This window comes from Peromyscus maniculatus, chromosome 6, assembly GCF_049852395.1.
Source record: "Peromyscus maniculatus bairdii isolate BWxNUB_F1_BW_parent chromosome 6, HU_Pman_BW_mat_3.1, whole genome shotgun sequence".
NCBI lineage: Eukaryota > Metazoa > Chordata > Mammalia > Rodentia > Cricetidae > Peromyscus > Peromyscus maniculatus.
In genome coordinates this window covers 51,533,915-51,678,093 of record NC_134857.1, presented here as the reverse complement: position 1 = coordinate 51,678,093, position 144,179 = coordinate 51,533,915, and the positions used below count along the sequence as shown (strand labels likewise).

Sequence of the window (144,179 nt, the reverse complement as noted above, 5' to 3'; positions counted from 1 at the left end):
GACAAGCCCTTATCCAAACTAACCAAAAGACAGAGAGAGAGAATCCAAATCAACAAAATCAGAAATGAAAAGGGGGACATAACAACAGACATTGAGAAAATCCAGAGAATTATCAAGTCATATTTCAAAAACCTCTACTCCACAAAACTGGAAAACCTAAAAGAAATGGACAATTTTCTGGATAGGTACCACATACCTAAGCTAAATCAAGACCAGATAAACTATTTAAATAGTCCAATAACCCCTAAGGAAATAGAAACAGTCATTAAGAGTCTCCCCCCAAAAAAAAAAAAAAAAAAAAAAAAGCCCAGGACCAGATGGCTTCAGCGCAGAATTCTACCAGATCTTCAAAGAAGAGTTAATACCAACACTCTCTAAATTGTTCCACATAATAGAAACAGAAGGAACATTACCAAACTCCTTCTATGAAGCTACAATTACCCTGATTTCTAAACCAAACAAGGATACAACAAAGAAAGAGAACTACAGACCGATCTCCCTCAGGAATATTGATGCAAAAATACTCAATAAAATACTGGCAAACAGACTCCAAGGACACATCAAAACAATTATCCACCATGATCAAGTAGGCTTCATCCCAGGGATGCAAGGGTGGTTCAACATACGAAAGTCTATCAATGTAATACACCATATAAACAAACTCAAAGAAAAAAACCACATGATCATCTCACTAGATGCAGAAAAGGCATTTGACAAAATCCAACACCCCTTCATGATAAAGGTTTTGGAGCAATCAGGAATACAGGGAATATACCTAAACATAATAAAGGCCATTTACAGCAAGCCAACAGCCAACATCAAATTAAATGGAGAGAAACTCAAAGCAATTCCACTAAAATCAGGAATGAGGCAAGGCTGTCCACTCTCCCCATACTTATTCAATATAGTACTTGAAGTTCTAGCCAGAGCAATAAGACAACATAAGGAGATTAAGGAGATACAAATTGGAAAGGAAGAAGTCAAGCTTTCCCTATTTGCAGATGACATGATAGTATACTTGAGTGACCCCAAAGATTCCACCCAGGAACTGATAAAGCTTATAAACACCTTCAGCAACATAGCAGGATACAAGATCAACTCAAAAAAATCAGTAGCCCTTCTATATATAATGGACAATGAAGCTGAGAAGGAAATCAGAGATACATCACCCTTTACAATAGCCACAAATGACATAAAATACCTTGGGGTAACACTAATCAAACAAGTGAAGGACCTATATGACAAGAATTTTAAGTCCCTGAAAAAAGAAATTGAGGAAGATGTCAGAAAATGGAAAGATCTCCCATGCTCATGGATAGGCAGGACCAACATAGTAAAAATGGCAATTTTACCAAAAGCAATCTACAGATTCAATGCAATCCCCATCAAAATACCAATGGAATTCTTCACAGATCTGGAAAGAATAACACTCAACTTCATATGGAAAAACAAAAAACCCAGGATAGCCAAAAGAATCCTGTACAATAAAACAACCTCTGGAGGCATCACGATCCCTGACGTCAAGCTCTACTATAGAGCTACAGAAACAAAAATAACTTGGTATCAGCATAAACACTGACATGTGGACCAATGGAATGGAACTGAAGACCCTGACATTAACCCGAACACCTATGAACATACAATTTTTGACAAAGAAGCCAAAAGTGTACAATGGAAAAAAGAAAGCATCTTCAACAAATGGTGCTGGCATAACTGGATATCAATGTGTAAAAGGCTGCAAATAGATCCATATCTGTCACCGTGCACAAAACTTAAGTCCAAGTGGATCAAGAACCTCAACATAAATCAAGCTACTCTGAACCTGCTAGAAGAGAAAGTAGGAAGTAGTCTTGAATGCATTGGCATAGGAGATCACTTCCTAAATATAACACCAGTAGCACAGACACTGAGAGAAACAATCAATCAATGGGACCTCTTGAAACTGAGAAACTTTTGTAGAACAAAGGATACAGTGAACAAGGCAAAGTGATAACCTACAGAATGGGAAAAGGTCTTCACAAACCCCACATCTGACAAAGGATTGATATCCAGAATATATAAGGAACTCAAGAAATTAGACATCAAAATGCCCAACAGTCCAATTAAGAAATGGGCTATAGAACTAAACAGAGAATTCTCAACAGAGGAAACACAAATGGCTGAAAGACATTTAAGGAATTGCTCAACATCCTTTAATCATCAGGGAAATGCAAATCAAAACAACTCTGAGATATCACCTTACACCCGTCAGAATGGCTAAGATCAAAAACACTGAAGACAGATTATGATGGAGAGGATGTGGAGCAAGGGGAACACTCCTACACTGTTGGTGGGAATGCAAACTTGTACAGCCAGCCACTTTGGGAATCAATATAGCGCTTTCTTAGAAAATTGGGAATCAATCTCCCCCAAGACCAGGCTATACCACTCTTGGGCATATACCCAAGGAATGCTCAATCATACCACAAGGGCATGCTCAGCTATGTTAATAGCAGCATTATTTGTAATAGCCAGAACCTGGAAACAACCTAGATGCCTTTCAACTGAAGAATGGATAAATAAAATGTGGTACATATACACAATGGAGTACTACTCAGCAGAGAAAAACAATGACATCATGAGGTTTGCAGGCAATGGATGGATCTAGAAAAAATCATCCTGAGTGAGGTAACCCAGACTCAGAAAGACAAGCATGGTATGTATTCACTCATAAGAGGATACTAGATGTAGAACAAGGACTACTGGTCTGCTACTCACATCACCAGGGAGGCTACCTGGAAAACAGGACCCCAAGAAAGACACAAGGATTGCCCAATGACAGAGAAATGGCTGAGATCTACATGAACAACCTGGACATGAGTGGGAGTAATGAAGGGCAAGCATCGAGGAAAAGAGAGCCTGTGGGAACGGGAGATCCTAGCTGGATCAAGAACAGAGAGAAAGAACAAGGAATAGGAGACCCTGGTAAATGAAGACCACATGAGAAAAGGAAGAAACAAAGTGCTAGAGAGGCCCACAGAAATCCACAAAGATACCCCCATAAAAGACTGCTTGCAATGGTTGAGAGACAGCCGGGACTGACCTACTCTGGTGATGGGATGGCCAAACACCCTAAGAGTCGTGCCAGAAACCCCATCCAAGAACTGAGGAATCTGGATGCTGACATCCATGGCTAGGCCCCAGGTGGAGCTCCGGGAGTCTAATTAGCAAGAAAGAGGAGGGTTTATTTGAGCGAGAATTGTTGAAACCAAGGTTGCATAAAGCACAGGGACAAATAGCCAAACAAATGGAAACACATGAACTATGAACCAAAGGCTGAGGGGCCCCCAACTGGATCAGGCCCTCTAAATAGGTGAGACAATTGATTGGCTTGATCTGTTTGGGGGACATCTAGGCAGTGGTACCGGGTCTGTGCTCATTGCATGAGTTGGCTGTTTGAAACCTGGGGCTTATGCAGGGACGCTTGGCTCAGTCTGGGAGGAGGGGACTGGACCTGCCTGGACTGAGTCTACCAGGTCGATCTCAGTCCTCGGGGAAGGCTTTGCCCTGCAAGAGGTGGGAATGGGGGCTTCGCTGGGGGAAAGGGGAGGGGGACAGGAGCAGGAAGAACAAGGGAATCCGTGGCTGATATGTTGAACTGAATGGTATTGTAAAATAAAATAAAAGTAAAAAAAAAAAAGTCTTTCAAATAAAAGAATCATAAAATATAGTCCTTCCTTAAAAATTGAAAAGCAATATTTTTAAAGGTAAAATAATTTTACAGCTTCTTTGAATATCCCACTGCTTAAGAAAAGTTACATTTTAGCTGCAGATCTGCTGTGCACTTTTTAAGTCACACCCAGGATTAATATTGTTCTGATGACTAAGGAAGAAAAGATTAAACACAAGCATCTATGAGAAGCTCACCACAGTCACATACCAACAGGGGGGAAGCAGTGTAAGAAAGAATAGCATCCTATCACCTCTATAGTTCTGTTTCCTTCCATACTGCTCTCTGAACCATTGGTCAAAGCAAAGGATCTGCCACTGGAAGTTTAATAAGACAAACTGGAAAACCAGAAACAGAATACACCAAAACATCAGTGCTTTTATTTTTGAATCCCAAGGCCACCAATGTTATACAGCTTGTTTGTAATTTTTCTTCTGTCCCTTTTTTCTTTTTCTCTTGTTATACAGTTTTGCTTCCTTCTGTATCCCAACCTAGCACCTAGGAAGTACTCAGCACATTTCATACTCACAGAAAATATAAAATGAAAACTCATTGTTCACATTTGCATACACATGACTGTGCAAACAGATAAAGGTTATCATATACTACATTCAGAAACCAATAATGATGAAACCTTCATCTAAAGCTTAGAAGCTTAGAGTTAACAATTCAAATAGAAGGTAACTCTAAGATCTTTAGTAATCATGTTTCACATCACATTTATGAAAGATATTTCCTTCTATAGGCCAGAAATGTAAATAAAGGGAACTCTTCATAGATATTTCCTTGCTCCAAGGAAATGTCAATACTTAGCTAATACCGTTAACAATAGAAGACCATCTTCATATAATTGACATCTCAACAACCTCTGCCTTGACTATCCCACAAGTTTTACCTTCATGCAGCTTTCTAGAAAGCTGAGCAGACTAGATGCAATCATAGAATGCAGAATCCTTAACCCAAATAAATAACACGAGATACACAAAAGAAGAAAATACAGTTTTAAAAAACAGGGTTTAGAATAGAAATTCAAATGAACCCACTTGAAACAAATTTTTCTGTTTTAGATTCTTGATGCACATTATTATTACTATTTGTTATTATTACTTATTATTTATTTTTATTTTATTGAACTTAGAAAAAGTTTTAAGTGGAAAATAGAAGATACATGCAACATATGTTCATGAGTCAAGAAAGTAGTTTTGTTTAAAAATAGCATACCATTTCATATAAAGCCAGTAATTCATCAAAATAAAATTTCATAGAGTATTTCACAGTAAAGCATTTACCTGGTATCTGTCTGAGGTTCTTGGAAGGATGTGTCTAAAACTTTAGTGTTTACATTAAAGGTTCATATTTAGGACTCTTCGAGACTTTACCCTGTGCCTCTTTTCATTTATATATTCCTGAATTTTATTATAATAAATTCTAATTTTAGATATATCACATTTTTAGTCCTCCAAATTTAGTAAATTCTCATGAGGCAGTAAACTCACTGAACGGCCAGTTAGATGCAAGTAGGCTGGGGATGCATGAGTCTTAGTTGGGGTTAGAAACAGGAGAATCAGGTCTGAAAGATCCTAAATGTGGCAGTGTCAGAACTGCAGCACAAGGTAACAGCTAGCTGTGAAAAACAAAGATATTATCAGTTCCCATTCATGAGAATTTAAATTAAGCTTTTAAATTATATATATATATATAGTGTGTGTATGTGTATGAGAGTTTATATATATAGTGTATATATATGTATACATATGGAGAGATGAGAGAGACACTCAGAAAGCACTCTTAATCCATTACTTTGTCCTGTCACGTTGTGTAACTCATGCGGCATTGTCTTTTTCCCTTCTTTTTTCCTTCTGAAATTCGAATAGATAACTCAAATGATCTGAATTATAGTTATTTTGTGATAAATTATGCTGATAACTATGATTGAGAGTACTGACCATTTATAATAAAAAAAAAATTGTCAGACTGACCTAAGACCACATGGGCACAAAAAGGAAAGAATATCTTTCTTTAACTCATAACTCTTCATTTTTCTCATTCTTTTACTGAAAAAGAGCAATCTCCTATTTGCTTAGATAATTCTCTTCAATGTTCCGATGATTATTTAATTTACTCAGTAAATTCAGATCTCATTATAAAGTCAACTGAAACCAAATATCAAATAAGTAAGCAAATGTCAGAATTTCCAGATATGGTTTAGAACATTTCCATGTTATTCATTTGTATTAGCTAAAAGTGCAACAATCAATATAATTTTCAAAGTCCTAATTGACAGTTGGTAAAATAAAATGCAGTGTTTTTCTCCATTGATTAATGCTAATCTAAGAGAAACTTCGTTATATAACCTAATATAAACTATAATTTTGTTCAGTTATCTTTATAAGCAAGCATACATTTGATTTAATATAATCAAGCCATAATGTCTAACATTCATCTCATATAAATCTTCACAAGTAATTTCCTGCACTACTAATATAAATCACTAATATTTTTCTCGGCAAAGCATCTTTAACTTGTACTCTTTCAAACTACTTTGCATTGCATATATGTAGATAAGTTCATACTAGTTTTCTTTCCCAAACATACCCTTTCATCATCTGAGTATGTCTGGAGGAACAAGACAAAATGCTGATCATGGCATAAACTAAATCTCCTCTTTAGTACCCTAAACACTGAATTTTTAAATATAACACATCAATAATTCTACATTCCTAATGACTTATGAGTGTCATACTGGCGTCCCCCAGGACTTCTGGTTTCTGAGGGAAACAGCCTTTGAAGGACAGCTAAGGGCTTTATGAAGATTCTGCTCCAACCACTGAACCATTGCACCAACAATCCTCTCACCACCAGAATATTCTTAATTGATGGCTCAGATTTACTAGCTCCTTTCTGTTCTTTCTCGATGACCATAAGCTTGTCTTGAAATTTTATGAACACACACTATAATGGAAATCACAGAGTGGTGATATGGATGTGGGAGGCACAATCTGTGTGACATGGGAGGATTTACAGACAAAAGGGCCAATCTCTGAAATAGTTAATGGCAAGAAAATTTATGAACTTATTAATTATTGCAAAACCATGGAGACAGACACCAAGCTCAAATATAACATTCTTTTTCTTGAAAGGTCACCTTGATTACTAACCAAGAGTAAGGAATAGGAGATAGATTGACAGAAAGACAGGTAGGTAGGTAGGTGGGTGGGGAGGTGGATGGATGGATGGGTGGATGGGTGGATGGATGGATGGATGGATGGATGGATGGATGGATGGATGGACTATGGATGGACAGACAGACAGATAGATAGATAGGCAGATAGATATATTACATATATAGTGAAATTGAAATTGAAAACTAATTGACATTTCTCTTTTTCATGTGCTGAAATAATATTGAACTATGCCATGAAATAATGCTCTTTATCCACCATCTCCCTATCAGAATGACTCTGGAAGTTTTATGAACAAACTGATAAGTAATTTTTGGAAATTTTCAGCTAATGTAAAATTAACTACCAAACTCCTAATTTGTGTTAGTTTTGCTAAAGTGCACATAGTGGTAGCATAAGAAGTTTTGTCTTTACTGTTAAGTAAGTTATTCTATATTTATAATATTTTGATTTGGGAAAATCTTGAGAAGACAATCTACTATTTTATGTATGTACATATATATGCATTTAGTTGCGATTTTAAAAACAGGATATAACTACAACACTGTGGCTCGTCTGGAACTCTCAGTCTTTCTGCCTTAGACTTGCCAGTGATGTCATACTGCTTCTGCCACAAAACAAAGCTAAACTATCATTTAGAAACAAGATGGTTATAGCAGATACTGAAAGTGGGAAATAAAGTAACTTCTAAGTCTTTGGAAGTCCTATCCAAATACATTGCCAGTACAAAGTCAGAGAGAAGTTCTTAAACTACTCTTATTTCTGATACCAATATCTAGTTAATGGTTTCTGTGATTACCTTCCTATTCAAAGATTTACTAGGGTTCCAAGAATTTATACTCAGAATTATAAGACACAATCCAGAAATGTACATTCTCCCAACAGCACCATGGACAGTGCTGAGCGTGCCCTGCAGAGATGTGGACTACTATCAATCAGAGAGGTTCTCTCAAGCATGAGTTCAGAGGTCTCGTTGTGGTTCCACGGCAGGCACGGCTTTCTCTAAATGTGTCTAGATCTTTATCTTCCTGTTCACCCTGACATTGTGTTGACCATGTAGACTAGCCCCATGTTGGAAGAAAAGAACTGACGCCTGAAAGTGGCCCTGTGCCCTGCACACTGCCTTGTGGCCCATGTATAGCCACACTCAACACACACCCATCTCTCATGGATATAACAAAACAAAATCCTGTGGGAATGAGTATCTCTCATTAAGGCAATACACAAAACCATGGCACATTTTCCCTGATATATGCACAAGGTTGATATTTCAACCTATATTAATTCCTTTTCAAATAAGCCATTTCCAGAGACAGATGCTGAAGAAGCGTTGCTATAGAGCCCATCTACAGCTGTGACAACAGGCTCCATAGAACTCATGCATATCTATGCATGCTGATAGACACTTCATCAAACTTACTAATGCACAATGAAGTAAGGGGAAATCCAAAAAAAAAAAAAAAAAAGACAGAAAGAAATCAAGAACTAGTTACCATGATGCGCCATATCCTTTGGCAGAATAACCCAAGAGGAAGTATCATTATCATATTATATTCTTCATTCATTTTTTATGAACTAAGTTTTTCACATACTTTAGAGGTTAGAAATGCATTACATTTTTGTCTGATGCTTGATTTAACAGAATGAAATGCCCAAGAGGAATTTATTAAAACCAGAAGAGGAAAAATTATGATTACTGTTAACCTCTGCCTGTAACTTACAAAGGCTTTCATAAAATGAGTATCAAAGTCCACTCCAATTGCAAAGTGAAATATGAACTCTTCTGTCACTTAACACTCAATGCTACTTAGCATTTAAGCACTGACATTAAAAGACATCTCTTTCAGCTAAAACTGTGATATCCATTTACACTATTCATGCTCCAATTTCCAATTTTCAGTCTCCAAATGCATTAGCATTTCCTACTTTCTAAAATATAAGAATTTGTGTTTTCGTAAATACTGCATAAATATGGTTTTGTTTTTTGTTTGTTTGTTTGTTTTGTTTGTTTTATCATTTTTAAGGGGTCAGGGTCTCACTATATAATTCACTAAAGCTTCAAACTTGCAAGCAATTCTCCTGTGTCAGCCTCCTGAGTGCTGGCTTACATACGTGTGCTACCACAGCCAGCCGTGTTTTTTTTTTTTTTTTTAATAACTAAAGGTATATAACCTATGCCATGTGCTGTGGTGTGCTAGGTTCTTAAATATCACCACTACCGGCAGAAAACATTAGCCTGACAAAAACTGCTAGATGGCTCAGAGAAGGACAGGTAAGGGTCAGAATTTACTGATCATTTGATAGTTGGCTTAAGCGGGATCTTTCAAAATAGAGGAAGTGACTAGGCTCTTGAAAGGATAATAATATCACAGTCTAGAACTGCTGAAAAAGGAGGGGTCAGTCTCTCTTCAGTTGGTGTCACTAAAAAACAGGGAAAATGAGAAGTGCCAGTACCTCCTTCTGCAGCTGCACACACCTTTGAGTAGACCAGATGACTATAGTGGAGGCCCAGCTAACTGAAGACCCTCTAATTTGGCACCAAGGCCCAGGGTATTGCCTGCTTCTGGCCCTTTGTCTGCAGACACACTGCCTCGACATGCTGTCCCCATCGTATACCCTCACATAACACAAGTTGCATGTCATTTGGAATGATTGGACAGCAACTTGATATGACCTGAGTTGATTAGGTAATATACGCATATATGCCAGTGAACATACACATTAAACCAGGTCCGCACTATAGCACAAATTGTTAGAAGGTCTTATTAATAAAAACAAACTCAAAGCCAGGTATTGGGGTGAATGCTGGAAGATCAGAGAAGCAGAACAAGCCACAGCTTCCTCACCTCGCCAATTCCTCAGCTGATCCTATTTCCTCAGACTGGAAGCCTCTATGTCCTCATCCAAATGGAGCTCAGCTGAACTGCTGATAAAAGCCTAAAAGCTTAACCAGCTCTAGTTCCTGGTCTTCACACCTTATATACCTGTCTGCTTCCAGACATCACTTCCTGGGATTAAAGGCGTGTCACCATGCCTGGCTGGCTTTGAACTCACAGAGATCCAAAAGGATCTCTGCCTCCAGAATGCTAGGATTAAAGGTGTGTGCTACCACTGCCTAACCTCTGTTTAATATTATGGCTTTTCTGTTCTCTGACCCCAGATAAGTTTATTAGGGTGCACAATATTTTGGTGAACACAATATCACCACATTTCCCCCTTTTGTCTAAAATTTATAAAAGCTTATAACTAATACAAGAAAAACTATATCCAATATGTATATACAATATATACAGTCAAGAATTACATTAACGATGTCTAGTCCATTAACATTTGACAAATTCAGACCAAAAAAAAAAACCTCCATTATATATGTTAACAGTGTCCATTCCAGTAACATTGATAAACTCAGACAAAAAATTTCGTTACTTATCCTGTTTAAAATAAGTAGTTCCTTTTAAAAAGTAGATTCAATAATTGACCTTTTATCTTATCATATTCATATTCTCTCTTTTTATAATAGATTTAATAATCTACATTTTGTCATTTTATATCTTCCCCTTTTTCTTTTTAGAGTAGATTCAATGATCTACCCATTTTTCCTATTATTTCTTTATCTTTTTTCTCAGAGTAAATTCAATGATCTACCTCATATCTATATTCTCTTTTTTTCTTTATTTTTTCAAACAAAAACTCTGAATCTAATCTCCTTGTTCATCTTTTTTCCTAACCATTAACAATTAACAACTTGTAACCAACCATCATAAACAATGACAAATATCCATAAGCCGTTGAATGACCAAAAAACACCCACTCCACCTCTTGGGAATATGGGCGTTGTGTTCTTAAAATTACTTCCTGCTTTCTGGGGGAGAAGACATCATTAGGGAATCCTGAAAAGAATTTTTTGGGGTTAATTATCAAGTCCTGTATTTTTTGTTCAGTCACTGCATAATGAGAAAGTGCAGGGCTTGTTTCAAGTCCTTGTTCAAGTAGTCTGTCAGGCTGGATCATCTCAGTTAGTCATCTCGAAATTGTCCTGAGCAGTTTGTAGTCTAAAGTCGATCTTTCCATGGTGTTAATGACTTTACCATAGTCCATGTGGAATCATCTTTGTGGGCTCCTGTCATCTTTTTGAAGATTTCAAAGTCGCTGTTAAGCGTGGTCATGCTTCCCTGCAGATTTTTTTTTTTGTGTGCCTCCTCTGTGGTTTGGAGCAATCACAGTCTGATAAATGTCTGTCTCTTGGAACCATGAATGTTCTTCCCTAGAAGAGAATATCTTCACAGCAATTTCTCCCCACCATTTGTCTTGCCAAACTTTTCCTAACTGACCTTTGCTGATGGTTTCTTGTAACACAATGGTCCTGGCAATTCTTCTCTGAACAAGCAGTAGTAAACCCTTCATCCCAGGTAGCAGCATCACCGCAGTTATCAACACAAAGAGAAGCAGCCAGCAACTCAGAGCAGCAGCTGCTGCCTCCATGGTCCCACTGCCATCGTTGGTGGCTCAGCCCAGGCCAAAGCTTCTCCTTAGCAAGCCTCCTAGGCCGGCCTCAAACTCGGGATCCTCCTGGCTCTGCCTCCTTCAGTAAATCCAACCACTGTGCCACCACAACCGGCAACGTGTAGCTCTAGTCTGAGCTGGGGCCTGCAAGACCACAGGCAAGTAGCTTTTTCGAGAATTTATACCAATTGGGCACCAGATGTAGCATGAATCTTAACAGGTTTTATAAAATCAAACCTGAGGCCAGTTATTGGAGTGAATGATGGAAGATCAGAAAAGCAGAACAAGCCACAGCTTCCTCACCTCGCCAGTTCCTCAGCTGATCCTATTTCCTCAGACTAGAAGCCTCTGTGTCCTCACCCAAATGGGTCTCAGCTGAACTGCTGCTCAAAAGCCTAAAAGCTTAATCAGCTCCAGTTCCTGGTCTTCACACCTTATATACCTGTCTGCTTCCAGACATCACTTCCTGGGATTAAAGGTGTGTGTCACCATGCCTGGCTGCTTCCAGTGTGGCTTTGAACTCACAGAGATCCATATGGATCTCTGCCTCTGGAATGCTAGGATTAAAGGCATGTGCTACCACTGCCTAACCTCTGTTTAATATTATGGCTGTTCTGTTCTCTGACCCCAGATAAGTTTTTTAGGGTGCACAATATTTGGCAGAACACATTATCACTACACCACACCTCATTGTTAGTCTCAGGAGTCTGATTCCCAGGAAACTCACAGTGACTCCCACTGAGCCAGCTAGAGGGAGCAAAAATCCCACAAAAAAACAAGGAAGTAAGAATTTTGAATGCAGGAATTTGGGGAATTTAGAATTTACTTGCATGGACTTCCTACTGATGTGTCTTTCTGGAAGTTTGTTTTAACCACAAGTTTCCTGGAACAGTAAAGCTATGCCGATGAAGAAACTGGAATAGAAAAGCATGCTAAGTAGACAATAAGTTTGCTTAGTGATCAGGATTTTCTACTTCCAGTGCCTTAGCAGTTCTTGGAGAAAGTAGTAACAACAACAAAATAATAGTGTACAAAGTATGTGTTTTCAGAGCAAGGTTCCCAACATAGAATTAGAACACAAAAATCATAGTTAATAATGACTGATTTATTGTAAAGTGTGAAAACTGAAACCAACCTAACAAACTTGTAGCTTCTAGTATTCGCAATAGATACATCAAAATATGGTGTCTAATAAAGTAATTAAGTAAATCTGACATCATTTGCTTTGTGCTTTTAAAAATAGAATCCGACTATTTCACTGAGTATAGCTTGTATGATTAGCATTGTATTGATTGAGTAAAAGACATTTGAAATATTCTGCTGTGCACAAGCCATCTGATAAAGAAAGGCAAATCAGATAAAAGGCACAGGCAATGCTTCATAAAGCAAGTAAATATTAAGGTGATCTTTGAAAGGGAAGTGGGGAACTCTAAAGTATAAATTAAATCAATCACACACGATGTATGTAGATGTAACCAACCATCTTATTAAATAAGAAACACAGAACCAATGCAAAGAAGAAAGCCAAGAAGTCAGAGCTAAGAGCTAAAACCTTACCCTTCCTCCTGCGATGGTCCTACCTCTCTGAAAGAGAGCTACTTCTTGTGTTAAAGTCTTTATATAGAGTTTCTGTTCCGCCTTCTCATTGGTTGTAAACCCAACCACATGACTGCCTCATCACTGCCTGTCTGTATAGACCTCCAGATTTTCTATGGTTGCTATTGAGATTAAAGGCATGTGTATCCAATGCTGGCTGTATCCCTGAACACACAGAGACTTACCTAGCTCTGCCTACCAAGTGCTGGGATTACAAGCATACGCCACCACCGCCCAGCCCTCCTATGGCTTGCTAATAGCTCTGACCCCCAGGCAACTTTATTTATTAACATACAAATAACATTTTAATACAAATAAAATATCACCATAGATGTATGATGATGTAAGTCTTCCTGCCTAAAGACGAGAGCAGCAGCCAGTACAGAAGGAAAGAACACTTTTCTACATGAGGAAGCACTCAAAAGGTTGCCATTTTATAAAACACATTAGGGAATCTTCACAGACAGGGCGGTATGATAAGCAAGGGCCTGTGGAGTCTAATAAAGTCACCTTTTTTTTTTTTTTTTTGTAATGGAAAGACAAAAGTTCTTCCTTCTGCTAATGACTGTTTACAAAGATGACATAACCTCTCTTTAGTTCTTAAGACGGATGAATATAACTGGAGAGGAGGATTCGGGGAAATTGGCAATTTTAAAATGTATTTGCAAAACAAATGAAGATCTGCACATGGAATGGCAGAGAATCTTATGAAAGCAGGGACAAACCACTGACAAAGAGAAAGGAGAGGTGCCGAATCAGTTCACATTGCTAACAATACAGTGCCCTTTTAGGGGGCAGATAAACATTAGAACCGTCTCTCAGAGGTTTCCAGTCTGGAAGGCTGAGGTCAGAGTACCAGCATGTCAGATTCTAGTAAAGGCCAATTCCTAGTTCAGAGATGGTCCTTTACATTGTCTCCTCATATTGGCTGGACAGAGAGAGGGAAGTGAGCCACGCATGTGTGTTTTAACAATGGTAGTGATTGCGTTCAGATGTGTTTGGGCCTGATTTTTTCTCTCAAAAAGTTCCCTAACACCATCATCTTGGGACTTAGGATTTCAATAAACAAATTTTGAGGACAAACAAGTATTAATTCTACAGCAAAGCAGAAAGAAAGGGAGGAGACAGAGACAGGCCAGAGCTGGGGATAGACAGAAGCCAGAGCCCAAAATTTCAGAAGAACGGTAGCAGTGCCACAGCTGTAAAAAACTGTGACTCTGGAAAAAGCATCTAAGGAGTACTACAGGAAGTTTGTGTGATGTGTAATAATTTTTTTTACCATATTAACCACTAACATACACAGTAGATACATCATGATGCCAAGAGAAGCCTAAAGAAAGAAAAAAATTTTCATATAATTAGGTAACAAAAATCCCAGTTAACTGTTGTTATTGAACTGCTAAAGGCAATGAAGTCTATATTAAAGCAAAACACACCATAGTCTGAGACTTGGGCAAAGAAGAGCTTACGAAAAGATGTTTCTAGGTGATCATGTTGGGAAGAAAGGAGAGTGAAGTAATTTAATACTGTGTGCCGAACACCTTTACTCCATTCCCCATATTACAAATGAGGAAACTGGCCTCCTTAGTCACTTAACTACATTATGCGCCTACTACATTCAACTTGATTAATTTTCCATAGAGACTAAGCCTTGCGATATGACAGGACAAAGGGAGGCCATCCCTCATCCTTCGGGTGTTAATTCACTGCATTTCACTTAGGAGAACTCAGCCGACTGCCTAAGTACATCAGTCTTATCTTTCGGGCACATCTTTCACAAGAAGCCCTGCAGAGCAGATGATTTGGAAAAATAAATTTTAGTTGGGGGGGAGGAAAAAATTGCCAATTTCAGACTCCAAACGTCTTCCTGGCGCCCTGTGCCCCCCATGTCAGTCACTGTAGCCTAAGCTGGTAGAGTCAGCTGAGAGGCAATGTTCATCCCGATCACTGGCAGCATACCAAAGGGGAAAGGAGGGAGGAAATAAAGGCAGAAGTCACACCAAAGCGTAGCTTAAAGAAAGAGTGTGCTGACGAGCAGTTCCCGGAAGGAAAACTCACTAGTGATCACAAATCAAAGGGCATTAGGTTAAGATACAAAGAGCACTTGATTTTCCTAATTCGAAGCAGCTGCAGATAAAAGCTGAATAAACTACATGCACTAGTGGAAATTATAAATGTACTCATTAGGAGAAGAAGCGTAAAGGTCAGGTTTTATTAAATTTAGTCCCAACCCAATGCCATCTCTGTAAATAATGTAAGTAAAATATACAAAATAAAAGTACTCCATTTGTTTTTTTTTATATATAAAAAATGCATGCCAGAATGAACTCTAATTTCTTAAATATCACCCATATAACATTGGTTCATGGTGTTTTATAGTACCCAGATTTGAAAAAAAAAAAACCTGCATGATTATAAGAACTAAAAGTGAGGAAAAGATAAGACAGCTAAATAAAATGGATTTCAAAAGTGACATTGTCACTTGAAGATGTGGTAGGGATCATTCCATGCAGGGTCTTGAAAACTGTTTTAAAGATTAGTGGTTTTGTTATAAGAGCAACAGAAAGATGTTGTAGAGTTCTAATAAAAAGATAGTAACATTAGACTTGAATCTGAAACTAAATTCTGGCTGCTATAAAAATAATGAATTAGAAAGAGGTAAAAAGTTAAAAGTCACAGGTGGTTGTGAGCAACTGGATGTATGTGCTGGATCCTCAGCAAGAGCAGGATGCACTTTTAACTGATGAGTCATCTTTCCAGCCCCATGAGGAACAATTTTGGAGAAAAGTGACATTCTCCCCAGCTAGAGATAGGCTTGTGGATGCACAGAGACAATAAGAGCTGAGAAGAGCAGTTAGAAGCTGGAGTCAACTTTACGTGTTGGTTTTGCAGAGGTGTGGTGTCAGGGAATTAGAGGCATGGAATTAAGACATTCAGCATGAGCCACTGCATGGACGCTGTGTAGAGAAACTAAAATCACACAAATAAGTGAGAGTACCCGGGAAGGAAAGCAAATAAAATGAAAAGAGGACTGGTGATAACCCTATTTCCACTCCAGAACTGGAAAAAGAATGCAGCAAAGATAATTGTGAACCAGGACCCAAAACAGAAAAATGTGAATCAGTAAAACAACCGCACAGCATGTGGCCTATCTTTCATTATTCTATTTTTTACCTATACAAAATGGACAGGATTAAGTGGAGAAATGGACACACACTCTTTACCTATACAAAATGGACAGGATTAAGTAGAGAAATGGACACACACTCAGAAAAACATTTATCATGGAGAGAAACTAAGGGTCTGCAAAGACAAGTTCACATTTAAGGCAATCCGTAATTCTTCAGGTTTCTCTGAAGTCTGTATGAAAACAGAACACAAAAAATGTTTGACTTCCAAAGTACCTTCATTAATGTCATTGTAGAAAAGTTAGATTAGTTCCCTATTGCTGAAAATGAATTTCAGTTTGGTAGGGAACTTATTGCGTAGGGATGATCTTAAAATTCAGATCCTGCAGTCTCTCTACCTCCTGAATGTTGTGGCTACAGTACTACCTCTATTTTACAGAATGCCAGCCATACCAAGAGTCAGATCCAAACCCAAAGCAATGTATCAGTTGACATACATGCCCAGCCCCTGATACACATTTATTTTTAATCAAATGTACTAAAAGAATACTTGGGGGGGAAATACAGTTTTTCTTTCTGATTTGGTATCTTACCTATCAAACCTAAATATGATTTGTTTTTTTGTTTGTCTGTTTTGTGTTGTGTTTTTAAGGAAAATTAAAACTACATAATTAAAAACTGAGATTATGGGTCAGTGGTGCAATGCTTACCCACCATGTAGAAGACACTGGGTTTGATACCAGCACAGCCACAAAACTGATGAAAGAAGGGGGAGACGGGAGTGGAAGAAGGAGGGAAGGAAGGAAAGGGGTGAATGGAAGGAAGGAAAAAGAATGGAAAGGAAGAAGGAAATTTTGATATTTAAACATTTCAATTATTTTCAAAATAGTTTTATTTTAATGTTTAAAAAAAAAAAACCTCTGAGGATTAGAGGTTAACGTACTAGATTTCACATAGTGAGATAAGTGAAAATCAAGATGATAGAAGGGAAATGAGGACCTGCCACTGGCTTGGGTGACACTGAGTCAGAGAGGGCAAGATGATCTCTTCATATAATTAGAGAAGAGTCGTCTTTCGGTGACGATCTGGGGGTAGCTTAAAATACAACGAGTCTTTCTTGTAGTTTCTTAGCTGTAAATCAGGAATAAAATCATCTACAAGACAGGACCAGGAGAGTCAAAATAAACAATACTGTTAATTGCATAGTGAGTGGCGGGATCTTAGAGAGCACTCAGTAGATAGTCATTCCTTGGAAAGTCAAAAGCTATTGTTTATTTTTTCCTTTAAAAGGTGATTTACTTGGTAAATACAATATTAATTAGATCTTTTAAAATTTAACTGGGATTCACTAGAAAACCCCATATGGAGAATAAGAGCAATGCCATTGACATGAGGCTCACATGGCCAGGGTTCAAATCCCAGATCTGCCATTTACCAGTATGGAACCTAGCAAAGTGAGACAACCAGTTTCTGCTTCAGGTTTCCCATATGAAATGCCAGTAGAAACATGTAACATGAATCTTAAAGGGTCTTATTAATTAAAAAAAAAAAAAAACTCAGAGCCAGGTATTGGGGTGAACGCTGGAAGATCAGAGAAGCAGAACAAGCCACAGCTAACCTCATCTCGCCAATTCCTCAGCTGATCTTGTTTCCTCCATCTGGAAGCCTCTGTGTCCTCATCCGAATGGATCTCAGCTGAACTGCTGCTCAAAAGCTGAAAAGCTTAACAGATCCTAGTTCCTGGTCTACATGCCTTGTATACCTTTCTGCTTCCTGGGATTAAAGGTGTGTGTCACCATGCCTGGCTGTTTCCAGTGTGGCTTTGAACTCACAGAGATCTGGATGGATCTCTGCCTCCAGAATGTTAGGATTAAAGGTGTGTGTACTACCATTTTCTGTCCTCTATGTCTATCTAGTGGCTGTTCCATTTTCTGAACCCAGATAAGTTTATTAGGGTACACAATATATTGGTGGACGCAATATATCACCACAGAAACATCTGTCTATCTCAGGCCTTCTTCAACAATTTCCATTACAAATCCTTTTATTGACCAATAAATCTTTAAGTGATCTCAGATATACAGGACAGGAGATATATATATGCAACATTTACTGAAAATAAATCACAACATTATTTCATATATATATATATATGCATATATATGCAACATTTACTGAAAATAAATCACAACATTATTTCAAAGCCACAAATGTATGTACATATATACACAATTATGCCATTTATAAAGAGAAGGAAAATTTGAAAACCAATGAGATGGATGTGATGCTTCATTCACCGTGCACAAAACTTAAGTCCAAGTGGATCAAAGACCTCAACATAAATCCAGCTACTCTGAACCTGCTAGAAGAAAAAGTAGGAAATAGTCTTGAACGCCTTGGCATAGGAGATCACTTCCTAAATATAACACCAGTAGCGCAGACACTGAGACAAACAATCAATCAATGGGACCTCTTGAAACTGAGAAGCTTTTGTAGAGCAAAGGATACGGTCAACAAGGCAAAGCGACAGCCTACAGAATGGGAAAAGATCTTCACCAACCCCACATCTGACAGAGGACTGATATCCAGAATATATAAGGAACTCAAGAAATTAGACATCAAAAGGACCAACAGTCCAATTGAGAAATGGGCTTTAGAACTAAACAGAGAATTCTCAACAGAGGAATCCCAAATGGCTGAAAGACATTTAAGGAATTGCTCAACTTCCCTAATCATCAGGGAAATGCAAATCAAGACAACTCTGAGATACCACCTTACGCCTGTCAGAGTGGCTAAGATCAAAAACACTGAAGACACTTTATGCTGGAGAGGATGTGGAACTAGGGGAACTCTCCTCCACTGCTGGTGGGAATGCAAGCTTGTACAACCACTTTGGAAATCAATATGGCGCTTTCTTAGAAAATTGGGAATCAATCTCCCCCAAGATCCAGCTATACCACTCCTGGGCATATACCCAAGAAATGCTCAATCATACCACAAGAGCACTTGCTCAGCTATGTTCATATCAGCATTGTTTGTAATAGCCAAAACCTGGAAACAACCTAGATGCCCTTCAACTGAAGAATGGATAAATAAATTGTGGCACATATACACAATGGAATACTACTCAGCAGAGAAAAACAACGACATCACACGGTTTGCAGGCAAATGGATGGATCTAGAAAAAATCATCCTGAGTGAGGTAACCCAGACTCAGAAAGACAAATATGGTATGTACTCACTCATAGGAAGATGCTAGATGTGGAACAAGGATGACTAGACTGCTACTCACATCACCAGTGAGGCTACCTGGAAAACGGGACCCCAAAAAAAGACACGGAGAAATGGACAAGATCTACATGAATAGCCTGGTCATGAGTGGGAACAATGAAGGGCGACAGTCGAGGGAAAGAGTGGGAGATCCTAGCTGGATCAAGAAAAGAGAGGGAGAACAAGGAATAGGAGACCATAGTAAATGAAGACCTCATTCTAACATAGAGAACTAACTCTTGCCTTAATATTTAATACTACAAGATGGTGATCATAAGGAGAGGCTGATAAAGACATCAAACTGGACATCTCAAGAAAGTCTAATGTTTAAATATTTAGAAGGGACTGCTAGAGCCTGGACAGAGATTGGAATTCCAGAAGATTTGGGAAATGGAGGTATATTAGTCAGGGTTTTGGATGCTGTGACAAAACGCCAAAGATAATCAGCTTATATAATAAGGAAAGATTCAGTTTGGCCCATTGTTTCAGATGTTTTAACGAATGGTTGCAAGGCTCTGTTGTTTTAGGATTTACACTGCAGACATTGTGTCAGGGAGAATCTGAGAGAACAAAGCTGCTCACCTCACTGTGAGCAGGAAACAGGGAAAAGGGAGAGGTAGAGGGGACAAGGACAGAATATACTCTTGAAATCATATTCCTAGTGACCCACTCCCTCTACCTAGATCCCACTACTAAAAGTCCATTCAGTCACAAAGTCAGCGATGGAGTAAGGCACTGATGAAGCTATGGACATGGTAGCCCTGTCATGTTCCAAAGGTCCCAGTTCCTGAATGCTGTGCCATGAGGACAAAACCACAGACAGCAACAAGGTGGGAAGGCTTGGCAAGTGCTGAATGCACAAGACTAATAGCAATGGCCTCATCTGTATCCAGAGCCAGGTTGGAACTTACTGATGCCCCCCAATTTTCAGAAGGCTATTGTTCAACCAGCAACACAATAAAATAACAGTTAATATATCAGCTGTCATTCTGTAATACCTCATCTAAGTCAGTAGAGTTGAGTGAATGAATATTTAACAATATGATATCGCCTACCAACTTTGATGTGTTGGAACTTTGAACAAACTTTAATTTCAATTTAATGTAGAAAAAAATTTCAAAATAATCACCATAATATCTGAACTTTATGAAATAAATTCAAGCAAATAAGATTTCAATTGTGAGTATGGTGTGTGCTATTGCATTGATCTAGCTGGGTTATTATAACCCTGTTCTAATCAAATTGGACACTGATAGTTTCACAATCCTCTTGGAAGTAACACTTAAGGACATACTGAATTTGATGAAAATGGTGTAATGTCACGCAATTTCTCATAAAAAAAATTCTCCTTCTTTTTATCTAAGTTTGTGACCTGCAAAGTCAGGAAATAAGAAATGCTTACTCTAGCAGTTCTAATGTGTTATAAAGTGAATTTAGTATGAAAATCACTCCACTGAAGACCAAACTATAGTATAGAAACTATTGTATAAAGAGCTGTAAGAAACCCAGGGGACATTACAAACAGATAACATTTCTTCAGAATCCATCTTTCAAGATGACAGCATGCATGAAATAAGGCTTTGGACCCCATGTCAGATTTTATCCTATTACAGATAGAGATGACTCCATCACAGCATCCTAAGTTATTAGGAATACCAAAATTTTAGCCCTTTCATGGTGCTATGCTTCCCTGTCAGATTTTAATTATAATTAATTAAATTAAATATTTAATTGGTTTACAGGAAGATTGGTTTACAGAGAGTAAATATGTCAGGTTATGAGTGTAGTCATATCTCTGATTAATAAATTGGGCAATTAATATGTGTGTGAATGTTATGATGGAATCAAAGAGAGTAGAAATATCTTTAAAGGACTAAAAACAACAAAGTGGGGAATAGTTAGTCCTGTTTAGGACTCTCAAAATGACCAGTGCAAGAATCTTTATGAAACTCTTCCATACTCAAATCCTTAGTTGTTATAGAGAAGTTATCAGTGTAAGTATAACACTTCAAACTTGGGGATAACACTGAAGAAACCTGCTATGACTCATGTGGTCAGCTGGTAAAGAGACGGGTTAAATTACTGCTAAACATCCCTTGCTGGGGGGCAACTATGCAATTCTGTAATGGAAGCTCAATTTCTGCTTCCATGAGCTTCCACCACAACATCAAAATAAGGTCAAAAGACAAGATTCCAGAAAGGCAAAGAATTTTAAGTCACAAAAGTGATACATGCTAACATTTAGGGACTCCTGAACCAAAAAGATGCTGGTGAGAAATTCTATTGTTCTCTGGAATCATCTATAGCTCAGTACACCTTGTAATTTCCATGGGACAGTTATGCTTCAAGTCTAACTATACAGGGTGCTCCACAGTTAAATAAATAAGCCGGGGTATTTATCTAAGTCAACATGTGAAATCACAATTTTTGTGTGCATGCACCACTGTGGTTTTATGTGTCATGCATGTGCACGTAGGCATGCAAGTGTATGTGCACGTGTGTGGAAGCCACAATTGACATCAGGCATCTTCCTCAATTACTTATCTGACACCAAATTGTCGCTGACCCTGGGACACACCAGTTGAATAGGCCGGCTTACCAGTCAGCTCATTGGTCCTCCTGTGACTTCTCCACCCGTCACTTTGGTGGTATTTTATTTGTACTGAAATATGATTTTAATTGTATGTTAATAAATAAAGTTGCCCGGGGGTTAGAGCTATTAGAGCCATAGCAAAAGCTGGGTGTTGGTGGTGCATGCCTTTAATCCCAGCACTTGGTAGGCAGAGCTAGGTAGATCTCTGTGTGTTCAAGGATACAGCCAGCATTGGAGACACATGCCTCTAATCTCAATACCAACCATAGAAGACCTGGAGGTCTATACAGACAGGCAGTGATAAGGTGGTCATGTGATTGGGTTTACAACCAATGAGAAGGCAGAACAGAAAGTCTATATAAAGACAAACAGACAGGAAGTAGGTCTCTTTCGGAGAGGTCTCTTGGCTGAAGAGACTAGCTGCAGCAGGCGGGTAAGGCTCTTAGCTCTGATCTCTTGGCTTTCTTCTTTGCATTGGTTCTGTGTTTCTTATTTAATAAGATGGTTGGTTACATCTACACTTCACAGCCTAAACTTGAGTCACAGACCCACATAGCCACACTTAGTTTTTTATGCGTGAATTCTGGGGATCTGATCCAGTTGTCATGCTCACACTATAAACATTTTACAGAGTTGGCTTTCTCCCCAGGCAGAGAATAATATTTTTAAGTGGAATTAGTGATGAACAATAGTCAGAAAACTTTAAACAGAAAAGTTCTCCCACTTCTTTGTATAACTGTTTTAAAGGGGCTGCAAGTTTATTAGTCCAAACACTGACATAATGCAAGCTTTCAAAAGGCTTTGCCACTATTATGTCCTGGCCTATTAGTATTACAATAGCATTAATAGCTTAATAATAATAATATCTCAAGTAATATGAAAGGCTAGAATAGCACCTTCTAGAAATATTCATTGACAATATCTAACTCTATTTTTGCCCTTGACATTCTCACATCTCCATTTTTCAAATAAATTTGTTTTTCACTAATTCCTCTACCCACCACCTCAATATATATATATATATATATATATATATATATATATATATATATATATATATATATTATTTTCCCCTTAATTGGAATAAAAAAATCACTTACTCAGTCCCCAAATTCTAAAAAAACAGTCTTTTTTTCCTTTAGAGAGTTTTAAAAAGGCAAAATCTGGCAGCTGGTACTCAGCCAAGGAGAAAATAGAAAATGTTCAACTTGTTCCTGCTCTACTCTGTAGATGGTATCACTTATAGTTCCAATTGCTTCATATGCATCTTGAAGGCTAAAATATAAAGCTCTAAGTTTTCTGATTTACCTTGCACTCCAGGAGATTTCAATGCAACTTATTGTTGAAGGATTTTTCTATAGGATAAGACTTTGCTAACATCTAAGCTTTATCTTCTTGCCATATTCATTAATTCAGCTAGTTTAATGTAAAAGTAAAATTGGCTTGTATCTGGGTCAGGTTGGTATATTTTGAGAGTTCTTTTTTCCTCTGTAAACCCAGAAATGATAAATAATAAAAAAATTGAAATATTTTTAAATATGTCACCACGCTAGAAAGGAAGAAGAGCATCTCTGTAGCTCACATACAAGATGCCCACCTTAAAGGAAAAGGTGAAAGAAAGGTATAATGATAGATCTAAGAAGACAGGAAGATGGGAGAAAAGAATAGGGAGAAGGACTGAGATATTCGAAGGGGAAGAGAGAAAGTCGAAAAAGGAAGCCCTGAGACCACATAACACAGACAGTCTCCAGGTTTGAGGTTCTCAAAGAAAAATAAAACAATCCATAATAAGAACGTTCATGGTGAACACCTGTCCCATGAAGTTGGTACTAAAAACCAACAAACACATTTTCCAATTAAAAAAAAAGAAAGAAATTTGAGGTGATGGAGAGATGGCTCAGCAGTTAAAACGGTGCACTGCTCTCGAAGAAGACCAACATTCAGATGCTAGCACCCATAATGGGTGGTTACAATTGCCTATAACTGCAGCTATAGATCCAAGGAGCAAAGGACAGAAAGCTTTTTACAGTGAGTTGACATAGACATAGACAAAGTAATTCTCTGCTCATCAAAGGATCAAACAGTTATTTTCTATAAATGTAAAGAAAAATAATATCACTTGAGAAGAGCTGTGCAATAGCACACCTTTTGAAAAGAAATTGAGAATCCAAAAAGAAGTTTTGTGGTATAAGAAACACAGATAGGATCTCTCTTTAACTCTTAAGTGAATCAGATAAACTCTATTGTTATCATTGTGAACAAAGGCAGGTGGTCTAGTTGACCATTCATTGCCCTGGTTGCTATGAAATTCAACATGATTTTATTCCAGAACAGCAGAGGCCAAATAATTAGTATTTTTAAAACATTTCTAATTTGATAATAATCAGATTTCTGAGAGTGATGGATCTTTATTTTGTACTTCCAGTCTCTAGCATGATGTCATGTAGTGGAAAATGTGAGACATGGGTTCAATGGACAGTATTCCAAGTGTATAGTTATATGTGAATGACATGCAATGAAAACCCAATCAGCTATGCTGTTGTAGGTGGCAATGGCTGAGATACACACACACACACACAGTCAATCAACTGCACAGGAAATACTTCCTGAGAATAAAAGCATTCTACCTACAATGGGTTTAGTTTGTATAATTTGTTTTTAACTTGCAAATACTTTTATTTCATTCTTGTTCATTCTTTGCGTCTTGGTACAATCTTTTGGATGAAGTGACCCAAGAGAAATATGTATACTGAAGACATAAATGCCATGCTTCTATTTTTAAGAGAGTTGGTATACCTTACTTTAAATGGTTTCTGTCTTGACATCTACCATGAGGAAGGTAGAGATATCTTGCACCATATAAAGCCAGAAAACAAAATCAGCTGCAGAAATTTCAGAATGTACTTAGGAAGCTAGTAAGACATGGTACATAGATTATCCTGTTCCCCAAAGATAATAATTTGACGTAGGTAATATCCAACGGTGCTGCCACATGTCACTTTATGAATTTTTCATTTAGTTCAATGGGCTGTTCTTTATATTTTATTTTGCCGATTGTTAGTTCCAAGTTTTCCTATTCTCATATACAACATGTGCTAGCTAGTTTAAGTCAACTTGTCACAAGTTAGAGTCATTTTGGAAAAGGGAATCTCATTTGAGAAAATGCCTCCACTAGTTGGCCTGTGAGCAAGCCTGTGGTGTATTTTCTTGATTGATAATTGATGTGCGAGGTGCACCGCCCTGCTCACTGTGGGTGGTGCCACCCCTGGGATGGTGATCTTGGATGCTACAAGAAAGCAAGTTGAGCAAGCCATGAGACTCAAAGTGGTAAACAACACCCTCCATGGCTTTTGCATCAGTCCCTGCTTCTAGATCTCTCCCTGAATTCCTTCCATGATATACTGTGATGTGGAAGTGTTAGCTGAATAAACAATGTCCTTCCCGCATTGCTTTTGAGCATGGTGTGATAAATTACAGCAATACAAATCCCACTAAGAGGTCAAAAGACATTTCTGTGATAGATCTGATCATGTTGTGTTTTTGAGAGAATTGTGGGATCATTTGAACTTTGGACTTGAAAATCTTTGAGCACTCATAGGTGGTACTTAGAAGATAATGCTGAGCAAGTGCAGATAATGGAGGCCTGGCTTTTGAAGTTTCAGAGGGAAGCAATGACTACCAAGGTTACTTATGTGATAGTCTGTGTTAAGACTCTTTGGTGTCTGAGCAACTGAGGCTGAAAAATCAGTTGTAATTTACAAAACCAGCACCTACCACTGAAGTCAAACCTTTGCTTTTCTGAGACAATAGATGTTGGTCAACTGGAACTGGGGAATCAGCTGTGATTGAGAAGAGACCAACATCAGTGAGGCAGAATCTGCTGGGAACTGTTACCTCTGGGCCAGCACTCATAGTCTATGGTCCGGAGGATATAGTCCTTGGATATGGTCCATCTGTACCTTGTATTGGCAACAGAACTTGGTAGTGTAACAGTCACCTAGGTATTACTACTCCTGAAGCCATGAAGGGGTGATGGAGAGCAGCTGAGGCTTGGACCTTTATGGCAGGGCGGATTCTCTGAACAGAGCCAAGGAGGATCTATTACTGAAGGTGCAATTCAGATGAAGTGAAAACCCTAGAATTTGGGGGATACAAGAACCTTGAGACCACCAAGAACAGCAGCAGCTAGGAAGTAGAGTTGGTCTGAGTCTAGAAGAAAAGCTGTGTGCTGTAGATGGCAGAATCAGGGAAATGGAGCTGTCCCCAGACCCTCAGAGCTCAGAAAATCATAAGTAAATTCCACATATCCAACACTGAACGCTTTAGACTATTCACTTTGGTTTTGCTTTCACTTGATTGTGACTGTGCTCTGATTTGTTCCTCTTGGGATGCAAATATGTGACTTATTCTGATTTTACAAAAACTGAAAGTTAGGAGGCCTTGGGTATTTTAGAGAAGCTTTGCAATGTTATCAGACTTTAGAGTTTTAGGGAGACCTGTAATTTTACACATGCTTTGGAGGTTTTGAAGAGAGGCCTTGAACATTTAAAGAGGCTTTGGATGTGTTCAAGAGACTGTTTGTGTCTTTGGAGAAAAAACAAAGCATGCATTCAGGTGAGCTGTGCACGGGGGTGTTCAAGAATAATCATTCATCCTTTGCTGTCTCCATCACTCTCTCATTTGTGTACTATGTTTTTCCTTTTGCTCTAGGTGATTTGGCTTATGAACTGTATGCAAGATCCTAGTAAACTGAAGAGAGCTTTTTCAAATGAATCCAGTCCTCAACAATGACAGAAAAATTGTTGGGCCTCTACCTTACAAAGAAAACTTATGTGGTATGCTCCTTTTACAAATTCATACTATAAAAAGGAAAACATGGATTGAATAAACGATAACACAATTTCCTTTTAAGAGCATTTCAGAGGTGTTTAGGGGAACACACCTTCTCTTTGTTCTTTATCCAGTTTGGCCGATGAGTCAGCTTCAAATATGGAGATGCAAAAAAAAAAATGTTTTATTTTGTTTGGGGAAAAGCTTGAGCATTTCAGTTAAAAATTGATGCTCTCACCTTGAAATGTCTGCCATCTCCACTTGCAGCAGCAGGGGACCATTGCTCCAAGGAAAAAGCCTGGCCAATGGAGCACAGCAGAGTGAACACCTCATCTCAAGTTTTATGAGGTCTTGATGGCTTGGATCACTTGTAGGTGTTTTTAATATCTGCTGTCAGTTTGGGAATGTTTCTTACTTGGCAACTGGATAAGGACAATAAACTTGTCAAGCAGGCAGCTAACAACTCAATCTATTATTAAAAACATAAAACCCTAAGAAGTGGGAAGCTGGTTATGTATATGGCTTCTTTGCATTGACACTTTCCAGGTATATCATCTTCTGAATGCATTGCCTGCAGCAGATCCTCTTATTAAGTGAATTATCAGGGAAAATTGCATGAGTCTATTTCAGAATGCTTCCTAGAAAAACAAGAAGCAACCATAAAATGTAGGCTGATATTTGGTATTATGTGCTTAGAAACTGTTAGTCACAGACACATTCTGTTAATTAAAGTAAAGACTAGCAGAAGCCAGTTATAAGTAACATAACCCTTGTCTTTCCAGAGGCAGGGACAAAGCACAATGATAAATCTAGATTTTGTTTCAGGAAAGTACAGGTTCCTTAAACATCACTTTCATTTCCAGATTTGATTTTATTCTGTTGCTCCTTTTATAAACACTAAAATGTATCCATTAAAAATAATTGATACCTAGAGTAACAAAACAGTGTCAGATAATGTTGTAGAAATTATAAATAATAAGAGCTCCCCATTGTGTCTCAGGCATAAAGCTGAAGTTTAAAGACTCCAAGTCAGCAGAGCTCAGTGCCCTGTGCATATTAAATAAGACAGGGGGCTCAAAAATAGCTCACAAGAAACTCATCATCTTTAGATTTTGCAAGAACTTTGACCTGATAAATTTTTCAAAATCACTTTTACTATTAAAAACTACATCAGTGTGAGTAACTAGCTTCTTCGTTTTGACCCATAATCTATTAATTGTCACATAGTCATAATATGTTATTGAGGATACACAATTCAGTAGTTTATAAACACGAAGGGTCTTAATTTGTCCCGTAATTGCTCTATAAGTTACAATGGGTAGCCTATGGATTTACATATGTTTTGTCTGTAATGTTAACAATAAAGTCGAATTTCAATCTAGGTGAAGTACACACTGACTTACTATCCACAGGAACTACTTCCTATTGTAGGCAGAATTTCATATGTTCTAGTAAGGTGTAACCCTGTATATCACCTGGGTCTTGAGGGTAGCTGAGATCTTTGATTGATGTCTGTTGCTATCATGATTAAGTCACAATGGACTACAAAGGTAAAGGGATTTTGGCTGATTCAAATAAGACTTCATAAACTGCTTTGAGTTGTTTTAAAAGACTTTGTCCTGGATTGGCCTGATCTTATTGTCTATATTCTTTCCTTATTTCCTCATGACCTTGAAGAGGCATACAGTGATGTAATGAAATGTCTGGGGAACTCTTCAGCCATTGCTGGCCTAACTTCTCCAAGGACTGAGCTTGGCTTCAATATCTGATAGTTTCCATTTTGTGTAAACTCCAAGAAGAGGACCCAACTAAGTAGTTCCCCAACTCCTAGCTACAAGAACTCTGACAATAATATATTATGTTGTTTCAAGCTCCATTTGCAATTCAGCAATTAAACTAATATGTCCTCTGATGCCTCAACATCCTCAACATCTTATATAATACCTCTTTCCATCCTTTTATATCCTGTAGATGTTCTATAACATACTAATCAGTTTCAGTTACTAAAATACACCCCCATCAATTCATAATTACAACTTTATGGAACACTTAATGCCTTTCATGTCCAGATCTAGTTGCTTATTTGCTTAGATTGCTGTAGAGTCTTACCTTCCTTAGTCAAGAACTGAGTTCCCGTGCTGGGTGTTATAAACTAGAGTCAGGGATCCAGAGTCAGCATCAATTGTGGGTGCGTGGTAGGTGATTTAGTGTGATTTGTTCAGTTTACATCAGTGGCGTGGACACCTTTCTCACAACAAAGTGCTGCCTCACACCTGGCCCTATCTGACTGAGCATTCTTTGCTGAGGAAGAAGAACCTCCCATGCTTCCTTGCTAGTGTACTATGTTCCAGTCTCCTTTAGATTCAGAAGACGTTCCTTCTCACTGTAGGAATCATGAGATCTCCCATTCCTCCTCCAATCTCTGTGCTCCCTCACTGAAGTTACTTGGGTACTCAGAGGTTCTCTTCAACTTATGAGAGGTGAGAAGACCTGGGTAAGAATGAGATTTACCTCAGAGCCTGGACAATTAGACTAAAAGTCTCTTCTAAGCCCTATTGGAAAGTCCCTACCATTTTTCTGCATTCTGAAATATATGAAGCAACCAGCCTCTATGCTTCTATATTTCTTACCATTTTCTACTTGTTGCCTTTGTTCATTTCTTTTTCTACTTTTATTTTCCACAACTTTTTTACATCTTGTAGTTTCATATGAGAATTTTATGATATAATTTTCTCTTCATTTAGCATGAATTATACTTAAACACTTTAGTCATTGCCATGGAGATTATAATATACACTTACAATAGATTTATTTTCAAATAACACTATATTGCTTCACAGGAAGAAGGTGTTCAGTATAATAAAATTTTTCTAACCCCCCCACCTGTACCTCAAATCATTGTTGTCACTTCAATGAAAACATACATAAACATATGCATGTGACCATAAATAGTGAAATACATTATGGCAATCATTATTTTAAAGAAATGATTTTCCATTTAGAATGAGAAAAATAAAATTTAAGACTTTATTTTGGCCAGTAAGTTTTATTCACCTCCAGTGTCCTACCTTCCTATTTGTAGATTTAAGGTTTTTCTTTAATTCTTTGAGAATTTCATAAAGCGCAATTTGATCACATTCACCGCTTCCTCCCAGATCTACAACCCCAACTTCCCTATCCACCCAACTTTTTCTTTCATTTATTTAAAACCCACAAAGCCCAATGTGTGCAGCCCACATACTCTCCGGTGTCCAATCATCCACGAGCTTGTGGTTTACCTCCCGGAGGGCGCACCTTTACAGGACACTGACTCTTCTTTTCCCAGCAGCTCTCAGTTTGCAATAGCTCCTCATCTGGGGTTGAGGCTTTGTACCCACCTCATCCTCTCTCCTTGCTGATATTTTATGTTTGAGTTTGCTCAGGTCTTGTGCATGCTGTCACATTCTCTGAGTTCACAGGTGCAACTGCCCTGACGTCTTCAGAAGACCCTGCTTTGGTGTCGTCATCCGCCACCTTACAATCTCTCCTCCCTCTGTTCTGTGCTGATTCCTGAGCCCTGAGAGGAGGGGATGTGATAGACCAGCCCCATTTAAGGCTGAGCATCCCATAGTCTCTTATTCTCTGCACCTTGAACACTTGTGGACCTTTGTGTTAAATGCCATCTGCTACCCAAAGACACTTCTCTAAGAGTTGAGAGATTCACTAGTCTAGGGTGTCATAAATCATGATGAGTCATTTTAACGCTGTTATTTGGCAAAATAGTAGTAATAATTCACCCCTGGAGCCTTGGATCTCTCTAGCCACAGATTCTTGGTCTTAATACACCTTTTGTATTTGTATCATTGTTCTTGGGTGTGTTTTATTCCAGCCTTTTCTCTCTTTGCATTTCAGTTTTACACATCTATTACCTTACCCTAAAGCTCAGAGATCATCTCTTCAAATGTACCCAGTCTACAAAAAAATTCATCAAGAACATTTTTTATTAGCATTACAGTTTGATTTGTCCTTAACTCATCTTTAGAATGTTTCTCAGAACTTTTCCTTCTCTGCTCACATCATTCACCCATTGTGTGCCATTTACTTTTTCCATTTTAACCCTTTGCATGATGATTATTTTTAGTTCTTGATCTGATAATTCTGAACTTCTTGCCATATTTGACTGGTTCGGGTGCTTTTTCTTGTGCAAATGATTTTCTGTTGTTGTTTTTGTTTTTTAATTTTTGGATGACAAGTGATTGAAAGTAGCACTTTCAGTATGCCTTGTAAATTTTTTATTGAAAAGTAGACATGTCATTATAGGAGCTGTTTAATACACTTCAGTTTTTCTAATAAATTAATAGTAACTACAGTGAAATGGGCCATTAACAATGTGGCAGGAAGCACTGGGATGGCCCTGTGATTGAGTCTCAGGCTTTAGGAGAACTTGTGTATATTCTTAGTATATAACTTGTGTATATAACTACTTGGGTGTGCCTTAGTGCTTTTCCTGTTCCTCCTAAGTTGCACAGATGGCTAGACGTGCTTAAAGTTGGGCATGTCAATATTCTCATGCAATTTAGGCTATGAGAAGATCTTCACTGGATTAAGCCCTGGTAAAGAGATCATCTTGACATAAAAGTTGTTTATGTAAAAGAGATTGTTCTCGTTCATTTCAAAATGGTTTATTTTTTGTTCTCCCTGACAGAAGAAGCATGAGGGGACTTTTCTCTTGGGAGGACATTGAGGCAAATGCAAAAGAGTTTGAAAGCCTCCCTATAGCTGTGCCCTTGTAGTTTTTAACTCTCAAATAGTCCACTGGGACCATCTCCCAGTTTTTCCCTTATGGTACAGGCTTTACTTCCCCAACACTAGTTTTCACAGAGGCATCCTTTCATGAATCTCTGCTCTAGTAAATGTTGAATTTTCTCTCCCTATCTGTTTCTCCAAATTGGAGAATTTTTCATTGTGACCCCACTTTTCTGAAGAACCAAATTTAGTTGTTACTTTATTTATTTATTTATTTATTTATTTATTTATTTATTTATTTATTTATATATTTATTTATTTCCTTTTATTTTATTTTACAATACCATTCAGTTCTACATATCAGCCACGGATTCCCTTCTTCTCCCCCCTCCTGTCCCCTCCCCTTCCCCCCAGCCCAACCCGCATTCCCACCTCCTCCAGGGCAAAGCCTCTCCCAAGGACTGAGATCAAACCTGGTAGACTCAGTCCAGGCAGGTCCAGTCCCCTCCTCCCAGACTGAGCCAAGCGTCCCTGCATAAGTCCCAGGTTTCAAACCAACAGCTTATGCAATGAGCACAGGATCCGGTACCACTGCATGGATGCCTCCCAAACAGATCAAGCCAATCAACTGTCTCGCCTATTCAGAGGGCCTGATCCAGTTGGGGGCCCCTCAGACTTTGGTTCATAGTTCATGTGTTTCCATTCATTTGGCTATTTGTCCCTGTGCTTAATGCAACCTTGGTTTCAACAATTCTCGCTCATATAAACCCTCCTCTTTCTTGCTAATTAGACTCCCGGAGCTCCATCCAGGGCCTAGCCATGGATCTCTGCATCCAGATTCCTCAGTCCTTGGATGGGGTTTCTGGCACGACTATTAGGGTGTTTGGCCATCCCATCACCAGAGTAGTTCAGTTCTGGCTGTCTCTCGGCAATTGCCAGCAGTCTATTGTGGGGGTATCTTTGTGGATTTCTGTGGGCCTCTTTAGCACTTTGTTTCTTCCTTTTCTCATGTGGTCTTCCTTTACCATGGTCTCCTATTCCTTGTTCTTCCTTTCTGTTCTTGATCCAGCTGGGATCTCCCGGTCCCACAGGCTCTCTTTTCCTAGACCCTCGCCCTTCATTACTCCCACTCTTTATTTATTTATTCATTCATTTTTTTATTTATATTTGTTCAGTCTTTTCATGTCCATATATTAGGATGTTGATTTCTCAAATTGTTCTCCAGCTGAGTAGAATCAGGAGATCTCTCCAAAGCCTCTTTTTATCAGCATCGAATATGCAAGCTTAGTCTCAATATTCATGAAAAACATCACACCAAGATGCACCTAACTACTGTTCTCCTCTGAGCCTCTGTTTTTATTCAGCATTACCGTTCACTTCTAATCGGATGTTGATTTCTAAGGTTTAGATCTTAAAAGCTCCACAAAGGCCATGTGCTGAAAGTTTGGTCCCCATTCTGCAGCATTGTGGGGAAGTAGTGGAACACAGAGAAAGTGAAAAGGAAGGTAAAGCACTGGGAATAGGCCCTTCAAAGAGACACGGGGCTCCTGGGGATCTCTTCTGTCTTACTCTCTTTGCTTTTTAGCCACCATGAAGTGACAGGCCTCCTTTGCTAGAATCTTGCTGCCATGATATGCTGCTTTGCCACAGGCCCAGAAGCAATTGGACCAAGCAATCATGGACTGAAACCATATGCCAATAAAATTATTCCACTTTTAAGTAGATTATCTCAGGTACCTTGTCACAGAGAGAGAAAGTTTATCCAAACACTGATTAATCTACCTTTAAAACCTTCATTGTGAAGCTGCCATTTGTTTTTAAAAAATGTGTATTAAATGTTCATTCTTCCCCTATCTTTCTTTCTGTCTTTGACCTCTCCTTGCTCTGGTGTATCTTATTATATTTATCTCTTCAAAACAGAATTATAATGCTATCACAAGTTCAATTTTCTTCAATATTTAATCCATTCCATGTTTGAAAAGCAGGGTGCTCTACAAAATCAGCCCAAATTATATTACCAGTCTGAGCCTCTTGTAATATCCATAGCATATTAAGCTGTCATTTACAGACCAAGTCATCAGTCTATAAATACCTCCTACAACCTCCCAACTTACCTATTTGCTTATAATACTCCCATGACTTTTAATGCTCATAAACACAAAATCTTCTAAGGCTGTTTTAAGACTTTCCAGTTATTCCCAATAAGATATTCTTTCTCTCTTCTCTGCTATCTACAGCAGTGAATCTGTATGAAGAATAACAGTTGTTGGCTGCACAGTAGACCCATGTGTGCCCCTGTAATACCGGGTGCTAGGCAGGATAAGGAGGGATAAAGGGACCCTGTGTAATCATCTACCTCCATTCACCGTTTGAGACATATGCCTATGGGTTAGGATGCCATATATAGGCTTTCTCTAACCCAAATGCCATAATCAAGAGCCAATAAGATCCAATAGAAAAGGAATGAATTTTTAAAATCTAAGAGGGTTGGGAGATGGCTTTGTCAATACAGTGCTTGCCTTACAAACTTGGACACCAGGGTTTTGATGCCCAAAACTCACGTAAAGATCAGGTATTGTAGGAAACTGTAACCCCAATGCTGGAAGCAAGAGGAAGAGAGAAGCAAGTTGATCCCAGGGACTCACTTGCCAGTCAGGCTAGCTGAATCAAGTAGCTTGGTCTGCTTAAGGGGCCCCCTGTCAATAAGATCATGATCTGTCCCTGGTGCATGAGTTGGGTTTTGGAGCCCATTTCCCATAGTGGGACAGCCTTGATGCTGAGGGAAGGACTTGGACCTGCCTCAACTGAATGTACCAGGCTTTGCTGACTCCCCATAGGAGGCCTTACCTTTTGAGAGGAGGAGATGGCAAGTGAGTTAGGGGAGGAAGCTGGAGCAGGGGTAGGAGGATGAGAGGGGGATCTGTGGTTGGTTTGTAAAATGAATAAAAAATTCTTAATAAAGAAAATAGATATGGGAAAAATATATATTTCATAGACTACAGTGGACAATTGCCAGGTTATTTGTGGTTCATTCAAAGCACTGACTAGTCTTCCATGGCCTGGTGAGAAATTACTCAACAATAATCTTTCAGGGAGTATTAAATCTCTCCAAGATGTTTGTAACTAATTATAAGATTAAAGGTAAGCAAACAACAAGGACTTCACACTGACTCAAAGCTAACAAGATGAGCAGGTGAAATAACCATGATGAATTAAGCTAAATTAGTTGTTAGCCCTCCTTATCCTAGATACATCCTGGGTTCCAGGCCACCCCGAGCAACTCTTAGCTGATGAAAAGGCTAAACCAAATAACACTAAAGGTAAATATTTCCTCTTCGGTTGAAAGGTGGCTCACTGCTTTTATGTCCAGGGTACACATGACTCTGAAAGAAAGACAATTACGTGTTTCTTCAAGGAAAAGTACAAGAAACAAAGACCTAAGCAAAACAGTTCTTTGTCTTCTTCTGTGTACCCACTTCAGCCTGCAGGGTGGACTCTTTCCATCTGTGTTCCACTAGACCTGTAGCTTCCTCTGCCTCTCCTTCCTCTGCCTCCTCCTCCCGGCTGCTGCCCAGGTTTCCTCCTCACCTGTCCTGTCCTTTGCTCTCTTTAACTCTAATAAACTGTCTTGATGTCCCCTTCTGCATCTGATTTTAAACTCTTGGTTGTTGTTGTTGTTTTGTTTTGTTGTTTTGTTTTTCGAGACAGGGTTTCTCTGTGTAGCTTTGCGACTTTCCTGGAACTCAATCTGTAGCCTAGGCTGGTCTCAAACTCACAGAGATCCACCTGGCTCTGCCTCCCAAGTGCTGGGATTAAAGGTGTGCACCACCACCACCCGGCTCCTGATTTTAAACTCTTACCAATGAGATCAAGAACTGCAAATGGGACGCTGTTTCCTCTTCTTCCCACTCCATGACATTTTGTCTTATTTACAAATTTAATGGGAGTTCTCAGGATACCTAACATAGTTTGACCATATTATTCTCTATGAATTGCCTGGTATCTTGTCTGATGCAGAGCTGACACAAAGCCAAATTTATGATGAAATGAAAAGAATTTTACATATTTTCATCTTTCAGACTTAATTATCCAAATATGTGATTGAATAAGAACATATGCCCATAACATTAAGGTAAATGAAATAAAGAGTGGTTCTCTTCAAAATGACGATAAATAAATCAACTGACTGAAATTAAACATCTCTGGAACTAAAGAACACAACTTCCAGGAATATAATTATGTATGTGTTGTATAAAAATCTGAATTGTCATCAGACTACTCACAGTTTATTCTGATTAATTAATTGTTCCATAGAAGAAATAACCAACTTTTAAATAAGCATAGCAATAACCAACTAGATAGTATAAATAACTTTGTGAAATATATCTCTAATGTCATGTTGATAAAACTAATTTTGAATATAACACCTGTGATTATTTTACTAAAACTCCAAAATTTTCTTATGTTGCAGGCCAGAATGTATAGAAGATTCTAAATCCTTCACATGATAAAGCCAAGTTCCAATTGTTTTAGAAAACAATTTAAAGCCATATTACCAAGTAAATCACATACAATCATTACTTTTTACCAAAATTCACATTAATTAAATTAACTCTTCAGATAGATAGATAGATAGATAGATAGATAGATAGATAGATAGATATAAATATCTTACCTAGTTTCCTTAGAGTTTTCTAAAGTAAAATTTATCCTCCAGTAATGGCAACATGTCATCAAGAAAGAATACACTGCAACAATCAGAAAAGACCATTTGCAAAGCTAAGTACTAGAACAGTTTTTATTGTATTTGTTGAATTGATGTCTAGAGGCAACTGCTTACAAAGTGTGTGGAGCTGGAAGATCTTACACTACATGAAATAAACTGTGTAAAGACTGAAAACTACCATACGCTGTCACTCATATGTGGAAACTAAAGTGATATCATGAATACAGAGTGGTGGCTAGGAGACAGGAGGAAATGGGAAGGGTACAGTGATAGGGAAAGTGGGTAAATTTTGCCCAGGAACCCACTGCTTCTTGGAGCAGCACTGTCTAGCCATGTAGAGTAACTCTTTCATTTCTACCTTGTATTGTTTATTTGAGTTTCAAAGTAGTGGATGTCCATATTACTTTCTCCTACACCATTCATTTTTGTTAATACACTCTCCTCTAGCCCTCTCATTTCCCCAAACACTGCACCCCCTTCATGATTAAATCCTACCGTCTCTGGCACCCCCGCTCCCTACTTTCCTTTTATGTATTTTCAACTGTTTTCCTCCCCCTAAGAATTCCCTTGAATGCCATCTTCCTAGTCTCCAGGTGCGCACAGTTACTTTAAGTTAAGCAAGCAGAAATAAAGAGTGGAAGGTGGGATCTGAATATGAGAGATTGCATGAATTTTTCATTTTTCCTTTGAGATCAGATAACTCAGTATCTTTTCCAGTTTTATTCATTTACCTTCAATTTTATAATTTCACATTTTTTGTAGCTATATAGAACTCCATTGTATCTTTTTACTACATTTGAATTATCCATTCTTCACTTGATGGACATTTAGGCCACTTCAACTTACTTAGCTGTTGTAACTAGAGCAGCAATGAACATGGCTGTGTAAGTGTCTCCATAGTATGATAAAGAGTCCTTTGAATGCCCACCCAAAAGTGCTATAGCTAAATCACATAAAAGTAGGTTATTTTTAGAGTTCTTTTTTTAATCCTCCAGACTGGTTTGCAAAGTAATTATACTAGTTTACACTTCTACTATTAGTTTATAAGAATTCACCTTTCCCCACAACCATGCCAGGACTTGTCCCCATTGGTACTCTTGATCATATCATATCCATTCTGACTAAGATGAGATGGAATCTTAAAAGGGTTTTAATCTTCACTTTTCTGATGGCTAAAAATACTTATGACTTTTTATAGTGTTTTCTAGGCATTTATATTTCTTCTTTTGAAAATTCTATTAAGTTCTGTAGGTCATTTTTAATATTTTTCTTGGTATTAAGATTTTTGAGTACTTTTGCTATTCTATACACTAATGCTCTGTCAGATAAATAGCTGACAAAGATTTTTTTTTCTTATTCTATGGCCTGCCTCTCATTGGATTGACAGTTTAAGTACAGAAGCCTTTTGGTTTCATGTGATCCCATTTGTTGATTGTTGGTCTCATTTTCTGTGTTATCGAGTCCTATTCAGAAAGTCTTCTATTGAGGTCCTTGGTCTTTGGAGTTGAGTTTTGCACAAGATTAAAGACAGGATCTAGTGTTATTTTCTGCATGCTGATATCCATATTCCCAGCATTACTTATTATAGTAGTTGTCTTTTATCCACTGTATGTTTTTGACATCTTTGGAAAAAAAAAAGATAATTGTACTTGTGTAGACTTATTTCTGAAACCCCCATTCCACTCCATTGATCTATGTGTCCATTTTTTAAGTCCTATGAAGTTTTCATTACTATGTCTCTGTAGCATGACTTGAAGTCAGAAATGGTGATACCTCATGCAATATTATTTTTGTTTAGGATTGTTTTGGCTGAGTGTGTATGTGTGTGTGTGTGTGTGTGTGTGTGTGTGTGTGTATGTGTGTGTGTGCTTCCATATGAATTTTAAGATATTTTTCCTCTATCTTTGAGGAGTGGCCCTACACTATTGATCAGGATTGTATTGAATTCATGTATGTCTTTTGGTCAAATGGCTATTTTGATGACATTAACTCTTCTGATCCATGACAAGAGGAGATCATTTCATATTTTTTTTGGTGTTGGCTATACACTTGTTGTATGTAGCCTTTATTACACTGAAGTATGCTGCTTCCACCTCTAGCCTTTCTGTACCTATTTTCAAGAGTGTCAGATTTTGCCAAAGACCTTTTCTGTATCTATTAAAATAACCATGTGATTTCATCTGTTTATGTGATTATTATATTGATTGATTTGTATATGTTGAACAACACCTGTATCTCTGGAATGAAGCCAAGTTAATCATGATAAATGATCCTTTAATGTGCTACTGGATTAGGTATGCAAGGATTTTACTGAGAATTTTTCCATCTATATTCATCAAGAAGAGTCTGTAATTTTTCTCCCTCCTTTCTTTTCTTCCTTCCTTCCTTCCTCCCTTCCTTCCTTCCTTCCTTCTTTCCTTCCTTGCTTCCTTCCTTCCTTCCTTCCTTCCTTCCTTCCTCCTCCTCTTTTTTTTGTCAATGTTGTTATATCTTTATCTGGTCCTTATATATTTTTCCAGGTTTCAGAGTAGAACTGGCTTCATGAGAAGAATTTAAAAGCATTATTTTCCTGTTTTTCTTACTGAATAATTTGAATAGTATGAGTGTACTTTTTTTGACAATTCAGTTGATTTCTACAGTGAACTTATCTGTTCTTGGGATTTGTTATATGGGAAATTCTTTTTTACTTCTTGGAGCTCATTGTTGATTGTATTTTCATCTTATTTGATTTTGCTATGCTATATGTATCTAGAAAATTTATTTCTTTTGTATTTCCCAACTTGGAACATAGGTTTTTAAAGCACATCTGACTACCATCAGTATCTGTTATAATGTCTCTCCTTCATTTCTAACTTCATTAATTTGTATCTTCTCTATCTCTTTTTGTTAATTTGCCTAAGTGTTTGTCAATTTTGTTTCTTCTTACAAAGAACCAATTCTTCATTTTATTTACTCTTTGTATTTTTTCCATTTTAGTACATTAATTTATGCCCTCATCTTGATTACTTTTTCCTATATACTGCTTTGTAGTTTGAATTTTTTCCAAGGACTTAAGGTACATCATTAAGTTATTCATTTGAGAGCTCTCTAGCTTTGTAAATGTAGGCACCTAGCACTATTAACTTTCTTCTTAGGACTGCTTTCATTTGGTCCTAAAGATGATGCTTGCAAGTTGTGTTTTCATATTCAACCAATTCTAGAAGTTATTTTTCCTACTCAACTGAGAACACTACAAATCATAAAAATAACCTTTCAGGCAAGATGTGCCCACTTGCTCAATAGTAACGTAACTGTTGTTGGAGTAATCACCTGCCTTCTGATTAGATTTCAGGACCATTCCTAGTGAGAGAACCCATGCCTGGTATTATATGCCCAGTTGATAGCCCATGCCTGGGGATGCAAAAAAGCAAAGGGAGACACCTACTTCTGCTGTGTAACTATATTGGCATAGCATTCAACTACCTTTTAAATAGCTATTACCAAATTCCTACTTTCAGCCTCTCTTTGCAGTGAATGATGGAGAATAAAGAAACAGGGGGCAAGATGTTCAGAATAAGTGACAGTAGAGTAAAAAGCCCTGGCCAAGACATTTATACTACCCCCTTTAAGATTGGGGAAATATTTCAAGAGACAGGACAGAAAGAATGTAAAAACAAGAAGATAGGGTGAAGAGCTGAACTGCCATCTTCTATACTTCACATAACCATTGCAATCATGAACTCACAGTAACTTCATTATTTGTGCAGAGCCAGCACAAGACTAGTTTTGTTACAAATCAGGCCCTTCTCCTTATTGCTGAACTATTATTGGCTATTGACAGTTTCTGGGAAATGGAGAGTCATTGTCTTCAGTTGTGTATCCATTGCTGAGCCCACCAAGTACAAAAAGATAGCTTTATAGCTATGATCACACAGAGAGCCTTGACCAAATGTGATGGGCACAGCACAAAACTAATATTCATGAATGTGGAAAAAAGATTTGTAGAGAAGAGAATGGGGTGAAAAGAGTTGGAGTGAGATGGGAAAGGGTGGAGATAAAGTGGTCAGTACTCATTGTGTATGTGTATGAAATTATGAAAAAAAAATTTAATCAATAAAAAGACCAGGTGCAGTTGGATTTGGTCAGTGCATGTTGTATGCACATACAGAACTATCACACTGGACCCTACCAATATGTACAGTTAATACATGGTAAGAAAATATGAATGCTTTAAGCCTGTACTTAATGTTCTGTTTATTTCTGTTGAAATAATAGTTTTCATGGTGGAGTCATGAGTGTGTTGAAAGGATAGACTATCAAAGTACTTACTTGTAGATCAAAAACAATACACAAACATTTGGGGAAGGTCAGTCAGATGGCTCATCGGATAAAGTCCCTTACTGCCAAGCCTGAAGCTCTGGGTTCAGTCACTGAAACACCCATGGTGGAACAAGAGACTCTTACAGGTGTTCTGGCCTTCATAAATGCACCATGGCACAAGTGTGCTCTCCCCACTCTCTTCAAAATAAATATAATTGGAAAGAAACAGATAGACATAAACTAATTTTTGCTTGGTATGGAATACACAGATACATATTTAGTTCTGTGACAAGGCTAATATGGAGGGAACATTCTCTAATATGATGCAGTTGTCCAATAGTTCACTAATACTATACATTTTATATTCAGACTTGACATAGAGCTAGATAAAACCATAAAGTAAAAAAGTGTTTATTCATAAAATACCAAACGTATCCATCAATTCAAAGAGCAACAAAACAACCAGCAGAATAATTATTGTCTATGAACAAGACCTTTAAAATACACTATTTTAGTGTGTGCATGTTTGTGTGTGTGTGTGTGTGTGAGAGAGAGAGAGAGAGAGAGAGAGAGAGAGAGAGAGAGAGAGAGAAGGAGAGAGAGATTTTGTTTTTTTCTATATTTTTAATATATCATGATCAGAGTTTCCATTCCCTCTACTCCTTCCAGTTCCTCCCCACCTCCCCTCCCATCCAGATCAACTCCCTCTCTGGCTCTAATTAGAAAAAAAGACAAGAACGGGCTTCTAAGAGATAGCAACCACACATAACAAAATAAACCATAAGATAAAGCAAAAACTATCTCATCAAAGATAAACAAGGCAAACCAGCAAAAACCAAGAGCCCCAAGAGAAGTCACAAGAGTCAGAGACCCACTGTTCACACATTCAGAAGTCACATGTAAGTGCTAAACTGAAAGCGATAATATATATGCAGAAGACCTGATGCAGACATATCTGGTGTCCTCCATCCCCTCCAGCTCTTACACTCTTTCTGCCTCCAATTCCTCTTCTACAGAGTTCTCTGAGCTCTGGGGTTGGGGAGCGTGGATTGATGGAGACATACTATTTCCAGCTATGTGTTCCGAGGTCTCACTCTTTGCATAATGGCTGGATGTGGGTCTTTGTATTTGTTCCCATCTGCTGTAGGAGGAAGCTTCTCTGATGCTGACTGAGTAAGGCACTGATCTATGACTATAGCAGAATGATATTAGGAGTCATTTTATTGTTATTTTATTGTATTTAGGTGGGTAATAATTGATTTTACCCAAATTCTCTGTGCTATCTAGTCTCTGGTTCTTGGTCACTTAAGTAGTATCAGGTATGGGTTCCATCTCATGAAGCGGGCATTTAGTCAAAGCAGGTGGGTGACTCCCACAAGCTTTGTGATGCTGCTGTCCTAGCATATTTTGAAGGCAAGACAGATTGTAAGCAAAGGTTTTGTGCCTGGAATGTTGTTTACGTTTCTCTTTTGGTAGTCTGAAGAGTACCTTTGTATATCAAAGACACTAGAACATAGGGGTGAAGGTCCCATGCAGGCACCAGCATATATACAAAGAGTTGTGTGGGTGTTGCCTTCTCTGTTTTAATATTAAAGAAAACCGTAAGCTTTAAAATATGTTGTGTTAGGAGATTTTTATGAGGTCTAATGTATACCTCATCAAAGTTTCTGCTTTAACCTTGATATTCTCACTCTCCAACTTGGACAAATGTGATTCATATATTTGTAGCAATGATAATGGTAAGTCATTTTAGAGGCAAGTTTTCCTTCAAAGCTTTTATATCTTGGTAGTTCAATATATAAAATTATTTTATTTGGTACCATTACCATGGCAAAACTGGGATTTGTGACCTAAAACCTGAATAATACCTGAAGTCAACAGCCACTTTGTTACTCCTCTGTTATTAGAAGATCTTCAGTGCCTTTGAAATAGCAAGATCTCCTTCTATTGTGATTATTTTAAAGCATACTGATTTTATTCTAAGACCTTACTCTAACCTTTCTATGAATTCAGTCCACATTTTTAAAAAAGCCACTTAAAACATCCTGTTCTTCGATATTATACCAAAATTTAAACATTCTCTTGTCTCAAGAATTATTCTCCATTCTTGGAGCCATTTTCTGTCAAATATTCCCATCACTCACACACTCACCCCCTCACTCCACAGATTTCTCAAGTAGACCATCACCTTCTTCAAATTTCTAGCCTCCCCCCTGGTCCCTCCTATTTGGTATGTCTGCATAACTCTTCCAGTGTTTTGAAATTCTCTCTGCTAGTTATTGCCTTACTTGGTTACTATCAATGCTCCCTACCTACTTCAAGCCTTCCATTATAGTGAGGTTCTTACAGGTAGATACTTTAATTGGTTTATGGTTAAAATGGTAACTAGCATATTTTAAGTATACAATAAAAATCCACTAAATCTAATTTGTTTGTTTTTAGTATTTCCTTGGGACAGAGTAAAAGAATTATTTAATTTTTACCTTGAGCTTATGACAAGGAGTTTCAAACTGCTTGAAATTTCCTTAGAGATGGGAATGCTGTTGTTGTAAGAATGGGCCGACTCCTCGACAGCTTGAGTATGGAGGCTGTCCAACCAAAGACCAAGTATGTACTCAGAAGGCTTCTCTCCCTGGGGGTGGAGGGCATGAAGAATTTAAATCATGTAGGAGCAGTTTCATCCATCTCTTGTAACACATCCCTAGCCTCAGCTCCACACACTGAAGTTCAATGGGACTTCCTGGTTGGTTAATACACAATGTTATAAAAACACCCCAGCCACTAGAAGCTCATATCTACAGTCTCCAGGCTTTGTTGTAATTCTATTATCTAAAAGAAAACTTTACTCATAATAATAGAACTGCCCTGTGATCTGTGAGACAATTAGTTCTAAGGAATTATCACACAAACCTACATTTAACTGACAAAACATCTCTAAGTGATGGCTAATTGACAGAGAATGTGGCTGCTCTGGAGATGTCATGGAACCTATAGCTATTGTCTGAAGTAAGCAAGGGAAGACTTATTGGAAGTCCTGCCCTTTAATCTGAAGCTTCTAGTACTGGCTCTAAGTAGCTAACACTGGTGCTGCACTGAATTCCAAAGTTCCAGTTGGGACTGTTATAAAATACTTCAGATAAAATAAGTTATTACATTTCCATAATCATGTGCATTTTACTTATTTGACATTGTCATCCAAGATCCAACTTCAATAAAGTTCTCAATTTATCCATATGATAGTTCTTACTCTAATACATTAATAAAATGATAGTGGTCAATACATGTGTTAATTTCTTTCATATAGCTCATATTTACTTTTAAGTCAATATTCTATGTGCATTTTTCATTGTGAGTGGTGTAAGAAAAAAAGTAAGAATACAGAATCAGAAGACAAATTCTAATAACTAAATTTTGGAAATGCTTTATTTAAAGTAAATTTATCCATCATTAGCTGTGGCTGAGTTACACTGTCACTACATGTATACACAATGGATTCATTAATAGTATGTGTTTTATCGATACTATATGTGACTCATTTCTGGCTTAGCAAGTGTAAGGAAATCATTCGAAACACCGGGCAGCTGCTAGAATAGGAGGGGTTTCCCTTCCACTGGGTTTTATAAGCTGAGATAAGTATCTATGGCAGAAAAAAAAATCAATTATTTTGAGAGAAATTCAAATTCAAAAATCAATAGCTGGCTTTCCTTCATGAGGGGAATACCTAATGGCTGCAGTCAGTAACTAGAGCACTCTCTAACCTGATGCATTAGCCAAAATCACTTTAATTTCTACCTTCCAGGTTATTCTAGTGCTTCTTCTCTGACTTATTATTTTGAAAAACTTTCATTAGAGATTCCAGGCTTGTCGGGCAGAAGTGAAAGTCACCACAGATAGCGTTAGAAGCTCAAACATCTGCTGGAGGTGCCTTATAAAGCTAAATTTAAATCACAACTTAAACATGTTACAAGGGTGATTGCCATATTATAGGAATCTCTCTGCTTAATGAGAGCAGAGTGAATAAATAGGGTGTTGTGTCCCATCTTTAAGGACTCTGAGGATTTATTGTATTTTAGAAGTGCTGGGCAGGCTTTGCACTCATACCATTATAATATAAAACAGATTCGTTAGCAAATCAATAGTGCAAAGAAGAAAGTACTGCTTCTACTGATGAGCAAGTGAATGTTAGCACCGCTTCAAGCACCATTTTAACAGCACAGTTTGTACTCAAAACAATGAACAGCTAATTATAAGTGAATGTTTTGTATGCCGAAAAATAAGTTTCTAAAGATGCATAATCTAACTTTCTCTCCTTGAACTCCACTAACAAAACAGGACTGTGTTCTTGAACATAATAAAATTGAATTATATGTTTTAAATGTTCTTTAAGTCTGACTCTTATTAATGTCAGATTAACTTCTCATCCAGTACAAATTAATAAAGCTCTTCAATGGGTTAAAGAAACAAGCATAATCTAGGTAGAAATCTCATCCTGATTATTATCCATTCAATGGGAGAATTTACTTAAAACTGGAGAAACTTTACTTGAAGATATCCACAATTGAGTCTACAGTAACTAATCCCAATTCTGGCATCATATTTAACTTGTTACATCTTTTTAGCCAAACGAATGGAAACACATGAACTATGAACCAAAGGCTGAGGGGTCCCCAACTGGATCAGGCCCTCTGAATAGGTGAGACACTTGATTGGCTTGGTCTGTTTGGGAGGCATCTAGGCAGTGGTACCAGGTCCTGTGCTCATTGCATGAGTTGGCTGTTTGAAACCTAGGGCTTATGTAGGGACGCTTGGCTCAATCTGGGAGGAGTGGCCTGGACCTGCCTGGACTGAGTCTACCAGATTGATATCAGTCCTCCGGGATCATTTTGCCCTGGAGGAGGTGGGAATGGGGGATGGGCTGGGGGGAAGGGAAAGGGGAGGGGGGCAGGAGGGGGGAGAACAAAGGAATCCATGGCTGATAGGCAGAACTGAATGGTATTGTAAAATAAAATATAAGGGAAAAAAAAGAATTAAAGGTGTATACCGCCAAAAAAATAAAATAAAAATAAATAAATTTTGAAAAGAATTAGAATGACTGAGCAAATAGAGAGACAGACACTTGCCCCTAGAAAGAGAGATGTTTTTCAAACTATCCTGAGACACAAGATTCTCAAATACAGCACAATTAGCAATTTGGGGGTTATACTGACTTGCAACATCCCAACCTCTATCCACAGCAAGCAAGTGACATACATCCACTACCACTTCCCTACCACAGCTCTAACATCCAAAATATCTACAGATGTTATCAACTATCTCCTGGGGATTAAGACAAGTGACAGTTTATTGAATCGACAGATCACTTAATCCAAACTGTAGACATTGAAACCAGTGAGTCTGAGATCAGTTTTATTGCTTTAGAACCACCCTGAGTGTAGATAATCTCTGGATCACTCAGAAACACTAAATGCTTGTGTCTGTTTGCAAGTAATACTAATGAAGGAAGAATAATTTCTGAAGGATGAGCATGTAGCTACATGTAAGCATGTAGCTTCAGCCTGCAACCTTACTAACTGTCCAAAGCTGAAAAAGAGACAGAGGAGTGGAGACACAAGGTCTGTTAGCAACCACTAATCCTTGTAAGTCGTTTTTTTACGTATCATACTGTACAAAAGGTTCCCGTGAGTTCTTCCAACAGTCTGTAGAGGAAGATAAGAAAGATATTTTATAAGTAGGTTTTCATAATCATTTCTGCCTCATCAGAATTTATATCTCTCGTTTATGTGATCATGACCAACAACACATCAAAAGCTAAATAGCATGTCAACTGTCAGGCATCCAGAGAGAATGTAAATGAAGGCATTGCCTCATTCCAAAACTGTCAGAAGTCATGGCTTAGAAGTATTCATTCACATCCCTGGAGTATTTTGATGTGATCTGCATGTCTCTCTTCTTTGGCAGGTATAACTAAATCAGATAGATCAATGTCAAGGAGTTCTAAAACTCAACTACAAGTATCACTAGAATTATATGTGAATATAGTACTTAGATAGTTTTTAATGTTCTAGCTAATTTGGGCTGTTTTATCAATTCATCTAGAATATAATTCTCACTTCAGTTAACATGCCTGCCCCCTGTAGGTCCAACTGTACGTATTGTTGCTATACATTTTGAGCCATATTACTCTTGTCTAGTTTACAGTCAAATAAATTTTTCTATTCCACTGTTTACTATAAAATCTATCCTACACCTTGCAAGTGACTTTTATGAACTAAATACAGGACTATACATTTATTCCTGTCAAATTTATCTTCTTGGTCAAACCCAAACATCTTTTCTATATATAAACCAAATAACCAAATTGGTGACAAGGTTAGATGTAAATTCCCTTATAAGCTTGATATGACCTCTATCTTTCCTTTATATCTTTTCCCCAATCATTATTAAGAGTTATTTATACTCCTGAGATCCTCTGAGCAAGATGGAATCATAAGGACATGTCAGGAAAACAGAGCAACACCATAAATAACAGAGTGGATCAGTGCAGAGTGTACCAGCATTATTCAGCAGCCTACTAAATAACATCTGAGGAAATGGTATTCATTCACCTCACTACCAGCCTCTATCCCTCTTTCCAGACTTGGCTCACAATGATATTCACCCTCTAACCGGACAGTTTTCAGGGCTACTCTCACCAATGAAATGCAATAAGATATTTCTACCACAATTCTTCTATTTATTCTTTTAATGCATATATACGTACTCTCTCTTGTATAATGCATCTATGTGACATGAAATTCTAGTAACCCCTCAATCTTCAATGTACCTATGTCTGCTAGTAAACCCCCCATCGTCACTCCCTTTGTGGCCCATCATTTTGGGAATAAATTTGTCTTACTAAATTCTTTTAGTAATAGATGAATATCTCACCTTAATGGTGCCAGTTATTTGTATCAGCTCCTTATTTACATATCCCATCTACACAATGCCCATCATAATATTTCTCATTTGGGAATTTTTTATTTGTTTTTAACAATTAAAATTACTCCTGAAACTTCATGTAATTTTAAAAACTAAAAGGTGTTTACCTATGATAAAAGTTTGCACCTTCTAAAACGAGTTTTGAAATGAGAGTAATCAAACTAGTGGGTTTGACCATTTCTAGCATCTTGGTGTTTACATTTCCAATTTCACTTCTACCATTCTAGGGTATCACTAGAAGAAATCACGTATTCAGAATGAGTACTGCAAGAATGATGTAAAGCCTAGAGTGCTTACCTGTGGAAAAGTAGGTTTGGGCCAAAACAGCAAACCGCTGAACCCGTCCTCAGGTCACTAATGCTTTTCAAAGCCATCTGACCTGAATAAGCCTTGTGAGCCCAGCTCCACCTACACTGAGATAAAAACCATTTAGAGAATCAAGGCAACTGATTCCTCCAAAGGACTCCCATTAAAAAACAATCACTTAAGTCAGATAAAAGGTCAAAAGAAGCTCAACAGTTGAGCTACAAATTATTTACTCTCTTATCATGATTGTTTAAAAAAAACATAGCTTAGGTTGGGAAAAGCTTCTAGAGGAAACTTGGGTTTGTGTTAGAGCTAATACTGCAAATTTACTTGAACTCATTAAACCTTCCGATAAAATGTACTTGACACATATATTTCTGAAACCAGTTATTGAAAAATATCTATGTAATAGCAATATTGATTAAGTGAGCCAAGTACATGCCTCCTTATATTAAATAATACTAAAATGGAAAATCCCTATTTACAGAATTTAAAAAGGTATCCATGTTTGTTACAGTAGAATAGTATCAAAATGAATTGACCATTAAGTTTCTCAACCTATAGAAGACTGTTATAGCTTCCATAATCACTACCAGAGCCAATTTATCTGTGCAAGGGATTAACAAAATTGTGATTGCTGTGGGACAATCATTGTACACTGTAAATATGTATTACATTCATTGCTTAATAAAGAGCTGTCTGGCCCAAAAAATGAATTGACATGAATATAAATAAGAAAATTAGTACTAAATGCAAATGTAATAACAGGTAGCTTACAACATAGTTCATATATTTGAGTATATACACATATAAATACAGCACTCAGAGATTTATATTAATGTCAGACTTACTGCTTGTGTACCTGCCCATTTCTATGTAAGCACACACATACATGTCACTGTGATTTGATATAGAAATCATATATTAAGAGTTCAGATATCTCAGTTTTTTAATCCATTATCTCTGACTCTAATTTATTCTATGCCTTGTGATCACTTCTTCAGAATTCAAAATAAAAGGCAGCTGAACTACATAAACTTTAGAATATGTGGGCTTCTATTATTAATAATTGAAGCCTTTATGACATAGATCTGTAGAGATGAGAGAGTCTACATTATAACCACAAAAGTACTTAATGTATTCTCTGCAAAACTAGTGTTTTAATTTTGAAATTTTATTTTTAAATAATGAGATATTTAGCCTTAGCTCACTCCCCGAACCCAGTAGTTGTCTGGGTGATTTTAGTTTTCATACTGACATATTAGAGAAATTAAACATTCCTTTATCCTTTAAATATTTATTTTTAACTGATGTGGGAGTTTAAACAGGGTCTCCTGTAGCCCAACTTGACTTTGGACTGGCTGTGTGTCTTAGGATGACCTTGAACTCCTAATCCTCCTGCATCTACCTTCTGAGTGCTGAAATTACAGTCATATACAATGATGTCTGGCTAAAAACACATTATTCTTGTTCTCCAGTTTAGTTCGGAGACTATTCCTAGGATGTGATAAACAATACAGACAAGTCATCATAAATATTATGGATTTTACAACTAGTGAGGAAGACAGATAATAAATAACAAGGCAAGATATATATATATAGAGAGAGTACAGTAAGAGCTGAGGGGTTGCTGAGAGAAAGAGAGAACACCATGTAAATACGGTTCCAGTATTATCTTTCCAGAAGTCTGTTCTTCATACTTTGATCATGGGCCATGTGTGGCTATTGAATACTTAAATTGCACCTCGTCCAAACTGAGTGTATTACAAATATAAAATATGCTTGCCAGACATAAAAGACCATGCCTTTAATTCCAGCACAGGAGACAGAGGCAGGTGAATCTCTGCAAACTCAAGGCCAGCCTGGTCTGTGTAGCCAGTTCCAGGCTAACCAGGATACATAGTGAGACCTTGTCACAAAAAACAAACAGATCAAATATAAAATATGCATGGTATATTCCAGTCCTAATATGAAAAAATTATTAATAGCCTTTACATTAAAAATATATAAAGGGGATATATTGACTTCTCTGGAAAGATGCAGGACAATAAACCCAGATAAGTAGCCCTAATGGTGAAATAACATTCATGTGTATAAATGAAGACTATTTTGTTAGTGTAATTAGAAATGAAAAGGAACACACAAAGTAAAGCCATAGAATTCACAAGCCAAAACTGCATGTTTAAAGCAAATTTGATATTGAACAAGGTGAAAGGTTTTGGGTTTGAAGTTCAAAAGGATCACTAAGGGAGATTATCCTTTGGGGCATGAAATTTATTAGAATTATTGGGTATATAAACAGAGAGACAGACAGACAGCATTTTAAGGGCCTTGGGATGAATTCAGGCATATGTCTCAGAGTGAGAGTCCCATCCTATAGGTTTCTGAGGGAAGAGGGAGGTTTCATATCACTTGGTTGATGAGTAGTCTATAGGACGAACTTGTATCATCAGGCTCTCTCTCATCCTAGGTTGCAAGGCGAGGGGAGAGGTGGCCTGGGGGACAGGATGGGATGGATGGAGAAAGGCCCATTTAATGAATGTGTTTCCATCATGTGGGGAGTGCCACTGGTAGCCCTTTATAATGAAAACCTCTTAGACTGGGGCTTGTATGGAGAATCAACTATGAAAGTGGAGAGAGACAGAGCTGCAGATGGGCAGGACTTCAGGAGCAACTGGTCTGGATTCTAACACAACATAAAGCCAAAAGTCACAGAGGGTTTCATCTCTGTTTCCTGACTGCCAGTGAGTGTTCCTGTGGCCTAGTCCCAATCTGGTCTCACTGAGATACTTTTCCCATTAGGATAGAGTGCAACTATTCAAACCTTAAGTTAAAATAAACTCTTCCCTCCTTCAGTTGCTTCTTTCAGTTATTTACTCCCAACCAAAAAGAAAAGTAACCAATGTTTCCACATGATAGCAAAATGTAGGGCTGTTGCTGTGACAAACCTAAGCCTCTGACATGTAGGTCCCATGTTAAGTGGCTGTCTGAGACAGCTTTAACTGTCAACTTGACATAACCTAGGGTCACCTTAGAAGGAAGTCTCCATTGAGAAACTGCCCAGATCAGATTGGGCTATGGATATGTCTGTGTTGTCCTGATTCTTAATTGGGGAGGCTGACCCAGCCTGCTCTGGACAATACCATCCATAAGCAAGTGGTCCTGTGCCATATTTAGAAAGCTAACTAAACATGAGTGAGTGAGTGAGCCAGCAAGCAGCATTTCTCCATGTTTTCTGCTTCATATTTTGGCTAAATTCCTACACTGACTTATCTCTATGATGGAGTGTGTTCTCAAAGAGTAAGCCAAATATGCCCGTTCCTCCTCTAAGTTCTTTTGGTCCTGGTGTTTGTCAGAGCAGCAGAGGGGAAGCTCAAAGACTGGCTTTGGAATTGGTTTGTTAGAGGAAAATGGAAAAGTTTGGAGATCCTGTTAAAGAAATCCTAGAATGCGGTAAGCAGAGGTTAATGTTCCCTCAGATGAAAGTGGGGAGGAAAAGAATATTAATAGAAATGCAAGCAGTAATATATGTAAAGCATATTTAGTTTGGACCAGATGACTATTAAGTGCTCAATAGACACATTTTTTGCTCATGAGATTTCAAAGAGGAATAAAGACTTTATCAAGAATTAACAAGGGGTCACCTACTCATGTTACAGTCTAGCAGAGCATCTGGCTATAATTTTCCATATCCTGAAAATTTCAGTGTCTGAATTCTAAAGTAGTAGACTAATTTGTTTGGTAGAGGACATTTCAAGACAACACAGCATTCAGGCACTGGTGTGATTTGTGTCTATGTTATAATGAAAGAGCAAAACATGAAGGAGGAAAAGGAAAATGTGCATTTTCCTAGGAAAGGAACAAGAATGTGGTTAAAGTTGTAGGCAGAGCTTGCAAGGTGCTATAGACAGCATCTATACTTATTAAAGTAGAAAGCTAAAAGCCAGCACATTTGACATCACAACAATAAGAATTGTGCCTTGTGAGCAAGAACCCACTCATCACAAGCTCCAAGTTGTAAAACTAAAAACCCATCTGGAAAACATTCATTGGAAAGGAGAGTGCCTGTAAGAGTCCAAAGATTACTTCCATGGTGACTCCCTGCTTGAAAATAGCTGCCTAAGGAAATGTTTTCCCAAGTTCAACTGCACAACACTTGGCCACTATATACATAGTCTGGGAGGGGTGGGAAAGGCTACATTTCATTCATTCATTCATTCATTCATATATTTTTGAAAGGAGTGAGCCGTGGTGTTGGTGCACATATGGAAGTTGTTTCTCTCCTTCCACCATGCCCAACTCAGGTCATCAAGCTTGTCAATAGGTACCTCTACCCCCTAAGCCACCTCACTAGTCATAAGCTACCTCTTGAGCATCTTGGAGAACTTGGCTTCTTTGCTCACATAGCACTGGTTTTGGAGGCATGCAGAACACAAGAATTACAGAGTCATAGAAACTTACACCAACATTCCAGAAATTTGCTTAGATCAGGCAATATGAACCATGCTTGGGGTTGTATGTGAGGCAATGAATGTAAAATCCAAATTGTAATGGAGAGTCAAAGATGTTGGGATACCAGGAATATATGATGTCTACTGAGGAAATCTGCAAAGACCAAGTTGATTAAGCCTAAGAAAGAAACCATAGGTGGCCCACCACAGGACTTGTAGCAGGGACAATATTACTCAAATCTGTTGGGAGTGTAGAGAATGCTATCATGACTTCCAGGAGCCAGACATGAGCTACAAGGTTAGCTGGTTGCAATACTGGATTTGCTCTTTTCTTGCTATACTCATTCTTCCTTTTTATAGTGAGAATGTTTACTCTGTAGCACAGTATGTTGGAAGCATACAACTTTATTTTTTATTTTATTGGACCTCACAGTTAAGAGATCACTTTGAGTCTCAGAAAATATTTTGGACTTTTGAACAGTAGTGGAGCTGTTTTGGAGGATGAGAATACAACACTGTGGTTTCAACATAAAATGCTCCCCACAGCTTCATGGCCTTGAATGCCTGGTCACCATCTACGGGCACTGTTTAAGGAGTCTGTAGACCCTTTTAGATACAGGGTCTTGCTAGTAGACATAGGGCCAATTATAGGCAGGATTTATGGGAATACCCTGACTCTAGTCCAGACTACACACTGCTTCATGACTGCCAATGCAAAGTCACCAACCACCTCATGCTTCCAGTGTCCCAGATATATAAGCTTTTCATCTACTGTGTCTTCTCCACCATGATTAACATACCCACTTAAACCATAAGCCAAAATAAATCAGTGTTCCCTATTGAAATATTGTGTTGAAGAAGATTTTCACTGTAATTAAAACTATGCTCCATTCCTAACATAAACTAAGACTGTACCAGTGGGGGAGGGCAGATTCTCAAAGTATCAGTAACACAAAACTACCTTCTCATAAAAATATAGCATGATTCCAAGTAAGGGTCAGTTTCTCTCACCTGTACAACAAGTTCATTTATTTTCCCAGGAGACTTTCAGTCGTTCAAAATCAGGCCATTCTCTGTGTTGTTGTCTGGTTTAACATGGCAAGTCTCAACTTCCAATAATGAATGACTTTCCTTAAACTTAGGTAATTAGCTTGAACGTTGGTGAGTTTTAGCTTTTGACTCATGAATAATCATAACTTTACATTATGATCATTTACTTTATATTTGTTGTTTATTGTCCTAAGTTGTAATTGAGACTGATCCTCAAAGATGTTGTAATAATGGCCCAAAGAGAGTGGCATGGAGCACAAGGCAACAGTGGAGGGAAAACTACTTTTCCTAAGTCATTGATTCATTCCCAGGTAAGTCTTGTTTCTAGTCACTATTGCCATGATGGGTGAGATGACTCAAGAGATAAAGTCTCTTCCAGCAAGGCTAAGGACACAAGTTCAGTTCCCTCTGATTTACACAGTAGACAGAAAATCCATACAAGTTGTCCTCTGACCTCCATGGGCATGTAACACACCTGCATGTGCACACACACATGATAAATGCCACTTTTTAGGTATAGAAAAAAAAGGTGTGTGGAGATCCTACACACACACACACACACACACACACACACACACACACACACACACACAAATATGTAATTTAAAAAATTTAAAGAAAATTTCAGGAACTGCCATTTGGTAGTAGAATAAAGTAAAAGTGCAATCAAGATATTATATTGTTTTATATAAAAGTCATTCTAGACATGTTACCTATATTGCTGAGAAAATTCTTCATTTAGCAATCAGGAAAAGTCTTCCAAACTTCTACGATCATATTTTCTGAAGAGGAGAAAAACCTTGACCGAAAGAAGAGAGCTTCTCACCCTGAAATGAAAGGAGGGCTATCTGTGCTAAGCCAAAGAAACCAGTGCAGAGCTCTTCTTTGTGCTGAGCCAGGTTCTCCAAGCAAGAGAGCGGATGGAAACTGTCATCACTCCACATGGGGCACAGCAAAGCCTCAGACCTGAATCCAGTACACCAGGCCTGGATATCAGGGAAAAGGATATAGAATGTGTCGAGAAGCATGAAATACTCAATTTTCAGCAACTGTGTGGGTGGGGCAATTAGGAAAATGGCTCCCTTGTGTCAAGTGAGCCTCAAAATCACTACTGCTGAGATTTTTCTGCTACTTCTGACCAAGGATGCTCTATGTGCAGGGCACACCAAGGAGGATGAAAAAGCCCCTCACAATCACAGATTTTTCAAGGATTGGGTATTGAAGTTAACATTGCTTCGGTGAATGGCCACCTTTGCAAACAGCTATTTACAACATTGAAAATCAAACTACCTTGTTCCTTCAGTAATTATCTTAGAAAAAATGAAAAGACTTATAAAATACATATAAAATACTAGCACTGGAGTGAGCTGTGTCCATAAATGCATCATGTATCTACTTCATTAGCTGTATACAACTGCATGCACTTTCTAAGTCCTGATTCAAGTCCTGCTAAGTGACAGGCGAAAGCATGTAAATGCTTCCTTGTCTCCATCACACAACTCAACAGATGTACAGGTCAGTTTGAACAGATTGTCATGCTTGCAGTGGACATGGTTTGATGGTTGCCCATTGATTTAGGGTTGGTTTTATGCTTATTTGGCAGAAAAACTCTGTAGTATGATCAACACCATTCTGAGTGACATATCCGCTACGATGGTCCCTGCAATTGCTTAGGAATAAACTACAGACCATTCCATCTCCAGTACTTCGAGTACACAAACAACCATACTAAATCAGTTCCCTCGTCAGCCATGCTTTGGCTGTGGATTGGCTTTGGTAAACTATTATCTAGTGAGTGTTGACTTCTGAGCTCCAGTTCCCTTGCTGCTCATCCAACCCCTGGTGCTCTTGTTTTCTGACCCTGGATCATCAGGACAAAGCATCAAAACATCTGAGTCATTCCTCTGCTCTCCATTTAGTGTATGATAAACATGGTCACAGCACTTTCACCAGCACTGCCTAATTTCTGAGCTTGTAGAATCAGTGTGCATGTGTGTGTGAGTGTGTGTTAGAGAGTATGTGTCTGGGAGGAAAGAATGTGTGTGTGAGAGAGAAATAGAGTGTATGTGTGAGACACAGTGTCTGTGCACACATGTGTGTGCATGTGTATGTATGAGTAAGAAAGAGGTAGTGTGCATATGCACACACGTGTGAGAGAATGAGTCTGTGTGCACATGCATTTGTGCGAGAGAAAGTGTGTGTGAAAGTGTGTTTGTGAGAGTGTGTGCATCTGTGAGAGTGTGTGTTTGCATGTGTAAGAGTACAAAGGTATGTGGTGTGTGTGTGTGTGTGTGTGTGTGTGTGTGTGTGTGTGTGTGTGTATGATGGCAATGCTGAATGCCTGCCTTATGAGACCATAGTCTCCCTCTGAGCCCAGCACTTACCAACTGGCTAATTTTGAGTGCTGAACTTAAAGCAGTCCTCCTTGCCCATCCAACTTTTGAGTGCTGTAGATCCAGTCTCTGGTTCTCATAGTTGGGTGGTGAATGCCCCTGCACTGATCTATCTCTCTAGCCTTCAGTCATACAATTTCACATATCATACATTCACTCTCAGGGGCAGCTGAGCTCTCCCTTCCCATTCTCCTCTCCATCTCACACCATCACGGAATGTCTAATAGGATCCAGCCAAGAATGCATTCCCATTCTTCCTCTCCTAATCTATTTCTCCTTCATTCTTTTCTTATCCCAGCAATGACAAGCCCTCAATCCAGTTGCTCAAGCTTCCTCTTTTACTCTCTGTATCTGTTTCTACATTATTCTCTTTGTGGTCCTTATAAGGTACTATATACTTTAATTGCCATCTATTTCTCAACCATAGCTCCAATAAAGCAATTATTTTCTGAATTTTCTTCACTACATGTTCTCCTAAAATACTGTTTGGTACCTTCTAGACACACATACAAGAAAATGGGAAAGTGCCCAATATAGAAAGTGCTTATAAAAATTTAAAATATACGATGTCTGTGATCATTATCTTCACTATCAATATCACTTGATTTGAAATCACCTGGGAAACATATCTCTAAATGTGTCTTTAAAGGAATTTGTGAAGATTTTAACTAGAAAGAGAAGACCTATCTTGGACAAAAGTGACTCTGTCTGGTGGGTTGGAGGGCTGGACTGAATAAAAGGGGAAGAGAAAACCACTTGAGGAGGGTGCCTGCCTCATGACTTCAGACAGACTCATCCTCCTGCACTGGCCCTTTCCTCACCCTACAAACCTTCTCTCTCATAAGTTGTTTTTGTCACATATTTTATCTCATCAACAAGAAAACTCTTAGAGTGGGGGAAATGTTTTTTCTGATCACCTTTAAAATGACATATTCTTTAGTAGTCTGCAAAATTCCTCATCAGTGACTCCATGTTTAGTTCAAGGATCATCTCCATCTTTATCTTGTTCATTTTTCTTCCAAATTGTGTTCCAATGTGAAAATTCTATGAAAATAACAAATGTGAACACAACATCGTTGGTTACCAGTTAAGCAACAAGAGAAGCATATTGGCATCAGCACCACTATCACTAGTAATCACCGATGAGAGAAAACCAGGTGAGATCACTCCTGCTGCAACAGAGTCTGTCTCTTCAGCTCTGAAGGCAGTTCTCAAAGGCTAGAGCAGTAAGTTCTAAACTGGTATACCTCTGACCACATTTTCAGTTGTTTGATCCACATAGTTTTTATTGTTTGTTTGGATGTGATGTAAATATTGGAGTATTAGGAGAAGGTGTGTAAATGTTCAGATTTCTAGTTTATTGTGAAAGACTGATGGAGTTGACGGTGATTGTCCTGCATTTCTGTAGAGCTGTCATCAGTAGATCTAGGAGCTGCTCCTTTCTGATGGACAATTTGCCATTTCTCTCCTGCCAGATTCACAAATACCTTTTGGGCGTCCCTTTGGGCACATAAATAGGCTATAACTTGAGAGTCAAGATTCTTCCAAAGAGTACTAGTATTTAAGATCCAGACTACTTATTGATGAAAAACAAGAAAGAAAATATATAGGCTTACATATCACCCTTCTGGGGGAAATCCATGGACTAACTGTTCTCTCAAATATACGGCTTACAGTTTTATAAGCCAAACCAAGCAAAAACATCATGCAATATTCTAGGGTTCTCTCATTGGTGATACTCTGAAAGCAAGAAAACAAAATAATTCTTTTGTTTTTATCCAATTCAGTGACAAGAAAAGAGACAGAAGGTATTGGGAGTACATCTTGTTACTTTCAAAGGATTTTGCATCGAAACATTATTTCTCTTACATTCAGCACACAGCATGTATTTGATGACAGATGGTCATTTCAAGTACTGTGGTCTATCTCTCTATATAATGAAAAATATATAAACCTTCTGTTGCACAGCATAGATGTGAGGCTTAAACACCTGTTTCAAATTACTCTGATACCATAAACATTCTTTAAATTGAAAAGCCCTGCATTTTAAGAAAGTGAGAGGTACTACAGCCAACTACACTAAATTGAGTAGGCTTGGGTCCAGTGAGCAGTAGAAAAAGAAAATTATGCCAGTAGCTACTGGCAAACAGCTAATGGTAATAATATTACTCAGTAGGAATGTAGTTAAGATCTACTGCTGTAGAAATCCGGTATATTTCCAAAAATGTACTGAAAATAAATCTATATTTTTCATCCTCAGGATATCTCTTACAAGTGTTACCTCTAGATTCCTATCCTGGGTAAACATTTAAGCTGCAATGTTTGATGTTCTAATTGCCAGAGATATTAGTGACATTTTCTAATATCGTTCCTTTCTATGTCCCACAAATAACCAATATTACACTCAAGAACTTTTGAGCTCATCTTCCAAGTCTATAAAAACAGGGTGTGTGACATCTTGTCAGTATGCAATGAAGTTGTCACCATTCTCTTCTGATTCCATAGGGGAACATCTGCCTACTTGAAGCTCTCATCATGAAGAACTGTCAAATTACGGAAGAGCTGCACATCATCCAATAATTAACCTGGAAAGATCACTTGCCAACGGCATCGTGCCATGGCAAACAGATGTTGTTCCTGTTTCCTATTTGAAAAAGAGGTCAAATGTTTGGAAGCACAGCCTGCCTTCCACCTTGTGGTTATACATCCGTCATCTAATAAACTTTTCACTTTGCACTGTATAAAAATCAGAGGCACTCTTCAGTCTATTGACTGATTAGATCTTCTTAAAGGTAAACGCATCTCTAGAGTAATTACGCAATTTAGCCTGACTTCAAGATTGGAGGGTGGCAAATAGGTTCTTGGGATGCACACCAATTAACACTGATGATGGAGTATATGAGAACCATCCTCAGAGACCTGCCAAAATATATAAAATGAATTCAACGTCAATAAAAGAATTTTTTAAAACTACCTTATTTCACATATATATTACTACCATGAATAAGGCTGGGTCAATTTGTAAAATCTTGGACCAGTAGGCAAAATATGTGAAAGAATGATGTCTTGTATGGCCAGTGAGTAATAATAGACATTACCAAAACTTAAAGGATGAAATCACTTTATATCATTCTTGGTGGACCAAAAAATAAATGAAATTTTGTGCCTTTGTAGATATTAATTTTCAGTAAAAATATAATATTTAGAGATCAAGCACCCTTAGGCATTCAGGCATTGAAATTTAGCCCTATAGATTGACTTTTTACTTATAGAAATTTTCATCTAATTTTTTAGTTAAGTAATATATATATATACATATACATATATATCTTGTACAAAGTTCTCTGTTATCAGACAAAAATGGATTTACTTCATTATCTATAATAAATACATACTAGCCCCCTACTAAAATGAATATACTGCAGGGTTTAAAAAATATTTTCTAACAGTTGGTCATTTTGTTGCTTTCTATTATTTTGTCTGTTTTGGAATTATATTTCAATTAAAAGCATCCCCCCTTCCCTCTCCTCCCTCCAAGCCCTCTCATATGGCTTCTCCCCTCCTCCCAACACCCTTTCACATCCATAGCCCCTTTTCATCAACTGTTATTACATATATTCATGTACATATATTCATGTGTGTGTGTGTGTGTATACTTACCTATATATTCATAACTATAACTTGTTGAGTCCATATAATATTACTTGTATATGTGTTTTTGATGAGGGGTAAAAACTACACTTACCTGTGGGCATAAGAACAGATGTTTATAGATTGTTGTTGGAGATTATCATGGTTTAGCAGGTTATTGGTTGTAAATTCCCCTCTAATAACCATGACTTCACTAGCACTGGGTAGTTAGCTAGATTTCTAGTACCAACCATAGCTTCCCTCTTGTTGAGTGGGTCTTAAGTCCAAGTAGCGAGCAGCTGATTGCTTCCAAAGTATGTGTACTACTACTGCACCCATTGGTAGCACGTTGGTTGTTGATTAGGTTCATAGTTGAGTAGGGCAGTTGGTTGTCTCAGTCGTTTGGAAGCTTGCACAACTCCCTCTGGTACCATAAAAGTTAGTCCTCCAGTAGCGGGCATTCAGGTCAGGTCCAGCTCTGGAGGCTCTGAACTTTGTTTCTGAAGTGCATGATATCTTCAGGAATAGGAACTTACCTTTTACCCCTGGACTAACAAAGGACAGTAGCAATAGAATGCATATTTTGGGAGCCTCTTGGATAGCCCTGGAAAACTCTAAAGAGGGTACTTCTCATGTATAGTATTGGGGTTTGGGACAGGTGGTCTTTTGCAATTGGAGGGAGTGCTATCAGCCCAGATGAGAAAGTTTGGTAGAACTATATGTGTATATTTATACTCTGAGCTACATGCATTTTAAGGTTTTTCTTTTCTTTTCCTTTTTCCCTTTTTTTTTGGGGGGGGAGGTAATAGCTAACAGTATGATTCTTTGTGGCCTTTTAAGCCATTCATATTGTTATTTTACCTGTCTCCCTCTTTCTCTTTTTAGCTGCTACTATAATGCTCCAGTGATCAAAGAAATTACTTTCTAATGTCACCGTCAATGGGTAAGTTTCTTTTAGAAATTGTGGGAAATTACTCAAGCTTCTGTGAGTGAAGGATAAGATGAGAATGTCTAGGGAAGGCTGGAAAAAGGTTCTCCAACTCTGTGATGGTTTTAATCAACTTCACTTTTAACATCAATGCAGGCGAAAACAAACAAAATAATCTACTATTTCTTAATGCTGTGTCATTTCCTATCTACAGAGGCTACAGTAAGGCTCATCCCCTACTACATAGCCAGATGCTTGCATAAAATATAGAATATTAGCTATTTACAGCAAAAAATATGAAGATTTCAAAGCCCCCTGCCGTGTGTGTGTGTGTGTGTGTGTGTGTGTGTGTGTGCATGCATGCCACACATGTGCCTGTCTGTCTGTATTTCTCTGTCTTAACATATAAAAGAAAATTAGCAATTAGATCATAGCTTAGTAATAAAGTACTTGTCCCTTTGTCCAGATTGCAAGAAACCCAGCCCTACAGAAGAAATGGAATGTATACATGATGGAGACTCACACACATATTCATAATTCAAACAGCCATGTGGAATATTGCTATTTTGTTATTATCAATTATTTATGGTCCTTAAACATATCTTCTACACCCTTGGTGTTAGGCTAAAACAAACAGATAAAAAAAATACTCAGTCACAGATTGTGAGGAAATGGTCAATTCCTATTTATGTTAGGTTATGTCAATCATGGCCATGAGAGCACAAATATACTCAACTAACTCCACAATGAATGTGCATGAAAGTGAAAGAATAACATTAGTTTCACAGTACCTTCAATTTATTCACCTGCCTTTAACATTTTTTCTGATGTTTATAAGGAAAATATTATATAGAGATGATGAGATAAATTATGTGGCCATAGTGAAATTGATTTATAAGCCAATAGCATTTGTCTTGTAAGGTTTTTGACATTCTTTCCTTATAATCTTCAGGTACCTAGAGATGCTCAGCCTTACTTTCCCCCAGTTTCTAATATGAACCAGGCAAAAAATTTTGGAGAAGGCACCAACAAGCCCTCCTTCTATCAATCAAGGAGTAATAGCACTCCTGTCTTGTAGGAAGCACTCTGTGAAGTAAAATGGTTTCTATGACTCTAAAATTGAGTTGCCTGTAAATATGCCAATGACTCTCTGAGTCACAGCAAATTTTTCTTTACAAATGCAATACCCTTTAAAGATATTTAACTGCAGAAATTCTATAAGCTTTTTAACATGGCTCTGGATAATCAACAGTTTATTGTTTTTGACTACTTTATTTTTCTACACATCTATGTGCACATATGTACGTAATGCACCCCATGCCATAAAGTGAACTCTTTTCTCATCCAATTTTCACAGGCAAATATCAGCTTTGTCTCTTTTCCTAGCAATCTCTTAAACCTCACTTTTCATTTGTTTGCTCTCAGATAGTTTTCTTTATCCTCCAAACCTCCAATCTTGCTTCAATGTTTCCCATTTTCTATAACTTCTTGACATTTAAAGGATTTGTGTAGCTTTAATTTTGCCTGCACTGTGTCTTGCCTCTTGTCCTGAAGAGAAAGCAGTGCATCACTCTTGGGGCTCCTTGGGACTATCAACTTTCCCAAAGAAAGATTGGACAAGTTCCCTTATACTATGACCTTGGATTAGTGAATATCCAAGTACTGGTGTGGCATAGGTTATGACTCAAAGAGAAAAAGAAAATTCTATGATCCATACAGTGCTCAAATTGGGAATAACCAAGTAAAAAGCATTTATTAGTTGGTAAGCAGGAGGCCCCTTATTTAGTGTCTTTCTGACCTCTTCTACCTGGCATATTGGAATCCTATGTCTAAGCTTTCAAGCACTAAGGTTATAAGAATATCTCATATTAAATTAAATCCTCATGTGAAGAGTTCAGGCATTAGTGGTTTCCAAATATACTCAGAAGACTCTAAGCTATAGCCATATTGGATAACCAGTGTTTTAGATTACAGTAAATGTGTCATTAAGGAAACAAACAAACAAACAAAAGCAAGGTGCTTGAGAGGAAGGATGTGCTCATTGGTTATCAATCCACATAGTTGAATTAGGCTTGTAAATTTCCACTTGCATTGGGTGAAGGACTATGACATGAAATTCCAAACATTCATTGTTTCATTGTGTAACTCACTAAGGTCTTGTTATATAAGAAGAAACATATAGCTGGGCAGTGGTGGTGCACACTTTTAATGTCAGCATTTGGGAGGCAGAGGCAGGTGGATCTCTGTGAGTTCCAGGCCAGCCTAGTTTATAAAGTGAGTTCGACAGCCAAGATTACTGCACAGAGAAACCCTCACTCAAAAAGAAGGAGAGGAAGTAAGAGGAGGAAGGGGAGGAAGATGAAGAAGAGGAGAAGGAGAAGGAAGAGGAGGAAAAGGAGAAAAGGGAGAAGAAGAAGAAGAAGAAGAAGAAGAGGAGGAGGAGGAGGAGGAGGAGGAGGGAAGGGGGAGGGAGGAGGAGGGGAGGGGAGGGGGGAGGAGGAGGGGAGGGAAGGGGGGAGGAGGAAGAAAAAGAAGAGGAAGAAACACATATATTTGATCACTGTCTTTGCATGTGGACATAGACATTCTAAAGACATTTATAAATAGAAGCATTAAAAGAATCTTTTGTGCTAATATTTGGTCTTTGTCTCTGGTTTCTGACACAGAGCTCTTAAGACCTCTGTAATTTCCTGAGTGGCAGAGATAGCTGACAGAGAGATTCTAAATCCCTGGGAATTTCCTAGGTAATAAGAAATCTTGTAACAAGGTGACTCTTGATGGGCTCCCAGATAGTCTTAGGATGGGAGGTGGTAGCCAAGAGAATAGATCATGCTACCAGAGGGCTGGAACTTTCAGTCAAGATCCATAACATCTTGGGAGGGGAGAAAGATTGAAGAGTGAGTCAATCACAATGGGCAATAACTTAATCAATCATGTTTACTTAATGATGCCTCTACACAAACATCAAAGGGTAGTGTTTAGACAGCTTCCTGATGGCTGCAGGCATGGAAAAGGACATGTGGTTGCAGAGGGCATAGAAGCTCTGTGGACTTCAGTATGCCTTGCCCCATGCATGTCTTCCAACAGGCTGTTGTTCATTTTTATCCTTTGCAATATTTTTATTAAAATATATAAATACAAATGCTTCTTCAAGTTCAGTGAGCTACTCTAGCAAATAAACCAGACCAGCAGGTTGGTCAGCTGTGAAAACTTTCTGTTTATAACAACCTGGTTACAAACCTTGGGTTTGCAACTGACATACGAAGTGGAGGGAGTTTTATATTATCAAATCCTCCCCTTATGGGGTTTTATGTTATTTCAGGGTAGATAGTGCCAGTAGTGAACTGAATTATAGCATACCCAACTGGTACCTACTGGATGATTGCTTAGTGTGTAGGAAACCCTCACATGCACACACACATGCACACACACACACACACACACACACACACACACACACACAAACACACATATCTGATGTCATAAAAATTATGCTGTATGGATTGTGAATGTAGGCAAAATTGGTATTTTTTAGTAAGATAATTTTAAAGTTGATATTAGGAGTCCCAACACACTATAACACATTATAGATAAAACAATCAACATAACATGCTCAACATGCATGTTTAGGATTCAGCTTAGAGACTATACTATAGATTTGTTTATGCTTCACCAACCCATTGTCACAGCAGTGAGTCCATACCCACCACTATTGCAAATCCCCACCTCATTTCAAGCTTGTGAAGGGTACCTGTCATTAGATTTCATATCTGGCCCCTGAAAATTCTCACAGAAGAGAAATAAAGAAGCAAAGGAGTTCTAAACACCCACAGAATTCTATTTTATTCAGGAAAGCCATTCAATCAACCAGGCTCTGTGTCTTTGACATTTTGATAACAGAAAACAATTCCTTTCTTTTGCAAGCTCCCTGGCATATCACTACCAAGTTTCTCATGTCACGTCCACTTCAATTTCAATTTTACCCTAGGACACAAGCACCTCAGTATGGTCAGTTCAGCAGCATATCAATGATGGGAAATTTAACAGCCTATAAAAGAGAGCTGGATGAAAAGGATTCCTAAATGCTTTTCAGCGCATCCATGCATCATCTGCTTTCAGTGGAGTGATATTTTAGAATCATCCACTCAAGTTGACACAGATTTTGAATGGAGAGGTCTGACCCTCCTATGATGGTAAGTTCCAGTGCCATTAGTCTCTTTAATGCAGGCTTAGCACTGATGAAAATACTTCTGTTGCTGCCTGACATGAACAGATAGGAGAATGTTTTCCTTACAAAGTAGCAGAAACCATTTTAAAGCTTTAACTCGATAGCTTAACAAAGCCCAGGAATGAATATATAGATTGACTATGCTACGCTGGCTTCTCATAAAACTGTGAAGATCTGAGACTTACTATAATTTTCAAATATTTATTGAAGGCCAGCAATCTTTACTGTGATACCTTCGCCATCTCATCGACACTAGGAATTTACTGATATATAAGTAATGTGGTCATTTGTGTGTGTGTGTGTGTGTGTGTGTGTGTGTGTGTGTGTCTGTGTGTGTGATGATGACTAAAAGAGAGAAGAGACTAATTAAAAGTGACCCTGCAAATTATTTAGCCCTTAGTGAAGCTTCAAAGATCTCATAATTTTTTCCTTCTATTTTTTAGGACTTACTGAAATTTATTTAAAGACACTGATAGCAAATTTCCCTCAGAGAAAAGAGTCAAACAAAACATCCTTTCTTTGTAAATAGGAAATTTGTTTCAACTTGGGTATTTCCTTTTGTGTGCCAATTGATACTTAGACTCTCAGTGCTGTTGGTACTGAACTACGCTACCTTGAATAAGCTAAATGTTATTTTTAAATTCACACAAGCATACCTGCCTATCTCTTCAAAGTAATATGAAGTAACGTACTATAAAAGTGTGAGTCTAATGGAACAAAATAAACCAAAGGCTCTGTGTGAAAAATAAAAATAAATGCTTACATATGTTAAAAAAAAGTATTATATGGCTTTTGGCTCTGAGAGAAAGCTATCAGGATATTACTAAAAGATAAATCAAATGATCTTTGACAGTATCTGCTATATACACAAATGTATAAATAGCATGTAGATTAAAAGGACAATAGATGACAGTAAACGATGACAAGCGGATGAAGTTTTCACCTCTGCTTCAGATATTTGATTTTTTGTCTTTCATTTATAGTTAAGAGCCTTGAAGTATAACGTTAATAATCTTTTTCTAAACTTCATAAATCTATTTGAAGCATAGAATATAAATAAATACATAGATACATGCACAAAACTATTCTTTTTATTTTTATTTATATGGAAACAAAGCCAGAAAAAGAGAACTCTAGATAAACTCAACATGTAGAAAGGATAAAGTTGAAAGTATACATTGTATATTCTAATTTTCTTTCTTTTGTTTGTTTGTTTGGTTTTTGGCTGGCCATAAAGTTCCTATACAAATGTGGTGCTTGAAAGAGAATGGCCCTCATAGGCTCATATATTTGAATGCTTGGTCCCTGTTTAGTGGAAGTGTTTGAGGCAATGTGACCTAATTAGGCAGTGTGGCCTTATTAAGGAAGGTATGGCCTTGTTGGAGGAGGTGTGTCACTGAGAATGAACTTTGAGGTTTCAAAAGCCCCCCCCATCTCTCTCTCTCTCTCTCTCTCTCTCTCTCTCTCTCTCTCTCTCTCTCTCTCTCCTCTCCCTCCCCTCCCCCCCCCCCCCCCTCTCTCTCCCCCTCCCTGCTCTGGATAAGGATGTAAAGCTCTCAGCTACTGCCCCAGTGCTTTACTGCCCTTTCTCTATGCTCATCACCATGATGTTTATGAACTAACCTTCTAAAGCTGCAATCAAGACCCAATTAAATGCGTCTTTTAGAAGAGCTGCCTTGATCATGGTCTCTCTGCACAGCAATAGAACAGTAACTAAGATGGCAACCAAGGATAATCTTGAACATCTGATCTTTCTGCCCTTACCTCCTGAGTGCTAAAATTACAAGCCTGCACCACCATCCCTGCTTTTTATTATGATTTTCACTATATAATAGAGACACAAGTAAAAGCATTACATTTTACTCTAGCAATATACAGAATTAGTGTCTCAACCAAAATATTAAATGACTATTACTTGTAAGCCCCATATCAGCACAGTGTTTTCACAGTAATCCAAAGACACTCAAACAGAGATGATCTAATGTACCATTTCCAGGCTAAGGTTAAACAATGTGAGAGCTTGCCTTCTTATTTCAACTTCCACACTGTAAACTGGTATCCTCATAGAGGTCTATACCACACCTTTTCACTATTTTGTGCTTTTTGTTTGTGATTTGTTGTGTAAAAGCCTGTGACAAAGGAAAAATGTGTTAGAAATGCTTTGTTCCAGAATAAGTCATATGCAACTGAACATAAGTTTATTATGGCTGAATCACCAACATATATTAAATAATGTATCTTGAAACAAACACATGGAGTAAAGGTAAGTAAAATTGCTTGATGAGAATGATGGTGCCAGCACAAAGAACTGGCAGGGGGTTATTTTGCTCCCTCTGAGTGGAAATTGTAGATAGGTAAGGAGCAGTTCTGTTGACATTGATGGCCCTTGTGTCCCAAGGTCAAAAGCTGAGCTAACCAACACTTATTTATTGTCCACTCCTTGACAACCAGAGCTGGTGACTCCAAGCTCTCAGAGCCATAGGCTTACTCAGTGTATTCAAGACAGATGCCTGATTTTATGGCTTTAAAGTACCTAAACCTAACATTTATAGCTAAAGCTCGTGAGCTCTTGATGTTAGACCGCTCAGCTCTTTAATGCCCTTCTAGGAGCTAGACCTGCAGTCCTCAGTCTTGCCTCATGCCTCCTCTTCGATGGTCTCAGCATCTTTCAGATTCTGTCATCAGCTATTGTCAGGCACTCTTCTGCCACATTCTTATTGCAGAGAAGCATTTCTCTGATCAGAGAGTGCAGAGCCCTTCTGTGGTGCCCTCACTGGCAGGAGAACAGCTACTGCAGGCACTGGAAACCCTAGAGCCTTCCCTATGCTGTGCAAGCAGCTGATTCTATTCTCCATGTGATAAAGTCTACAGGGAGGCAGAGATACCATTAAGCCGAAGCTTTTACGAGCCTGGTTTTTCAATATTGGGGTAGAAGAGTATACACAGGAGAGAAACCCTCCTACACTAAACAAAAAGTGGTAAACCAGCTACCTAATTAGGTAGAAGAAGGACATACAGCATGCTTTCTCTTAGCTTCTACCTCCACTAATCACAAGCTTTGCAAGGATGCCATCCATAAGCCGCTAATAAAGGCTAACCACAAGCTCTCTGCTGAGTCATTGAGGAGCTGAATCATCCCAAACCCCCAAGTAAGAACAGATACAGGGCAGCCAAGGTTGTCTAGCATTCTCTAAGGTTTGTCTTGCCCAGAGTGCACTTTTCCAAAGTAGGCATAAGATATCTGGAGTAATCGTGACCTGGAGAGAGGCCTCATGGAATATGAGTCACAGTTTCAGGAGCATTCTAGTCTTAGTTGACCTTTTGACTAGAGCAATGTTTCCTCAAAGTGATGTATGGTGTTCAAGACAGTGAAATGCTGATGAAGGAGTTGTTTCGTCCACAGCTTATTGCTCAAATGCATTAAGGACAGTGTCTGTCAGTATCAAATTGACCGGGCCCCAAAAGCTCAAGTTGATTTGAAGAAAAAGTAAACACTAAAAAAATTCTTAAAATTGAAGCCTGTCAATATTAACATTGTTAATATAACTTAACAGTGTTTAAGTCCTAACCAAATACCCTTTGGAAGAGTTGGGTACTTCTAATCTGTTAAAACTGTGTTTCTTACAGGTGATAAGAGGTCAGTATTGCTAATTTAGTGTTCATGATGACTTAAAGAGTTTAATTACTGCAAGTAATGAGAATAAAATGTATGACCCTATCTTAGATGCGCTCTATTCAGAAAAGTTTGTAAAGAAGTGTTTGATAGGAAATACACAAACACCAAAGAAATAAGTGTACTACTAAACAGAATTTCAAATATTAAATGTCAAATATTAAACCCTATGTAGAGAATTAAGTGGAAAAGAGAAAGATGGAGACTGAGAGAAATGGGATTGCCTTGAAATGAGATGATCAGAAAAATCCTTGTAGATATGACAACTCTTATGCTGAGACCTGAATACCTAAAAGAAGCCAGTTACGTTTTTTTTTTTAATATAGAAATAAGTTAGGCATGGTGGTGTATGTGCACATTTAATTCCAGAACTCTAGAGGCAAAGGCAGGTGCTTCTCTGTGAGTTGGAAGCTAGCCTGGTCTACATAGCAATTTCCAGAATACAGCTAGTGCTACATAGAGAGACCCTGTCTCAAAAAATCAAAACAATAATAACAAAAATGATAGAGATGATTAGCAGAGGAATCCAGGCAGAGATAACAAACTCGAGGATGTTAAATCAAGGTAAAGTTTAATACTTCCCAGGAGCAGAAGGGATAACAGAGTGATAGAAATTAGAAATTAGGAAACAGGGAGATGAGAGTTTGGAAGTGCAGAAGGTTTTCAGAGCCACAGTAAGATTTTAATATATTAAATATAAACAGAATCCATGTAAAACTCCTAGTAGTCAAATTATATAATTTGGTAAGCATTTTTTAATGCTCTCTTTAATAGTTGTGTTAAGAATTAATTGTAAATGGGTGAGGAAGAAACAAGAAGAGCCAGGAGATGATGTGGAAGCATCCAATGAGAGACAGTTGATGGAATGATCCAAAGTGCAGCAGTGGAGGTGGTATACATGGATGGACACGGAAGCACCCAATGAGAGACAATTGACGGAATGATGAGAACTGCATCAGTGGAGGTGGTATGCATGGATGGAATCAAGATGCTGCCAGCCTGTTAGCTTGGTGTTTTGTGGGACTCCTAACAGTGAGAGCAGGTGTGTCTCTGATTCTTTTGCCTGCTCTTGGGACTCTTTTCCTCCTCTTAGGTTGCCTTGTCCAGTCTTAATATGAGAGATTTTTCATTCTATTATTGTATCTTGCTTTGTCATGTTTGGTTGTTGTCTTTTGGGGACCTGCTCTTTTCTGAAGAAAGGGAAAAAGAGGTAGATCTTGGGGAGAAGGGAGGTAGGGAAGAGCTGGGAAGATTGGGAGGGTATTGTATGAGAAAATTGTGGTTGGGGTGTATTGAGTGAGAAAAGAAGCTATTATCAAAAAAGAAGAAGAAAAGGAAGAAGAAGATGCTGTCTGCATGTACAAAGGATAAACAAAGGGGATTTCACAGTATATCCCAGCTGGTTTGGGCCATTAGGAGGACTCATATTGAAGAAAATAGAGCAGATAAAAGAAATCATGAGTTCCACTGGCAAAGTCCATAATATATTTGGAGCTATAACTCTGGAGTTCAGTAATAAAGTTAGAGCCAGAAATATAAATTTATGTATTGTTGTCAAACAGATGACTTTTAAAACCTGGATATATGATTAACCAGCAAGAGGAACTTGGAATTAAATAATCAAATCCTAGTTAGGACAATATGAAGGGCAAGTATACAAGAAAAAAAAAATGAAGAAAGTCCAGAAATCCTAAGTTCAAATGGGAAAGCAAATATGGCTTAAAAAGATTAATTTTCTCATGAGTTCAAGATTAATGTTCTAAATTTAGATGGCTTCATGGGTTTTATAAAGAACAGAGTGACCATAATGCTAGCGCTATAATTGTTTGCTAACAGTCACTATTGATATCTAATAATTTCTTCCATGGATATAGCAAATTTGTTTGTAGAATTGTATATGGGGATGATTTGTGCAATTTCCTTCAGCTAACAAATATATAAAATGAATTAATGTGCCGTTTTTAGACGTGAGTAAATTATTCGCTGCCGTAAGTTGCCTGGGACCTCTAATTGTCAAGCAGTGAAAGGAAACAAAGCAGTGGAGGTCATCTCCAGGATACACAGCCACAGCCCATATGCTGTGTTTGGTCCCCTTACACTTGATATTCTCAATTGTTTTTGGCAGCTGACATTACCTATTTCTAAATTAAGCAATAAAATGCTGAAATATGGCCACAGTTGCAGATGGGCAAGAACAACGAACTTAATAATAATTGTGCCTGTTGTTTATTTCTCTTATTATTATCATTGTACAACAGGACTTAGGGGACTTTTATTCATTTTAAATCATTTGTTGTTATAAACAATGGAACACCAGGCTGGCTGCCATCCACTGCAGGCACAGCTCGGAGCCTGATAAAGAGGAATGCAACGCCTTCACATAGCATCATTTCGTTTCGCGTTGAAACCAAATGGAATGGGGCTAACTACCTTTTGAAAAGAAAATGCCTCCCACCTGTATGCCGGAATCTGCATGTGACCTTGCTCTGCCACCCATCTCCAACCAACACAAACACAATTTCTGTTTACAAGTCTTCATCCTTCACTTTTCTCCTGCATGTCAAGAACGGGACTGGACTAGGCCAGTCTGCATAGATGAGACAGTTGTGTAGCTTGATCTGCTTAAGGGGCCCCCTGGCAGTAGGATCAGGACCCATCCCTGGTGCACAAGCTGGCTTTTTGTAGCCCACTACCTAAGGTGGGACACCTTGCACAGCCTTGAGGCAGGGGGAGGGGTTTGGACTTGCCTCTACTGAATGTACCAGGCTCTGCTGACTCCCCGTGGGATTCCTTATCTTTTTGGAGGAGGGAATGGGAGATGGGTTGGGGGGAGAAGGCTGGGGGGGGGGGCTGGAGGAGGGAAGAGAAGGAGATCTGTGATTGGTATGCAAAATGAATAAAAAAAAAATCCTAAAGGAAAAAAAAAAGAATCATTGCTAATCCATGCCTCTTTTCTCAATGCTCATCACAGTGGCCAGTAATTTGCAGGTTCTCAATAAATTTTTAAATAAAATGGTACCGTTAATTAGAATCCCTTTGATGGCTAAGCTCCTCTACATTTTCATGGAAAAGAAAAACCTATAATTAATTCATTGAGACTTTTTTTTTTTTTCCTGGAACTCGCTTTGGAGACCAGGCTGGCCTCGAACTCACAGAGGCCTGCCTCTGCCTCCCGAGTGCTGGGATTAAAGGCGTGCGCCACCACCGCCCGGCGAGACTATTTTAGCGTTTTTGTTGTGGTAGTTTGGTTTCGTTTGGTTTGGTTTGGTTTTTGTTTTGCTTTGTTTTGTTTTTTGTTTTTACAATCAATACATTTTGTAGGACCGTTGACACACAGAACCCCTAATTTGGAATAATAGCTTTCTCAAATACTTTGTTCAGGAGAAGTTGACAGGCTATGTGTCCAGTAAATAGTTAAGATGATTTAAAAACATCAAATAATATTTATTAGATATGGCGCTGGCCAGCGTTTTGGAGCAGTCAGTGCCGGTGAACCAGCATGGTTTTTTTGGACTCAGAAGTCAGAAAGATCCGCTGGAACTGGGTCTGGGGAGTCCTGGTGATGGGCTGAACCTTGCTGCACCAAACTAGGGTGTTCTAGAAGAGCCAAAAATCGAAATGTTTCATGGAACCACCACGCTGGCCTTCAAGTTGTGCCATGGAGTCGTTGCACCTGATTCCTGGGCCACAGCAGGTGCTTATACTGCCTCCCAGACAGTGAAGAAAGTAATAGAGATCCACCCTTACCTTCTGGGCACCATGGCTGGGGGTGCAACGGATTGTAACTTCTGGGAGCAGTTGTTGGCTCAGCAATGTAGAATCTTTGAGTTTCGAAATAAGGAATGCATCTCTATGGCAGCGGCCTCCAAACTTCGTGCTAACATGGTATAACAGCACAAAGGCATGGGACTGTCCACCGGCACCCTGATCTGTGGCTGGGATAAGTGAGGCCCTTGCCTCTACTGTGTAGACCGTGAAGGGAACAGCGTTTAGGGAACTGTCTTTTCTGTGGCTTCTGGCTCTATGAATGTTTATGGGGTCATGAATTGAGGCTACTTCTATAACCTAGAAATGGAGCAGGCATATAATCTGGCCCTCTGAATCATCTACCAAACCATCTACAGAAATGCCTACTCCCGAGATGCACTCAACCTCTACCACATGCGGGAGGATGACTGGATCCATGTCTCTAGAGACTATGTAGCTGATTTACACAGGTATAGTGCACCTGTCCCTGAAGGAAAGTGGATATGGCTGTTTGCACCTGTTTGGGTAGCTCTCATTGGTTATAATACATAATAGCACCACATTCCATAGTTAAGTCCACAATTATTTCAGTATCTTTTGTAAAGCTCTGAAACATGTGTGTGTGTGTGTATGTGTGTGTGTGTGTGTGTGTGTGTGTGTGTGTGTGTTAGCAGTTGATGAGCTCCTGACACATTTGTTTTATTCTCATGGATACTAAAATTACACTACTTCTCAACCTCAAATAAATTAAATATTTTATGTGTTAAACACATAATACATTAATTAAAATCACTGGAGCAATTCAAGTGAAAGAAAAATTAAGACATGCTAGAGTCATAGTTCCTTAGAATATACAGTATTGAAACTAAATATCAAAAGTAGAAAGATTGCTCTAGAATAACCGATAGGAGCAAAGCTCCAAAGTTGAGAATTACCACAATCTTCATGGACAATGATGAGAGAAATTCACTGAACAAAGAGATCAATGCCAAAAAGAAATGGAGTAGGGAAATGTTAAAGACAAGGGGAGGTCTGCTTTTGTAAAGTCAAAGTTATTATTTTTACATCAAAATTCAGGATTTCTTTTGAAACTGTAAAATGACAGAATTTTTTTGTATTTTTAAGCATGGAGAAAAAAATTAAAATGACATTAGTTACTTTTCTTATTCTAGTGATAAAATATAATTTGAAAGGTACAATCTTTCCATCATGGAGGGAAAGTTAGGCAGCATGATCTAGTCACATTCAATCCAGTCTTGGAAAGCAGGACTCGAGAAGCAGTCCTAGAGTAAAGCAGGACTCCAACCCCTGGAAAGTTACTGGCCACATATAGGGTGGTTCTTTCCTCCCGACTCAACCTAATTCAGAAAATCTCTCACATACACACCCAGAGGTCTGTCCTCTAGGTGATTCTGTATCCTGTCAAGTTGGCAATATTAACCATGATATCTTGCAAGAAAGGCCGTGCTGCTGACAGCAATGAGTCTGGTAAGAATGCTGTTACCATAAAATAAAAATTAGAAATGGCTGTGAAAATTAGAGCATGTTGGTTGATTAAACATGGATGAAGGAGAACATACCAAAGTCTTGGGTTTTCCAATTAGGAGATTGAGAGCGATAGCAATATTAAGGACAGACATAAGGATAAAGTGATGGGTCAAATGCCAGCTCTTTGGGGAAGGAACACAGGTGCTATGGACTGAGAGACTAAGATGCTATTAGGGAACTCAGAACTAAGAAGTCAGAGGTGTGAGACTGCAGTAAGAGCAGAAGCTTTTCGTCTTCCTGGACAATGGAAGCAACAATTTTTTTGCCTCACAGTTCACACGTCTACTGAGTAAAGCCTTGTTTGGAGACATTTAATACATAGAGTTAATATTTTGAACATATTTCTTATCCATATGTATCCCTCTGAACAAAAGAAAAATAATTTCCAAGTCTTAGAAATTTCTGATGTATTACTTTGTTCCTCTGTGACCAAATACTTGGCAGATAGAGCTTATTAAAGAAAAGACTTATTTAGCCGCATGGATTCAGGAGGATTTCAACATATCACAGCAGAAAGGCCAGAGCTCAGGGGTACAGAAGCATATGGTGAAAGAAGCAAGCAGCAGAGACTTCTTATATCATGGTCAACTATGAATTAGAGCAAACAGACAAGACTGTTTAAAAAGTATCCCTCTAATCCACAACCATAAAAGTAGCCCCAACTCTTATGTTCCCAAGAAGAGTTCATAAAAAACGACGGTAGAACAAGTAGTCAACATGTGTTTCTGACAGGCCAGTAAGTGAAAGAAAAGTATATCCCAGGCTCCATACACAGCAGTAATCGCTCACACCTAAGAAAGTCCTAAATTGCTACTAGCTGGCTGATGACCTATTGTTTGGACTTGTGTAGCAGACAAAGTTTGTTTTCCCAGTGTAAAAATGAGATCCAGATATGCAACCCTTTGTCATAATAATTGGGCATTCTTAAAACCTGGTATCTTCACTGAGCCAAGAAATTGAAAGTCATCTCCATGGCTGTGTCCCATAACAGGGAACAAATCAAGAAATCATATACATACGATGAATGAATTTGTGCTTCTGGAGAGCGCAAATCCCTCAGATCTCAGGCTAAAGCCTGCCCTGTAGGTGGAGGCTACCTCAAAAATCCCCCGCGAAATGGCCCACCTACAAAGAATAGAGAATAAAAAAACAGAAACAATGGCTGAGGGGTACTATTTGCCCCTGTAATATCTGCAAAGACCAAATTTGTCCCACTCTCAATCAGAATACCCTGTCCAAAAATGGGACTAGGTCACTGAACCGTTACCAGGAAGAAGTGCTTAAAGTCCAAGTTTCCCACATCCAAAAGGGCTGGAGGGCATGAAAATCTGGGCCTGCGTCTTTCCTTCAACTCCTATTACCTAAGAAGAGATCTGAGACTGTGTTTCCTCATGGAAGTAAGAACAGTGGGCATGTCACAATATCCAATAGAAACGGAATGCCAATACCTGAAGCAAAAAGAACACCCCTTGGCTTGATAGCAACAGAGGTGTATGCTGCGAGAAGAGGCTGGGAGCCTCCTCCATGGAGAGTCATCAGATTCTCAGTTGTCCAGCCAGTCTTGCATTCCTTTTGGTTCTGAGGAGAATGTCACTGCCAATGCCTTCATCAACGGCATGGAGGACATGGTTTCTGTGCCTATTCTCTGTTGGGAATTCTTGCTTCCAATGATCAGGCTTCAAACAAATGTGGAAGTTGCCTGTGAGCACAGTGTATCGCTTTTGACTCTATAAGGAAGCCAAGAGCTGGGTCTTTCATTCTTCCTTCTTATGGATACGATTTGGGAACTTTAGACTCTCTTCTTATTCCTAATTGGAGAAAACTGGAGATAGCAATGCTAAGATGATCAAGGAGAGCCGCCAGACCCACAGCCAGCTTTTGGAGTTCTTTTGAAAGTCCAGAGGTAACTGGGCGATAAATTTATCTTTCAGGATTACCTATCCCTCCCCACTGATTTAATGAGGTTTGTTTTGTGGGAGTCTTAATCTTCTCAAGAAAGCACTAGAATTCTCTGATGTTTGTTGACCTACAGCAGTGAGTTTACATAATTGAGCAGCTTGGTGAGGCTATTTCTTAGCCCTTACCTTACATTTGCCAAGAAATCTGTCTCTCAAATTATTCCCCTAATAGCTATTGCTCCAATCATGGTATTTAAACGGAAATATAACCCCAAGCATGTATGTTCTCAGGTTCATGATATATGTTGTTTGCAAACATTTGGCAGATTTCTAAGACCCTCTGCCTCTTCAAGCTGCTGCAAGTCTGAACCACAATTATAATATTCATCCAAGTCAGTTTAAAGGCCTGAGTCAGATGCTGTAATCTCTATATTTATCAGTATCAACTGAAAATTTGTCAAATTTCTGGTTTATTTGTTTCAAGGTTCATAAGGAGAAAGGGATGTGGACATGGATTGGGCATGGAGACCATGTTATCCATAAAAAGGGTAACCACCTCTCACCATATGTAATAGTCTAGAGGGAGAAAGCAGGGCTTCTTTATAGCCAGGTGTCCCTTCCACATGGTGTCTATCTATACAGGAGACTCTATTTAGTCATCAATGAGAATTTAACTCATATTAGAAACATAAATGATTCTGGTTCCTCAAGGTATAAAAGGTTTGAATACATGGAATTCCATTACATTTTCTGTTCCCCAGGCAAAACAGATCTAGTTGTAGCACAGTATTAAAATTTAAGTTACCACCCAAGGGACATGTTTTTCCATCCCCCATATTATATTGGGATCATATTGAATGGCAAAAGAAAACAACTCAACTCTTTATGATTTCTTTTGGATTCAACTAAGGGGATATCCAATGAAGAGAAAGCTTGAGTTCTTATCTATAAGTGGAGGAAAAGGCAATCAATGGGTTATACAGAGCTCATTACAGCATTCCTCCATCCTCTTGGTCTACCCTGCTATAACAGTTGGGTATAGGTACCTCCTGTGCATGGTCTAACTCCTAGGCATAGTCTAAACCCTTCTCAGCCTCATCTCAGAGGGTTCAGTATCAGGATTATATAGTGACCATGTCCTCTCACCTCTGTTGTAACCCTGCCTTTTATTTTTTCTTATCTTCCATATCTGGACTGTCTTCCAGGATATCAACAGTTCAATTCCAGGACTGGCTATAGACACATAGAGTTTCCTCTGAAAACTGTGATTCCCTTTTACAAGTGATATAGACCATGTGTTGGAGAGTCCTGTGGACCTGCCACTTATGTGCTATCTGGTTCTGATACTAGGTAAGATGCCAGAGATAGGAGACACCAGCCACAAAGGAATATACATTTCTACTTGGGCATTTGGCATGGGGAGGAGTTTCTGAAGTTTATACAGACTTTTCAAAAGATATAAAGAGAAGACAGAAAAAAGACTCCTCACATCCCATTCCCTTACAAGGGTGGGGGGTGGCTTTAAGAACTATCACCTAACAATAGCTTTCAAGTTATCTAGATAGCTTGACCAACAGATCCCATGTCCTCTTGCTTATGCTCCCCACTGTTCCTACCCCATTGTTTTACCCCTTAGAGAACCACAAAACTGTAATAAATTTCACAGGCACACCCACAGTGAACTACTTCTACCAGCTTGGTGACACCTCCCAAGATCTCCATAGCCTTCAATGTACTACCATTGGCTGAGAGTTAAGCCTTCAAATATGAGTTTGTGGAGAAAAACAGATTCAAACAGTAATATCAAATGACCATTATTTTCAGGCACAATTGCTCACCAGAAGCATTTATGACAACTGTCTATATAGGGAGAACTGTGCAAAGAGGTCAGTGAGCTGCAGAATATCCAGTGTTAACTGCAGCAACTCAGAAAATGCATGGCTCTTTTTCTCATCTATTAAATGGTAATGCACACTCTAGAAAAGTCATTCTAATTCTATCTAACTCCACTCTATTGAAGCAGTAGTACCATAATTTACCAAAGGGAGGGAAGGAGGGAGGGAGGGAGGGAGGGAGGGAGGGAGGGAGGGAGGGAGGGAGGGAGGGAAGGGTAAGAGAAGAGAAGGGAATGGAAGGGAAGGGAAGGGAAAAGAAAAAGAAAGATGGATGCTGGGTATAAAAAGAGGAGGGCACAGAGGAAAGAAAGTTGAGAGGCTCTTTGCTTGGAGAGCCACTTCGCCATCAGGGCAGGCCCCCTCCCTGGCATCACTTCAGACTTGTTCAGAAAGCATTTTCCGTGCCTGTGATGACTGTTTAAGGGAATTCAAGGGCCGCTTCATCTTGTAACAGCAGCAGTAGAGGAGATTCTAGTGGAAACGATGACAAAAGTCATATTTTACCATGTGAACATTTTTGTCTATATGTTTTTTTCTTTTTTCATTGAAAATATTTTTTCACACAATATATTATGATCATGGTATCCCCTCCCTCGTGCTGCCAAGATCCTTCCTCCCATGTCATCCTACAAACTCCATATCATCTTTCTCTAGATAGATAGATAGATAGATAGATAGATGATTGATAGATAGATAGATAGATAGATAGATAGATAGATAGATAGATGATATATATATAGAGAGAGAGGGAGAGGGAGAGGGGGAGAGAGAGAAAGATGGAAAAAACAACAGAATAAACATTTTTAAAATTCAAACAAAGGAAATTCATAAGAAACACTTACACACAAAAGCACAGATACAAGCTCACACAAAACTCACAAAAACACAAATTCAGGACTCATAACATACAAACAAAAGATTAGTGAGGTTAAAAAAAATACCCAAACAAAGCAATATGAGACAGGAAAAAAAATCTTCGAAACTACCACTGAGTTCATTTTGTGTTGGCCATCTGCTGCAGGGCATAGGGTGTGCCCTTAAGTGCGGTCTGTATACTCAGTGAGACTCAATTGGAGGAAATTGATTTTTCCTTTGCAAGTGGTTATCAATTGAAGATAGCTTCCTGGTTAGGGTGGGAGTTCATGTTCACATCTCCTTCTAAGCACTGGGACTCCACTGGGGTTGAATTAGTACAGGCCCTGTAATCACTGCCACGGTCTCTGTGAATTCATATGTACATTAGTCCTGTTCAGTCTGGAAGACAGTTTTCTTGGTGTCATCCATTCCCTCTAGCTCTTTCCATTTCTATTAAGAATTGTGCTGGAATTTTTTTTATTGGAAATAGATTTTTTTTCTTACAGTGTATTTTGATTATACTTTTCCCTACCCCAATGGCAGTGCTGAAATTTTGTTGAGGATTGTGTTGAATCTGTAGATTGCTTTTGGTAGAAAAGCCATTTTCATTATATTAATGCTATCAATCCATAAGCATGGGAGATCTTCCTGTCTTCTGATATCTTCTTCATTTTCTTTCTTCAGTGTATTAAAGTTTTTATTATACAAGTCCTTTACTTGCTTGGTTAGAGTTATCCAAACTTTTTTTGAGGCTATTGTGAAAGATCTCTCTGATTTCTTTCTCAATCTGCCATTTGTCTATAGGAAGGCTTCTGATCTTTGTTAATTTTATATGCTACCACCATGCTGAAAGTGTTTGTCAGTAGTAGAAGTTTCCTGAGGGAATTCTTAGAGTGACTAATTTACCCAGAGAGAAACGAGACATTTAAATAGTCTTACTTAAATACTCAGAACTACTGTAGAAAGGTAAACAATACCCACTTTTCCCATGTCATATTCTCGGTGCTTTGAAAATATAACTTATAAAACTTCACTGAATCCTCCAAAGAGCCCTTGAGATAAGTACTATATATTTTTAATAAATAAAGAAGCTGAGGGCTAAAAGTTAAGCAACTTGTTCAATTGTCTTTATTTAGTGCATGTTCAGAGCAAGACTTGAATGAAAATTTTGTTCTAAAAGTCCTTCCTTTGCAGTATTTATACACAAATTTAATGAAACATTACAGTAATATGATAAAAATGCTTGGATTTTGCCCTAACCCCACTCCCATCCCCGAGTACATAGCTTCTAAGTCTCTGGAATGGTAAAAGTGTCCTGTGTGTACTCATTACTGCCTAGTGTCTATGGACTTTTAAGTAGCTTAAAAATGGAGGATCCTAGCCAGAAAGACCTAAACATGAGGATTAGACTTTCAGACCTGTACCCTAATCTTGGGAGCAACTGAGGGAGTAACTATGTTAATCATTAGTAGACAAATATTTAATTAATCATGCCTGTTTGATGATAATTCTGTAATGTTCTCCAAACAACAAAGTTCTCAGTGATTCTGAGTTCATGAACATATTGAGATGTTAGGAGCATGGCATATAGAAAGTACAGCCTTGCCCCTAACTGCTTTGGTACACCTAAGGAATCTCTTATGCTGTATAATAATCTAATAAATGAAAGTAAAGTGTTGTCCTAAGTTTTGTGAGGTATTGTTTGAGTTATGGGACATGAGGAGGGACCATGGAAGGAGCTTTTGAGTTATGGGACATGAGGAGGGACCATGGAAGGAGCTTTTGTTTTATAACTACAGTTGGAAACTGGTATCTGGGTGAAGAGCAATCTTAAAGAATTGAGTTTTTTTTTTTTTGAATACTCTTTCACAACTGAGACTTTATTGGTTGAGTACACAGACATTTCAATTCTTAAAACATGGACCCAAACTCTAAGAGTCATACATTGTGTTCACGTACCCAAAAGAGCCACGTATTGTTTCTCTTTGAACTTATTCCAGTGATGTTCCATCCTAAACTTAGCAAGTTTTCCCTAAGACCTCACATAACGATCAAATGCTCACAATCCTTAATTCCACTGACTCACAATTTTATGCCACATACAGTACATATTCAAAATTTCAATCTTTCACAGCACATTATCACAATTGTTAGGAAAATGGACTGCCATGACCAGAGACAGTTCTGACAGGGCAAGGACCAAGGAGTGGTTTTTTTAGGATACAGTTCTACTAGAAACAAGAGACCAGAAATAACTGAAAATATTCCAGACACAAATGCACGACCAAGACTCCAAGTATGCTTTGTGTTGTAGGATATAAAACTAGCCCCCTCTACGGAATGTTATGGTGACCCCCGAGACAGTCACAGCCTCTCCTGATTCAGTATCCTGCTATTTTCTGGTTGTACCAAAAAATAAACAACCAGCAAGTGATTTAACCTCTTAAAAAAATCATTTACACTTAAAAAATGGGATGAGGCGGGACTTCCTCCCACCTTTTCAAAATGTTTCTAGAGCTACTAAAAAACTCGCATTTACAAAATAGTTGATAAAAATATTCCTCTGGATTGTACAAGAAGGGAGGCGGGGACACAGACACGATGGATGGTTAGTTGGACTTGGCTTCTTTCTCTTCGACTTCAGAGGCTGGACTCTGGTTCTTAGCCTCTCCATTTTCTGCAGGCACATCTGTGGTTTGCTGGTCAGCCACCTCCGCCTGTTTGCCCTTTGCTCCCCTCTTCCCTTTTGTTTGCACTTTTTTGTCTGATGGTTTATCCTTTCCCGCGGCCTTCTTCCGCTTCGCGTCCACCTTGGCAGGGGCGGGCTTGGCCGACAGCCTCGCCGAGCGCCGCTTGGGCTCTGCCTTCACCGCTCCGTCCACTCCCTTCCTCTTGGGCATCGTGGCGGCGCTGGGTGGGAGGCACATGCGAGGCCAAACCCGTCACGGAGCTACCAAGAATTGAGTTCTTAACCAGTAAGTTCTGTGTTATTCTAGACAATGCATATCAGAATTTAATTACTTTATAGTACACTTGATTGATGCCTGGAGAATGAGAGAATTGACAGATATTGTTAAAAAATTTATTCACTAATGTATGGTAAGTAAAATTAGTTGGATTACTTTTCTAAACTTCTTAAGAGATAGTAATTTAGCTGAGTTAACTTTGGCATCCAACTCCTTAGGGTCAAATATCTGTGACATTGCCTAGAACACCTACCTCAAAGAAAATAGGGGTAATAGTAATACCAGAAACTTAAGGCTGTCTTGGATGTTCAATATGTGATTAGAACTATTCACCTCTTTGTAGATGGTCTGTACACTTGCCAGTTACCAAACTAGACAACAAAATGAGCGTCTTGTATGCAATATTTTTCTGCTTCCATTAACCTTAGGATAGACAAATCAGTACCACCCCCCTTACTAATAGAAACACCAGGGCTCAGAGAAACCAAAGAACTGGTCCAAGATCACAACACAGTAAGCAGCAGAGACTGGGTTTTAATCAAAATTCAGTAAAACAAATGTCTCTATCTTTCTGACAAAACACATTTAAAATAATGCTGTATTCCAATATAATTCATGAAAATATCATAATAAAAAAGCCTTTGAGCTTTGAAAACTTAAGAGGTGGTGTGTTATCTCTCCTAGTCTAGTGCTGGTTTATGTTAGACAGGTGCTTTGGGTACAAACTGAAGCTCTGTCATATGGAGCACATAAATCCCAAAATCTCATCTACCTCCCCAGTGCATCAACCTTATAAATTCAAAAAAATCTCAGTAACGGAGGACAAGCCAGGTGGAAAAGGTGAATATGTTTAATAACTCAGCCTGGAGTCATGAAAATCTACTCACGTGTAATCTACTGACCCATCATCTAGTACTGAAAAGACTGCAAGATGGCCTGGGAAAGCTAACAAAAGAGACTGCTGCTTACCATGAATGTCAGAACTCTTAGATGACCTTTTTTAGAGTTAATTTACTTTGGAGAAACACAGAGAAAAAATTATAATGGCAAGGCTTCTATAATGAACACTTATCATGTAATCTGCCCAGTAGTACTATCGTCTAAAAAGTTATCATCAATATTACCCATAATATTACCAACTTAGCAAGCTACAATAATGGGCTTGGCAAGACAATAGTGGCACAAATGTTATAGAAGAAGACAATCATTCCAATTCAATTTAAGCACTGTTCCACAAAATTGAACCCTTACCTAGTGCTATTACTGGGGCTAAGAACCTGTAGCTAGATAGATCACAGACACACGAGGAGAACCTACTACTGTTAGTCTGATATATGGGCATAGTAGTAAATAGACTCCTAATGATTTATTGTGATACACATAGATGACTGCATTGCTCATCCTATATCAGAGTTGCTCCTTTTTGTAATAGATGGCAATTAACACAAAGACCCACAACATGTCAAGTGGCAGAGAATAAGAGACTGCATACAGACTGCTTATCCCTTAATGGAACATTTGTGTCATAATGCCTCCTCCTAAGGTTGAGGGACCATGGGGATCATCGTGGAAGAGTGGGCAAATGACTATAGAAGCCAAAGGCAGTGGATGGCTACAATATTACAATGTGTTCCAGATGCAGAGGGCCAATGGTACACATGTTCTTACAGTGAGTGTGTATGCATGGAACTCACACATGCTCAAAATAGACAAAATCCCAGCATGGAGTAAGGAGGTAGGACAATAGTGGCACAAATATTATAGAAGAAGACAATCACATTCCAATTCAATTTAAGGACTGTTCCACGAAATTGAACCCTTACCTAGTGCTATTACTGGGGCTAAGAACCTGTAGCTAGATAGATCATAGACACAAGAGGAGAACCTACTACTGTAAGTCCCTCCCCTAGTTAAGGAGCTGTTGGCAACTGATAACTTCTAGGAGAAGGAGAGTCAATTTTCTTTAAGACTGTGGCCTGTCAGGACAACTATACTCCAGTGGATGGTAGCACACCCAAGAATTATGGAAAGCACATTTCAGAACTGATGGATTTAATAAATAAATAAATAAATAAATAATAAATAAGGACACAAAGTTGTTTGAATAAGGAAGGAGAGTGGATTTAGGGAAAGTTGATAGATGAATAGGATCAGAATACATTGTATAAAATTCTCAAAGAATTAATAAAAACTTATTTCAAAATACTCTCTCCCCTCCCTGATAAAGGGGATTGGATATCAATCTCTATCCAACAATAGCTTTTTGTTGTTTTTGTTGTTGTTTTGTTTTTTGTTTGTTTGTTTATTTGTTTTATCATTTAAGCTTCAAACTGTCAGGAGCCAATGGAATGGGTCACTTTTCAGAGAAAGGGAGACAGAGAACAAAGAAAAGAGGATGAAGAAGAAACAAGCACTCATCAGTGATCAAGTTCTTCCTATAGGTCAGACCAGTTAATATTCAACCTCATACTATACGGTTTGGATGCTCAATGTGTTCCATAAGCTCATGGTTTTGAACACTTGGTCCCCAGATATTGGTGCTGTTTTTGAAAGTTGGAGACCTTTTAGGAGGCAGGGCCTCATTGAAGGACTGTGACAATAGGAGAAGGCCTTGTTTGCTTTCTGACTCCCAGCTGCAGACAAAATGTGAAATGTAACAGGAATTGCTAAATGGTCTTATTAATTAAAAAAAAAAAAAAACAGAGCCAGATATTGTGGTGAACGCTGAAAGATCAGAGAAGCAGAACAAGCCACAGCCAACCTCATCTCGCCAGCTCCTCAGCTGACCCTGTTTCCAAGAATCCTCAGACTGAAAGCCTCTGAGTCCTCACCCCTGAGGGTCTCAGTTGAACTGCTGCTTAGTTCCTGTCTCCTCACACCTTAAATACTGTTCTCCATCCAGCCATGTCACTTCCTGGGATTAAAGGTGTGTGTGTTTTCCAAGCAAAGGCATGAGATCTCAAGTCCTGGGATTCAAGGTGTGTGCCACTACACCTGGCTCTGTTCTCAGTGTGGCCTTGAATGCACATAGATCCAGATGGATATCTCTGCCTCCTGAGTGATAGGATTTAGGGTGTGTGTGCCACCACTGCCCGACCTCTATGTCTAATCTAGTGGCTGGCTCTGTCCTCTGATCCCCAAGCAAGTTTATTAGGGTACACGGTACATTACCACAGTGAATGGCTTCCTGATGCTCGATGTTTCATACATGGGCTGTATCCTCAAACTGTGACCCAAATAAATGCTTAATTCCTTAAGTTTTTTTTCTTTTTTCTTTTCTTTTCTTTCAAGTATTTGGTCTCAGCAATGAGGAAAGTAACTAGAGCAAATATTCAGGGCTTAGCTCTAAGCTAATTTAGACTGAATGCATACTGTCAGTCAGGGCCTGTTTCTGTATTATTAGCTCTGTCTGGAACCTACTTGAAATCTTTGTTTACTCAGTTACATTCTTTGATCAATCTCCTTTTATCTTTTAGTTTGAATTGGGTTTCTCTTATTTCTAGTCAATACTATCTGATAAAACTCATTATTGATATAACAAATACTCATTGGGCACTCACAATGAATGGCATTATTTTCTATGCCCTGAGGACAGTTACGGTACTATCCAAAACAGAGTAACTTCTTATGTGGAATTTACAGAAAAGTAAGGCTTTTGTGAAATCAGTTATAAATCCAGTTTATTCTATGTGAAATAATGTTAGCCTAGTATCAATATTTGAGATTCTTTAGGAAGAATTTAGTGTTCAAAAACTGAATGAATTAACTTATTTTGTAACTCTTATTTAATGAATCTCAAGAAACACAAATTTGGTTAGGTTACACAGAATTAGAGCTATCTATGTATTAGTTGAAAGAGAATACGACATCTACATTACATAAAAGTATGAATACATACACATATATATTCTCTGAATGATTAAAAACAAAACATAATTTTCTAGAACATTGGCAATAGGATATTATATTACTTTTAGTAAGTAGCATTTCTGCAGTTATAATTGCTACAACCATATAATAGTGCCAAGGAATGAAAGTTTCAACATTTTTAATTAGCAATTTTTTAAAACTATATAGCATTGAACTATTCTTAAGAAGTATGATGAAAGTGTTTAGGAGTGAAGAAGTATATGAAAAATAATTAGGGCTTTTACAGCCACAAGCTTTCCTTTTGTTCTTAAATATGCATTTAATAACTACCTTTTTGTGTGCAAATATGAAAAATAGCCCTGGTGATACAGAGATGCAAAAACTTTCAAGTGAGCAGCTGAAGGATACAAGAATTCAATTAAAGATTAAGTAATGCCTTGCCACATGTAAAATTGATTTAAATACCATGTTTTGGAATGTTAATAATTTTTTCTTTTTCCTAGAAACTCTAAGTGCCTCTTTTTTTGTAAAGATACAAAGCTTCAGAGGTTTGAAAATGAAAAATATTTCTAGACCATCAAAATATCCAAATCTCAATGAATCCTAAATTTACAGTCCATCTCTAACATAATGGCAGACCAGGAGTTTTACCTTCTTTTCTATCAGACATAAAGGCTGACTTCCTAAGATTTTATTTTTGTGCCAGGAGATCCACATGTTAAGTATTTCTCTCTGTTATGCTGGATCATCTTGTCTTAAATTGTCATTAAATCCCACTTGTCACCATCAATGTCAGATGCAGTTATACCAGCTGCTCCTGCCTCAGATAAAAATTCCCTGGCTTCAGAGTTTAGATGTTGAACATAATATAATTTCTGTACTTTTATCAACATCTGTCAATTTGATCAATAATAAAGATTCTCCACTGGATCTAAATAACAATATCCTTTCATAAGTACGAAGTGGTACTTATGCTAACTCCATAATAGTGGTCAGTGACTCTCTCCCAATCCCTGACAGGTCTCTCTTCCACATCTCATAGGCAAAAGCTTAAATTCTCTAGCTCCATGATGGATCCACAACTCCTTGTAACTACACATCATTACTTCAGGAATTAAATGACCTGCTTTTTCTCTAAAACTCCATATAGTAATTCCACTTGCAACTCATTGGCAAAAACTTTGCCTCATGTCTAAGCCATGGTAATAATAAATGAGAGTATGCATAGATTTTCATATCGTGGACAATATGCCCAACTAAAAATAGAAGTTGTTATTAAGAAGAATGTATGTCTGTTGCAAAGAGAAGTTTCCCTGATGAGAAGTGAAGACTACACTTATCGGTGGATGTAAGGACAAATATTTAAAGATCATTATTAGAGATTATTCTGGAACACTACAGAAAACCACAAAAAGAAAAATCAAAATATAGAGGTGTGGAGCCCAATGGGTACATCTACAAAACACTCCCATACCCAAGGCTCAAAACATTGCAAAGAGGGCATGGAAAGATTGTAAGAGCCAGAGCTCAGGGACTTTGTTGTGATATTGTGTCTCCTGGCAATATCAGAAGCTATAACCATAAAGTCTCACCAACATGTCTGCCCAAATATCAACTGAACAAAGATGACATCAACAATATGCCAAAATGCACAGGGAAAAGCATGAGGCCTCAACCCTACACACAGAAGTACAGGCAAATGAGTAAAAGGGTGAGCCAGAGAGGTGGCCCTCCCCAGGGAAGAGCAGAGCAGTTAATTGTCCAGTGCTAAAAGGTCAGCCCTGAAAAGATACATAAAAGTAACATTATATGGGTTCAACAGGCTATATTTGGAATATATATATGTATGTATATATATGTCTACACACACACACACACACACACACACACACACACACACACACACACACACAAACAGTTGATGAAAACAGAAACCCTGAATTTGAAAGAGAATGGGAGGGGTTTATAGAAGATTTTTGAGGAAAGGGAAAGGATAACTGTTGAAATTAAATGAAAATCTCCCTTTTATTATTTTTTGGTACAAAAATAAAACAAACAAATAAGGAATATAACAATAATAATCAAAGAAAAAGAAGCAGGGAGTCATGGGAAATGTTGATGAGAGGGTACCAGGGAGGGGCTGCAGGGAGGCGAGGCATAGGGATAATGAGGTAATTCTATTTCAAGCCAAAACATACAAAAATTTTTATTTGAAATTTAAATGTGAATAGAAATAGGGTATAGCTAGAACATCTGATATACATAAAACTTTAGGCCTTGGGGGAAAAACACATCAACAAATATATGTACTGAAGAAAGAGCAGATGTTACTTCGTTTTTATTGACAGAATTTTATTTTGGTTATAGGGCAAGTTCTGCAATGGGACCTGGTTAGGACACAGTATTCCCATGTTATGCGCTAATTTTTGGTACTCTGCTCTAATGTATGCACTGGAATTCTAATTCTAAGTTTTAAATATTACTGTACATGGAGCATCTGAGAAATAATTTAATCATGAAGGAAACTAGTGTTATAATTAAAGAGACCTAGGAGGCTTCGTGCCTCTCATCATGCCAAGTTACCTATATGAGGAGTTGCTGCTGTACAAATCAAAAGCAAGCATCTGAAGACACTCCAATAGTTTTGTACTACAGCCACAGACTTTCAGACTTTGTTTTTAAGGATTAAATTTATGTTGTCTGTAAGCTATCTATAATACTTGAGTCTAGGGGCCCAAACTCACTGCAACAACTATATATTAGAGAAAACTATTCCGTGTGAAATAGAAAGAATGGGAAACAAAGAGAAAAGAAGGACTTTCTCTTTTATCCTTGAACAATTTAGTGTGCATTGTTTTTTCTTAGCCATCCAAAAGACCCAGAAAATGAAAATATGTTAGGGTTACTAAAGCAGAGTGGAAGGAAGTTGATATTTTAATACTTGGATTGTGACTGTTTTTGTGCCTCCTAGATAACATCCAACCACGTGGGTAGGAAGATGGTAAAGCAGTGGGTGAGTTACGGTAGCCCACTCTGTATGAGCAGTGAAATCAATATTTAAATTGTGTACTCTACATCAACAAGGTGAGGAGATACACACCTCACCCATCACTTTCCACCAAGCACTTTGTCCTGTAAAAAGCACCAGTGTTTGGACCTGTGGGAGACGTGGTACCCAGCCCACTCAAATGACTTCTCACTTGGTGGCTTCCCTTGGAGAACCTAGAGAGCGAAACGTGTAATTTTATTTTCATTCCTAGCTGTCCTAGGATGTGACAGCCTTGTACAGTTCTAGGAGAAAGTCTCTAAACAGAGCTTCCCTACCTGAATATTAAGGTAAGCCCTTAGGAGAAAAATAACTTTGGGTTTTCTACAATCTACATTTTCTGAACATTAATATGAGATCTGTGGGCATCATCTCAAAGCCACTCATTAAGAATGCCTAGGAATAAAAAAAATTTAATCTTCCTGACAATATTTAAAAAAAATATACCAATACTTCATTTATCTTCTTGTAATTGTTACTACATAAAATAATAAATAAATAGATAGATAGATAGAGATAGATAGAGCAGTATTTAAGTTTCTCTTAATTACATTTTCTGTAGTTTGCAGAAAATTCTTTATTAAATGAAAAGGCAGGTGTCTTGAAAGCTTCCCTGACATGATTTTTAAGTCAAAGTCCACTCAAATCATTGTGTTCTGTTCCAGTGACTGCTTCCTCATATCACCATGCCAACCCTGGCTTTCTTCAGTTTCTTCTGCTTCCTCATACTGCACCTGTACTATAAGCATCCTCAGTGCAGTTTGCAGCAGCCTGAGCTGCTGGCCTGGCATCTGGAGCCCTCACATTGAGAAGGCTGTTGCTTCAATGGTAATCTAAACAGGAAGAAAGGTACATTCTTCCTTCTGAAACGTGCCACGTACTGCTCTATTCCTTTTTGTATGGACTGGGTTCCATGGCAACCAAGCAGAAAAATCATCCTTTCCTTCTCATCATTCCATAGTGTCTGCTGGCACTATTGTGGTGATATTTTATTTGTGCTGAAATGCAATATTTTATTTGTATGTTAATAAAGTTTGCCTGGAGATCAGAGGACATAGCCAGCCATAAACAGAAGTCAGGTGGTGGTGGCACATGCCCTTAATCTGATCACATGGCAGGCAGAGTCTCTGTGTGTTCAAGTACACAGCCAAGCATGGTGACACATACTTTTAATCCCAGTACCAACCATAGAGACCTGGAGTTCTGTATAGACAGGCAGGAATGAGGAAGTGAGGTGGCTAGGTTAAGAGCCAATGAGAAGGCAGAACAGCAAGCCAATAAAGATGCAGGTTAGACAAAAAGAGGCTCTCTTGGGAAGCTACAGCAACATGGTGAGCTAAGGTTAGTTGGTGGCTATCATTCTGATTTCTACGGCTTTCACCCCTGTATTTGGCTCAGTGTTTCTTATTTAATAAGATTGTTTAGAAATTTGTCTACATACTATAGAATTCATACACATACACACACATTATGGGGGGATAAGACATGCAGATACATTTATCTTTACCACTGTGTTGAAATCTTTATCTTTACATGTCTCATTTCAAGGTGACATGGGTTTTGTAGTATCATATCCACATCACAAGGAGTAACTTGTCTAAGTTCAAGCAAATATATATTTTTTGGTAATTAAAAAAGAATTAAATATAATATATTTCCTAAATCCTTTGTTTTCTATTTTAATTTCCTTCACTGGATAGCATACTGATTCCATTTCTGGCTAAATTATACTTAAGGGGGAGAAATACAGAAACAGGTAAAGCTCAGTGACTTATAAAGCAACAAGTAGGTGTCAAATGAATAGCAAAGAAACCCTAGGAACTCAGAGGAAAATGAGTATCAGAGAAAATATTGTGTTAATATTTGACTATCACTAATAAGATGAGTCATAATTACTTTCTTAAAAACCACTGCTGTAGCGGCTCATGATTCTTTTTGAGTAGCTCTGTGACAGTAACAGCAGTCAAAGAGTACCCAGTGCTTGTAGACCACCTGAGGCTGATTTGCAAGAAAGAACACAGGTTGTAGCAACTCAAAGGAGAAGTAAAGCTGTTGGGACAGGGAATGGCTTTAGAGACAGTCTTCCTCAATGATCTTTTGCCTGTTGCTGATCAAGTCCTATTTATCCCAACAAGGAATGTGTTACACCTTAATAAGGAGCAGTGGAGTTTGTGGGATACACTTTATAGGAAGAGATACACTTCTTAGTTGTAGCAAAGTAGAACTAGTATTCTCAAGCGATCATGTATCCTAACATGAGGATCCAAAGAAATGAGACCAGATTAAATTTCTCTTCACTCAATGAACAGTCAGTGACTTTTTATGTGGAACACTGTGCTAGGATCTGGGCATCTATATATAACTGACACACTGTTTTCTTGAAACAAAAGGAATGAAATGGGAGTGGAGAGGAAGTAAACGTGAAAGGAAGGAGGAAAGGAAGGTAGGGGGAGAAGAAGGAAAGAGGGAAAGAAGGAAAGAGGGCTGAAGGGAGGGAGGGTTAAGGGAGGGAGAGGAATGTGTGGTCAGTTCTATTCAGACTTGTATTATGATGCAGCGACATTATTAAATTCATCCATTTCTTTATTCAACAGATTCTTCAAAGTCAAGGCTGGAGGTACTATCTTGAGAGAGAAGTAAGATGTCTGTCCTAAAGGAGTGTACAGTCCAGAAGAGGCAGGAAAGTTTTAAGAATATTCTTGTGAATGGTATGACTCACATACTTTTTTTTATTTTTCTCTTAAGCAGGCTACAAGATTGGGCTTCAGTTTCCAAATACAGGCCTCACCTCATTTTCCAAGTTGTTCAAACTAGCATGAGATAAATAATTCCCTTTTTTCACTTGTGACCTGTCCTATATATTTGAACAGAACTTTTCCTGTTTTGCACTCTTTTCCACCAGTGGATTTAATGTTGAGAAAGTAAATTATATGCTAGCAATGGTGAATTCAATATTCTAAAATAAATGTATTATCAACATGCAGAAAATCAGAGGGAACAAACATGAAAGGCAGACTTTAGCTGATTGCAACTTGTCTTTAAAGCCTTTGCTATAACATATTGTACCAAACCCTTGCATCATGACATCCATAAATAGACTACCTGCCAATATCTAGATGGAGATTTACTCTAGACCAGTGGTTCTCAACCTTGCTAATGCTGTGACCCTTTAATGAAGCTCCTTATGGTACGATGACCACCAACCATAAAATCATTTTCATTGCTACTTCATAACTGTAACTTTACTACTGTTATGAATTGTAATGTAAATATCTGCATTTTCCACTGGTCTTAAGTGACCTTGTGAAAGGATCACTTGACTCCCAAAGTGGTCTTGACCCACTTGTTGAGAACAACTGCTCTAAATCCTCCCTAAAATATAATCATTTATTGTGACATGTGGTAGCTGTGCCCGAGCACAGTGCAGGAATCCAGGATTATACACAGAAAATTCCTGAAAGGTTTGCTACCAAACACACTGAAGATTCATAATATTCATATAAAACCAAATTTCCTGCCTTCAAAAATGCAATTTCTGAGATTCTTGAAGTTATTTTATGCAGATTAAACAATTACTTTTTTTCCCACAAAAGGCTACCTAAACTTCACCAATGTAATACATGCCTGGGACATTGATAAGACATCACGTAGCATTATGAATGCAAAGCCCATGTGTGGTTTCCTTATGTCACTTTCAACTGTCTTTGCTGAAGGCAAAGTAATCACTGAAATTCTAAAAGAGGATATGAGCAATCCAGTTATGTAGTCAAGATTCTTACGTTGAAATCATTTCTAACTCTTAAGAGATAAACTGGTCTGTTTTTGTTTTTAATGTTTTCTCTGACTATCTTGTCAAGGACAGAAAACTCAAGTCATGGTTCTGCCATATGAAATGTTATTCCATAAGTTACTGAATCTCTAGGTCTCAGGGACATGACCTATAAATCCTGATTCAAGCTTTAATTCTCATTTTTTTACCCCTTCACCACTAGTTTATTTGAAGCAGGGCAATCATCTCATCAAATGAGCAAAGATAGTAAAGGACACAGTCTGAATAAAGGAAAAAAGATACCCATAGCACAGCCTGGAAGTTGACGACTTTGTGTTGCCAGGGGAGAGGTAAAAATTTATGTCCATCCAAATGGATAGTAGTGCTGATAACTAAACTTAAAGAATAGCAGGAGTGAGAAGTATAAATATCTAAATGTCTTGACATTGGGGATTAGTAGGTAGGAGACCTTAGTGGATCCTGATATTCAAACATTGCTAGCCTTTGACCGTCTGTTTCACATCTCTTGCCTAATGTGGGAAGACATTAAAATGAGATAGTCAGCATCAAGAGGATACCCAGAAAAACCAAGGCAAGGAACATAGAGACTTACATTTTAATGGTGAAGATTTGGTATGTTGTTATCCTTTATTTAGATTGCTTGGAGACTCCTGATAGACAACAAATGGCCATGAAAGCAGTAGCTAGCTCTGTGTAACCTTTACTATTTGTTTAACAAATAAGTATTAAATGACTTTTATGTTCATGGAACTGAATTAGAGTCTTCTCCAAAACATGAAATAGATTGTTTTGCCCACATAAAGACTCTTAGAATCTAATGAAGGAAAGATCAGTTATACTCAAAAGATTCCAGATTAAGTGAGTATAAAAAATGAAACCAAAATGCTGGAGGAATTCAAAGGGAACAAAGACTGAACTACACTTGCAATGCTAATAGGAAGCCTCCTGGTGGCAAAGTCCCCAGGGAGACTCATCCACAGATAAGTATAGCTAGCACTCCTCATCACTGAAATCACTTTACAACAAATGGAGACCATCAGAGAAAACCACTACATGGGCACAATGCAGAAATCAACTGATTGTGGGGAGCCAAAACCCAGTGGACACATCTGTGTCATAGCTCCTGTTTTAGTGGATCCAGAAGAAAGAGAGGGCAGAATGAGTATAAGAGCCAGAATGCCAGAAAGTCTGTTGTGAAATCGTCTCTCCTAGCAATGGCTACAAAAGTGTAACTGGAACAATGGAAATACCAAGGAGCATACAAATGTGGGTCCTGTTCCTAGACAAAGAACTACAGGCAGCTGATGACTGCTGGGAGGGAGAGGATTAGCCTCTCCCTTGGATGAGTCCCCTTATTGAATATCCAATTTGGAGTGGTCATCCCCGAACCCATACACACACAAGTATCAAAAACAAACTCAGCAGGTTGTATTTATATATGTGTGCATACACTACATAGATATAGGTAGGTAGGTAGGTAGGTAGGTAGGTAGGTAGGTAGGTAGGTAGATAAATAGATAGATAGATAGATAGGTAGATAGACAGATATATGTGTTATTATTATTATTATTATTTTATTATTATTATTATGGAGGTTATCAACTTAAAACTGGGGTTAGAATATAGGCGGTGTTGGAAACAGGGTAACTAAGAGGACTCAGAGAGAGAAAAGTGGGGGAGTGATGTAATTCTGTTACAATTAAAAACATATTTAAAAAGCAATTTTTAAAAATGGGTGAGATTTCAGCAGATAAAGAAAAGGATGAATCACAAAGAAAGTACAGTGCTACCGAATCAATAAACTTTTTTTTTTTTTTTGCAAAAGGACAGAGTTAGCAAAACTCTGCAGTGAATAATTGGCAGGTGAGACTAAAAAGAGGGTACTTAACAACCTGGTGAAAATAAAAGGTCTGATTCTGATAAAGAAAATGAAGAGCTTAGCATAGATCTAAACGTGAGCCAGCGCACATCATTTCCTTAATTCCACTATAATTGGAACATCTTCAGAGAGTTTTTATTAAATGCAAAACATGGAACAGATATCACACAAGACTTTTAGAGAAATTAAGCATTTGGGGTACAGCAAAACCTCATTGCTTGCACTAAATAGATTCATATCCAAACTTGGTTGCTGTCAGTACCCCCAAAGGAAGAATGCCGGAATGTTTCCAAGACCGTGTTGTATAATGGCTGCCCTCATACAGTGGTTTGTAGTGGGTAGCCATTCCAGCTTAGATCTGGAAGTTCCAACCCCCATTGAGACTCTGGCAACTGTCACACCTACGAGGCAGGGCCAGGGGAGGCGCCTGGAGACCCAAGAGCTGGATGGGCCAGCGCTCTCTCTGTGCGCTCTCTCTGTGCCAGGACGCTGAACATTGGAGGTGAACTGAGCAGAGCTCCAGAGAACACCGCTGGACTGTGATACACCTTTCCCAGACCCTGCGACCTACCTTTCACTTAATTTGTGAGTTACACCATTAAATAAATATCCTTTTAACCACGTGGAGTGGCCAAAATAATTTCACCAATAGTGGTGCTGAGGATCTGAGTGTTCAACACACAGGCTCACAGTTGCCCCCTTACTTCTGGTGTTTTCATGCACAAATTTGAGCACCTTGAATATCTGGCATTAACTTCTTCACTGCCAAGTTCTCATATTGTAACAAAAATCAGTTACAGTGAGATGAATTTGTTTCAAAGATGCATTTATGATTTTAGGAGGCGGGGCAGGCAGTGAATTCCAGACCAGTATGTACCCTACCTCAAAGAGAAGAAAGAGGAAGAAAGAGAAATGTGAGTGAGAACACTGAGTTCAAAATAACTGAGGTGGATATAATAGAAAAAAAGAAAGTGTGTGTGTGTGTGTGTGTGTGTGTGAGAGAGAGAGAGAGAGAGAGAGAGAGAGAGAGAGACAGAGAGACAGAGACAGAGACAGAGACAGACAGAGAGAAAGAGAGAGAGACAGAGAGAGAGAGAGCATGTGTCCATATGCATTTGTATGTGTATACAATGTATGTGGGTGGGTGTGACTGGGTTTATATGTGCATGTGTGGATGTCAGAGAACAACTTTCAGAAGTCATTTCTAACCTTCCCGTTTGTTCTGAGGCAGGTTTTTCTAGCAGTTTCTAATACTACACACCACAGGCTAGCTTGCCCAAGTGCTTTCAGCAAAAGCTATTCTCCTGGCTCTGCCTCCCATCCCATCCTAGGACAGGAACACTGAGGTTACAGATGTGTGCTACTGCATATGGCTCTTTACATCAGTTCTTGGAATTCAAACTCTAATTTTTCAGATTTGGGTGACAAGTATTTTACCCTCAGAGCCAACTCTGTGCTCCAAATAAAATGGTCTTGAGTCTTGAAGGCAAGCTCAAGAAATATAAAGTAAATTATAGTTACAATTATACATACTGCCTTCCTTCATCACATACATAAAGATGAGAGAAACTGAGCTGACAAAACTCAAGAGGTCTGTTCTTCCATTTTTCCATGGAATTATGAGAAACAGAGTTTAAAGCTAAGAAGTCTGGTGTACGAGTGGACATGAAGACATTCTTTCAGGTAAATCTCAAAGTCTCTGTGATAAATATAAGTGCAGTCAAATTACCCAAAATCTAAAATGATTTTTTTTTATCATCTATGTCCGAAGGAAATGCTCTAATTTTCTCAGAACAACAGGGTGTAGATGTTTAAGTCAATAACAGAAACATAGTTATCCTTTGCCATATTATGGCACTTAAGTCAAAATCATGTTTCATCAGCACAATAAATGAATGTAGTGTGTCTGTGTACAGGCATAGCTGTCACAGGAAACTAAATGTTTGAGACCTCCACTCCATATACAATGTTACTTTAGTAGGAGTAGTGTCTAATTTTTAATTTGTTTGTGTATTATGAAGTTGAATTATTTAAAATGAGTCTAACATGTATCTTTGCTGTAGCAATACTGGCACTTTACATTTCTATAGTTTGTTATAAATGATCTCCAGAATCACATGTAATTATTAAAAGCAACAGTAGGAGAAGTTTTACTGATTTTTTTTTTTACTTCCCTCTGTACCTCCTCTCCCCTTTTCATTTAAAGAAATTAACTGGGTCTGAAATTTGTAATTATCTGAGGAACAATCTCCATCCTTTCATTTCTGAAATTCTAGATTTGTGATCACAATTATACTAGATTATCTCAGAAGCACATGAGGTGGAATATGTCTTAGACTTTGGTTCCCAGATCAAGAAGAGGTTGGTTGATGTTTGGAACATTCTGTGAATCTGATGGATAGTGGGCAGTGTATCACAGGAGAGGCTTATCCAAAGGTCCAGATGACTTCCAGGGACCCTATGACTTATACACTAGGGTCCTTAAATCCAGGGTGGCTGAGGTGACCTGCCTTAGACCCTTTAGAACTTCACAAAATTTGAAGTAAAGAGAAGGGAAAAGAGAGAGACAGGATTTTCCACTGATCCAATGGAATGGCAACCTGAAGTCAGACTCATTTTATCATAGAGTACACTATCACCTTGACTACACCCTTTCTTCTTCAGTAGAAGTTATACCTACACCTGGGAGTGGTGGTGCACACCCTTAATCCCAGGCCTCAGGAGGCAGAGGCAGGTGGAGTTCAAGGCCAGCCTGACCTACAATGTGAGTTCCAGGACAGCCAGGGCTGTTATACAGAAAAACACCTGTCTCAAAAAAACAAATAAATAAGTGAATAAATAAATTTTTATAAAGAAATTATACCTACTAGTGAGAATGTACATTAGTACAAGTACACCACCTTATCTCTAATCAAATACAATAACTTAAACCAAGAATTATAAGATTTTCAAGCTAAATAGTAGGCACCTTGACCTACATCTCTTATATAATTTTGTTACATTTAATCTTTTCTACCATCCACCCTTTCTTGTAGCATTCAGATGGATGAATATCCACATTATCTTCAGCCACTCATGGGATGAGTACATATGGTTAGTTCCAATTTCCCAGAAAAATGTCCCCATTGGACTTTTCATAAAGTGACATCTAATGTTTGGAAATGTTTTTCAGAGGAAAGACATAATATAATCCATCACAGATTGTCATGAAGAAACACAGTGCTTTCTATATCCTCCTGCGAACAGCCATTTTAAACTTGAAAATCAGAATCAGTACTGAGACCACTTTGTTCCAAGATCACCATTACCTCAGATTCTTTGTTATCCTCTACAGATAATCCTTCTTTACTTCTAGGAATAAAAAAGTGACTTTTTTTTTTTCAAATTGATTATGAGAAAAGATTGGATATTAGAAGGCCAACTTGCAAGGAGATCTTTGGTAGCTTGTATGTTCTTCAACTTCAGTTTTCAAAACTGTATCAAAAGTGAATATGTGCTCCATAGCATTACCTTCAGACTTTCTACCCAAATACTCTGGTAATACAAATGAATTGGATTGTCATCTGTGAAATTTCCTGAAAGAAAAGGCTAAAGAGGGAAGATGAAGATACATGTGTCTACCTATCTTGTGGCAGGAGAACATGACTCTTGGCCGCTGTCTGGATTATATACCAAAGAGTGTGCAGACCTCCACATTATTCATTTTCTAATAGCACATATGAAAACAATGCTATTTTTCCCATAAATGTATGAATCTTGAGAGTATTGAAGGGTAAACACATTGCTACAGGAATACTTATCCAGAAGTTGAAAACAAGGCAGAAACCTAAGAATAAGCATGGTGTCATCACATAGAGCATTTTCTGTCTTATTTATTTATTTATTTATTTATTTATTTATTTATTTATTTATTCATTTGTGTGTGTGTGTGTGTGTGTGTGTGTGTGTGTGTGTGTGTGTGTGTGTATGTGTATGGTGCAGGTAGAGGCCAGAAAACAACCACAGATGTCAATATAGAAACATCATCAACCTCTCTTGAGACAAGGATTGCCATTACTCTTGAGCTCCCCAGTGGGCTTGGCCGGCTAACTCATGAACTCCAAGGATGCTTCTGTCTCCACTTCTGCAGTGCTGGGGTTACAAACACAAGCCACCATGGCTGATATTTTTACATGGGTTCCAGTGATGTCATCCCATTAATTATCTTGCCCTTTTCAAAAATGCAACTTCCTGCTGTATTTTATCCTTAAATAATTTTAGTCTAAGCATTCTACCGCACTGTAGAGTTACACATTAGTTTAGAGATGTCTAATAAGAGATTGTGCTCCTGTCCTTAGGCCTAGGATAGAGAACAACTCCAAAATCTGTGGTGATTTTGTCTTTATGGCATAAATCTTATTTTATCACACTTAACGTCACCAATGTTATAAACCCCAGTTGCTATACACTCAATTCAATTCTTGCCATTTAGCTTTTTAATCTCATTAATGAGTCAAATGAAACTTGAACCCATGTTGAATGCATATTAAATGGAGCCCTTTCTTCCCTTTAAGTAAGCACAGCAAAGACTCCTTCCTAGTCCAGTTCCCCATCTGTCAAAGGTTCCGTTTTGTTATATAAGTTCCATAGGTGACATTGACTGCATCTCAGTGGATTACATGACTCAGGAATGGCATCGTGATATATACACCTCTCCAGCACAGAGCCTACCCACATAAGAAAATCTTTTATTCTCTGACAGAACTAGCTGTTCCTTCTCCCCTTAGCTTAAACTGAAACAAAGACCAAATGCTGACAGTTCACCCATTATGATAGTATCTCTTTTTATTTTTTTATTTAACAGAAAATAGCTTGTCTCTTAGCAGTAAAGAATAAAGTGACAGAAAATAAATGAGATTCTAAATTTAAAGCAGGCATTTTGTTGCTAAAGCAACCAGAATCTACAATTATATAATGCAGATAATCACCTATCATAAGAACACAAGCAAATATATGCTGGACATGAACTGGTCTTAGAAATTATAATTATTGAAATAAATGGAGAAATGACAGCTTACAACTCACTGAAGGGTAAAATACTATTCTAAAGTGATAATCTGTTCTGATTTATCTTCATAAAACTAAACATGTTTTTCAAAACTTGTCTATAGACAGAGATGAATGTAAAAACATAGGGGACCCCAGAAAGAACCACTGATGATTATTTAAAATCAACCACATTTATCAAAAAGAAAAAGTTGCTATGGTAACAGCCAGCTCTACTGTCAATAAAGTTGACCCTGGTCTCTATTTTATTTAAAAGTACAGAAATGCGAAACACAATAGCCTTGATCAAATCACAGTAAACATGTTCTTGAATACATATCATATCAGCATTATAAAGACCCAAATGGTTAGCAATATTTTCAAGTAAGATTGAGCTAAAACTTATAAAAACTCTACTATGTGAGAATTGAGTTTTATCATCAATTAATTGATAGATTTCTCTTTCGGATTTTTTCTAATATCTTTAGTTCTTCTATTTAAAATTTTCTAATTTCATTTTCTATTTTAATATTAAATTCTATGGATAAACAAGTTCCAGGTTTTGAAAAAAAAAAACATGCTGAGAATCATACATTTTAATTTGTTACAGTCCTGCCAAATTGTTTTCAGAAAAAAAAAAAAGAAAGAAAAAAAAGAGCAAGGTATTCATTTCAACTACTTCAAAATATTAGTACATTTGTTGAAATATGTGTCATGGCATACAGCAATTTTTTTTATTGTTTAAGATGAAAATTAAGATTTGGAACTAGGGAAATGGCTCAGAAAAGCACTTGCCTTGTACCTGAGTTTGGATCCTCAGAATCCTCATGAAGCTGAACTTAGCAGCACTTACGTGTAATCCCAATGGCCCTGTGGCAAAAGGGGAGGGAGAGATCAGAGACTCCCAAGAAACCATGGATGCTCTAGCCTGACACATACAATGGCAAGCAAAGTCAAAGGCATGTCACTCAAGCTGCACTTTGACCTCTGCTCCTACGCCAGGGTACTTGTAGTCCCGCAACCACAAAATACCAGCCTGGATGCAGGGTGAGGATCTTAGTCTTGCCTCAGCTTGATTTGGCCTGCCTCTTTCTGAACAGAGAAGAGGATGCGGGTTGATGGTAGAGGGGAGGCAAAGAGGGGGGCAGGGATGGGAGGAGAGGAAGGAGGGGAAATTGATTGGGATGTGAAATACATGAAAATTTTTATTTAATATAAAATACACATACACACATCATACATTTGCATTCACATGCATGAGCACGCACGCGCGCGCACACATACACACACACACACACACACACACACACACACACACGGGAGGGGGTGAGGGGAGGGGAAGAAAGAGAAATTAGAGTCAGACCTCAAGTCCACAGTCAGCATCAGCTGCACAATACCTATCGTTTTTAGAGCATGAATCGATCCTGATATTGTGGGACATGTTGTATTGTTTTCCATTGCATCCTGCTTCACTCACATTACTTAAAATCTGCAGTAGGAGCACACATTGACAGTGACACAGCAAAAGGTTCTACTATAGGATTTCTTACAAATATTCTGAGGTTCCCACTTAGAAAGTTGAAATATAGCAAGCAAGTGTAAGAAAGAATAAAACAGTGATTTATCTTTTTTTTTCTTCTCTTTCTTGTTGTTCAGGAGCTATTTAAGCTCAAAACCAATAAACTGGACCAAACAGGGTAGATGCCAACACCTGCACCAGAAGACAGAGGGAGGGAGAAGGAATGAGCTGGCATAGAACTTCAGATCAAATGTATGCTGGAGAAGCCGCCCAGGATGTGGCTTTAAGGACAGAGTATGAGTGCAGAGGAGTCCAGGAAGGCTGCTGCTGAGGAAGGATATTCAGTACTAGATACTGAGTCAAAATCTGGTAAAGAGATTGTCCCTGTGGTGATGTGACTCAACCTGAAGTGTCAGGGAGAACTTGGCTGTGCAACAAGAGCAAAGAGGTACTAAGTGTTTGACCACGCTGACTGTGAGGGCTCCACACGGGGCATCTCAGAATGGAGGCTCAGAGTTAGGGGTGAAAATGGGAGTGAGTGTTCACAGAAAGGAGTTAGGGACTGCTTCCCAAGCAAAGACAGATCCATAAGAGAAAAGAAGCATATTCGTGTGTCTTTTATGTCACACAAGAGCATCAGAATGAATATACGAAGAAAGAGGTTCATGCTTTGATTTGACAGAGTGGACAGTTACAGGTAACTTTGATTGAATGCCAAAGGAGTGTTAAACTAGAGAGATTCAGCAAGCTCTTTTCAGATTGATTTCATTTCTCTCTCTCTGTTCTCAAAGCTAATTTGTTCCTCTCCCCTGAGTAGGAGCAACGTACTTCTAAATGCCGTTTTACATCCTGTTTATAAAGAAAGGGAACAATGACTTTCTTGCCTCTGCTACATTTGTCAAATGTCAAAGAGCCATGAAGGTGGTACATACTTAAATAAGGAATCAGTTTGTATATGTATAGAGAACAAAGATATACGACCCCAACTCTGCCTCATGTCATAAGGATTGCTTTAGGCAGATTATTCTGAGGCCCAGCGACCTCGAAAGCTCTGAAGGCTGAGAAGCAGTTGCCCTTCTGTGATGGATAACCAGTCCCAGATGGGGCCCTCCACTTGTAAAGCCCTCCCACTCTAGGTACAAGAAAGAGAAAGATGATTCTAAATCTCCAGAGGCTCTGACACATTGACGTGAATCCGTGGCACTCACCCTGCCCTTGTTTGCCTTGCTTTACCTGGCCACTTTCTCTTGCCTGGGTTTTCCCACACTCTTCTTTCCTTATTGACTGTGTGCACAATGGCATTTAAAACTGAATCCAAAGCCATGACTTTGAGGTTTTTCTCATTTGCCTGGTCACCTCCCTTTTTCATATGAGATTCTCATGTTGTTCAATTTCAAACAACATTCATGTGGTTTGTGATTCCCCTGTCACTCTGTCTTTTGCTGTAAAGATCTGCCCCACATAGTAACTATGTAATATAGAGAAGAAACATGACCCATACATCTGTATGCATTTGCGTGTGCTAATTTTTCTCTGTTTCTCTCTGTAAACAGTGGCATTCAAAAGCAATAAGCTTCTTGGTATTTAAATGCCATTTCCTACTATGAGACTCAAGACTCCTCAGACCAAAAAATAAAGGCTTATCTTGAAACTATGGTACAGAAAGTTCTGAAGGTTGAAATATGCTATCATCTTGTGCCAGAAAGTAGGAAAGCTTTCCAAAAATATTATGTGAGTATATTAATAAGAGAAAAGAAAAAAAGAAAACTCACCTTCATATAGCTCTCATTAGCAAGCTGAAAACAATTTTGAACTTCGAAATGGACAATGATAAGAGCAGATTCTCAAGCATTGGAAAGAATAGGAAATTGTTTATCCATTCTGATGTGTATAAATAAAATGAGTAAGTTGAAAGCATAATTCAAACTGGGATATTTACATAGTTTCCATAGTCCCTCCCCAGAAAACATATACCCATTAAAATAGCTACCCATTATCCATTCTCTTTTTTCATTGTTTTTTTTAGAAGAGAATCCTGGCAAACAACAATGAAATCATATAATCAAGGTGAGCTTCAACAGCAATGGGCAAACTGAAACTGTGTACCCCTGATAAGATGCAATGAGAATACACAATCACTGCCATAAGGTATCTGCCAGAATTAGAAAGTTGTATCTGACTATGAGGGAAAATACATCCATGAACTTCAGGGAATTATACAGAAAAGTGGATGTATATTTCAGCATTTTAATGTCCAATAAGTCAAAGAAAAGCTAAGCAAAGAATGATTCCAAGAAGAGATTAGTAACTTCAAAGCAAGATTCTGGATTTCATCATTTTCTTATAAATAACACTATTGGTAACAACTCATACAACTTGAACAGGGTCCAAGAATTAACTATTATGAATCACATGGAATGCATCATGTATGTATGCTAGTATACTGAATCTGGTGGATTTGTTGCTGTGTTGTAGGAAATACCAAAGCACAGGAAAGACAGGGCATCTTTTCAAAGGCAGTCCCAAATATTTGAAAATCAAAGGTTTTGTTGTACTGTACATATAACTTTTATTCAAGTTTGAAATAATTTTCAAAATATAAATGAATGTTGTATTTGAAATGAAATTTCAAAGTGAATAGGATCAGTTACTTTTTATCCTCTTCCTTGAGTCTTCTCTCCAGCCATTTCCTATCACCAGAGTCACAGCATTACAGAAAAGTCATACTGTGGCTTTAGGAAGTGTTGCGATCCTGATGCCACTGTGAAATTTAACTATTCCTAATCACTTTGCCTTTATTTTTGGTGTTATAACCCATAAAATATTATCTTTTGCATTGTTGCCTCTAACTCTTTGAAAAAATAAACATTTAAGAAAAATGAAAACTGATGCAAAATGTAGTAACAAAATATTTGGAATGCTGTATTTTTATTATTGATGTTACAAGTAGAAGTTCATTATAACTGGCCTTTGTGTAATTTACATTTTGACAAACTTCCTTGAAGGAGAGATATATTATGTTCAGAACAAAATGTCTTAAGAACAGTCTTCAATTTCTATAACATCAAGAGAACTATGTTAAAAGAGCCTGAGTTACATCTGTGTGGACTAAAATGATATATTAGAGGTGTTTAAAGTCAAGATAATTATAATTATATGCAACTCAACAGTTGCATCAAGATTCATTTCGTAAATCCAGTGCAGTGGCATCATACAACTTGTGGAATAAAACAAATTCTGTTGTGTGGTTTCCCAAAACAAAAGCTGGCATTTTTAATGCCATGTATTTGATATTGCATTGTTGCCATATTGTGCTTTTACAACATTCAAAAATCACAAATAACTATCTGGGTATTTAAATGTGTGTTTTCTTAGAATATAGATTTGATTTAATGAAATTAGAAAATATTTTGCACTTTGCTGTATTTTTAAAGCTTTACTTTTGAAGGGAAATGCTATGATTCAAATATACATTTTCTTTATGCTTCGCAGATCACTACTCCTAACCTAGATTCACATATTCACAGATATTACAAGTGGTAATGTCTCAGTAAACCGATGTAGATCAATTCAGCTCAATGGAAGGGATCAAACAAAGTGTACTCTGCTCACTCTTTTCTTTTTTCCAATACAGGCAATATTGATGAGAGACAGCCCAAAGCAATAAAGCACAACATATAAATATGTAATTAAGTGAAAAAAGAGAACATTGTGCTCATTCTATAAATATTTTTGAAAATGTGTTAATTGGTTTGGGATAAGTTTCATTTTTTGGTTATTATCTCATTTGGATAGTAAGAAAACACAGATTTATCTTAAATTATCAATACAGTGGTATGGTACATGTAAGCTTCTCCCTCTCTCTCTCTCTCCCTGTGTGTGTGTGTGTGTGTGTGTGTGTGTGTGTGTTTGTGTGTGTGTGTGTGTTTGTGTGTGTGTGTGAGTGTGTGTGTGTGTGTGTATGTGTGTGTGTGTGTGTGTGTGTGTGTGTGTGTGTGTGTGTGTGTTTCTTTTTGGTAATGGCCAAAGGGAAGGGTAATCCTTCAAATAGACTATTTCAAGAATGATGTTTTTGTTTGCATGCCAAGCATTCCCCTTGCTGTGATCTGATTTGGGTAATTCATTGATACATTACATTTCTCAAAGAGTAGGGACTTTTGTCTATTAAGAAGAAAGAATCAAGCAAGAGCTTGAGAGTAAAGGAAAAAGTGAAATCAAAAGTTGGTAAGTGCCATAAGCTCTGCACAGACAGCTGCCATCTCAGTAAGTTGAGATTAACACAAACAGAGAAGAATCACCTCTTGCCAACTTCATTTGGAGAGCCCAGCCATCCATGTGTGCTAGAGTAAATTTAAAAGTCCAGATGATACATGAGATACTCGGAAAGACTAGCCAAAGCTTTCAGTTAGCTTTCAAATTTATTTCCTCACACATGGATGACCATTCAGTTCAAACGAAAGCAGAGAAGCACAACTTATCTACAAATATGTCCAAGAAATGTTTGGTTTGGTTTCAGAAAATATCGGTTGTTGTACATTTTTCTCTTTTCCTTCTCATGGATTGCTTGGCAAGCTTTAAGAGAGTGCTGTTATCTGAACTTTACAACAGCAGTTAGATACCAGATCGTCAAATGGTGAATTCACATGGGACAGTATAAAATACGAACCTTAATTTTCCAAAGGCAGACATAAAAGAGCAATATACATCAAGAGGTGGTAAAAAGAACCTAAAGGTAGGATCTTTGCTGCGGGAGACCAAATCCAGGGCCTCACACACAGTGGGCAAGTGTCTGCCACTGAGCTGCATTCTCAGCTCAGAAAAGAACTTGTGAAGTGAATCCCTCAGATAAAATGGATGAGAAAAAAAATATGGTCTATGGAAAGGTTATTTTCTTAGTAATAGCAGATACCTGAACTGGCCATCTTCTGTGACCAGATTGGTGCCAAGCCCAATTGTCATCAGAGAGGCCTCATCCAGCAACTGTTGGAAACAGATGCAGTTCTACAGCCAAACATTAGGCAAAGCTCAGGGGATCCTGCAGAAGAAGAAGAAAAAAAAGATTATAGAAGCCAGAGGGGTCAAGGACACCACAATAAAACTCACAGAATCAACTAACCTGGGCTCATAAGGGTTCACAGAGACTAAACTGACAACCAGGAAGTGTAGCTAGAGTTTTCCTGCATTGCCCACAGTCAGGACAAATCTTTGTCACCCGTCAGTCCCACAGCCGCTCAGACCCAACCAAGTAAACACAGACACTTATATTGCTTACAAACTGTATGGCCGTGGCAGGCTTCTTGCTAACTGTTCTTACAGCTTAAATTAATCCATTTCCATCAATCTATACCTTGCCATGTGGCTCGTGTCTTACCCGCATCTTCACATGCAGCTTGTCATGGTGGCAGCTGGCAGTGTCTCCCTGCTCAGCCTTCTGCTTCCCAGAATTCTCCTCTCTCCTTGTCCCGCCTACTTCCTGCCTGGCCACTGGCCAATCAGTGTTTTATTTATTGACCAATCAGAGCAATTTGACATGCAGACCATCCCACAGCAAGGAAGCTTGCATGGGACTGACCTAGGCACTCTATATATGTGGTACAGTTGTGTCGCTTGGTCCTCTTGTGGGACTCCTATCAGTGGGAGCAGGGGCTGTCTCTGACTCTTCTACTGGCTTCTGGGGCCCTACTCCTCACACTGGGTCACGTTGCCCAGCCTTGATACATGGGGGAGGTACTTAGTCCTACTGTAACTTGTTAGGCCATGTTTTGTTGATATCCATGGGAGACCAGTTTTTTTTCCTGACCAGAAAAGAAAAAGGAGTGGATTGGGGCTGGGAACAGAAGGAGGTGGGAGGGAAGGGACTGAGAGGACAGGACAAAGGGGAAACTGTGGCCAAGTTGTAAAATTAATTAATTTATTAATTTTTAAAAAAAGAAAAGAAAGGTATTTTCTTAAAACCACCCACTAGTGAAAACTTATCTTAATGTGAAAATATTCCCTAATTTCTGGGTACACATTACCACACAAATTTCTCTGTTTCAGTCAACATTAATTTAAGGTTTATTTCTGGATAAGTTAAAAAAAAAAACAAGCAAAAGAAAATGAAAAGGTAAAAGCATTCATTTATTTAAAAAAATACATAAAACCTACAAATGTGCTCCAAAATGCCTGCTTCATTGAATAGGGACTGACATAGTAGTTGCTCAGAATAGAAATTAGTCTTTTCTGTTGTTAAATTGATTTTTTAAAAAACATAAGAATAATAAAAAAAGAGACAAATTTTAAATATATATTTGATTGGGTTGGCTGTTTACTTTTTATGTGCTAAAATTTGTTTCCATGAATAAAAAGTGTTACTCTCCTTTACCATGATTATACCAAGAGCAGTGTGAGAAAACAAACCACACACATTCTTCAGTTTTCACAGAAATCTTGATAAAAGCAAATTGTCGCTTTTACCAGGAATGTACACGGTAAAAAAAAAAAAAAAAAAAAAAAATCCTCAGTCTTTGAGTACTTCAACACAGGCTTGTCAGGATCTATCTTGATTAAGCTTTTTCTATATTCTTATGTTATTCAAATATTCAAATAGTTACAATCATAGAATAAAGAAGTACTTACTTATTTCCAAAAATAAAATGTAAAAAGTGAAAGCATTATTGTTCGCAAAACTCTAATTTCAGGCAAAAGTTTATGTTACTATCAACAGCATCTTTAATGACTATTACTAGTCAGGTTTCCCCAAAAAGACAGAATCAGTAAGACTGATGACAGGTGATGACGACAGATGATAGGTACATACATACCTATACATACATACATGATGGAATTTTATTAAGAAATTGGCTTATATAATTACAAAGATCGAGAAATTCCATGATGAGACATGAACAATCTAGAAGACAGTGGAAACCAACAGTGTAGATCCACATTAAAAGTCATTAGAACCCATAAAATCAGTACTTTAACTCTCAGTCCAGGTAGAAGCCTGAGAAGCCAGAGTTTCTGTGGTAATATACTGTGTACCCTAATAAAATTTGCCTGAAGATCAGAGAGACAAAGGAACAAGCCACAGCCAACTCTTACCTCTAGGACTCCTCAGCCTGAAAAGGCTTCAGCTGAAAAAGCTTTAGTTCCTGTCTCCTCACACCTTATATACCTTTCTCTGTCCAGCCATATCACTTTCTTCTTAATATTGGGATTAAAGGCATGTGTACTTCCCAAGCAAAGGCATGAGACCTCAAGTGCTGGGATTAAAGGCCTAGGATTTCCGAGTGCTAGGATTAAATGTGTGTGCCACCACTGTCTGGACTCTATGTTTAATCTAGTGGCTTGTTCTGCTCTGTGATCTTCATGCAAATTTTATTAGGATACACAATATATCACCACAAGTTCCAAAACACAAAAGTAGGAAGAGAAGTGTATTCCCTATCCAGGAGACAGAGAGATATAGATAGACAGGTAGGTAAATGCAGACAGAAAGATAAATATAGGTAGATAACTCTTGCATATAAATGGAGGTAAAGAATTATGCCTATAAGTTAGTACATTCTAAATATATATAATATAATAAATATATATCTTCATCTGTACAAATATATATACATATATACAGAGAGAGAGAGAGAGAGAGAGAGAGAGAGAGAGAGAGAGAGAGAGAGAGAGAGAATGAAAGAGAACCTTTGGCAGGTTTTTATTCTGAGTCATCTATAGATTGGTATCAGCAATCTCTGGGTGAGACACAACCTTCCTTAATTGATCAACTAATCCAAATGCCAATCTCTACTAGAGATACCTGCAAAGATGTGCCCCAAGACAGTGCTTTTGGACCTATACAAGAACTCCTTAATCTCATCAAGTTGACATCTAAAAATCTATCATCACGACTGTATATTATTACAGCAATTTACATTTCATTGACCATATTTTTGTCCACAAATAGTTACAGAACATATTTTAAATTATAAAAAAGACAAGGAGTTTCACAGTCTAATAGTACATTGATAGCAATGAAAGATACCAGATAGAATTGCATATCTAGATGAACATACTTTTTATATGTAACAAGTTAAGGTGGAATTATTTCACATTATTTTTATAACATTTCCTTTAGTCAACAAATACATTTTATCTACCATGTATCAAGGCATTTTCTAGGTAGATTAATAGGAATAATTTAAGATAAAATAGTAGCATTCTTATATTTCAGATATGTGTGGACAGAAGATTGAGCATTTGATGAAGAATCAAGGAAACTAAGATCTACACCCAATGTTCTGCTTTTTACATGTGTAATTCTTCAAAAATCACTGTGCTCTCTGAACCACAGCTGTTTCATATCTGAGACAAAAACAGTGATGGACACAAGCATATCAAGAATCATAATCCAAAGGATGTATGTACCAGCCTATGGTCATTTTATGTCACAGCTGACCAGTGAAAACAGAAAGTAACTCGGCCTGTACATAGTAATACATGGTTATTGATAGGCTGATCAGGTTCTCACACTAGCCTGGGCATGACATTCCACACATAATTAAATTTTTGGATAGGTATTGATTTATGATCAAAGCTTCAGGACTCCAAGTATTCACAGCTACCTTTCAGTTCCCTCTGCCTAAGTTTCTCTGGCTAAGAGAGAAGATTCTAACAGCTCTTAATTACCTTTCTTAATGACACCTGCCTTTAAAATCACTCATGTCTAATCTATTTTAATTTCATCACAAAATGCATGCTTTGAAATTTTAATAAAATTTGCACAGATTATGTTTTATTTATTTACTAATAATACTTAAGAATGATAGGTAATTCTAAGTTAAATTAAAAGGCACTCTTATTTCACGAGAATAAATAAGCAAGTATAGTCACTAAGATTTGTCATAAACACCTGCTTTTTCGATACACAAATTTCTTGCTTGTAAAGATGCCTTATAGCCTATTTTGTCCCTGCATCTGCTACTGTTTTCTAAATACTTTACAAATAAACATGTATCTTTTAACAAAGCATCTCTCTTAGTATTTACTGAAGTTATTCAGGAAAACAGAAACAAAAGTCAAAAGAGAGGTCCTAGATAAATATTTCACTTAGAATAGCAGCCTGCCACAAGTACAACATAGAAAAGTTTCCTCTTTCCAGGTATCTTTAAGAGTGCAAGCACTGTGGTAAAGAAGACTATTCTCCTGCCTACTTCTATGTGACATTTGTTCAAGATGGTTCCTAAATGTAAACTGTGGCATAGATAATGTTACAGTCCAGCAGATTATTCAAATATTTTCATGTGATGACAAGACTGCCTTTCCCAATCCCTTTCTCATGTAAACAAGACTGGGGTGACTAGGTTGTGGATAATTTAATATAAACCTACTGGACAAAATTCAGCTCCAGATCTGTCCCCTAAGAAGTTCCCTTCAATCGTCTCTAATTTTGCCTAATGATAAAGATATATAAACAGTGGAGCCATGACACTGTGAGATAATGGGTTCCCAGATGAAGCATCCTGGTCTTTGTTCCACCATTTGGTGACTTACCACTATTTCTACATGGGATTCTAATTTGAGCAAATTAATCTTTTGTTGAATTAATCCAATGAAATGTTAAGGTCATTTCTTTTCCAATAGCCTAGTCCTGCAAAAGAATAGCTTGGTGAAAGGAAAATATGAACCACCTAAAGAATCTAGAACTCCCTTAATAAAAAAGCCAAATGTTTTGATATTGAGTGGGACTGAAATGAATAATACATCCCTTCCTTTGGTAACTTAAAAGACAGCTGAATGATATTTACTTTTTCCTTAACAAATAAATTTAAAATTTAATACCTGTATAAAATTTAAATCTATCAGAAGGAAATGTTTTCACCTCATCTGATACTATTTCTAGTCTTCCAGTCCTTGCCTGCTCATCTCTAAAACACAAGATAATCACCAACTTTCATACTAGATCTGTAAAATAAGAATCTGCTTGTTTTTTGTTTTGTTTTTCGAGACAGGGTTTCTCTGTGTAGCTTTGCGCCTTTCCTGGATCTTACTCTGTAGACCAGGCTGGCCTTGAACTCACAAAGATCCGCCTGCCTCTACCTCCTGAGTGCTGGGATTAAAGGCGTGCACCACTACCACCCGGTTATCTAAACTACATAATGATAGCATGCATTTTGTGTAAGTAATAGGGTTTTAAAACACAGAATAAAACAAGAAATTTACAAAAACTAAGGAAAAAGACAAATTATAATATACCTGTTGAATATTTTTATGAGATTCTTAATACTATTAAAATGTGGACATAAGCCTGGCTGTGGTGGTGCACGCCTTTATTCCCAGCACTCAGGAAGCAGAGGCAGGTGGATCTGTGTGAGTTCGAGGCCAGTATGGTCTACAGAGTGAGTTCAGGACAGCCAGGGAGACACAGAGAAACCCTGCCTCTTAAACCAAAAAAAAAAAAAAAAAATGGAAAAAATGGATAACATTTATTTAGATTTAGGGAAGCTTATGCTGCATACCAATTTCAACATGAATATGCTATGGAAAAAAAATGTAGTCTTTCTCCCCAAACAAACTAACACTGCATTAAAATTTGCTATATATACCCACTCAGCACATTATTTAATACATTCTCCAGCATAGCTTCTTAAGCTGTAGGTTGCAACTCCATATAGGATCACATAAATGAAGATGGTGCCATTAAAAATTTGCAACAGTAAAAGGTTTCTGAAAGCCTGCAACTCAAAAATTAATTCAAATTCAAAGGGGTAATGAGTCTGATGTGATCTGGGCTGCACACCCCTGTGTGGAATCCCATGAGTTCACTGCAGTCATGGTTCTGAACATAGGACACTCATGCATTGCACTACAATATCATCATATCATGCAACCCAAAAGAATATGGCTGAAAACATCTCAGCTCAGATTCAAGATTCATGTGTCATAAACTGTAGTGCTTTTACTGTACAGAGTTCTCTGTTGTGACAGAAATATAATGGTTTCATATGGGAAAACCAAGACTTTCTGAATTTTTCTGCTACTACTTCTCAGCACATAATTATCAAATTAATAAACCTTTAGACTGTATTAGAGTAGAATGTTTGTTTTAAAACAATGCTGTTTGAGTTGTAGACTAGAACTCAATAAACAGAAAAACATACTTAATGAATATTAGCTTGGGATTATGACACAATTTCCAACACTTTCTAAAGTGGTCCTAAGCAAAATTCTGTCATTTTGTACTACATATTTCCATGTAGCAGCATTCTTAGCATTAACAATTATAAAATCAAAATATTGACCAGCTCTAAAAACCACTGAAGATAGTCTACTTCCTGCAGTATCAAATATTCAATCAAGATTTAGTTGGCTATATAAAAGTGCAAATGCATATCCATCTAACAATATGTAAAATTTGCTTTAATCAATAATAAATAATAAAACTATGTGCTTATCAAAATTACTTTAAATTAAATTTTTGTGTAATTTATTATCAATAAATGAGTTGCATGCTTTTTTGTATACTCATAAATACAGGTTCTATGCAACAGAGTCTCACTGGGGCTAGAAACCACTCTTCAGGCCAGGCCCCACGCCCAGTAGTAGGTGACCCCACAAAATAAACTCAATAGCACCATTGGAAGTTTTTTGTCTCATAAGGTTTTGTCATGGCATTTGCTCCCCTTTGAGTATATATTGTGGCTTCCAGTTTTGTGTTTTCAGAAAACTGCTGTGTAAACAAGTATGTATGTCTCTCTATCTACATGTGTATCTCATGATTTTGCATTGGCCTTTTTAAATTCAATTTGTTTGTTTGTTTTTGTTTTATCTTATTTTATTATTATTCTTTAGATGCCTCTTTGTTTTCTAAGGAGAAATATAAAGGATGTGGATTCATTTGTGAGGGGACCTGGGGAGATTCTCAGAGGAGTTGGGGGAGGGAATCATAGTAAGAATATATTGTATGAAAAATACCTATTTTCAATAAAGAAAGAAAATACTAAAGTTGAAAAAGTTAAAGCCTTAGTATATAATATGAAATTATAAAAATATGTTTTGAAACAGTAAAAAGCAGCGAATATAATGAGATTATGTATGATGTTGCTTGGTACAAGACTACCATCACACTAGGTAGCTGCTTTGAAAATCTCTTGGACATTTACTGTTCTATGCAGTTGATAGACTTGATAAATCAATTAAGATATCTTAAAGGGTGAAAGTAGTTAAAAGAGAGTTTTTCCCAACATTAAAAAAATGGGGAACATTTTTACAAGGGGAATAATTTGGTCTCTGTTTCATAACATATTAGGCAGTCTGAAAATTGAACAATTAAATGAGAGGATAATTAATGTTGATGGGAAGTACATAGCATCAATTATGAATATTATTTGTTTGATCATTTCTATTTTAACATCAAAAAGTTGGTCAGTTTGCCGGGCGGTGGTGGCACACGCCTTTAATCCCAGCACTCGGGAGGCAGAGGCAGGCGGATCTCTGTGAGTTCGAGGTCAGCCTGGGCTACCAAGTAAGTTCCAGGAAAGGCACAAAGCTACACAGAGAAACCCTGTCTCAATAAAACCAAAAAAAAAAAAAAAAAAAAAAGTTGGTCAAATTAAGTGCCAAGATAAAAGCTTTAGAAAAACCTGTTAAAATGAATTATAGAGAAATTCAGACCCAGACGGAGAATTTAAAGGTGAACCTAACTCAGGATTGACTTTAGAAAAAAACCTGTTAAAATGAATTATAGAGAAATTCAGACCCAAACACAAGAATTTAAAGGAGAAATTATTTTAGGATTGAATTATATAGTTACAGAGAGACAGCCTGTTTTCAAACAACCAAACAATCTATCCAAAAGCCATACAGGAACTACCTGCTCAAGGACATGTACAACCTAACTGGACTTCAGTGGAAATGTTAGATTTAAGGAGATTTAAAGAAGCTATAGTATCATATGACATGTATTCTCCATTTATAAATTAAATGTTAAATTTTTCGGTCAACTTGTAAAAGAATTATCCCTCAGGACTGGAAAGAATTAATTACAGCTGTTCTAGAGAATAGAGCACAATTACAGTGGAGAAATTGGTTTAAAGAGGAAGCTAAAACAATAGAACAACAATGTAGGCTAGAGGTGTGGAAATTTCCCAGGATCAGCTTCTTGGAGAAGGCGATTATGCTGATATACAAAAATAATGTTTATATGATAACCAAACCTTGATTCTATGCCCCATAGCAGCCATGAATACATGGGACAGAATTGAGGAAGCAGGGAAGCAAATTGAATCATTTACAAAAGTTATACAAGGCCCAAAAGAATCCTTAATGGATTTCTTACAAAGACTGTCTTCGGAGGTAAATAGAATGATACAAAATTCAGAAGCTAGACAAATAATGATTGAATCTTCGGCTTTTGAGAATGCAAATGCAGCATGCAAAAAAAAAAATCAGGCCATAGAAGGCCAGATCAGCACCCTTGGAGGATTGGATCAAGAACACAATTAATATTGAGTCTCATGACCATGATGAGATGTGGATAGGAGAGATGATATCAAAAGCTTTAAGGAAAAATAATAATGTCAGATGTTTTAGTTATGGTAAACAAGGTCATTTGAAAAGGGAGTGTAAACAGGGCATTCATAGAAAGAATGTTTATTCAAAGAACGAGGGCAACAGAATGACCCTCCCTTCTGGATTATGCAGAAGGTGTGGTAAGGGTAAACACTGGACCAATGAATGTAGATCAACAAGGGACAGACAAGGTAATCCTTTGCCTCTGCCATTGGGAAACCCCAAAAGCAGGCCCCCACAGCAAATTCAGTTCAGACTTTTCCTGCCATCATAGAATAAACCACTTCTCAGAGCAATTAAATAAACATATGCCTACTGGAATAAACCAGGTTGCTTGGGGTGATAGAACAGCTGTAGTAGAGAGAACAGGAAATTCAGGAGAAACCATAAAGCAATTTTTTGGCAAACTTCTTTAAATGAACAAAGACCAAAATTAAAAATATGAATAAATGACATTCTCTTGGAAGGTTTGGTAAACACAGGTGTGGGTGTTACAATAATTACACTAGATTTTTGGTATTCAAATTGGCCTCTTCAGGAGGTAAATGTTCAGCTGTTAGGGACTGGAACATTATCTTAAGTGAAGTACAGCACACGATGGCTCAAATGGGACAGAGGACAGAGAGGAAAATTAAAGCCATATGTGGCTAATATAGCTATGAATTTATGGGACCATGATCTATTACAATAGTGGACTACTCAGATTAACATGCATCCAACCTCAAAAACAAACCATAAACTAACAAATGTTTCTGAGAGAAATATTAGTGCCAAATGTAAATGTAACCAACCATCTTATTAAATAAGAAACACAGAACCAATGTAAAGTAAAAAGCCAAGAGGTCAGAGCTCAGAGCTAAAACCTTACCCTTTTTTCTATGGTGGTCCTACCTCTCCGAAAGAGACCTATTTCCTGTGTGTTTGTCTTTATATAGTCTTTTTGTCTTGTCTTTTCATTGGTTATAAACCCAAACACATGACTATCTCGTCACTGCCTGTATGTACAGCCCTCCAGGTTTTTTATGGTATTGAGATTAAAGGCGTGTGTCTCCAATGCTGGCTATATCCTTGACCACACAGAGATCTACCTAGCTCTTCTACCAAATGTTAGGATTAAAGGTATGCACCATAAATGCCCAGCTCTGTTAGGGCTTGCTATTAGCTCTGACCCCCAAACAACTTTATTTATTAACATACGAATAAAATCACATTTCAGTATTCCTGTATTTGTTATTAAAAAGGAATCTGGTAAATGAAGAATGGTAACAGACCTAAGGGCAATTAACAAAGTAATTCAGCCAATGGGCTCTCTACAACCTGGAATTCCTTTGCCTACTTTATTACCTAAAGGATAGCCTCTTATAATTATCAATTTAAATGACTGTTTCTTCTCAATACCTTTATAAGAAAAGAACAGAGAAAGATTTGCCTTCATGGTGCTACATATAATAATTCTCAGCAAATCAAGAGATATCAATAGAGGATTCTCCCACAGGGAATGTTAAATAGCCCAACCCTGTACTAATATTTTGTATGACAGCCATTAGAAGTGATATGTAAACAATTTCCTAAATCTATAATTTATCATTACAAATTGCTCCTGAAAAGATACAAAGAGGAGATTCTATTACTTATTTAGTATATAAAATAGGTCTTCAAAAAATTAGACCCCAAAGGTGCAAATTAGGAGAGATTGATTATGGACTGAAAAGGACTTTCAAAGATTATTGGGAGACATTTCCCAGCTACAAACTGTTGTTAGGGTAAAAAATGAAGAGCTGAGTAATTTGTTCAAAACCTTAGAAGGTGACAAAAACTTTAGTACTGTTGGTCTTTGGTCACTACACTACCTCATTTGACAGTACCTGAAGCTTAGACTCCAAACCTTCAACAGTCCAAGAGAATCATCAGCTGAAGCTGAGAGAGAATTGTCCTTGGTTGAAATGAAAGTACAGAAAGGACACGTGGATCATGTGGATCCAAAGCTTGACTGCATTTTGGTTATTTTACCCTCTAAGCATTCTCCTACGGGGATTTTAATGCAGAGGAAAGACATTATGTTGGAATGGATGTTTCTCCCAAATAAACAGAGTAAAAACATTAAAACTTATGTGAAAAAGATCTCTGACTTGATTTTGAAAGAAAAATTGAGACTTTGTGAATTAGCAGAAATAGACCCAACAGAAATTGTAGTACCTTTAACTCAGGATGAAAATGACAAATTATGAGCAGAAAGCGAACCTTGACAAAGAGCTACCAGTGATTTTTTGAGAGATTTTAAGCAAATATCTCAAAAGTGATAGAATTCAATTTATAAAGAGAGCTGATTGGATTCTGCCTCACACTGTTCAGCAGAATGTGAAACACCCATATCTGAAGCCCATACACTTTATACAGATGCAAACAAACAGGAAAGGCAGGTTACAAGTCAGAAATTGTAAGTAAAGTTGTTCAAAATTGATAAAGGTTCGATTTGAACAAGAAAGACCTCTTAATTAGAAGAGGTTATAGTTCATTGACCAGGATGACCATCCAATTTAAACTAACTTATACCACTAACAAATACTTTTCATTTAATCAGATATAACTTGTCAAAAGGGAACCTCCCCAAAGTTAGGCTTGGGGAAAGGTTTTTGTTTTGTCTTTCAGAAGATAAAGAATCTGAAGAACACTGAACAAATTGAGATATCTGAATAAAAGGGACAAATCATCCAGAAAAAATGTCCCAAGAAAAAGAGTAAATTGGCCTACTTGTATATAACATACAAAATTTCATAAGTCTTCCCAAATGTTTGTTTCTGTTCTTCTCTACAGACACTTTACACAGATGGTCTTTATGTAGTCTCAGTTCAATTAAAAATTAAAGCTGGCTTTAAAGTTGGAGAATGGCTTTCTCCTTCTCTACACCCAAGCATGTTTACTAAAAGTAACATGCAAAATCTCTGTATCATGTCAGAAGAAGAGCCATCTGATATGGGACAGAAGAAAACCAAAATTAAGGGACAATTCTATTGCCATTAATCTCAATTCTTTGGTTCTATTTTGATGCTTTAAATTTTTCTTGAAGTATAAATTTTATATCAAAATTTATAAGAATAATATATATATATTAAGTTTTGTTATGATATTAATGGTCAAATAGAGTGCCAACTAATTCTAGAAAAAAAAAGACTTCATTTGGCAGCCTGTACATGTTTTTGTGTTGGAGTCTCTATTAGTTTTCTTCAGGGAATCAAGACCAGACCTAACAATGAATTTGAAGTCTCCAGAAAGATGATTGGGCCCCACAATTACGATTCCACATGGACAGTAATAATACTGCTAAGCTGACAAACATTACCCAAAGATCAGCTTTGGATGACAAACTGCTCAGGACAATTTCAAGATGGCTAGCTGAAATGATCCAGCCTCACAGACTACCCAAACAAAGGCTTGAGATAAGCCCTGTGTTTTCACATTATACAGAGACTGGACAACAAATGATATAGTTACCCCCAGAACTTGACAATTAACCCAAAATTTTCTTTTTAGGATCCCCTAAAGATGCCTTCACCCACAAACAACAAAAAGAAATGTTCAGAACATGATGCCCACATTCCCAAGAGGTAGGGCAGGTGGTTTATGATCTTTCATTGGGTTTTGGCTTTGGGATAACTGTCATTGTATAGAATGAATGGTTACAAGTTGTCATTGTTAATGGTCAGGAAAGAAGCTAAACAAAGGAAATTAGATTTAAGGTTCTTGTTTGAAAAAAAGAGGATATAGATTAGAGTTAGATTATTGAATCTACTCTAAAAAGAAAAAAAAAGAGAATATAGACATGATATAGATTAAAAGGTAGATTATTGAACCTACTTTTAAAAGGCAACTACTAGTTTCAAATATTTTACATTGATTGGATTCTTGTATATTATATACAAATTATATATATTGATACAAATTTGAGATTGATTTTGTTAGAAAATACCATACATATATTTCTAATCTTGTTCAGGATACTGTATCTATGCAGTTCATTTACCAATGTAATGCAATTTGCTAATCCTTAAATGTTATTATTACCAGCTGTTAGGATATAAAGAAATGAAAGTTAGTAGTTAGACATTACAATCAAACTTGTAGTCATATTAGATATGTTTCCAAGGTCAAGTAGAGATATATTTTAGATAGACAGGTCATCTTCAAACCCTCCAGAGATATACAGAATATAGCATTTAAGATATTTTTATAACATAAATTTTTCTTTTTTATGACTATGAGACATGTCTGCTCCTGGCAGCACCAATCTACTTCAGAGAAGATATGGGCATTGAAGAAGCTGCATATGGAGTTAACTTTCACTGTGGCAAAAGTTAGCCACTGGGCAATAAAGTGCCCTTGCATCAACTGCTGACAGTATGCTATCCAAAATGGACAAATAGGATACAAAACAAAGGATTACCAATCCTTACCAAGACAAACGTGGTTGCAGCTTTGGCAACAGGCATCCCCTGAGGCCAGGACAGTATGGCACCATCACTGAAGTGGCTTTGCAATCTAGAAAAGGTACTGTGCCCCTTTCTTCAAAGGCAGCTGAACAGGCATTGGACCAATGGCTTCTGGTGTGCAGTGGAACAGTAGCTGAAACAGTTATTCTTGAAAGAGTAATTAAGCTGACAGAGTCTAATCTCTCAATGGTAGACTGGCATTTAACAAAGAAGATGAAGCTACCCATAAGCTGAGAAGAATGGGAAGCTGAATTCCAAAAACACCAGCAATTTCCAGAATTTAAAATCCTGGATCACAACAGGACACTGGTGGAATTCAAATTTATCTGATACATGGAATATTCGCAACAAATGTGAGGTTGAGCTGTAGGCCTTGTGTACATCCTACTTCACAAATGAATCTGTCAGATACACTAAGCCTTTAGGCCAAAGAAGATACATCAATGTACAGAGAAATGTCGGATGACTGTCCAGGAAGCTGGCTGTTTCTGTCATAACTCATTTTTTGGAAGTAACTTGTTTGTACTTACTGTTTTACTAGGTAATATTATTTCCTTCTTGGGTCTCTGAGGGAGTTGAAGATTAGATAGTTATAGTTACATGTGGGAGCCCGTTCTGGGGTTTCTCGTGGCTTTACCCAGCAGGTCCGAATAGAGGATGATCAGGACCACGGGCCTGAGTGCAGGTGTCTGAGATGGTCTGCACTTGGCTGTGCTGGGGGAGGAGGTCTTTTGCTCCACCCCTTGGCGTCTCTATAAAAATCCTGGACCAGAGACAGTCCGGGCCCGTTGGAATAGGTTCCAGGCCCTCTCGAGGCTATCCTTTATTTTCTATCTGTTTATCTCCGCAAGATGCTCCACTATAAATCCTTCTATCTAATATTTCCTGCTGATCGCACTCAAGAAAACTCTGGGAAGCTGTGGGGGTGGTGGGTAAACGCCCCACAGTTACAGTTTTCCTTGTTAAGAAATTCAGAAAAGAAACTAAGAGGTGTTAAGTGTATAAGTTTGAAAGACATCATAAAATAGTTTTCTGTTGGTAATATAAGTTAGGATAGAAAGTGAATTAGGTATATTTTGAACTCACCAAAATAGGATACATAATGGAATATTTTCTCTGAATTTGTCAAATGCAAATGGACATTGTTGATGTGTTTATTGCTTGTATATATTGTATATAGATAGCTATTGTACTTATTGTATATAGTTTTTCTTATAATAGTTTAACTTTTTTAATGTTTTTATTTTTATTAGACAAAAAATGGCAAAATGTGGTCATATTTTATTTGTGCTAAAATGTAGTGATATTTTATTTGTGCTTTGATAAATAAAGATTTCCTGGAGAATCAGAGGAAAAAGAAAGCCATTATAAGTAAACAAAGAAGTCAGGCAGTGGTAGCACATGCCCTTAATCATATCACTTAACAGGCAGGATCCCTGTGTATTCAAGGCCACACTGGAAACAGAACCAGTGTGGTGGTGGCACACACCTTAATTCCACAACAAGGCATATACGCGTGGGTAGACAGGAAGTAAGTCACGTTTGGAAGCTGCAGAGCTGGTGAGATAAGGTTGGCTGGTGGCTTTCCCTATTTCCTTGATCTCTCTAAGGCTTTCACCCCTATGTTTGGCTCTGTGATTTTCATTTAATAAGACCATTTAGAAATTTGTAAAGAAGGACATTCCCTGAGTGTTTTAAATGAGTTGATATTACATGGGAGGTGCATGGAACAATGCTGCTTATAGTTAGTGTAATATAAATTTACTGTTATTATTGTGTACTAAATTTATACTGTAAGTATATTCCATTACTGTCCAGGTTATTATATAAAACAGTTATAAAATTAAAACTATATAAATTTGACTTATGTTATTTTCCAGTATGATCATAAGCAGCAAACTCTACATCACAAAATGCCAGTTTTAATTCTCCCAACTAACCCTTCATAAATCTCCCTAGTTCAATATGTTAGAAATATTAATATTAGTCTAATTCAAATAAATATTTCCTCATTCAAACTGATATAAAGCAAATTGGCTGTTAATGGTAATATTTCCAAGATGAAAATAAAGGCAAGAGCTTAAATTTAGAGTTTAATGCAGTGTGTGAACTGTTTCAGGGAAGGGGTAAAAGTTATGTGATTTTTATCAACTTATTGATTTAAATAATTTTATGACAAGGGCCTTCTACATGGATAAACTGAAGCCCAAGATTTTGGTAAACATGAGTCAAAACAATGTACACAAATAAATGCAATGCCAAAGGATTTGCCGTTGAAGAAAGTTGAAAAAATAAATCATGTTAGTAAAAGCTATTTTAAACAGAAAACACACAGACATTTACAGTTCTAGAACTGTATTATCTCACTTCAGAAATGTGTGGTTGACACCATTTTTACCATATGGATTACTTGATAATGTAAAACCTCCCTCTACCAAAATCTTGGAAGTGCAATGCTGGTTAACATAAAACTATCATGCCTTGAAAACGGAGACTCAAAAGAAGCAGGGGAAATACTGTGATTGTCCTGAAACTCAGTAGAAACTCAACACTGCAGTGACATCAAAAGTTGTGCATTTTTGGATATTTTGATCGTAACAAAAGGGTTTGAACTTTATGCTGCAGAGAGAAAGAGTGAGAAGCTATCAGACTCAAAGCCTTTGGAATGCAGAGAGTGGGAGAGGACTACATACTTCATGAGAGGGTGAGCAGAACAAATTCACCAACAATTAAAGAGAATTGACTTGAACTGACAAGGTTAGTGCTCTACACGAGGGAGGCAGTGAGGAGAAGAGGGAAAGGGGAAAGAAGGAAGGGAGATTTCACAGGAAATCAGTTTCCTGAGATGGCATATTACACAGACTTAGGAGGCTAGGTCCTACTGACTCACCTGTAGCTGGAGCCTCAAAGATGAGAATGACCAGGAAAGTATTCCCAGGATGGTAACATGGGTGAGGTCATAGCCAAAGCCAAATCTCTAGGAGAGTAACATTAGACACTTAAGTAATATAATGCATCAAATTAACAGATTAAATATAAATCATGATTATCTCCATAGATAAGAAAAGCATCGAACGATAAATTCATTTCTGTTCAGGAAAGAACATTCATTGTGAATAGAAGGGGTCTTTCCTAAGCCAGCAAAAGTGTGTTCAAGGTATTGTTAATCTTTCTTATCTGTGAGAAGAGTTGGCAAGAATATAGTTGAGTCATTCTATGAATGCTTTGTGGTAATTTCTTCACTGTCTTCTTTATCTAGAATTTGTTCCAGACGCCTATAAAAATTTTCACCTTAATTTGTTAACTTTCTCTACTTTCTAGTGAAACCTTCAATTCTTTGTAAAGTTCAATATGTTCATTAGGTTATGTCTGTTTTACTTGAGATGTAGCATTTTAACCCACTAATTAATATTATTATATATTTCTCAAAAGATTTGCCTTACAGTTGTATGATCATTGAAAAAGAAGTGTGAAGTCACAGTTTGTGTTATCTAAAATAGGAGGGTGTTATTCCAACTTGGAGAAGACCACTGTCTTAATTGTTTTTCTAGTGTTGTGATAAAGCACTGTAGGTTAGTTCCAAGTTATCATCCATCATTGCAGGGCAATTCAAGGCAGCAGGAACTTGAGGTAGACAGTCACTTTCCACAGTTGAGAGTATAGAGAGAACATATGTGTGATATGAGCACTCACCTTGCCTTCCCATTTCATAGAATTCAATATTCCCTACTCTGGGGATGGTGCCACCCAGAGTAACACCTCAATTAAAATAATCACAATCATTCCCTGCAGACACAACCACAAGCTGTTCCAAAATATCAGGTTTTTTTCTTATATGTGAAGCTGATTTGATATTCTCTCTCTCTCTCTCTCTCTCTCTCTCTCTCTCTCTCTCTCTCTCTCTCTCTCTCTCTCTCTCTCTCTCACACACACACACACACACACACACACACACACATTCATGTATTTGACCTATGAGAAGAAAAGAGACTAGTTAGGGATAAGAAAGCAACTAAGAAGAAAGGTAAGTCCTTATGGAGAAAGGTAGTTGGGCTGAATCTGAGCCAAATACACTGTTGCATTTGTAAAAACACCTGAGTAGAACTCATCATTTTGTATTCCAACTTAAAAACTTGATTAAAATAAATCTCTCACTTGACCACTCACGTTTCCAACATTTCTATCTATCTGTCCCTGTTATCCATTCTATTATACCTAGGAAAATCATAAGGGATGCTTCACTATCAAATCTGATTACTCAAATAAGAGAAGATGACAGAATATGAAAATCACTAAGAGAAATAAAAACTGCAGCCTGGACCATGCCTTCCTATAAGGCACACACAACCATGCTATTTTCTCAGGCCTACTGGCCATATTCATGGTCTTTATAACATGTTTCCATAAAGCAGTGCATAACAAAACATTTCAGTCACCTGTAAAATTGAGGTCACACTGTAGTGGATAGGAACCAAAGAAACACATGGTTTTGTGTCTTTTCTGTAAATTGTTTAAAATGTAACTATTTTATTTGGTGAAGGCCCTAAATTAAAATATCTAATGACATTTTATAATAGCTTTCATACATGTTTTTCTTATTTTTATATTATTTATATTTTATATACTTCTTTCAAGATCAATAATTCCAGCTAATTTATTGCCATTAAAAGAAGCATGTTTAAATATAATTAAAATAAGATAGGTTTATTCACCTGCAATAAAAATTTATCAAGCTCATCTCATTGTCTCTGTTGCAACGATCTTTGCTAACCTAAAGATCAACCAAAGGCAATTGATCGGACATTATAAACATCAGACATTCTAGAACTATACCCATTATGTCAGACTAACAAAGACAATTGTAAGAGAACCATTCTCTGCTTGTTCTTCACACTCCAGTGTAGCTTACTGTGATTTAGCAAGGACAGACATTTAAACATCTTGGTCCTTGGGCCATAGGCATTTAAGCCATACCATTATAAGAACCAATCCATCCACTGGTGTAATGGAGGGTGCAAGCCTTGTGGATACAGCATTATTCAAGCCCCTGGACTTGCCTTACCACCTCAGCACTCTACCAAGGATGATTACCTCAAGCAATGAGCTGTAGCCAGTTTCCATGGAGCAATGTTTAGTTCCTAAATCATTCTGCTAGGAAGGAGGTAAATTCTCCTACAGACTAGCCTACAGGAAATCACTCTTAGACAATTAATTGCTATTCTTTCTACCACAGTTAGAAGCCAGAGTTCATTTCCTTAATATCTGTTCAAACAGAACACTGGCATGTGATATGCTAGACCAGTCAGGTGTGCTCACAGAAAATTCCAGCTTGGAGATGAAAAACGTGAGGATGCTACCATTAAAAAAATTTTAATAGAGAATACTAGAGAAAAGTGAGCTTTGGGGAGAAGGGTGAACAGTTTCTACTTTCTAATATCTAGAGTCTACACCTGCTGCAGCATTGTCTACCAGTGGCAGCAGCGTTGTTAGGTTTGCTGAAGCATTACTCATAGTACTGTGATTGTATTTTCCCTGGTGACCCAGCTTTACAACCTTACCTCTAGTTTTCCTAAAAATTATGACCTACCTAATATATATTTTAACAAATTTAATTTCTATCTTTTTGTTGTGAGTTGTTTGGTTGTTTCTGTTCATTTGTTTTGTTTGTATTTGCTTGTTCTTGAGGAATGCTTTCACTGTGTCTTAGGACTCACAATGGACCCCAAGCTGGCATAGTAATTCTTCTTCTTTTGCATCCCATGTGCTGGGATTATAGGCAAGAGCCACCTCTCAGTTCCTTTTCTATTTAAACAAGCTAAGCAGCTTTTCTTGTTACTAACCAGAATTTTGACAGGTATTGAGTTGTTGCAGGCATGACTGTAAATACCATATCCCCATGGAAACAAAACCTAAAACTGGTTTCATGGGCAAGTTGGATTTGGAAGTAATAAGGACCCAGCCTCAGGCAACCCATGCAACCAGTGACTCAACATTTAATTAAATTATCACCTATAGTTAACTGGAATGAAGGGCTAGTCGAAGACAGTTTTCAGAGGACTGAGAAGTCGTTATGATCTAACCATGTGAATGAGCATAAAGAAAACAAATTTGAAAGAAACACAAACAAAGGATAGTATAAACTCACATATCCCAAATTTTCAGCTTCCAAGTAAAGTAAGGAACTTTCCATGGTTAGGTTACAGGGATTTCCTTTTCCAAGTAACAAAGTACCTAAATAAAATAGTGTCAAATAAAAAATATATATATTATATATATATATTTAATATATATAATATATTATAATATAACATTATATAATATATTTATAATTAATATATTATATATAATATAATGTAATATTTTATATATATATATATATATATATTCCCTTGCCAGATTCCTTAGGTGAAATTCAGAGTATCAATGAGACAAGTGACGAACCCTAAAAACTGACATAAGTTCATGTAAGGATATTGAAATGCCTCTGAGTATTGCATATATCCAGTCCTTGCTGGGATATTGAATGCCTCTGAGTATTGCATATATTCAATCCTTTCTGGAGTATTTAATACCTCTGAGTACTGCATATATCCAGTCCTTGCTAGAATATTGAAATGCCTCTGAGTACTGCATATATCCAGTCCTTGCTGAAATATTGAATGCCTCTGAGTATTGCATATATCCGATCCTTGCTGGAGTATTTAATACCTCTGAGTACTGCATATATCCAATCCTTGCTGAGCCTCTCTAACTAGCAGAATCAGATTGTCTTCACTTTTGCCTACCCTGGAGCTTCTCTACATAGATTCTTGTCAACACCAGGACCCAGATTTACAAAACTCAGCTTTCACATACTATCACTGCTTCTGGGTGCTCTAGGATCTAGGATCAGAGCCAGATCCTGCTCAGTCGATTGGAGTTTAGGGAAGGTAAGACCAAGAACACAATTGACTTCACTTGGAGATACTTTACCCACTAAATTTTTCTCACTAATATGAGGGAAAACATGAAAAATATGTATGTATGTATGTATGTATGTATGTATGTATGTATGTATGAGCATGAATTCTCATGAAAATAAGGAAACAAAAAATTATCAAAGAAGCTAATTTTTCTTGATGGGTATTATACTAAAACTAAGCAGAAAGTTTTGGTAACCACTTAAACTGCTAAGAGGATGCCAAATATTTAGCAGGTTAGTTCAATCCTGGTAGAAACATGCAGTCATGGGTAAATAATGATAAAGGGGAAAGAATTCCTTTTCTTATTGTTGAGGGGAAGGTTTTTAATGTAGATGGGAGAAGAGCTGAGGGAAAAATCTTTATCTTGAGTGTATACTTGAAACTTCCAGGGTTAGACTTGGGAAAGCAGAAAGAGAGAAAGACAGACAGACAGACAGATAGGGAGACACTACCCTCAGGAATAGGCAGTAGGTGTGGAAGTGTGGAAACTTAAAATGTTGATTGACAGGAATACTTATCTGGGGTCCTTTTGACCTTGACAGGTATACCCAAGTCATGATTCCCAGAAGATTACAAAAAGAGATAAAAATTTTAGATATATTATCTTTCCCACTGTTTGTAATCTTCACTCAAATCCACATTGTAGAAAAAGCAGTAGATGACTCTCAACTGGGTAAAGAGTTCTTAATATGATGAATAAAAAGCCACCCAAAGTCTTAGGGAGCTAGAAAACCTGAACTGTGTTCATGATAGGTAGCCTGGTCTTTATTACCCTGGGATATCCAAGGAACTCATATTGTTTCAGAGAAAGCAAACCCTTCATGCATACACTAAAAGTGGTGTTTCCTTAGAGAACATCAATGTGTTTGAAATGTGCTTTGATGCTTAGATTCTTCATTAGCTGGGAATGAGATGGAGATGATGCTTTAAATGGGTTATCACAGAAGAGAAGATTTAGAGTTCTTCAATGGAAAATACAAAATGGCTTGTGACTAGAAGGGCATAGTCATTCATGTTAGTAATTAAAGAACAGCGTCATGGCTATCAGAATAACCAAATCTGCAGGGATCTTCCCTGGTAGGTAGCTGACCACTGAGACCATAGAGCTAAGTTCACTTCATGCAGTTTACAGATCAGTGTGACATCCTTAGATGAGATCATGGATGACTGAAGAGTGTTTTATAACAACATCAGAATTTCTACTGCAAATCTTCCCTTGTAGCTTCCCAGCGGAACTTTGAATAAATGACAGCGGGGAAATTGTTCAGTGGGGAAAGGGACACAGTCAAATAACTCAGAGATCATTAGATGACACCTCCAAACTCATTCTCCCAATGCACAGAATACTGTCTTCTTTTCATGACAATGTTTTAATAGACAGCTATGTGACTACTTCAAGTATCTCATGGGACTCTTGTATCAGTTCCAGTGACAAAGCATCCCTTGTAGCTCACTACAAGGACATTTGTTGTACTGGTAACTTTGTTACTTGGGCTGGACTTGAAGGGAAAGCTCACCCTTCTCTACTTAGTGCTGAAGGCTGAGACCTGGAGTAGTCTCTAGGCTCATTCACTCATACAGCTGGCAACTGACACTCGGTGTTGGCAGATACCTTAGCTGGAGCTCTTAGCCAGAACCTATCCATGTCACTGCTGAGTACAGCCTGGGCTTCTTTGCGGCATGGTGGTTGACTGCCAATCACCACAAGCACTCCAAGGAAGGAAGACAGAGCCAGACAGAAGCTGTATTTCCTATGGCAGTGCCATTTTGTCCATTTTGCTTCTCAAATCAGCCACCAAGTCCCAGCTATGTTCAAGGGGCAGGATCTGAATACTTAAGGGTGAGTGACAAGGTCTGAAGAGCCCATGATGCCAGAAATGCATTGCTCCCATGTGAGAAAAAGTCTTTCTCAACATTTTTTTCTGTCTTTTAATCCAGTTCCAAAACATGCAGTTGGAACAGATACACTCCAAAACTGGAAAGCATGCCCACATTGTCTCCCAGGCAGATGAATCTTTAAGTGACAAAGACTATTACATACCTAATCAGAAACTTCTCCCACTGTAGCACTTATCCATGATTTATTATCATCTGGGGAAGAAATAAACACTGTCCCTATTTGCCTGCTGCCCCATAAATATTGATTTGACAAATATTTGATTTTTGTTCACTCACCATATACAGAATTCAAGAATCAGTTTATTTTTCTGAGATAGGCCAACAATATACCTCTATTCTCATATCTCTGGTACACACCAATGATCTCACTTTCTCACAATTTATTACAAAAGGGCTTTGCTTCTGATTCAGAGAACCTCGTGCTGTCACTCTGCTGGCATTACTATACACCTAGGTGCTGATGAGCAGAAAGTCAACAGTGCTATAACTGCCGTGGAAACGCATGTGGCTATCGATTTGATATCACCATAAATATTGGAGAGTGTAATAGAAAACCATAGCTCAGGAATTAATGAGGAATTATGTACTCTTAGGATGTAAATTAGCCTTCAGCATCTTCACATTGCTGTCTGTTAAAGACTGAAGCCCTGACCTTAATGCACAAGCCTGAGCTGCCTGCTGTGCACTGAACATTGACATCACTAAGCTGTGGACACCAGTCAACACTCCATCAGCAGAAGCAGTCCCTGGCGACACTGGGATGAGCTTACCTGAGCAGGCAAGTCAGTAACTCTGCATGCTTATTCCGACGGCAGCTCATGTCTCAAACCATTCCTGTGGCCACATGGCAGGATTTTTTTTGTCAGAAGTTGATCACAGTGAAAACTTTTCCAGCCTGGCTCACAAAGCGCTCTGTCCAACATGCTGGCACCAGGACAAAATGAATTGCTGTAGCCCTACTGTTCCTACCCTGATTGGAATGATGGTGGGGAAAGTGGAGAAGATAATTCTCCTAGTGGGCAGAACTAGCAGGGTACATATTGTGTTCCACTTTTCCTGGAAGGAGACATCGCATGTGGAACAATTGAAGGGCAATGACTAACAGTTTGACCAGATGGTTGGAGACAAAGGGGTTTAGATAAACCTCCCAGATTTAACTAAGAATTCGAGGTTATTTTTGTCCCGTGCAAATGCTCAGCAAAAAGTTCCCGCTAAAGACGAGGCTTTCAATAATCAAGGGGACAAGTTGTTCTAAAATGTAGATGCCAGTCAGTCTTGGTTGTCTTCCCCAGAATCCCAGCCGTGTTTACTCAACATGTTCATTTCAGTTGCAGCCATGGCAGCATAAGGGGGTTTTGAATAGGCTCAACACATGGACCTCTCCCCACTAATACAAACTTGGCTATCATCAGCACTTAATGCCCAGTTTTATAGCAAGAGCCACCATTTCTGAACCCCAGATAGGTCCCTGTATCCGGAGGAAAGCAGATAGCCTGTTGGCAGCAAGTTGATTATTTTGGACCCTTCCCCACAGTGGATTTTTCCTTATTAGAATACAGAGTTATTTTGGACCTGGATTTGCAGGCTCTGGTTGCCACTCTGTGCCAACAATACCATCTGTTGACTTCCTGAATGTCTAGTCATTACGAAGTTAACCCAAACAATATTACTTCTCACTAAGAAAGCTTAATTTATAAAAGAAATAAGGTAATAAGTCGACGTGCATGGAATTCCCTGACATTTAGCTGCCAAAACACCTAGCTACATGGCATATTGAAATGTATTATTAAAGATTCAGTTGCAGTGCCAGCTACAAGACAATACTCTGGGAGACTTTCTAATAAAACACAGCCCACATTTTTATGATGTACTCTCAGCCAAAATAATAATAAGAAACACTCTGTGATTAAGAGGACAAAAAATAAGCACATTGGTTTGATCTAAGATTCTGATTGATTTAATGTTTATTTAAACTGACAAGTTATACCACAAAGCCTTAAAATATGCTATATAAAATCACTTCATTCAAATGTCTATTATCTGACTGAAGTCATTGTTCCTGAAATCACAATATTAGGCTTATGTGTACTCAAAAGTGGCATAAATTAAGTTATACAACTTGAAGTGGCAACACTACCCTCAAAAGCTATAGAGTCAATCTCAGCATACCGCCTTTCAAATTGTTGGTCAGGAGACTCTAAGACACCCTGAAAACAACATTGACTATTTTTGTTGCCCTTAGTTGCTTCCCAGAAAATTAAAGGGAAGACGCTATTGATGAAGAAACCTCATACTTTGGATGAAGAACTTGAAAAAAATTGAAACTAGAAGCCAACTGGTCCTCAAAGTACTGAAAAGAGCTATTCAAGCTGTCAACAGAGAAAAACAATCAATAGTCCTACTGCCTCTTAGTTTATTTTCTATTGCTGTAACAAAACACTGACCAAAATCACCTCATGGATAAAAAGGTCTGTTTCAGCTTACAAGTCTCATATCAAAGTCCAACACTACACAAAGTCAGAGTAGGAACTCAAGGCAGAAATCTAGAGGCAATACCCAAATCAGAGACTGTGGAAGAATGTTACTTATTTTCTTGCTCTACATGGTTCACTTAGTTTTCTTGTTTATATACAACCCAGACCCACGTGCTCAGGGGTGGGACCACCCATAATGGCTGGGCCTTCCATCATCAATCAGTAATCAACAAATTGCCTCATGGACTTGCCTACAGACCAATTTGATGGAGACATTTTCTCAATTAATGTTCCTCTTCTCAGATGACTCTAGTTTGTGTCAAGTAAACAAAATATCACCAACCCATCTACCCAGCTATAAAATCTACAAACCGCAACAATGACCAGAACTGTAAGGTATCCCTAAAGACAAAATAATGGTACTTACATCCTGAGGGTAAACAACAGCTGTCTAATTAGGCCCTCTCAGTATGAGGAAATTCATGCTTGATGCTGAAAACCTAGCCCATGGCTAGAATGGCTATGGAACCTAGAGTCTCCTATACTACTACTATTTCCTAAACCAGTATAATTTCAAACGGAATTCCAAATACTCATCTTTGTACCCATTCATATATCTAACTATCATCCCTCATGAAAGAAGCTTATTTTTGCAGCAAGTGGAGACCATTAGAGCAGGCTACACCAGGTCAAAATGGAGAGGACAACTGGCCCTGCCACAATTGATACATCTAAAGCACAACTCCTACATTTAAATCTTAGGGAACATCACAGAAGAGGAGAAGAAAGATTGTAAGAGCCAGAGAACTGAAATGGATGTTGTGCGGTCGATAGTCTTCTACATGGGACGGGGAAGCTGCCCCTCTGGCCTCTGCAGTCATCATACACACGTACATGCACACACCCATACACAGACACATACAAATATAAGGTCTTAAAAATAAATCTCTAAAATCATAGTATTATTACATTTGTTTCAATTATTTATGTGCATATTCAATATTTATTTTTGAGAATTTCATAAATGTGTTAAGGGCACTTATATGGAAAAGAAGGACTAATAAGGCTAAGAGAAAATTATAGAGAGCTGATAGAGAGTGAAAATAATCAGAAGGTATTTTATACATGTATCAAATTGTCAAATAACAAATTCAATAAATATATTTTTAAAAATAATTCACCATGTGACTTTTTTAGTATTTTTCCACAGATAAAATTTCAGTTTCTACCATACTTATTTTTAATGTTAATTTTTAATTAAAAAGATAGTTACATCATTTTCCTTCTTTCCTTTCTCCTCTCTAGCCCTTTCTATGCATCTTCTTTGATATCTTCCAAATTCATGACCTCTATTTCTTTAGTTATTGTTTCATATCTAGCTTTCATGGTATCAGGAGGTACTACGCAAGCTCCCAAGGAAGAGAAGCAACCGATCATCCTACAAAGCTCTGATGTCCCTGAAATAAAACAATGGCTACCATGGCATGTTTTCCTTAAGAATACAGCAGTGGCACACCTGTACCTTGGCAGTGAAGAGCAGCTTTGCAATTGGACTTAAGGCTGATCAAATAAAAAAAAAAATACAGGAAACCATTCCTCATACTGGAAGCCTAGCTAACTACATGTTTCTAGTGAAGTCATTGATCTTGGAGGAGAATGTGCAACTGCTACTTTACTAAACAATCGTAATTCCTAACTGGATTCAAAAAAATATCTTGCAACAGAAAGAGGTAATCAAACAACAACACATCAAACAGCAGAGAACAAATGACTGTATGGTGTCCATATAACATCTTGCTAAATGTATATAATGAAAGTTTAAAAAGTTTGTACTCATCAGTACCTGCTATATTCCTGATGTTAACGTGATTTTTCTTTAATCATTGATTATAAAATTAACAAAAGGTTATATTTCTTTTCTTTCTTTTTTGTTTGTTTATTTGGTTATTTGTGGTGGGGTGGGTTTTTTGTTTGTTTGTTTGTTTGTTTGTTTGTTTGTTTGTCTGTTTGTTTGTTTTGAGACGGGATTTCTCTGTGTAACAGCTTTGGCTGTTCTAGAATGCACTTTGTAGACCAGGCTGACCTTGAATTCCCTCGCAAGTGCTGGGATTAAAGGCATGTGCCACCATGCCTGGCTTATTATCCAATTATTTGGCCATGGTTATTCTATAGAAGTAAATTATGTTATATATTTAAGATTCTTAGTTGTGACACATCTTTCTACCTAAATCAAAATAAATTACTTCCAACAAAGTAACATATAATGTTAATACTTCTTTGAAATGGAAAGAAATGCTATTTTAAGGAAATGTATACATTTCATTACTAATTCCATATAGAGTAATTTAGAAGTATTTTCTTCCTTCAAATGAAGAAGTCTCATAGTCAGACAAGGTTTATTCCTGGGTTTTACTTTTGAAGATTTGATGCTGAAGTGTACAAGACTTTTGCTTTTTGTTGCATTCATCCACTTTCTGTGATAGTAAACTATGGGAATCCATAGCACATCTGAACTCACATTTCAATGGGTATTAATCTCATAAGACGATCTTTGCTTTCCTTGCCCCCCCCCACCTAGCTCCTAAAAAGAAAGGAAATAGGAGAAAAATAGAAAAAAATAAACAAAACTCTGCATGTAAATCTGCATAAACTATTTTTTTTTTTTTTTGGTTTTTTTTCGAGACAGGGTTTCTCTGCGAACTCACAGAGATCCGCCTGCCTCTGCCTCCCGAGTGCTGGGATTAAAGGCGTGCGCCACCACTGCCCGGCCCTAAATCTGCATAAACTCTTAGATCTACTGATTTCATGCAACTAAAGTAGACTGTAAAGAAACCAATTTTACCCAAAAGGAAATGAATATTAAAATAATTGTCTTGCAGTTTAACTATCCACTTTTCTTTCTTTCCTTTTTTTTTCTTTTTTCGGTTTTTTGAGACAGGTTTTCTCCACGTAGTTTTGGTACCTGTACTGGATCTCACTCTGTAGATCAGGCTGGCCTCGAATTCACAGAGGTCCACCTGGCTCTGCCTCCAGAGTGCTAGGATTAAATGCATGTACCACCACCACTTGGCAAATACCCACTTTTTAAATGGTCCAAAGATATTCCAAATCACTGAGAGTCTTCAATAAAAGTAACAAAACCCAAATCCAAGTAAAAATTGCTTTGTGATCTGAACTTTCCAACATCTTCAAAATTAAACAGTTCTGGTGATGTGAACTAAATATGTATGTGTATTCATGGGTTTTTACCTTTACAACTAGACAAAGATCACTTTGACTTCATTCATTTCATCTACATGCTTTAACAAATGCTAGGTAGTATTATTAGAATACTAAAAGAAGTTTGGAAAAGTCAAGAATGCTGGCATATGCCTATAATTTTGGGTCTTAGAAGGTAGAGGAAGAAGAATTACGAATTCAAAGTGATCTTTGACTACAAAGTGTATTCAAAGCTGCCTTGGGCAGCATGAAACCCTGTCTTGAAGGAGAAGGAGGTAGAGGAAGAGGAGGAGGAGAAGATGAAAAAGAAGAAGAAGAGGAGGAGGAGGAGGGAGAGGAAGAGGAGGGGAGGAATGAGACCAATTTGAATTCCTAACTATAAGAAAATAAAGATTAAACCTTCCTGTGGGAACTAAATAACATACAAAATTGAGTATTCTTATAATTGGTGTGTAAAAAAGATCACAGATGTTGAACACTTCGCTCCTGGTTTATAGCATTATTTAAAGGAGGTCATTGAAGCTTTTAGGAGGGGGGCCCTACCTAAGGCAAGTGTTCAGGGGGATAGGGGGCAGGTGACAGGAGTCAGAACCCAGCCATGTTTATAGATAGCCCCCGCCCCTTTTTTCGTGAGGGCTGATGTGACTGATAGACAAACAGCCACATACTCTTGCTTCCAGACAGTGGGGGCCACTCCTCCTACAGCGTCCTTCTCTTCAGGACAGATTAAATGCCGAAACAAAAGGAAGCCTTCCTCCCTCAAGGTGCCTCTTGCCATGGATTTTGCCCTAAGTGAGAGGAAAGCAACTATTACAGAAAATAGGAGCCGGAGAGTGGAGTCCTGGCTATAATAAACCCAACTCTAGGTCAGGTCATTAGAATTAGATTGTGAAAGAAATATGGAAATGTTTGGAACCAGAAAAGTCCTAAAGTACAATAAACAGAACCTAATAGGTCACTCTAGCTGGAGTTCAGAAGATCTGAAGGCCAAAAAAAGGTGAGCAATAGAGGCCAGGCTCATGAGGGGGGGTTCAGAAGGAATAAAGACTGTAGGGGAATTTGTCTATAGGCTGATTGTGTTATATTCTGGCAAATAATATGGGTACATTTGGCTCATCTCCTAAAAAATTTGAGAGGCTGAATTTAAGTGTAATAGCCTAGGTTGTTTAGGAGAGGAAATTCCAAGACAGAATAGCATTCAGACTACAGCATGGTTATTGCTAACTGCTCTTAGCTAGATTTGTAGTGAGTGAAATAGCATTCAGACTACAGCATGGTTATTGCTAACAACTGCTCATAGCTAGATTTGTGGTGCAAAAGAACAGAGAGGATAAGACAAATGTGGAAAACACAATTTCTCAAGGAAATGAGCTTGAATAAATTTAAGACTATAGAAAATGGTTAAATATTAAAGAGACTGTTGTAATTAATGTGAAAATGCACACTCTGTTCTGGGGGGATAGGAAAGATGGTTGGAGAGCAAAATTCCAGCTATCAAAGACTCTTGGTTGAAAAATAAATTTTCATTTCAGAGGCACAAAGAGTGTGGCTGCCAGGGACTCCCTGCTCAAAACCTTTCTTAGGGAAAGCTTTTCCCAAGTTCAGCTTCCCAGACACACATAAGCCATTTCAGCTATGGTGAAAAAGGGGCCAAGTTGCACCTGAAATTTTTAGCATAGTGTTTGTTTTTCAGACAAAAAAAAAAAGAGTTACAGAGTTATGAAAGGCCACACTAGATTCCAGGAAAAAGCTGAGAGGTCAGGCAATCTGTGGCAGGGTCCAATACCCTACAAGGAAGCCTTGAGAAGCCACCATGTGAAGGTGTGATAGGGAAGCCTAAATACCAATGGAGGCTTTAGTATATTAGATATTCCTGGAATGTAGAACTGTAGAAGAAAGCTACAGTGTAGAACAGACCCAATAGAGGATCTATATACCCAACAGGCAGCAAAGCTGGAGTGTCTGGATTGCTCAAATGTATTGGAACACTTTTTAAGCCTAAACTCTAAATATAGACCTTGTATGTTACAAAACGCTGATAAATTTCTTTACGTTTAACAGATATTCAACAAATGATTATGATAGTGCTTTTTGGAAAAAAAATATTTTCTTCTGAGATACATGTTATTTAGAACATATTAATTATTGCTGTTAATGGGGGTGGTTATATGTTTCAAGGCTGATATGAATGTTTTCTTTTACTTTTTAAACTGAAACAAGATTATTTGTGTCAACCAACAGTTAGAAGGCCTTTTACATTTACCACACATCTCAGATCTCAGATCTTTACATGTGATACTCATTTTATGCTCTGTATTTTTAAGTCCTTAAGCAAGTGTCCAAAGAAACAGAGCTATGATTTTGATACCATTATATTATTATAATGCTATGAAAAACTCTAGAGTCACCATGAAGGGAAATAAAAAACTGGCTGAATCACTGTATCATTCTAGTATACAGCAATTCCAGTCCTTAAAATGATAAATGGTGCTCATGAAAACTCCTGGTTTTGTTAAGTCAGCTTTCTATTAGGTCACAAAAACTGGAGACAATCGTTCTATAATGAGAAAAAGTCTATTTGGCTCATAGTATTGGAGATTCCAGTGCATGATTTGTTGGCCCTATTCCTTTTAGATCAGCACAGTAAGATGAGAACGCATTTAAGAACAGAGCTACTCGCCTCATAGACAGGAGGGTGAAAAGAGGACTGAACGGGACAGTTGTGTCTCATAAAACACTTGGGGCTGAGACCTAAAAATGACCTCCCACTAAGGCCCCATCCCCTTAAGACCCCATCACCACTTTTGTCAACAGCGTTCCCGGGGAACCAACATTTAAGACAGTCCTTAAGGAAGCTCTATCACCAGCCTGAGTCTATTGGTGATCTTTGTAGAATCCATTTTTAGCTAACTACGATACAAGGAAACATTTCCATTGTCTAAAAAAATAAGATATTAAGACAAGAAAAATAATCTGCTGTGATTTTCCTCACAGGACTGCAGCAGTTGGGCGGTGTGAGAGGAGACCACTTTCATTATATGGAACTTTTATCTTTAAAGAAATATTTTTGTAAATATGACTTAGGAAATGTGGTTCAAGCTGAGACTAATGAACAGAGGAGGTAAAGGATCTGTGCTTTCAAAGGCTAAATGTTCCTCACAACGTGTACATTTTATCACCCTACGTTGTCAAAGTCCCCTCATTTGATCTTTCCGATATTCTGAAATGTGAAGGGACGAAGCTCTCCCTAATCATCTCCCGATCTCAGTGCATCAGCTGAAACATCTTGGTATCCCCCATTAGAGAGATGGATGATGGAAGGGGAGAATCTGTAGCTCATCAGCGAAGGGTCATGTTCACTCCTGCAGTGATGGATGAAAGCTATTTCTTTGTTAGCAGCAATCCTCCTTTATTGTCATGCAAGTCTTGCTGGGAAGACCAACCTGTTTTTTTCTTTTTTTCAAGTTTGCACAAGTAAAATGACACATCCATTCCACCCAGGATAGATGGCTGCAGGAACTATTCTACACCCCTAAAAATTGCATTTCTGTGTGTGCCACTTCCAGAGAGTTTAAAGGTGACTCTCCTCAGAAACCAAAGAAGCATTTTAAATTCCTTACTCTGGCACAGAACTGTATTTGAGCTGTGTGACCTCTAGAAAATTAGAAGATTGTATAAAGATGGTTTAGAAATGGCTGCTTCTTTAGGGACTTGTGTTAAAGGCCTTACAGAAAATAAAACAGAGCATGCATACCACATGTAAAGATCTAAAAAGCACAGTAAAAAGGGAAAAGCCATTCACATAAACAGCATTTTAGGTTCAAGAACAACAACAACAAAAGATAATGTTCTACTCTCTCTTTGATATTCTCTCATCTCAATACATTTAAATAAATATTAAGATATATTTTGATCATGGCTTCTCCTCCCTCAACTCCTCCCCAGATCTTCCCCTACCTCACTTAAATATAGGTCCCACACCCAGCAGTAGATGGCCAACACTTTATTTCCAGTGATCTCTTTCACAGAAATTAAAGCTCAGACATTCAACAAGAAAGCCTACAACCTAAATGCCACTTGTTTTTTGTTTGTTTGGTTGGTTGGTTTGGTTTGGTTTGTTTTTTGGCTCCTCATTACCCCAAGACAGGCTGAAAGAGTCTCCCCTAAGAAATACATTCCTACACAGAACTTCACAAGAAAAAATGATGTTCTTCTCCTCCTCTGCTGCTAACAAGGTCCAGATCAAGAACCAGCTCATTGCTGATGATTGAAGACATCACACTGAATCCCAGATTACTCTTCTAAAGTGTATTTCTTATAACTTGTCAAGCCACTGGGGAAATAGATATAAGCAAATGTGTAGATAAAGAAAAGCCTTAGAGATAGCATAAAACACTGCTCAAGGAGAAAATGATCAGAGCATGCTTCTGAGTGACACTTAAAACCAGATATGGAAACAAGAGCAGATTAAGACTGACTATAAGGGAAATAATTATACATATACCTGAACTATCAACCAAGAGATGAGTTTAAAATGAATGGTCTTGCGTACATGATCCTTCACTACTCTCTTTTTTAGATTTTCTTTGATTTTTACATATCTGCACATTTAACTATATATATAGATATATATGAATATATATGAAACATGATATAAGGGTGAAAGAAGAACTATAAGGTTTATCTACACAAATTATGTTTTATAAATTAATATGAAATTGTTACACATAATCATAAGTATTATAAAATAGGTAGTAAAATAAAAATAATGTGGTGTAAACTTCACATCATTATTTCTTTCAGAGACCAAGACATCATCAAGAGATGATTCATGAATAGGGACAAAAGGGAATATCTATTAGTCATGGAGTTAAAAGAAAGGTAAGAAAGGAAGCAAGGAACACACTCAGATTGGGAAATATTCTGAATCAAAACTAAAGCTGAATACATATAACATTGCAAAGGTGGTCATAAGGAGCACACGAAAACTACAGACCAAATAGGGAGGAGTCTTCCATTTCATATCACTCCATAGACCAGTCTAAGACCCCCATATAAAGACACGTTATCTTCTACAGGAAAAGTATTTATCTATTAAATTTCCTCATTTGTAGTTGGGAGAGCAGAAAATGTGTTTTGCTTAGAGGTGTTATGATAATAGATATAATTTGTTTAAATTACCAAGGGTATAATGGTAGTTGGTGACTCAATTTATAGAATTTTTAACATCAACACAAGCAAGACCTAGTAAACAATTTAGAGTTGTTCACTGAGGCGACAGACCAACACGTTGACAACTTGTACAAAGCCTGGGCAAGTGATTCTTACAAAATTATTTCTGTGTACAAAACAATAATAGACTAAGAGAGAAAATGTTTTCATGACATTTTTCTCTCTTATCCATTTTCATTTTAAAATTTAACTTATAATATGCATACTATAGTAATACATGTATGCAAGTTCATTCTTCAGAAGTTAATGGACACCAAGTGGGTAGCAACTCATAGAACTCCAGGAAGAACCTACTACTATTATTCTACTAAGTGGCCCTAGATTAGTGTGCCTCTAAACCCTATTGGAGAATCTCTCTTTGCAAGTAGATAACAGTTAGCCCAGAGACCCTCAACATACAAAAGAATAAGAGACTGTGGAGTGCTCAGCCCTAAACGGGAGGTGCCTATCACATCCTTCCCCTCCAGGAGGAGATTATCATAGGAGACTGGGAGAAGATTATAAGAGCCAGGGGTGTTAGATGACCACAAAGGAAGATTTTCCCAGGCAGAACAGGGCAGCTGCACATAAGAACTCACAGCTACTGTGACACACATACAAGACCTGCAAGCTGAAGCCAGACAAAATCCCGGACTAGAAAGAGGAAAGTGGGGATGAAATCCTATCACTAGCTGAGAGCATATGGGCATTTAATAATTGCTGAGAGAGGGGTATTCAGTTTTCTTTAGTGGCATACTTCTAGTGAGTAGCCTACTGCAGGTCAGGTCCCACTCACAAGAGTAATGGCCAACACAAACTGAGCTTAGTGAGGGATGAAGGGAAGAAAATTCAAAGTTGGGTAGGGAGGGCAGTGATGGTGGAGAGAGTAGGGGACACAGTGGAGGGGTGTCAGTATTACCAAAGTGGATTCTAGGTAACATATAAAACAATATCACTAAAGTGCATTCTATGAAAGTTTATTGTGCTTAAAATAATGATGAAATTGCTCAATAAGAAAACAAAGGGATTTTAATTACTTTTCCTAAAGCACAAAGGACACTACAGAAGTAAGCAGAAGCATGAGTGAGTAACTGGGTAGAAAGAACTAAACAACAAAAACAGAAAGTCTACCCACCCATCTAACTTGTGGATTTGCAGGTTCATGTACTGTAATACCCAACCCCATTGTCATGTTCACAAACATCAGTTGCAGAGCAATTTTTACAGAAAATACCAACAATCTAGGTTAATTTATTAGAAATAAAATATTTAAGTGAATGCAGTTAGAACATAGAAATATAAAAATACCAAATTTGCAGACAAAATTCTGAATAATAACAATAATGCTAGTGATAGTTAAACATGCTTTAGCCTTTATTTCATACACTCTTCTGTGCACTTCAAATGACTGACTCTCTTGTTTTTTGTTTTGTTTTGTTTTGTTTTTTTAACTAGGAACAAATTTATAACAAGGATACCAGGGCTGTAGAGGAGATTAAGTAACTGACAAGGACAAAGAAAGAACACCTTGGCCTCTGATCCTGAAAGGTGAGCTCCGCAAACGTAGACTCTTGATGACTACAAAAGATGGCTTCCTGTGTCAATTATATGAATGGACAGCCATTATTTCTTTCTTCCTGCTAGTAACACATGCCAAGTGTTCATGATCTTCAACCTCTGCCAAAGAATGCAATTTTCAAACACTTGCAAAAAAAAAAAAAAAAAAAAAAAAAAAAAAAAAAAGAAGAAGAAGAAGAATGTGGGAATAGCAACACTCATTTCTCTAACAATGAAAGGTGAGGGAGCCAGCCTCTCCACCTACACTTGCCTGCTTCCACGTTCCTCTGCCCTGCTCTCTCGCCAGCCGGTCCTTCCAGCCCGAACTGAAGTTAGAGGAATGATGGAAGTCATGTGAGAAAATAATAAGTATAAAACCTGAATCACTGAGACAGAAATTTTCATAGAGAAAGAGTGGGGGGAAGAAACAAAGAGAGAGAGAGAGAGAGAGAGAGAGAGAGAGAGCACTATTGCCTCCCATACCCAACCTTTTGTCTTTCATAGCTCTATGTGTGATTTTACTTTATTAGGGTTACTTTTGATATTGTCTTTAAAAAACAGTTCTCCTAATTGTATGTATTTTAGTTATTGAGTGCACAGTCCTAATCATTACCCAGCTTGGACTTCCTTTAACTCTTGGTAAGTGCATATGCATCCCACCCTCCATTCTTGCTGTGTTTCTATAAATAATTAAAAACCAACCCATTAGTAAATTCTTCTAGGGTGCTTCTTTGGTTTCCTTATCATTATCAGCTCCTGCCCCTGTGCGTCTGCACCTACCTCATAGAGGCTTCCATAAATTTACACTGCATTGATTCATCTTGCATTCAGTTGATCTATTAACTTCTATGCTGTGCAGTGGTTAACACATTGCAGGCATTCCATAAATTGCTGTGGGATGGTCTGCATGTCAAATCTGTTGCTTTGATTGGTCAATAAATAAAACACTGATTGGCCAGTGGCCAGGCAGGAGGAAGTATAGGCAGGACAAGGAGGAGAAGAATTCTGGGAAGTGGAAGGCTGAGGCAGAGAAACTGCCAGCCGCCACCATGACAAGCCGCATGTGAAGACACCGGTAAGCCACAAGCCACGTGGCAAGGTATAGATTTATGGAAATGGATTAATTTAAGCTATAAGAACAGTTAGTAAGAAGCCTGCCACGGCCATACAGTTTGTAAGCAATATAAGTCTCTGTGTTTACTTGGTTGGGTCTGAGCGGCTATGGGACTGGCAGGTGACAGAGATGTGTCCTGACTGTGGGCAAGGCAGGAAAACTAGCTACAATAAATACTTTTTTCTGTTGATCCTTTGCAAGCCATAGTATTCATGGGAGGTGTGTGTGTGTGTGTGTGTGTGTGTGTGTGTGTGTGTGTATACACATTGCACTTCAGTATGGCTCATATGTGTGTATGTACATATGTATATATGTATGTGTATATATGCATATGTATGAGCTTTACTGCAGTTCACTTTATAAACTAATATGAAATCTTTTCACAAAACCACATCATGAAAACACACCACAAATACACCCATACTTACATCTTCCAGAAACTAGAGTCCAAACTGAAAAAGGATAAGTGCTACAACTGAAGAAATCAATAATATTTGATTGGAAGACTGGCAAAGGAGTTACAATCTCATTTGAAGAGTTCAATAGGTAAGGGCAAGCAAGGTAGCTCAGTGGGAAAAGTGCTGAGAGCTGCTGGTAACAATGGCTTCACCATGGGCCGTGGGAATATATAGGAGGTGACAACTAGTGTGCAACAAGTCGACCTAACAGATGAATAATTCTCTGTGGGAAGCCCAATCTAGCAAAGTCCATGGGTCACTGGCTGTGGAAACCAGTTGCTTTCTGTCTGTAATTTTTCTCATGTGCTACTACATTTCTTCCCTAAGAAATGCTATGGGTGTTTTCCCATTGCTTGTGTGTTTATCTCATGAAAAGTATTCCATCTTTGGGCACATTTATAGTTGTGGATGGTCAGGAAGATGATTTCTGGTTAAGCTGTGTAATTCTGATGAATAGAAATAACACCAGAATATTCTTTACTGACACTGGAAAGTAACAATATTCTCAGTCACTAAGACAGCTAATTTTAGACTTCAGAACAAACTCAAAACAGACTAAGCTGCCTCAGCAGAAAATACACAAAGATAAGATCCCAGGTTTGTTTGTTGATGATTCAAGGTCAGAACTGAAGCAACTTTGGTAGACATAACTCCCTGCAGTAATTCTCTTTCTCCATGTACCCCTACCACTCAAGGTTCAGCCTGCTACTGTTATAGTTAAATCCCGAATTTCAAGGACATTCTCTGTCTGGGAAAGAGTTACATGCAAGGCCAAGTGTTTACTCACTCGCCAGTCTTTGTGACTTAACTAGCCTGAGAAAAACACATATCATGTTATGAGAATGGGTTGGACCCTGAAAATGTAACATATAATTTTCCAGAGTTTGGTTGTGATAGAGGGATTGAGAGAGTATGTAAGTATGTGCGTGGGAGCTATGAAAAGCTATGAAGAGAACTGCTGTGAAAAGGACTGGGCTGAGGGTAGGAGTGAGTGTGTGTGGGTATGTGCTGAGCAAGTGATGTAAGAAATGGTGTAAGAGCTGGGCAGATGGTAAGAGTGAGTGTGTGCACGTGTGAGTGCTGAGTGAGGGATGTAGCTGAGTGGGCAGAGAGAAAAATGCATCATACAGTTGTCCAGAGTTTGGCCGTGAGAGGAGCAGTGGTGTAGAGAGAGGGGGGCTGTGCAGAGCAATGTGAAGAAACTGTGAAAAGAGCTGGGCAGGGGTGAGAGTGTATGTGTGTGGGTATGTGCTGAGGAAGGGATGTCAAGGAACCGTGTAAAGAGCAGAGGGTGAGTGAGTGAGGGGTGAAAGAGTGCATGTGTGTGCTGAGTGAGGGATGCAGCTGTATGGACAGAGAGAAAGACGGAGAAGTGTGAGAGATAAAGGAAGCGTGAGAGTAAGGTGAGAGAGTGAATCAATGAGAGAATGGGTGAGTAAAGAGTGAACAAATGATGGAATAATATATGAAGGAATGTAACAGAACAGATAGAAGAAATGTGTAGATGCAACTGTGCAAAAGAGGTATGTGGCTGTGTGGAGAATGTAACAGTGTGAAATGTAATTTGGCTATATGGAGACTGTAACAATGTGGAACATATTTATGTGGAGACAGAGATTTTCAGAAAAAGAAATTTTTTAAGATGTAGTAAAAAAGAAAGTTATCATCAGAATGTGTGTGTTTTTTTATTTTACCCCTCAGATAAACATAAACTTATTTCTAAATACCCTCAAATAGAAAAAGTCCAGCCTCTAAATAGAAAAGAATTTTTTCCTAATGCCTCGCGACACTGAGGTCTTCTACTAACAGCCCTGGAGCAGTTCAGGAGAGCTGGCCTTTTCACGGGCTGTGATAGTGAAGTCACCTGCTGTCAAACCTGAGAACCTGAGTTCCATCCCTGGAGCCCACGTAGAGGAAGTAGAAAACCAACTCTCACAAACTGTCCTTTCACTTTCACATGTTTACACATGCTTGTGAGCATGCACACAGACACATACTCACATGTGCACACACAATAAATACGTGTGAAGAAATTTAAATATGCTATCTAAGAGATAAAGGATGTTCTGGGAGAAGGAATCTTTCAGAAGGAAATTATAAAATTTAGAAAACATTAAAAATTCAAAGTGGATGCAGATGTTGAGTGTTATGTGAGAACAGAGTTGGTGATAAGGTTGGAAAAGTAAGCCAAAGATGAGGAAGGATCACCATCACAGGAATTATCCATACAATATCCCCACCATCCTTGAAGCAGAACAACATCATTTACTGCATCACATGTCAGATCCATTTATCAATGTATCAGTGAATAAAGAACAAATATCTTACCAGCAATTCTGTGGATTATAGCAATGTTGCATTATTATACAAACTACAAATCTTCTTCTAAAATCCTTCAAAGAAGTAATCACACAATTAGTAATATAAACAAACCAGTGTTCTTTAATAATTTCTCTGGGTCCATATGCACATACAAGAACTATCCAAGGAAACATGGAAGCATACTCACCCTACACCTTAAACATAGCTATCCTCAAGTGTTTTCCCTATGCACTGATCACCATTCTCCTGTCTTCCAGTTCTTCTATAGATCATCCTCTCATGAACTCTTCTTTCCATATCACCTGAATTAGCCAGCCAATAAACTAGAATCCATAGGTAGATTACATTCATAATAGATTTCCTACAAGATTGCTTCCCATGACCACAGATGCCGAAAAACCCTTCAATAAGGCACTCTACGTGCTGTGGAGGTGAAGAAGGCTGTAGCTTGGTTCAGTGAAAGTAGAAGTAGGAAGCTTCAGACCCAGGAAGATCCATGGTGCAGTCACCAATCTGAGGCTAAAGAAGTCCCAGAAAACCACTGGCACACATTCCAAAGTCCCAAAGCTGTAGAACCTGGAATCTGGCATCCAAAGGCAATAGTATAAACTTGATCCATAAGGAAGAGCAGTTTTTCTGCTCATCAAGGCTCTTGGTTGCCTGAACGTTACCTGCCCACACTAAGAGTGGGCCCTCCC

General features: G+C 37.9%; 2 long non-coding RNA genes and 2 pseudogenes across 11 annotated transcripts; 2 read left to right on the top strand and 2 right to left on the bottom strand.

The window, feature by feature from the left end:
- Nucleotides 1-32,643: 32,643 nt before the first annotated feature.
- On the bottom strand, nucleotides 32,644-74,867 carry LOC121830178 (uncharacterized). Of its 5 annotated transcripts, none has more exons than XR_013052111.1 (7): nucleotides 74,761-74,867; nucleotides 56,657-56,783; nucleotides 54,060-54,173; nucleotides 47,837-47,952; nucleotides 43,045-43,193; nucleotides 36,212-36,284; nucleotides 34,510-34,919 (listed from the first exon to the last, which is right to left on the bottom strand). It is a non-coding gene; the product is annotated as an uncharacterized LOC121830178 (long non-coding RNA). The 5 variants fall into 5 exon arrangements; XR_013052114.1 differs by lacking the exon at nucleotides 54,060-54,173 and adding an exon at nucleotides 57,356-57,479 and having other exon boundaries at nucleotides 74,761-74,866; XR_013052113.1 differs by lacking the exons at nucleotides 34,510-34,919; nucleotides 54,060-54,173 and adding an exon at nucleotides 32,644-33,781.
- LOC102910300 (proteasome subunit beta type-5 pseudogene) lies at nucleotides 71,652-72,497 on the top strand (annotated as a pseudogene).
- An 88-nt stretch (nucleotides 74,868-74,955) lies between the features above and the next one.
- Nucleotides 74,956-103,943, top strand: LOC121830177 (uncharacterized). 5 transcript variants are annotated; one of them, XR_013052107.1, is made up of 7 exons: nucleotides 74,956-75,396; nucleotides 88,689-88,872; nucleotides 90,618-90,731; nucleotides 94,532-94,606; nucleotides 100,374-101,967; nucleotides 102,263-102,303; nucleotides 103,871-103,943. It is a non-coding gene; the product is annotated as an uncharacterized LOC121830177 (long non-coding RNA). The 5 variants fall into 5 exon arrangements; XR_013052105.1 differs by having other exon boundaries at nucleotides 103,729-103,943; XR_013052109.1 differs by lacking the exon at nucleotides 103,871-103,943 and having other exon boundaries at nucleotides 100,374-100,684; nucleotides 101,790-101,967; nucleotides 102,263-103,683.
- On the bottom strand, nucleotides 80,433-87,014 carry LOC121830176 (non-histone chromosomal protein HMG-14 pseudogene; annotated as a pseudogene). Its single transcript, XR_013052103.1, has one exon. The product of XR_013052103.1 is annotated as a non-histone chromosomal protein HMG-14 pseudogene (transcript).
- Nucleotides 103,944-144,179: the final 40,236 nt, after the last annotated feature.